Below are 105,985 nucleotides of genomic sequence, written 5' to 3'. Positions count from 1 at the left end.
ACGTACTACTTTACTTAAACCCTTTGAGCCTTAGTTTCTACATCATAAAATGCTTAGCACAGTGCCTCACATACAGTAAGTACTCAATAAATAATATCGTGTGAAAAGGGCAACAAGGAAAAGAGGGAGTGATTAACTATGGAGATTAGAATCTAAGATTATGTACTGTATATGTACATTTAGAAGTACGGAACAATTGTTGGGTTTGGGGAATTTTTTTATGCTGAATGAGGATTCTACTTTATTCTCTAAAACCAAGTGGTAGGAAAAATGTTCTCTGGAGTCAGTGACTCACATACTTACAGTTCCATAACCAGAGAGAGAGAAAATTATCTGGCTAACTCAAGTTAAAAAATTCTCAGAGAAGGCCCTCTTTGGGTCAGGTCAAAGGCCCTCTTTGGGTCAGGTCCATCCCTAGACCAATCATCTTAACGTGGTGTGGCAGGCAGAATAATGGCCCCTCAGACATGTCCATGACCTAATCCCTGGAACCTGTGAATTTTACATGGCAAAAGATAGGATTTGTAGATAGGACTAAAGGTACAGACCTTGCTATGGGGAGATTGTCCTGGGTTATCCAGGTGGGACAATCTAATCAGGAGTCCTTAAAAAGCAGAGAACCTATCTATCTTTGCTGTGGTCAGAGAGACATGTGATGACCAGAAGAAGGGTCAGGGTCAAAGAGATGTGACATTGTTAGCTTTGAAGATGTTCGTAGGGGGTCAAGAGCTAGGAATGTGAGAGGTCTGAAATCTGGAAAGGGCAAGGATATTTACTCTTCCATAGAGGCTCCAGAAGGAATGCAACCCTGATGATACTATGATTTTAGCCCAGTGAGATCCATGTTGGACTTCTGACCTACAGAGATGTAAGATAATACATTTTTGTTGTTTTAAGCCACTAAGTTTGTGGTAATTTGTTAAAACAACAATAGGGAACTCCTATGCCAGGGAAATAGGGTGGAAACTTAGTTTCAGTTCCTCCCCAGATTCGCTCAACCTCATCTGCCCTGAGGAAGCTTGCTCAGTGAGATCTCCCAACAGCCTCCACCACTGCCCGCCCTCTTCATTCACAAGAATACAGGGGTTTGAGATAATGAGGTAGATGATGCACAGAGAAGCAGAGATAAGAGGTAGAGAGTTCTGATGCTACCTGAGCCCCTGGTTCCAGTTATTTTTTGAGGCCAAGGCCATGTCAGCACTATGGTCATACAAGTTAGTTAATTTCTCTTTTTGAGTTAAGTTAGTTAGTTTGAGTTAAATTTCTGTGACTTGCAACTAAACTGTCCTTCCTAAATCATAAACCTAAAGTGAGGGAGGGATGGCTGAAGGAGAATTTTTTAAAAAGCCTTTGGAGGGATTTCCCTGGTGGCACAGTGGATAAGACTCTGTGCTCCCAATGCAGGGGACCCAGGTTCAATCCCTGGTCAGGGAACTAGATCCCACATGCATGCCGCAACTAAGAGTTCACACGCCACAACTAAGGAGCCCGCGTGCCACAACTAACACCCAGTGCAACCAAATAAATAAAAATAAAAAGACTTTGGAGACAGAATCTGATAACAGCTTAATGTGATTTCATAGCAACCCACTCAAAAACACATTATTCTACTTTAGATGAGGAAAGACATACTAATTGGCTAAGTGGCTTTCCCACAAGCAAGTGTTCTGAAATTAAAATGTGAAAATCCAAATAGGTTTGCTTTGTTTGCTTCCAATGAAACACACTGCACTTAGTGTGCCCGCCTTATGTTAAAAAAAAGTCATCAAATTAGAGCCACTCTTTTTCAAGGCCTCGCCGCTTCCTGTTTCTGCAGCCTCAAACACTTTTCTTTCCTCTGTGAGCGATGAGCTCAATGCTCTAGAGTCTAGACAAGTACTGGACAATCCTGCTTTAACCTAAGTGATGGTGGGGGTGACAGGAGGACTTTTGAGCACTGGCCATTTGATCATTCTTCCTTCCCCTAAAAAAAGAGAATTAAAGAGCAGTCCCTATTGTTCCTGAGGCATGTTAATACAAGGCTTTGTATGTTCCATCCCAACAGATATTTTATAATTTAAATGGAAATATATAATGCCATCCAAAATTCATGACATTTCACTTTTTGAAATATATGTATGCTTTCTCTTTAAACTTTGCCATTAGCAAATAAAAAAAAGACTATGTCCTTTGGTGCCACAAATAAAGGAAAAGCAGTTGTTGCCCCAGGGCACCTTGCCCCTATGAAGCAGTTACTGGTTATGCCCATGGAGCTTCACTGTGAACCCACCCTCTCCTTTTGTCTGCCTTTTCTTCTTGGAAGGAATATAGACTGCTCAGAAAAAAAGAAGAGAACAAAAGTTCCAGCAATGGAGGGCTGAGAAACAAAGTGGGTAACATCTGACTGTTATATAATATTATCTTTGGTAGAAAATAAAAGGACTTGGAATAAATCTCTTTGGTCTGCTTTCTGTTTTTGGAGTTCTGAAGTTCTTGTCTCATTTTTGTCTCTGAAATTAAAACAAACAAACAAAAGAATTAGAGAGAAAGAAATGTTCATAAAACTTGATGCCAAAACACCACTAGTGGACCTTCAGATCTTAGCTTAGATGATATTTAATTCATTTGTTCAAAAGTATTTATTGAGGGACTCCCCTGGTGGCTCACTGGTTAGGAATCCACCTGCCAATGCAGGGGACACAGGTTCAATCCCTGGTCCGGGAAGATCTCACATGCCACGGAGCAGCTAAGCCCGTGTGCCACAACTACTGAGCCTGTGCTCTAGAGCCAGTGAGCCACAACTACTGAGCCCACGTGCCACAACTACTGAAGTCCGCACACCTAGAGCCCGTACTCTGCAACAAGAGAAGCCACCGCAGTGAGAAGCCCACACACTGCAACGAAGAGTAGCCCTCATTCACCACAACTAGAGAGAGCACGTGCACAGCAACAAAGACCCAACACAGTCAAAAATAAATAAATAAAATAAATAAAACTTAAAAAAGTATTTATTGAGTGTCTATCATGTGTTCTGTTGAACAAATCAAGCATATTCCCCAGGGCCACTGTGTATGGCTGTGGTTAATGGTACCCAGTGAAGTTGTGCAGGGCACAACTTACACTACTGGAGGTAGTCCTCATTCTCAAGGAGATTATATCTAGTGACTTCTAGGAAGTCTTGCTTGAACTTTCACTCCCCTCTCAGACTAGAAAAAGCAGTCCATAATAAACCCAGTCATAGCACTTTATCCGTTTGTCTATAATGGTGTCATCCTCTGTTAGATTGTAAACTCAGAGGGTACTGAGTTTGGGACTATCTTGTTTGTCCCTTTCCAGGGGCTAGGGATGCATCAGTGAATTAAACAGTCAAAAAATCCCTGGCATCTAGGAGCTGATAATCTAGAAGAGAGAGAGAGTAAACAAGTTCAGTATATAGCATGTTAGATGGAGATACACACTATGGAAAAAAAATCAAGTAGGGAAGGGGTCTTTCTCCTCCTTTACTTTGGATCTTTGCTCAGATGTCACCTTTTTTTATTTTGAGAGAGGAAACCTTTGGAGGTTCACAGTAGAGGAGAGATACTATCTGTCTAAAAAGAAAAACATTTAGGAATAGAACAGTAAGCACACTTAGCAAACAGCTAGTAAGGCAGTTATCAGCTCTCCACTTTGCCAGCAATCAGGTCACAGTGAATAAAGACTTATATAGAATATAGAGAATGAGGGCCCAGCCCTTCCCCTCTAAAACTCTGACACTTTCAGATTCTTTCTAAACACATTTTAACAAACATCCTGGAGAACCCTCGTGTTCTAACTTGAGCTGGTTTTGCATTGTTGCAAAACAGCACATCTTTTAGTATCAGCCTACAGACCTTTTGTACGTGGCTAGGGTGTCTGAGGCTATGGAGCTCTTCTCTAAGCCTTTCTAACCCACCGTACTTGAGAAAGTGTCCTTATCAGGAAATGACGTCCTGGATATCAAGAGACTCCGTTATACTTAACACATATTCCTATCCGGAATTTTCACACTGGTTTTGCCTCGAGGATAGGCATAAATGTATCTCTTCCTTCCGACTCTCTGGGCCTCGCTCCCTAATCTTTTGACAGGAGCCGAGGAAGCATCCTCGCCCCAAGAACCCCTCTCTCCCCGTAGGCCACTCGCCCGCGCCGCGCAGCCTTCTGGAAGCTGTAGGCCCCAGAGGTCCTCCGCGTCAGAACTACAACTCCCGGCAGCTTTTGTTTCCCCACACCTCCCTCTTGGCGCATGGCCTGTCGGGAGGGGGCAGGTAGCGGGGGGGCGGGGTCCAATGGGTGCTGGCTCCCGAGGAGAGGGCGGAGGAGAGGAGGAAGGAGGCGGACTCTGGGCCGCGGCCCCATTCATTGCCGCGGCCGGCCGGGCGGGGGTTCAGTATTTTGCGAGTTATGGAGGCGCTAATTCCTGTAATCAACAAGCTCCAGGACGTATTCAATACGGTGGGCGCCGACATCATCCAGTTGCCTCAGATTGTGGTGGTGGGAACGCAGGTGAGAGACGAGGATGGCTTCCGCCCAGGCCAGAGCCCGGGGCGCGGGCCTGGACGGGACTGCGGCAGCGATTGCTCCCAGACTGGCCGTCGCGGCCTGTGGAAGGAGGGCGCTGTTGCGCCTGGGCGTTCCTCTGGGGCTGGTAGTCCAGGGCCCGGCCCGGAGGCGAGGGGCGGAGCCGGCGCGGCGGTCCCGCGGGTCCCGGGGGCGGGACGGACGGGCGGGCGGGCCGAACTGGAGTCCGTCGGGACCGGGCGCGGCTTCGCCCGCGGGCCGCTGCTTCCAAGGGCGCCTGGGGGACGCGCGGGGCACTCGGGGCCGCACTGGGCGCGCGGGGAGGGTAGCCCTTTCTTGATTGGTTTCAGGGCGGCGGGGTGTTTTATTTCCCTCCTTGCCTTGCTCAGGGGCTGCGGAGTCAGTTTTGGAACTGCGGAGTCGGGGCCGAGAAGGCCGCTACTGTGTGCACCTGAGTGTTTTCCTGCAGTGTAATCCAGGTTTCGAGAACGCGAAAGCAGTTAAAAACAAAAAAAAACCCCAAACCAACTTGTACTTGGAGTTTGTGGGTGTTAGGAGGGATATCTGATTTTTCTGCGTAGGCTGTGGTTTTTGTCTTCCATCTAAATTGGGCATCAAGGTTCTCTGGTCCTTTCATGTTGGCATTTCTTATAGATAACACATTTTTATATGCGGAAATATTGAAGAAATAAATGTTATTTCTAGAAGTGACAGAGAAGTATAAGTTTCATTTTTTCTGCCTGCTGCTTTTCTTGGTTGAAGAGTAATCAACCATAGGCCTTTTTTTATTAGAGTTCAGAGAAACGCATTTTAGAGATTACTTAGTATATTGATTTTAGTGCTTTCCTTTTTTAATGATGTTTTCTATTGGAAAGGGGACGGTTTCCTCACTTTCCACGAGGTTCATCGCTACAAAATTGATGTGTAGGGTATAACTATTTTGAGAGGGAACTTAAAAATATAATAGAGTATGTCCAGACACTGGAAACCTTGGAAACCATAGATATCCTAAGGTGGGCGGGAGGGACTTTTAAATAGTTAAAGCAATAGAAATTATTTCAGAAACACATTTCCTTGGTTGGCCATGGGATTGGTATAGATTCTGCCCAATCCTGCCTTAATATTTGTAATGACTAGAGACTCTGGGTCATCAACATAATAAATTATGAGATATATATTTTTTGAGTATATTTTGTTTACAGCTGTGTTCCTATTCCTAGCTCTTGGAACAGTCTGGGGTATGTAGGAGATGCTCCATAAATATTTTGAATGAGTTACTAGATAGTATTTTTAAAACACTGGGGCTTTTATCATCAAAACCGATCTGTTTTTGTAAATAAAATTAGAGGAGATTATATAAATTAAATCTTCTTGGGTAGTAATTTGGAAGTGTTTCCTAGCTGTAGGACCAGAAACTTTCCATATACTTTTAAGAGAGTCTCAATGCTTTTTAAGCATGAAGCAGTAAAAGAATCAGAGCTATAGTGTGTCAGTATAAATAGTTTAAAATCAAGAAGGATTTTTCTTACATGAAATAGAATTTATTTCAGTGAGTACACCTGTTCGCAAAATTGAGGAGGGGACAGGGTAGAAAAGTAAAGATTTCACCATTGTGAAAGCCATTAACATATGCCAGCAAAAACCATCCTAGTAGTGATAATTATATGCCACTTTTGCATGTTGATGTTTGGAATTACTCTGAAGGGAAATATTCAGTTTTTAGACTTGATTTAATGAGGGTTATCTCCATTTATGTCCTTATTAGCTGAAATTCAGTCCTTTATTATTCAGGTACAGAAGAAATAAATAAGAATAGACGCAATGTCTTTTCTCCCATAGTTTCCTCAATATGGTGGAAAAAAAACCTCTTCTTGATTTGAATACAATTACACCACTACTTTGTCATCTAGGCTAGTTAATGTTGTGTAACATGTATATATACAGCACTTCACATTCATATTTAATGGAGTAGTGTACAGTGAGTGAGTTCCAGATGTAGTAAATGTTCTGTACGTAGTTCAACTGGTAAATTTCTCAGTGGCAGTGATCATGTCTCTGTCTTACGCTTTACCTGTACTTTAAATGGCTACAGGTCCCATTTTTGGGAACTTTTTATAACAGTGATTCTCAAACTTGAGTGTATATAAGAATTACTTTGAAAATAAGTTTCCTGGACCCCATCCCCAAAGATTTTGATTTTATAAGTCTGGGGTGCTCCAGGCACCATAGCCGATTCTGATGCAGATGGTTCATAGGTGTGTATAGTATATTAGTGAGTCTTTGATTTTATAGTGCATGAAACTGGAAAAAGCAGGGAAGCCTAGTCTAAGGGCGTACTGCTGTTAAGTAGTAGGTTGGTTTTGGTGGCATTCTTGCTCCAAAGTATCAACTGCCAGGCAACCTTTGCTGACCCCTAAATATTTTAAACTTTGATTTCTCAAATTGCCCAAATAATACTGTTTTGGGGGCCCAGAGAGTTGGAGAAGTTGAGGAGAGAGATGTTTACAGCTGTCGATCATTCACAGTTTTTATGATTTAGCTGAATATATTGCTTTCCTTTTTCTCTAGCCGAGATCCTCTGTGTGGAAAGAACAGAAAATGGGGAGAGAGAAGGTTGATACTTTTAGACCTTGGTGTACTTTGCAGGTGGAGAAGGAGATAAGATTTCAATGACATTTGTGACTCAACTTGGGAAATTTAATCACTGTTTCTTAAGTTGAGAATTGGAATGGGGAGCCCTCCAGGTATGTAATCCAAACCACAACCTAGTATAGGAATCTCAATACAGATGACATTAACCTGAGACTCTGGCTCAGTGCTGCTAGTATTGTGCTTTTTTGTTTGTTTGTTTGTTTGTTTTATTTATTTTATTTTTGGCTGCACTGGGTCTTTGTTGCTGCGTGCGGGCTTTTCTCTAGTTGAGGTGAGCGGGGGCTACTCTTCGTTGTGGTGCTTGGGCTTCTCATTGCGGTGGCTTCTCTTGTTGCAGAGCACGGGCTCTAGGCCTGCGGGCTCAGGGCTCTAGAGCTCAGCCTCAGTAGTTGTGGCGCATGGGCTTAGTTGCTCTGTGGCATGTGGGATCTTCCCGGACTAGGGCTCGAAACCGTGTCCCCTGCATTGGCAGGAGGATTCTTAACCACTCTGCCACCAGGGAAGCCCTGTGCTTTTCACTTTGCCTTTTATTTTGGTAATTTCAGCACTCCACTTTCAGTAATTCAGACAAATACAGGAGGAAAAGGAATCTTGGATTTTAAATGACCAATCTGCAAACCAACTATTCAAATTTAACATTTAAAAAATTAAAATATAATCCATATAACATAAACCCCAACATTATAAAGTGTTCAATTCAGTGGTTTTTAGTATATTCACAAGGTTATGCAACTATTGCCACTATCTAATTCCAGAGCATTTTCATTACCCCAGAAAGAAACTCTGTATCCATTAGTAGTCACTCCCCATTTTATCCACCCCCCCACACCGTTCCTGCCCCCTGGCAGCTACTGATTTCTGTTTCTATGGATTTGCCTATTCTGGACATTTCATATAAATGGAATCATACAATATGTGGCCTTTTGTGTCTGGCTTCTTTTGCTCTGTTTTTTTAGGATCATCCATGTTGTAGCATGTATTAATACTTCACTACTTTTTATGGATGAATAATATTCCCTTGTATAGATATGCCACAGTTTTTGTTTATCCATTCATTAGTTGATGGACATTTGGGTTATTTCCACTTTTTAGTTATATTGAATGATGCTGTCATGAGCATTCGTTTACAAGTTTTTGTGTGAACATATGTTTTCAATTCTCTTGGATATGTATAGTTGACACTTGAGCAACATGGGTTTGAACTGCGCAGGTCCACTTACATGCAGACTTTTTTCAGTAAATACTACAGTACTACCCACTTATATGAAGATTGTTTTCAATGAATACTGCACTACTACATGATCTGTGGTTGGTTGAATCTGTGGATGTGGAACTGTGGCTCCAGAGGGCCAACTGTATAATTATATGCAGATTTTTGACCACACTGGAGTCAGTGCCTCTAACCACCTGTACTGTTCAGGGATCATCTGTACCTAGGAGTGGAATTGCTGGTTCATTTGGTAACTCTTATTTAACTTTTGAAAGAACTGCACACTTTTCCACAGCGGCTGCACCATTTTACAAACCTTTATCTGGTATATGAGGGTTTCTGTTTCTATTCACCCTCACCAACTCTTGTTACTGTCTTTTTTAGAAAGTGCTAAATCATTCTGGAATTGTTTATTTTTAAAAAAGCCCCCCCCACACACATCCCCTCCTCCTGCATTCTGCAGCACTGTTATCTACATTTTATTAGCTCCTTCTGAAATCTTGCCCTCTCCTGCCTGATATGCCTACATTTGTCTTGTGTTTGTAGAGGTGATGGCTTCATTAAGTTTAGTAATTTGGTGCCACATATTGATCTTAGTTTCATTCCTTCAGTGTTTTCTTGTGAGTACTCTTAAGTAAACTTATGTTTTTCCCTTTCCTTTTCTTTTTTACTAGTTTTCTCTGTGTAGATCGTGTGCTGCTTACTTAAAAAAAATTTTTTTTAAAGCACTGAAGTGAAATTTATATAACATAAAAATTAGTCATTTTAAAGTGTACAATTCCGTGGCATTTAGTACATTCATAATGTTGTGCAACCACCACCTCTTTCTAGGTCCAAAACATTTTCATCACCCCAAAAGAAAACTCTGTATCCATTAAGCAGTCATTTTGTAATTCTCCTTTCCCCCCCAGTCCCTGGCAACCACCAATCTTCTTTCCTTCTTTATAGATTTACCTATTCTGGATATTTTATAGAAACAGAATCACACAGTATGTGGCCATTTATGTTTGACTTCTTTCACTTAGTATAACATGGTTCATTCATATTGTAGCATGTATCAGTACTTCCTTTTAATTGCTGACTAATATTCTATTGTGTATACATACCATGTTTTATCATTCATCTACTGATGGATATTTGGATTGTTTCTATATTTTGGTTGTTGTGAGTAGTGCTGCTGTGAATATTTGTGTACAAGTATTTGAATACCTCTTTTCAGTTCTTTTGGGTATATACCTACAAGTGAAATGCTGGTAATTCTATGTTTAACTTTTTGAGAAACCACCAAACTTTTTCACAGTGGCTGTACCATTTTACATTCCCCCAGCAACATACTAGGGTTCCAGTTCTTTATATCCTTGTCAAAACTTGTCATTGTGTTTTTTATTATAGCTATCCTGATGAGAGTGTGAGGTGGTATCTCATTATGATTTTGATTTGTATTTCCCTAATGACTAATGATGTGAATATCTTTTTAGGTGCTTGTTGGGGTTATTTGTCTTTTTATTGTTGAGTTGTAAGAGTTTTTTATATATTTTGGATACCATACCATTATCAGTATATGATTTGCACATATTTTCTCCCATTCTGTAGGTTGTCTTTTTACTTTCATGATCATGTCCTTTGATGCACAAAAGTTTTAAATTTTGATAAAGTCCAATTTATCTATTTTTTCTTTTGTTGCTTGTGATTTTAGTATCATATCTAACACATCAAATCCAAGGTCATGAAAATTTATTATTATTATTTTGTGTTTTCTTCTAGTTTCAGCTCTTACATTTAAGGTTTTGATCCATTTTGAGTAAATTTTTGTCTTTGGTATGAAGTAGGGGTTCACCTTCATTCTTTTCCATGTTCCTGTCCAGTTGATCCAGGACTATTGGTTGGAGACTATTCTTTCCCCCATTGAATGGTCTTGGCTCTGTTGTTGAAAATCAGTTGAATATAGGTGATAGGTTTATTTCTGGACTCTCAGTTATTTTCCATTGGTCTATAGGTCTGTTCTTATGCCAGTACCACACACAGTTTTGATTACGGTAGTTTTGTAGTATATTTTGAAACCAGAAAGTATGAGTCTCCCAACTTTGTTCTTTTTTTTCAAGATTGTTTTTGCAGTTAGGAGTCCCCTGCCATTCATTCCATAGCAGTTTTAGAATTGGTATTTCCATTTCTGCAAGCGAGGTTGTTGGGATTTTGGTAGGGATTGTATTGAATCTGTACATTGCTTTGAGGAGTATTGCCATCTAAATATTAAATCAGATCTAGAATTCTTGGTTGATAGGTTTTTTTCTTTCCCATCTTTAAATAAGTCATGCTATTGCCTCTGGCTTCCAAGATTTCTGGTGAGAAATCTATTGTGTTATTATTGGTCTTATTGAGGATCTCTTGTATTTGAATTGGTTCTCTGCTTCTCCCTTGCTGCTTTCAGTGTTTGTGTTTGTCTTTTAACAGTTTGATTATTATTTGTCTCCATGTGGATCTCTTTGTGTTTATCCTGCATGGTGGAGTTGAGTTCTTTAATATGTAGATTCATGTCACTTTCCCCATATTTTCCTGCTTTTATGGAAAAAGTGGGGATTTTTATGGATATTACTTTTGCTTTTCAGGTATCCAGATCTCACTCTTTTAATTTTATGTTCCAGATAGAACTGGGCCTGTATTTTATAACCAAGAAAAAAATTCCTCCCTAAGGACTGTTAGGTCTCTAGCATTTTAGCAAGTTTGGATCCTGGATAATTGAAGTGGTTTAAATTTTAGATTTATATTTTGCCAATACGTGGAGTGTTTGAGCTCTGCAGTAAAAACTTGTTAATTTATTTATTTAAAATACCATTAAGTTAATATTTCTAAGGATACTCAGAAATATTTTATTTAAAATAAATAAGACAGGGACTTCCCTGGTGGCACAGTGGTTAAGAATCCGCCTGCCAATACTCGCAAATTTTTAGCCCCTTAATATACAGGGGACATGGGTTCAATCCCTGGTCTGGGAAGATCCCACATGCTGCGGAGCAGCTAAACCTGTGCGCCACAACTACTGAGCCTGCGCTTTAGAGCCCGCGTACCACAACTACTGAGCCCGTGTGCCTAGAGCCTGTGCTCCGCAACAAGAGAAGCCACCGCAATGAGAAGCCCACGCACCACAACGAAGAGTAGCCCCTGCTCGCCGCAACTAGAGAAAACCCGTGTGCAGCAGCAAAGACCCAAAGCAGCCAAAAATAAATAAATAAAAAAAAAAAAAAAAAAAAGGCAAATATTAAAGAAACCATAAATCTAAAACTACTTCAAAATAAAAAGTTAAAAAATTAGGAAATGTACATCTTTATCTGTTATATTAATATCAAAATAAATAATTGACAGGTCTGCTTTATACAATGAAAAGTAAACATTTAGAAGTGAAAAACTGAATCAGCCTTGGTTAATGTGGCATCCACGAATATTTACAATGATCCCATTTTCAATTGCATCAAAAGAATACAACTCCCTGCTCCCAGTTGATGTTAGGTATCACAAAGAGCTAAAAATATGACAAAACGTTAAGGCTCCATCTCAAAATATAAATTCAAAACACTATAAATCTCAGTACAGTGCAATTTGGAAGAAACTAAAAGATGACACTGAAAGCATACACACAAATTTTTAGCCCCTAAATGTACAGGATATTAAATTGATTTAGGGAGTATGTGGAGATGAAAAAAGCAGAAGACGTTGCAGTGCCAAGAGAGCCCTATTTTCAGAGCATGCCGGCTGTGACTTTTGCCACTTTGGAACTGCTGTAGCCACTCACCTTCCTGGAAAGAGTGCAGACATGGAGTGTTTAAATCACCAGGGAGAAACAAGCACTGATCTAAACAATTGTTGAAGAAACCTATGGCCATTTAGAATACTGAGGTAAAAATTGGGAGTGCACAGACATGTTTTGTTTGGTCTATGTGTGTTGACACATAAAATTTTTTTTTTTTTTTTTTTTTTTTTTTTTTGCGGTACGCGGGCCTCTCACTGTCGTGGCCTCTCCCGTTGCGGAGCACAGGCTCCGGACGCGCAGGCCCAGCGGCCATGGCCCACGGGCCCAGCCGCTCCGCGGCACATGGGATCCTCCCAGACCGGGGCACGAACCCGCATCCCCTGCATCGGCAGGCGGACCCCCAACCATTGCGCCACCAGGGAGGCCCGACACATAAAATTTTTTAAAAATTGTTATATAATTGACATATTAGTTTCAGTTGTATAACATAACGATTTGACAAGTCTAAACATTGGGAAACAATCACCACAATAAGTCTAGAATGCCAATAAGTCTAGAGTACCAATAAGTCTAGTAGTCCATCACCACACATAGTTACAATTCTTTTATTTTAATTTTTTTTTGGTTGCAGTGCACAGGCTTCTCTCTAGTTGTGGCATGTGGGTTTTCTCTCTCTAGTTGTGCACAGGCTCCAGGGCACGAGGGCTGTATAGTTGTGGTGTGCGGGTTCCACAGTGTGTGAGCTCTGTAGTTTGTGGCACACAGGCTCTCTAGTTGAGATGTGTGAGTTCGGTAGTTGTGGCGTGTGGGCTTAGTTGACCTGTGGAATGTGGGATCTTAGTTCCCTGACCAGAGATTGAACCCGCATCACCTGCGTTGGAAGGTGGATTCTTTACCACTGGACTACCAGGGAAGTCCCACAGTTCTTTTTCTTATAATGAGAACTATTAAGATTTACTCTCTTAGTAACTTTCAAATATACACCACAGTATTATTATCTATAGTCACTATGCTATACATTACATCCCCAGGACTTACTTTATAACTGGAAGATTGTACCTTTTGGCCACTTTTACCCATTTCACCCACCCCCCCACCTCTGGCAACCACCAGTCTGTTCTCTATATTTATGAGTTTGTTTTTTTTGTTGTTTGTTTGTTTTGTTTTTGTTTTAGATTCCACATATAAATGAGATCATGTGGTATTTGCTTTTCTCTGTCTGACTTATTTTACTTAGCAAGGTCCATTTATGTTGTTGCAAATAGCAGGATTTCCATCTTTTTTTATGGCTGAATGATACTCGTGTGTGTGTGTGTGTGTGTGTGTGTGTGTGTGTGTGTGATGTACACACCACATTTACTTTATTCATCCACTGGTGGACTGTTAGGTTATTTCCATTTCTTGGCTTTTTGAAATAATGCTGCAACGAACATAAGGATGCATATATCTTTTCAATTTAGTGTTTTTGTTTCCTTCAAATAAATACCCAGAGGTGGAATTGCTGGATCATATGGTAGCTCTATTTTTAATTTTTAGAGGAACCTCCATACTGGTTTTATAGTGGCTGCACCAATATACATTCCCACCAACAGTGTATGAGGGTTTCCTTTCCTCCACATCCTCAACAACACTTATTTCTTGTCTTTTTAGTAATAGCCATTATAACAGGTGTGAGGTGATATCTCATTGTGGCCTTGATCTGCATTTCCCGGGTGATTAGTGATGTTGAGCATCTTTTCATGCACCTGTTGGCCATTTGTATGTCTTCTTTGGAAAAATGGCTACTTGGGTCCTAAGTTCATTTTAATTTTAATTTTTATTTATTTATTTATTTTGGCCATGCAGCTTGTAGGATCTTAAGTTCCCCAACCAGGGATCAACCCTGGGCCCTCGGCAGTGAAAGCCGGGAGTTCTAACCACTGGACCACCAGGGAATTCCCTTAAGTTCAATTTTTTTTTTTTTTTTGTGGTACGCGGGCCTCTCACTGCTGTGGCCTCTCTCGTTGCGGAGCACAGGCTCCAGACGTGCAGGCTCAGCGGCCATGGCTCATGGGCCCAGCTGCTCCGTGGCATGTGGGATCCCCCCGGACTGGGGCACGAACCCGTGTCCTCCGCATCGGCAGGCGGACTCCCAACCACTGCGCCACCAGGGAAGCCCCTCTTAAGTCCATTTTTAAATCAGGTTATTTGTGTGTGTGTGTGTGTGTGTGTGTGTTTGTGTGTTTGTTTTTTGCTCTTGAGTTGTCTGAGTTCTTTGTATATTTTGTATGTTAGCCCCTTATTGGATAAGTGGTTTGAAAATATTTTTTCCCATTCCATGGGTTGCTTTTTCACTTTGTTGATGGTTTTCTTTGCAGTGCGGAAGCTTTTTAGTTTGATGTACTCCCCCTTGTTTATTTTTACTTTAGTTGTCTTTGATTTGGTGTCAAATCCAAAAAATCATCACCCAAACCAATGTCAAGGAGCTTACAATCTATGTTTTTTTCTTCTAGGAGTTTTATATTTTCGGGGCTTATATTCAAGTTTTTAACGCATTTTCAGCTGACTTTTTTTTTGGTATAGTGTAAGATAGTGGTCCAGATCATACTTTTGCATGTGCGCTGTCCAGTTTCCCAACACCATTTATTGAAGAGACTGCCCTTTCCCCATTTTATATTCTTGACCCCTTTGTTGTAAATTAATTGTCCATATATGTGTAGGTTTATTTCTGAGCTCTCTGTTCCATTGGTCTATGTGTCTGTTTTTATGCCAGTACCATACTATTAGCTTTTTTTTTCTTGGCTGCGCCACGTGGCTTGTGGGATCTCAATTCCCTGACCAGGGATTGAACCCGGGCCATGGCAGTGAAAGCCCAGAATCCTAACCACTAGGCCACCAGGGAACTCCCAGATTATTATAGCTTTTTTACAGTTTGAAATCAGGAAGCATGATGCCTCTAGCTTTGTTCTTCGTTCTCACAATTGCTTTGGCTATTTATTTATTTATTTATGTGGTTCCATACAAATTTTAGGATTATTTGCTTTGTTTATTTGAAAAATGCCATTGGAATTTTGATAGGCATTGTACTGAATTTGTAGATTGCTTTGGTTAATATGGACATTTTAACAATCTTGATTCTTTCAATCCATGAGCACAGAATATCTTTCCATTTATTTGTGTCTTCAATTTCTTTCATTAGTATTCTATAGTTGTCAGCATACAGGTCTTGGTTAACCTTCTTGGTTAAATTTATTCTTAGGTATTTTATTCTTTTGATGCAATCTAAATGGGATCATTTTCCTAATTTCTCTTTCTGATAGTTTGTTATTACAACCTACTTTTGCATATTGATTTTGTATCCTACAACTTTACTGAATTTGTTGATTAGTTCTAACAGTTTTTTTGTGGAGTCTTTAGTGTTTTCTACACATAATATCATGTCATAGGCAAATAGTAACAGTTTTACTTTTCCTTTCTGACTTAGATGCCTTTTGTTTTTCTTACCTAATGCTCTGGCTAGAACTTCCAATATTATGTTGAATAGAAGTGGCAGGAGTGGGCAACCTTGTCTTTTTTCTAATCTTAGAGGAAAAGCTTTCAGCTTTTCACCATTGAGTAGTGGGCTTGTCATATGTGGCCTTTATCATGTTGAGGTATGTCCCCTCTTTTACTCACTTTGTTGAGAGTTTTTTTTTTTTAATCATGAATGGATGTTGAATTTTGTCAAATCAATTTCCTGCATCTATTAAGATAATCATCAGATTTTTATCCTTCATTTTGTTTGTTTGTTTTTTTTGGCTGCGTTGGGTCTTCACTGCTGCATGTGGGCTTTCTCTAGTTGAGGCGAGCGGGGACTACTCTTCATTGAGGTACCTGGGCTTCTCATTGCAGTGGCTTTTCTTGTTGATGAGCACAGTCTCTAGGCGCACGGGCTTCAGTTGTTGTGGCATGTGGGCTCAGTAGTTGTGGCTCATGGGCTCTAGAGCACACGCTCAGTAGTTGTGGTGCACAGGCTTAGTTGCTCCGCGGCATGTAGTATCTTCCTGGACAAGGTATCGAACCCGTGTCCCCTGCATTGGCAGGTGGATTCTTAACCACTGTGCCACCAGGGAAGTCCCCTTCATTTTGTTAATGTGGTGTATAACATTCATTTGCAGATGTTGAGTCATCCTTGCATCCCTGGAATAAATCCCACTCGATCATGGTGTGTGATCCTTATAATGTATTGTTGAATTCAGTTTGCTATAATTTTGTTGAGGATTTTTGCATCTATGTTCGTGAGGGATATCGGCCTGTAATTTTCTTTTCTTGTATTGTCCTTGTCTGGTTTTGGTATCAGGGTAATGCTGGCCTTGTAAAATGAGTTTGGAATTGTTCCCTCCTCTTCTTTTTTGGAAGAGTTTGGGAAGGAGTGGTGTTAATTCTTCTTTGAGTGTTTGGATTCACCGGTGAAGTTGTCTGCTCCTAGATTTTGTTTGTTGGGTGGTTTTAATTACTGATTCAGTCTCCTTGCTAGTAATTGGTATGTTTAGATTTTCTTTTTCTTCATGAATCAGGCTTGGTAGGTTATATGATAGGAATTTGTCTGTTTTGCCCAACTTTTTGGTGTATAATTTTTCATTCTAGTTTCTCATGATCTTTTGTATTTTTGTGGTATCCGTTGTGACCTCTCTTTCATTTCTCATTTTATTTATTTGAGTCCTCTGTTTTCCTTGGTGAGTCTAGCTAAATGTATGTCCATTTTATCATTTTAAAGAACCAGCTCTTAGTTTCAGTGATCTTTTCTAATTGTTTGGTTTTTTTTTTTAGTCTCTATCTCATTATTATCTGATGTGATCTTTGATATGTCCTTTCTTTACTACTTACTTTGGGCTTGCTTTGTTTGTTTTTTAATAGTTCCTGGAGGTGTAAAGTTAGTTTCTTTATTTGAGATCTTTCTTGTTTCTACATGTAGACATTTATTGCTGTGAACTTCCCTCTAAAAACTACTTTTGCTGCATTCCATAAGTTCTGGTACGTGGTTTTTCTATTTTCATTTGCCTCAAGATATTTTTTGATTTCTGTTTTGACTTCTTCTTTCATCCATTGGTTGTTCAGTAGCATATTGTTTAGTCCCATGAATTTTCCAGTTTTCTTCTTAAAATTGATTTCTAATTTCATACCATGATGGTTGGAAAAGGTCCTTTATACGATTTCAGTCTTCTTAAATTTATTAAGACTTGTCCTGTGGCCTAACATGTGATGTATCCTGAAGAATGTTCCATGTGTGCTTGAGAAGAATGTGTACTCTTGCTTTTGGGTGGAATGTTCTGTATATGTATAGTGCATCTGGTCTAACATGTCATTTAAGGCCAATGTTGATTGATTTTCTATCTGTATGATCTATGAAGGTCCCCTACCCTTATTGTATTGCTGTGTACTTCTCCTTACATGCCTGTTAATATTTGCTTTATATATTCTGTGCTCCTATATTGTGTGCACAAATATTTGCAAATGTTATATCCTCTTGTTAGATTGACCCCTTTATCATTATATAATTCCTTTTTTTCTCTTAATGTATTCTTTGTTTTAAAGTCTATTTTGTCTGATGTAAGTATGGCCACCCCAGCTTTCTTTGGTTTCCATTTGAATAGGAATATCTTTTTCCATCCTTTCACTTTCAATGTGTGTGTTTCCTTACATCTGAAGTGAGTCTCTTGTAGGCTGTGTAGAGATGGCTCTTGTTTTTTTTTTTTTTAAATCCTTTCAGGGTACTCTGTATCTTTTATTTGGAGAATTTAGCCCATTTACAGTTGAAGTAATTTTTGATAGGTATGTAAATGCTTATTGCCACTTTGTTAATTTTTTTCTGGCTGTTTTGTAATTCCTTTGTTTTTTTCTTCTCTTATTCTTTTTCTTTGTGATTTGATGATTTTCTGTAATGGTATTTTTAGATTCCTTTTCTTTATCTTTTACATTTCTACTATAGGTTTTTGGTTCATGGTTACCGTGAGGCTTACTTAAACCAGCCCTTATTTATGACAGTCTATTTTAAGTTGATAACATCAGTACAGTGCATTCTAAAGCTCTACATTTTACTCCCCTACCTTGCACATTTTATGTTTTTGATGTTATAACTTACATCTTTCTAATCTTATGTATCTATTAACAAGTACTGCAGTTATAATTATTTTTACTACTTTTGTCTTTTACTCTTCATACTAGATTTAGAAGTGATTAGCCTACCATCTTTGTGTTAGATTATTCTGAATTTTACTACATATGTATCTTTTTATTTATTTATTTATTTATGGCTGTGTTGGGTCTTCGTTTCTGTGCGAGGGCTTTCTCTAGTTGCGGCAAGCAGGGGCCGCTCTTCATCGCGGTGCACGGGCCTCTCACTATCGCGGTCCCTCTTGTTGCGGAGCACAGGCTCCAGATGCGCAGGCTCAGTAATTGTGGCTCATGGGCCCAGTTGCTCCACGGTATGTGGGATCTTCCCAGACCAGGGCTCGAACCCTTGTCCCCTGCATTGGCAGGCAGATTCTCAACCACTGTGCCACCAGGGAAGCCCTACATATTTATCTTTACTAGTGAAATTTATAGTTTAATGTTTCCCTGTTACTAATTAGCTCTCTTTTGTTTCAGCTTAAAGGAATCCCTTTAACATTTCCTGTAAGGCCAGTCTAGTGGTGATGAACTCCTTCAGCTTTTGCTTGTCTGGAAAACTCTTATCTCTCCTTCCATAGTGAAGGACAACTTTTCTGGGTAGAGATTTCTTGGTTGGTATTTTTTTTTCTTTCAGCACTTTGAATATGTCATGCCACTCATTCCCTTCTGGACTGCAATGTTTCTATCCCAAAATCTGCTGATGATTTTATGGGGGATTTTCCTTATACATAACAAATTGTTTTTTTGCCGTTGCTTTTAAAATTCTCTCCTCGTCTTTAACTTTTGACATTTTAATTATAAATGGTGAGGGTCTCTTTGGGTTCATCTTTTTTGGAACTCTGTGAACTTCCTGGATCTGAGTGTTATTTTCCCTGGGTTAGGGACGTTTTCAGCCGTTATTTCTTCAAATAAGTTTTCTGCCCTTTCTCTTTTTCTTCTTCTGAAACTCCTATAATGTGAATGTTGGTCCACTTGATGTTGTCCTGTAAGTCCCTTAAAATGTCTTTTTACTGCTGATTAGATGAGTTCCAGTGGCCTCTCTTCAAGTTCACTGATCCTTTGCTTCATGTAGTCTGCTGTTGAACCTCTGTTTGGTACTTTCTTGTATTTTCTTTCTGTTGAAAGTCTCTCTTTGTTCATTCATTTTTTTGAGCTAGTTTAGCATTTTTATGACTGTTAATTTGAACTTTATCAGATATATTATCTCCATTTCATTAAAGTTTTTTCCTGAAGTTTTACCTTGTTCTTTTGTTTGGAATATATTCCTCTGTTTCTTTATTTTCCTGGACTCTCTGTGTTGGTTTGTATGCATTAGAATAAACAGCCACCTCTCCAAGTCTTGCAGGTGTTGTGAGTTCCCTCGTAATTGTGGGTCACTGCATGTGGGGTGAGGTTTATGGTGAGATTGTGTCTTAGCCTCTCCAGCCTGTTTTGATATGGGTTTTTGTCATTTGCCTGATATGTAGGAGTTGCTCAGCTAATTTTTTAGTTTCTTTCAGAGGGAATTGTTCCATTTCTAGCTGTAAATTGTATGTGTCCATAGTAGGAGGTGAGTTCAGGATCCTCCTATGTTGCCATCTTGAACTGGAACTGATACACACAATATGTTTAAAAAAAAAAAAGAGTTGCCAATGTTTAAAAATTGGTGGATTTAATTGAAAGGGCCAGGTTTCTGGTTTTTCCTTTAAAAAAATCAGAAAATCTGATAACACTACACCCACATTTACAATGGATTTGAAAAATGCCTGCTTTAGATGTTCAGGCTGTATTTAGTTAGACTTCCTTCCTTATCATAATATATGTGTTGCTCTTTTTTATAGTCTGAAGAGGGCAATGAAATGTTAACATGTTTCCATGTTTCTATAAAAAGGGGAAAGTTAAAGACTACCTGGGAAATATTCTTATATTTTTACTATTCCTGAGAGACATTCTTTTACTTTGTGAGATGTGAGATCTTATATTTTTAATACGCAAACAGAATGTCAGAAGAATACAATTTGATGTCATTTTGACTGAAGTCTGAGTTGATTTACCCATTCAGGTTATCTGCTTTGTTTGTGGGGGCAGTTGAGTTTGTAACCCATGTTTGTTAGTTTGCTAGGGCTGCCATAACAAAATACCACAGAAGACTGGGTGGCACATAAACAACATGTGCACAGAAACAACAGAAATTTATTTTCTTACAGTTCTGGAGTCTAGAAGTCCAATAACAAGATGTAGGCAGGTTTGGTTTCTTTTGAGGCCTCTCTCCTTGGCTTGCAGATGGCTGCCTTCTCTCTGTGTCCTCACATGCTCTTTCATCTGTGTGTCACATCCCTAATGTCTCTCTGTTGTCCCAAAATTTTCTTTTTTAGTAAAGACACCAGTCAGATTGGATTAGGGCCCACCCTAATCACCTTGTTTTAACTTAATCACCTATTTGAAGATTGTCTCCAAATATGGTCACATATTGAGGTATGAGGTACACCTTCTAAGGGGCTTAGAGCTTCAACATACGAATTTTGGAGAGATGCAGTTCAGTCCGCAATAACCCGTCTTAAAAAAACCTATATGTAGATACATAAAAACATACAACTAACTGAAAATCAGTAGCCATAAAGGAGACTAATGTAGATAATCACAGTAACAAAATGAGGTTAATACAGAATTTAGGAGAGAAATTTAAAAAGTATTTTTTGTGACATATTTAAGAAGGAAGAACAAAATGGCATAGTGGGTGGGGGTGATGGGGAACAACAGTCACACTGACATTGTTGAAAACCTAATTTATGAAATAGAAAAACAACTTGAGGAATTCTATTAAAAGACAAATCAAAACTGTATGTTATGAAATTTATTAGAGATGAGAGACTTGATGGTGAGAGCTAAGAGAGCCAAAATCCTTTTCATAGTTGATTGAGAAAGAAGACTTGGATGGACAAAGAATAATCAAACAGTAAGCCAACGTCCCCCACATCTTCAGATTTCAGTTGCTGGGCACAAATATTGAAAGGATTGACATACCCTGGGTAAATTTCTGAAATCCAAACTTTTACAAAACCCCAGAATTCTCCAAGTGTCAAAATAGAAGGAAGGAGGAAAAAAAGATTTCCTAAAAGGGAAAGAATCAGACTGGCATCAGACTTTCAATCTGCAACAGTAAATGTTAGATGCCATGGAGAAATATTTAAAATTTAGAGTTCTTAGGGGAATTAATTGTGATTATAAAATTCTGTATCCATCTATACTATAACCATTATTTAAATGCAGTGAAACATACTGAACAAGAGAGAACAGAAATTAAAAAAAAAAAATTCCTTCATTTCCCATCCAGGATATTGTGAAATAAAATTGAAATATTCCCTGAATTGCTTCCAGATCTCTGTTGTAGCTTGAATATAGTACTTGGAACTTTCTAGCAGAGTTGGACACTTAAGCTAGTATAGATCACTTGTACAGAAGGCCAGGGTGGACAAAGGGACTAGTCCATAACCTATATCCAAGCTGTGTGTGGCTATACCAAGTGTCTGCTTAGGGTATGGGAGGGTGGTGGAAATGGAGCTTCTTTAATTACCTCATCAATATGAAATCCCGTACCACATTTGAGGCATTAAAAATTATTTTGAAATATTGAAAACATCGAAAAGGTACAAAGGATAATTTTAGGACACCATTGTATCTATTTCCCAGTTTAAGAAAAAAAATATTAACTATCTAGATGAATTTTCCTTCTTCCCACAGAGACATAACCAATTTCCTGAATTTAGTGTTTATCACGCCTATGCATTTCATTTTACATGTAGTACATATGTAGATAACATAAGTAATATATATTGTTTTACATGTTTTACACTTACCTGAAGTAAGTGATGTCAAATAGTATATATTCCTCTTCAGTGTTATTTTTACACAATCATACATGTGAGATTTACCCATACGTACACATATATATTCCTACTTTGCCCACTTAAACTGCTGTAATCTAGTATATGAATATATCAAAATTTCTCCTCTCCTTGAACATTTGAATGTTTGCCCTTGTTTGCTATAGCAGTTTTAGTAAACAACAGTGCTGGAAACATTCCTATGAATGCTTCATTGTACACGTTTGAGAATTTCTCTAAAATGTCAAGTAGTGGAATTACTAGACTGTAGGGTATATGTATTTTCATTTTTACTTGATATTCCTACTTGCTCCTCAGAATGTTTGTAACCATTTACATTCCCATGTACAGAGTGGAGTTTGTTTATTTGTTTATACCTATACTTTGTATTGTCACATTTTAAATTTATGGTATTTCATTGTCATTTTTATTGCAGTTCCCCGATTACTAATAAGTTGGAGGAACTTACTTCTTGGCTCTTTGTGGTTCTGTTGTGAGTTTCTGTTCATATCTCTGCACATGATTTTCTATTATAGTATTCATCTTTTTCTTAATGATTTGTAGGAGTCACTTTTACATTTTGGTTGCTAATTCTTTGTCAGTTACATGAGTCACAAATGTTTTCCCCCAATTATCGGGGCTTCCCTGGTGGTGCAGTGGTTGGGAATCCACCTGCCAATGCAGAGGACACGGGTTCGAACCCTGGTCTGGGAAGATCCCACATGCCGCAGAGCAACTAAGCCCATGTACCACAACTACTGAGCCTGCGCTCTAGAGCCCACGAGCCACAACTACTGAGCCCATGTGCCACATCTACTGAAGCCTGCACACTCTAGAGCCCATGCTCTGCAACAAGAGAAGCCACTGCAATGAGAAGCCCGTGCACCACAATGAAGAGTAGCCCCTGCTCACTGCAACTAGAGAGAAAGCCCGTGCACAGCAAGGAAGACCCAACGCAGCCAAAAAATAAATTAAAAAATTAAAAAAAAGAAATATTTTCCCCCAATTATTTTGTATGAGTAAAATAAATTTTAATTTTGCTGTAGTTGAATTAACAATCTTTTCTTCTCTAGTTTGTACTTTCTTTCTCAAAGTCATGAAAGTATTCTTATGTTCTCTAATGTATAAAGTCATGATTTTTAACATTTGTTTATAATTGTTCTGGAATTTGTGAAATGTATAGTTCAATGGTTTTTAGCAAGTCCATAGAGTTGTGCAACCACCACCATAATCTAATTATATATTGTATCATCCCAAAAGGAAAGCTTGTATCCATTAGCAGTCACTCCCTGCTCTCCTCTGCCCCCAATGTTAGGCAGCCACTTAATCTACTTTCTTGCTTCTTCTGGACATTTCATGTAAACAGGATCAAATAATATGTGGTCTTTTGTGACTGGCGTCTTTCACATAGCATAAATTTTCTGGGGTTCATCCATATTATAGCATGTATCAGTACTTTATTCCTTTTTATGACTGAATAATATTTAAAAACTTACATAAAACTAAACTTTAAGTATTTCAAAGTGGGTTAAATTTCTGTATTGGGGATTCTGGGAAGATGACAGTAGTGGTAGAATAGTTTCCTAATCCCTGTATGACTTTCCCATAAAAACAACAAATAAAATAGGAAAACCCAAAATCCATGAACAACATATAGAAGAAAATTAGTTGAGTATGTTTCTCTCTACAAACGCTCAAACACCAGTAGTTTGGGGATAGACCACTAACAGCTCCAAGACCTGTGTATTATTATCTATGAAGGAAGAAGAAGGGAGCAGTGGAACTTCAAATGAATGTGAGAATTGAAAAATAGCCAAAAGACAATCACTGGAAAGCCTGGAGGGCCAGTTTACGAATACCAGCTGAAACTGGGAGGGGTTTTGCACACACTGATAATGGGTGAGTGAAAGAGGTCTTTTGTAAAGCCTTAAGGGACTGGAGGACCTTGAAACTTCTAAAACCAACCAAAGCTGCCTTCCAGGACCAATCTGCACATGAGAAGGAACTGACATTACAATTAAACATCCCCTGAAGAATACAAAGAAAAGAAAAGGTCCAGATAAAAGTGGAGAGGAACAGAATCAAGATATCTCAGAAAACAAAGAACTTTATTTCCAAACACTGTACAAAAACAAGAGGGAGTTTTAGAGTGAAGTTAGAATAGCTATTCTAGGCCAAAACCCTGAAACTTCAGGAAAATGAACTTCATTTAAATATCAACAATATGAAATGATTGTTTTCAAAAGTTTACAAAGTATCTGAAGAGAAATGGGACTCTAAATAATATTCCTATAGACAATGAAAGCACACCAGAAAGATGTCCACAAAACAGATGAAAACCATTCGATATTAAGACAGAAGGCAAGACAAAAGACATTATAATCAGAATAAGGCATTTCAAAAAAAAGTTTGCATAAGAAAAAAGTTTTTTAAATGCTAGGTGGTAGAACTTTGTGAAATATTAGAATTGAAAGAAAATTTATTTTAGAAATGACAAATTAGAAGGAAAACACCAGGGCGTATAAACATAACATATAATACCTTTGAAAGAGAAAGATGTTGAAAAGGAGGAAGACATTTTTAAAGATGGGATAAAAAGGAGCTGTAAAAAGAATTTGATAGAAATTGACATATTGAAAACAGGCAAGGAAGATCCAACATATGTATAATAGGAATCCCCAAAGAAGAAAAAAATGATGGCAAGGGAGCAGAACAGATACTAAAACTTACAATTTAACTAACTTAAAAACAGACTTGGAACTCCATTTTGAAAGAGCTCAGCACATGCCTGAGAACATTGACACAGCAAGACCAACACTAAGACACAGTCTAGTAAAATTATTGAACTTTAAAGGAAAAATAAAAATTCTTCAGACTTTTAAGCAAAATCAGGGAAGGAAAATCAGATTATTATATTTTTCAACAGTAAAAAATTTCTGAGAGAAGATCTATTCTTATAATGAAAGAATTTATGAGAAAAGACACAATTTATTATGGAATTCCATATTTAAGATACTCAGGAAAGCATGAGCCCAATATTTTACATATAACCAAACTGATTTTCAAGTATAAAAGTCACAAACTGTTATCAGTGTGCTAGAACTGAAGAATATTGTTCCCATTGGCTCTTCCTGAGGAATCTTCAGGAAGAGAATCAAAATGACTAGAGAGACATTAATATAAGGACTGACAGTTAGTACTGTACATATACTTGTAGAAACAAGACTTAGTGGGGTTAAAAAAAGGAGGAAGTATGGTCTGTAAGCAGATGAGAAGGAGAATAGAGGAATATGTGCAAAATATTTTAAAAACTATTTTCAGTAATCATATTGGTGGTGGTAGTATTGGCATTATGATTTAGAGACTGTATGTAATGTGAAATAAAAAGCAAATGAGTGTTTTCTTTTAATTCAGCCACAAATTGTGTTCTTGAGAACCAAGATTCTCAGTATAGAAGAATGAAGATAGAGATGACTCATACTGAGAGATATATGTGTGTGTGTAGGGTGGATGGGCCAAATAACCCTCTTCCCCAGAAAACAAATCCAGCAAGAAGAAATTAACAGTATTAAAAATAAATAATTACAAAATGAAATCAATAAAATACAGATTTGACCAATAAAATCAATATAATAGTCAATTGGGAAATCTGGTCAGAAAAAAGAACATAAAGATAAAATATTAGAGGACCTAGAGACTGTCATATAGATTGAAGTAAGCCAGAAAGAGAAAAACAAATATCATATATTAATGCATATATGTGGAATCTATAAAAATGGTGAAGATGAACCTATTTGCAAAGCCGAAATAGAGACATAGATGTAGAGAACAAACGTGTGGACACCAGGGGGAAAAGGGGTGGGTGGGTGGGATGACTTGGGAGATTGGGATTGACATATATATATGCCTAGGTATAAAGTAACTAATGAGGACCTAAGGTATAGCATGGGGAACTCTACTCAGTGCTCTGTGGTGACCTAAATGGGAAGGAAATCCAAAAAGGAGGGGATATGTGTATACATATGGCTGGTTCACTTTGCTGTGCAGCAGGAGCTAGCACAACATTGTAAAGCAACTATACCCCAATTAAAAAAAATTTTTTTTTTACATGGGGGAAAAAAGATAAAACACTAGAAATAAGAAAAGTGAACAATTTCTAAGAATATTATAAGTAGTTATGCTTATAAATTTGAAAATCCAGGAGAATCACTTGGCTTTTGTGGATAGATTTTTAATCAAACACATAAAGAACAGGAAATTTCCGGGTTTTTTTTAACATCTTTATTAGAGTATAATTGCTTTACAATGTTGTGTTAGTTTCTGCTCTATAACAGTGAATCAGCTATATGTATACATATATCCCCATATCCCCGCCCTCTTGCATCTCCCTCCCACCCTCCCTATCCCACCCCCCCTAGGTGTTCACAAAGCACCTAGCTGATCTCCCTGTGTGATGCAGCTGCTTCTCACTGGCTATCTATTTTACATTTGGTAGTGTATATATGTCAGTGCTACTCTCTCACTTCGTCCCAGCTTACCCCTCCCTCTCCCTGTGTCCTCAAGTCCATTCTCTACGTCTGCATCTTTATTCCTGTCTTGCCCCAGGTTCATGAGAACCCTTTTTTTTTAGATTCCATATATGTGTGTTAGCATACAGTATTTTTCTTTTTCTGACTTACTTTACTCTGTATGACAGACTCTGAGTCCATCCACCTAACTACAAATAACTCAATTTTGTTTCTTTAATGGCTGAATAATATTCCATTATATATATGTGCCACATCTTCCTTATTGATTCTTCTGTCGATGGACACTTAGGTTGCTCTCATGTCCTGACTATTGTAAACAGTGCCGCAGTGAACACTGTGGTACATGCCTCTTTTTGAATTATGGCTTTCTCAGGGTATATGCCCAGTAGTGGGATTGCTGGGTCGTATGGTAGTTCTATTTTTAGTTTTTTTTTTTTTTTTTTATCTGTACATGGGCTTCTCACCGTTGTGGCCTCTCCTGTTGCAGAGCACAGGCTCCGGACGCAGAGGCTCAGCAGCCATGGCTCACGGGCCTAGCCGTTCCACGGCATGTGGGATCTTCCTGGATTGGGGCACGAACCCGTGTCCCCTGCATTGGCAGGCAGACTCTCAACCACTGCGCCACCAGGGAAGCCCTATTTTTAGTTTTTTAAGGAACCTCCATACTGTTCTCTATAGTGACTATATCAATTTACATTCCCACCAACAGTGCAAGAGTGTTCCCTTTTCTCCACACCCTCTCCAGCATTTATCATTTCTAGATTTTTTGATGACGGCCATTCTGACTGGTGTGAGGTGATACCTCATTCTAGTTTTGATTTGCATTTCTCTAATGATTAGTGATGTAGAGCATCCTTTCATGTGTTGTTGGCAATCTGTATATCTTCTTTGGAGAAATGTCTATTTATCTCCTCTGCCCATTTTTGGATTGGTTTTTTTTTTTTTTTTTTATATTGAGCTGCATGACCTGCTTGTATATTTTGGAGATTAATCCTTTGTCAGTTGTTTCATTTGCAAATATTTTCTGCCATTCTGAGGGTCATCTTTTTGTCCTGTTTATGGTTTCTTTTGCTGTGCAAAAGCTTTTAAGTTTCATTAGGTCCCATGTGTTTATTTTTGTCTTTATTTCCATTTCTGTAGGAGGTGGGTCAAAAGGATCTTGCTGTGATTTATGTCATAGAGTGTCCTGCCTATGTTTTCCTCTAAGAGTTTTCCTCTTAGAGTTTCCTCTAAGAGTCTGGCCTTACTTACATTTAGGTCCTTAATCCATTTTGGGTTTATTTTTGTGTATGGTATTAGGAAGTGTTCTAATTTTATTCTTTTACATGTAGTTTTCCCAGCACCACTTATTGAAGAGGCTGTCTTTCCTCCGTTGTATATTCTTGCCTCCTCTATCAAAGATAAGGTGACTATATGTGTGTGGGTTTATCTCTGGGCTCTCTATCCTGTTCATTGATCTATATTTCTGTTTTTGTGCCAGTACCATACTGTCTTGATTACTGTAGCTTTGTCATATAGTCTGAAGTCCAGGAGCCAGATTCCTCCAGCTCTGTTTTTCTTTCTCAAGATTGCTTTGGCTATTCGGGGTCTTTTGTGTTTCCATATAAATTGTGAAATTTTTTGTTCTAGTTCTGTGAAAAATGCCATTGGTAGTTAGATGGGGAATGCCTTGAATCTGTAGATTGCTTTGGGTAGTATAGTCATTTTCACAATGTTGATTTTTCCAATCCAAAAACATGGTATATCTCTATCTGTTTGTATCATCTTTCTTTCATCGATGTGTTATACTTTTCTGCTTACAGGTCTTTTGTCTCCTTAGTAGGTTTATTCCTATGTATTTTATTCTTTTTGTTGCAGTGGTAAATGGGAGTATTTCCTTAATTTCTTTTTCAGATTTTTCATTGTTAGTGTATAGGAATGCATGAGATTTCTGTGCATTAATTTTGTATCCTGCTACTTTACCAAATTCATTGATTAGCTCTAGTAGTTTTCTGGTAGCATCTTTAGGATTCTCTATGTATAAGTATCATGTCATCTGCAAACAGTGACAGCTCTAGTCTTCTTTTCCGATTTGGATTCCTTTTATTTCTTTTTCTTCTCTGATTGCTGTGGCTAAAACTTCCAAAACTATGTTGAATAATAGTGGTGAGAGTGGGCAACCGTGTCTTGTTCCTGATCTTAGAGGAAATGGTTTCAGTTTTTCACCACTGAGGATGATGTTGGCTGTGGGTTTGGCATATATGGCCTTTATTATGTTGAGGTAGGTTCCCTCTATGACTGCTTTCTGGAGATTTTTTTTTATCATAAATGGGTGTTGAATTTTTTTGAAAGCTTTTTCTGCATCTTTTGAGATTATCATATGGTTGTTATCCTTCAATTTGTTAATATGGTGTATTGCCTTGATTGATTTGTGTATATTGAAGGCTCCTTGCATTCCTGGGATAAACCCAACTTGTTCATGGTGTGTGATTCTTTTAATGTGCTGTTGGATTCTGTCTGCTAGTGTTTTGTTGAGGATGTTTGCCTCCATGTTCATCAGTGATATTGGCCTGTACTGTTCTTTTTTTGTGACATCTTTGTCTGGTTTTGGTATCAGGGTGATGGTGGCCTCGTAGAATGAGTTTGGGAGTGTTCCTTCCTCTGCAGTTTTTTGGAAGAGTTTGAGAAGGATTGATGTTAGTTCTTCTCTAAATGTTTGATAGAATTCACCTGTAAAGCTATCAGGTCCTGGGCTTTTGTTTGTTGGAAGAGTTTTAATCACAGTGTCAGTTTCAGTGCTTGTGATTCATCTGTTTATATTTTCTATTTTCTCCTGGTTAAGTCTCAGAAGGTTGTGCTTTTCTAAGAATTTGTCCATTTCTTCCAGGTTTTCCATTTTATTGGCATATAGTTGCTTGTAATCTCTCATGATCCTTTGTATTTCCGTAGTGTCTGTTGTTACTTCTCCATTTTCATTTCTAATTCTGTTGATTTGAGTCTTCTCCCTTTTCTTCTTGATGAGTCTGGCTAAAGGTTGATCAATTTTGTTTATCATCTCAAAGAACCAGCTTTTAGTTTTATTGATCTTTGCTACTGTTTCCTTCATTTCTTTTTCATTTATTTCTGATCTGATCTTTATGATTTCTTTCCTTCTGCTAACTTTGGGTTTTTTTGTTCTTTCTCTAATTGCTTTAGGTGTAAGATTAGGTGGTTTATTTGAGATTTTTCTTGTTTCTTGAGGTAGGATTGTATTGCTATAAACTTCCCTCTTAGAACTGCTTTTGCTGCATCCCATAGGTTTTGGGTCATCCTGTTTTCGTTGTCATTTGTTTCTAGGTATTTTTTGGTTTCCTCTTTTATTTCTTCAGTGCTCTCTTGGTTATTAAGTAGTGTATTGTTTAGCCTCCATGTGTTTTTTTTTTTAAGTTTTTTTCCTGTAATTGATATCTAGTCTCATAGCGTTGTTGTTGGAAAAGACACTTGATACGATTTCATTTTTCTTAAATTTACCAAGGCTTCATTTGTGACCCAAGGTATGATCTAGTCTGGAGAATGTTCCATGAGCACTGAGAAGAAAGTGTATTCTGTTGTTTTTGGATGGAATGTCCTATAAACATCAATTAAATTCATCTTGTTTAATGTGTCATTTAAAGCTTGTGTTTCCTTATTTATTTTCATTTTGGTTGATCTGTCCATTGGTGAAAGTGGGGTGTTAAAGTCCCCTACTGTGATTATGTTACTGTCGGTTTCCCGTTTTGTGGCTGTTAGCATTTGCTTTATGTATCAAGGTGCTCCTATGTTGGGTGCATAAATATTTACAATTGTTCTATCTTCTTCTTGGATTGATCCCTTGATCATTATGTAGTGTCCTTCTTTGTCTCTTGTAATAGTCTTTATTTTAAAGTGCATTTTGTCTGATGGGAGAATTGCTACTCCAGCTTTCTTTTGATTTCCATTTGCATGAAATATCTTTTTCCATCTGCTCACTTTCAGTCTGTATATGCCCCTAGGTCTGAAGTGGGTCTCTTGTAGACAGCATATATACAGGTCTTGTTTTTGTATCTATTCAGCCAGTCTGTGTCTTTCGGTTGGAGCATTTAATCCATTTACATTAAAGGTAATTATCGATATGTATGTTCCTATTACCATTTTCTTAATTGTTTTGGGTTTGTAATTGTAGGTCTTTTCCTTTTCTTGTGTTTCCTGCCTAGAGCAGTTCCTTTAAGCTGGTTTGGTGGTGCTGAATTCTCTTAACTTTTGTTTGTCTGTAAGGTTTTTAATTTCTCCGTGGAATCTGAATGAGATCCTTGCTGTGTAGAGTACTCTTTGTTGTAGGTTTTTCCCTTTTATCACTTTAAATATGTCCTGCCACTCCCTTCTGGCCTGCAGAGTATCTGCTGAAAGATCAGCTGTTAGCCTTATGGGGATTCCCTTGTATGTTATTTTTTGTTTTTCCCTTGCTGCTTTTAATATTTTTTCTTTGTATCTAATTTTTGATAGTTTGATTAATATGTGTCTTGGTGTGTTTCTTCTGGGATTTATCCTGTATGGGACTCTCTGTGCCTCCTGAACTTGTTTGACTATTTCCTTTCCCATGTTAGGGAAGTTTTCAATTAAAATCTCTTCAAATATTTTCTCAGACCCTTTCTTTTTCTCTTCTTCTTCTGGGACCCATATAATTTGAATGTTGGTGCGTTTAATGTCGTCCCAGAGGTCTCTGAGGCTGTCCTCGATTCTTTTCATTCTTTTTTCTTTATTCTGCTCTGCGGTAGTTATTTCCACTGTTTTATTTTCCTGGTCACTTATCTGTTCTTCTGCCTCAGTTATTCTGCTATTGATTCCTTCTAGAGAATTTTCAGTTCCATTTATTGTGTTGTTCATCACTGTTTGTTTGCTCTTTAGTTCTTCTAGTTCCTTGTTAAACGTTTCTTTTATTTTCTCCATTCTATTTCCAAGATTTTGGATATCTTTACCATTACTCTCTGAATTCTTTTTTAGGTAGAGTGCCTATTTCCTCTTCGTTTGTTTGGTCTGCTGGGTTTTTACCCTGCTCCTTCATCTGCTCTGTGTTTCTTTGTCTTCTCATTTTGCTTAGCTTACTGTGTTTGTGGTCTCCTTATCACAGGCTGCAGGTTGGTAGTTCCCGTTGTTTTCGGTGTCTGCCTTCTTTGGGTGAGGTTGGTTTAGTGGCTTGTTTAGGCTTCCTGGTGGAGGGGACTGGTGCCTGTGTTGTGGTCGGTGGGGCTGGATCTTGTCTTTCTAGTGGGCAGGGCCGTGTCTGTTGGTGTGTTTTGGGGTGTCTGTGAGCTTAGTATGATTTTAGGCAGCCTCTGTGTAATGGGTAGGGTTGTGTTCTTGTTTTGCTAGTTGTTTGTCATGGGGCATCAGCATTGGAGCTTGCTGGCCGTTGGGTGGAGCTGAGTCTTTGCGTTGAGACAGAGATCTCTGGGAGAGCTCTCACAGATTGATGTTACATGGGGCTGGGTGGTCTCTGTTGGTCCAATGTCCTGAACTCGGTTTCCCACTTCGGAGGCTCAGGCCTGACACCAGGCTGGAGCACCAAGACCCTGTCTGCCACATGGCCAGGTACGTGGGGATTTTCTTGCCTTTTGGGAAGTCTGAGGTCCTCTGCCAGCGTTCAGTAGGTGTTCTATAGGAGTTGTTCCACATGTAGATGTATTTTTGATGTATCTGTGGGGAGGAAGCTGATCTCCATGTCTTACTCCTCTGCCATCTTGAAGGTCCCCCTTCCGTGTTGTTTAAATTATTTTAGAGTACAGAAAAGAAATGGGGGAAGCACCCATTTTACTTATGAGAGGGGCAAACCTGGGCTCCAAAACCTAGCAAAGCCGAATGTGCCAAATAATCTTAAATTTAACACCCCTTATCCACTCAACATTACTTTTCTCCATCATAGGGGACCTTTCTGGACAACAGGAATGGGGCCCTATGTCCTCTGCCTATTGGGTTTGGAAATGGGGAGTCTTGGCAGGACTTAGACAAAGGAGGAGACTAAAGTCTGGGTATTTATTCCCCTGGCTTACTTCCTATGTGTAGGTGCCTTAGGCTGGCTGTCTGAAAGTTCTCATCCATCTTTTGGAGCTTGTGAGTGATAAGAGCTGCTCTGTCATTACCAGCCCACGTTATTGCTCTATCCCTTGTGATCCCCCTCTTCCAAAACTTTGTAAATACTATCCTTAAATTATTCTAACTTGAATGGGTCATCTGTTTCTTGTAGACCCTTTCTGATACAGTAGATGAGTTTAGGGTGTTTGCTTTTGTAGAAAGTATGAAATTAGAAGATGTACTAGTTTTGACTAAGAAAAAATACAGTAAGGAAAACATACTCTGTTACCGAAAAATATGAATTACAAAGTTGAAAAAAATAGCAAATTTGTAAACATTTATGTATAATATAAAAATACATAATAGAGACAAGTTTATATATTATTTGATTACTGATTATTTGATTATTTGATTATTATTTGATATACTGTTTATTAGTATTGTGTCTATGTTAAATTTGCTTAGTGTGATCATTGTAGTGTGGCTATATAGTAGAATGCCCTTATTCTTAGAGATATGCCACTTTATTTAGGGATGAAATGTCATGACATATTAACCAACTCTCAAAAGGAACAGCAAATGAAAAGAAAATATGTGTGTGTGTAAGAAGAGACATAAAGCAAATGTGTCAAAATACTAATAATTAGTTAAGGTATATGGTACTTTTGTTGTGGTATATGGGTATTCACTGTTAATATTCTTGCAACTCTTGTGGCTTTGAAATTTTCAAATTAAAAAGTTGGGGGAAATATTCAAAACAACAAAAAATAAATACTTATATGGATAAAGATCTTTATAAACTAATAAGACGCATAATATACCAGCATTTGAACAAGCAAATCACTGAAGGAGAAATACAGAAGGCCCTTAAACAAAGTGATACTAGACTGAATAATAAAGAAATGCAAATTTAAATGAACTGTCAGTGTTTATCTACCAAAAAAAGTAGCAAAGACTCAAAAAAGTGGTAATGCCCAATGCTGATGGGGATGCAGCAGATTGAACATGAAGCATAGCTTGGTGCCTCCCATCTTGTAGTGTGCAGTCTGGTAGTATCTGAATGCATAAAATCTGTATGCTCTTTAATCACAGCAGTTTCATTTAATGAACTAAGTAAATCTAATGAGGTAATAGGATAAGTAAGTAAGGTTATATGTACAAAGTATGTTCATTGCAGCATTGTTAATAGTGGCAAGGACCATTTAAATGTCCATCAGTTGGGGTTCGGTTTTACATACAGAATACTATTTAACTATTAAGCACAGAAGTAAATATATTGATATGGAACGATATCCCTGATTGTTATATTAAAAATAAAAGTGGGTTAGAGAAAAATACACATAGTACTACTATCCCATTTAAAGTAAAATATCTATGTATTCTGGGCATAATTTTGTGTATACCAATATTATATAGGTTTTGAAAATACCTAATATTATATGGTTGAGAGTATCAGAAAAGATAGGAAAATTATGGGGAATTGGGGCTTTTATATTTTCTCTCTCTTTTTTTTTGAGTTATAAATTTTTATATATTCCATAAAATAATCATAGATATTGTTACCACATAACTAATTGATTTTACACTAGGGTATATATTTTCTCTTTTTGTACTTTTTTATTTTAAAGAAATAAAGATCGTATAATAGAAAATATAACTAAACTTTCATTTTAAAAGACTTGGCAATAATTTTTTTAAAGTAATTATATAGCATAGTCTTACTGAGTTACAAAAAATCTGTTAAGAAACTCATTTTGCTCTTGTGTATTCCATTTTCAGAGCAGTGGAAAGAGCTCAGTGCTAGAAAGCCTAGTGGGGAGGGACCTGCTTCCCAGAGGCACTGGTATTGTCACCCGGAGACCTCTCATTCTGCAGCTAGTCCATGTTTCACCCGAAGATAAACGAAAAACAACAGGAGAAGAAAATGGTAAATTTTAGAATTGGAATATAAATTATTTAAAAATTCTTCATTTTTGGTCCAATCTTCAAAAGACATGAGTTAATTAGAAATTAGTGACTGTAGCAAAATCAGAAGTCTTGTAAAGGAAAGTGGTATGCATCTTTTCTCATGTAAAAAAAGAGTAATTTTTGTTGTTTTTGAGGACCATGAGTCAACTTGTTTGAAAGAGAACCTTTTTGGTAATTCAGTTTAGTAAACTGTTGTTAATGCTATTTAGTGGAGGATCTAGTGAGCTACTTGGTAAACGAGAATCAGTTATTTTAAAAAGTTTTTGTGTCTTTTGGAGTGTTTTAAACTTTTTTTCCTTGTGTTTAAAACAATGTTCTTGCCTTTTCACTTTGTTTTAGAATTTAAATATTTTCTTTTTTTTGCCACACCATGCGGCACGTGGGATCTTAGTTCCCCGACCAGGGATCGAACCTGCGCCCCCTGTAGTGGAAGCGTGGAGTCTTAACCACTGGACCACCAGGGAAGTCCCTAGAAATTAAATATTTTAGATTCTAGTTTAAAGATTTACTTTTAAATAAAATTAAAATGATTTAGCTTTTCAGCATAGCAATGTTATCTTGCCTTCCCTTTTCTGGTCTTGCCATGTGTCTGCTAATTTTGAATCTTTGGCCCTTCAATCTAAGATGAATATTATTTTTAGAAAGAGTTTTTTAAAAAAAATTATTATTATCTTTTCCACTCCACGTGGCATGAGGTATCTTAGTTCCCCGACTAGGGATCGAACCTGTGCTACCTACAGTGGAAGCATGGTGTCTTAACCACTGGACTGCCAGGGAGGTCCCTAATTATTATTATTTTTTTTACTATCCTTCTCTTGCTAAGGCTTACCTATATAACACATACTTTTTAGATTCCTCCCTCACCCAAATAATAAACATGGAGTATCATGATAAAATATGCACCATCCTTTATAGCAGTTCTTCTTTGGTTAAACTGAAAATATTTTAAGACACACTATCTTTATTAGCATGTTTTAAATTGCCTATTAAATATGTATCCTCTATTGATCATACTTTTACATTAGTGAGATTTGGAATGTTTGATGAGAGTAATATGTTTAATCTTCAGTGTTTGGTTCACATTTTGTCTTATTTATAAAAGTCTATAAAATGTTCTAAGTATTAAATTGTATTTGCAGCAGAGTACCATGTTTGTTTCTCATTCTGCAGAGATCTGTTTTCAATGAAGTTTCATTCTGTTTCTTATGTCCTAATCTAAGATGGGATGATAATTTGATTCAATTGAGGTTACTTTAATTTCTGTATCTGATCTTTTCCTTTACTTATTATAGGAGCATTGTTGTGATAGCTTGATTTTTTTTTAAAGGGGAAATAAAAAAGACCTGTCATGAGCATCTACAATGACTACAGAAAGTTAATCACTAAAGCAAGTTAATGAAGTTGTAGATGTTAACATATAATGATATAATGATAAATATTTTTGGATAGACTGCCAGAGGATATGTAGGAGTCTTTTAATTATATTAGGTAGCTTCTTGGTATATTATTCATCGCTTTGCTTTTCTGTAATATTTCTTTATTATTGAAATTCTGAACCTTGAATTTAATCATTTTGGACTAATTTATGGTCCAGCTTCAAATGTATGGAATAACTCTTTAAAAATTTCATTCTCACTAACTATCATCATCAATTTTACCAAATACCTTAAACTAAGACTTCAAGAAACTGTATGGTGTTAAGTCTGTTTCTTTTAACTCTTCATTTTCTTCAGTCACCTTGAAAAGGGCAGATGATATCCTGTCTCTCAGAAACTATTTGCAGATGTGGGCAGTGTTTCTGGAAGGGGTATACATTTCAGCTATAGAAGTGTCAGTTCCTTGGTATCTCTTTGTTTGTATGTCCACTCTGTTTTGTTGATGTCTCTTCTTGGTGGTTGGTCAGTAAATCTACATATCTTTACCTATATATATATATATATATATATTTTCCCCCCCAAGCTTAGTGCTTATTTTTTATATTAAAAAACATAAAGCCTCACTTAAAATGACAACTCAGCCACCCAGAACACAAAATAGATTTTGTAAATTTTGAGTACTAAGTGTCATGTATCTTATTAATAACTAGAATAGTTCTTTAACTTCTCATCAGAGCCTATTTATCCTTAGGATAAACAGTTCTACCTTACCACAAATCATTCTACGCTAGAGGAAATTAGAAACAGTGAAGCAGGAGACAGCCAGAAGAGTATGAACTACCTGACAGCCTGGCAACCATACAGGAGAAAGGGGAGGAAAACATAAAGACAGGAGAACTTCAAAAAAAGAAAAAATCAGCCTCTAGCCATTTTGTATAGGGATTTGTAGCCTCAAAGGGCTTTATTATGTAACAAAGGCATAAGTTACCATTAATAGGTAAGTTTAAGAGCAGTGGATTCTAACACGACATGGAGCAGTATAATCCATTTTAAATATAGGTCCATCAAAACTGGCTAAACTATTTAAGTATTACTGTGTATAATTCAACTATCAGGAAAATTTATTTAACATGAGATCCCTCATTCTGCCAACTACATAGGATAATTGAGGTGTCAATATATAGATTTATAGTATTTCTCATCTTGCCCCCCCACTTCTGCCAATGTAAAAGAATTTTCTGATAAAATCTTATTAAAAACAAAAACTGTTTTCAAGTGAGATGGTGGTTTAGTTTGAACTTTGAATTCTATGATTACCTTTCATATATTTGTAAGAAATAAATCAAGTTTTCCTCAGATCTCTTTGTAGACTAAATCCAAAAGTAGCATGCTGACTAAAGACCAAAACTGTTTCTGGGGTGTTCTGTTAAATTCAATATATATTTCAAAGAAAATAATCCCTTAAAAGCTCAATTGGTAAATACTTTCATATTTACTTTCAAGGTTTTGAAAGATGTGTTTGATATGTTTTGTAGATTTTTTCCCACTAGGTAATTTATCTTTACCCATAGTTATCAGATATCTAAGACAAATTTTTGAATAGTAAATTAATTTTAATCTATTTTGTTAGAATTAGAAACCAGAGGTGATATAATTAGGTATAATGGAAAATAAAAATAAATTATGGCACACTGTATACTTCATTTATGTCATTTAAAATATTATATACATCCCTCTAATTATAACTAATTGTAATGGAAGTTTTATAGTTGTAAATTTGGAATAATTGAATGCATTTGAAATGGCATTTGAAATGTGTTCAGGATTTTTGCACACTTGATTTTTTAGAAAGGTTTGAAATATTAGGGATAAGCACTAAACTTATCATTCTGTGCTGTTTCTCTTTAACTACAGACCCTGCTACATGGAAAAACTCAAGACACCTTTCTAAAGGTTTCCTTTATCCATTTGTTTTTGGCCCTTCTTTTCCTATTGTGCCTGCATGTGTGCTTTTGTACTCTTACAGGCTGTGTGCATTTTTTTTCTTCCATTTTTATTTGCCTATCCACATTGATTGACTGCAGGTGTTAGTGGTTCTTGTTACCTTTTGGCATTGCATCAGAATGCAGGCTTTTTTTGGTGGTGAATGTAATTTATTTTATTTTTATTTTTAAAAACATGCTTGTGAAGCCAGGCCTCTTCTATATGATAAGGTAAATTAAGAACACCCCTTTGGTATATAGTACCTGCCTCTGAGTTCTATTCATCTAGATTACTCCAGTCCTCCAATGAGACTTCTTGGAAGAAGGTACTAAGCTTCAAGTAGGTGAGCATTTTACTTGCAAAAAGGATCCAGTTTATTTACCTTTATCCCACCAAAGAAATTGATCCACCTTTTCCTCAGTAAATATTTATTTGAATATCTTACAGTCATTTTTATTTTGATCTCAGGTGGCTGATATCTGTTATTCATAAACTTAATCATTAAGACATTTAAAACTCTGAATTTGGCAAAAGCAGAATAGCTGTGCTTGGGGGCGGCAAAGTTAGTTTACCTTTCTACAATTAAGCATTTCTAGCTTCTCTGGAAAAATCAGAACAAAATTTGCTCTCCAAGTCTCAGACCACTCAAAACAGTACCTGCAGTGAATAATTTTTCCTTCTTTCAGCAAGTGCAAGAGGAACAGACCTATTATTGGAAACTACTGGCGAGTAGCAACTCCATACAGGGCATATGCCAGGTTCCCCACACCCCATGCCATTTCATTTCTTACCTACCTTCAGTTCCAAGGGAGAACATAATCTTGCTCCTGGGGGGGAAAAATCACGTTGAAAATGCATATAAATTATGGAGTAGCTTCACACTACTGAGAGAGCTCTTTAAAGTAATGACAAATTGTGACTTTATGGGTTACCAACAAGAAACCAAATTAAAATAAAAACGACAAAGCAATGAAAAGTTAGCTGTTTCATTCACATATTGCAAATTTTTATGAGTTATGTGTAAATCTATTATATATGCCTTTTGCATTATTATTCAGTATGACTCATGAGTTTTCTTCTTTTAGCCATTAGCTTGAGTATTTTCATGAGATAAACTGCTTTTTATGTGTAAGATATTTAAAAATAAAGTATACATATTTTACTATAATATGAGGAGAGGTAAACAGTTTTATTTGTTAAAATCTAGATTTCAAATAGTGGGAAGACCTGTGAGCAGCTCTGAAATTAGTCGTTTCTGAAATACCTGGTACAATTTTTAAAATGTGAGAGTATAATTTAGCAGATCTTAAAATATAAGTTAACTTGTAGTTAATGGAAAAATAGGAAAAAATAATATTGTACTGCCTTTTTGAATCCCTAAATAAAGATAAAAAGTAATTTCCATAATTTCCAATAAATGGAGTTTTTCTTTTTCCAGGGGTTGAAGCAGAAGAATGGGGTAAATTTCTTCACACCAAAAATAAGGTAATTGTACAAGAATATGGTGAAGAAGTAACATGTTGAAAACATTTTTTGGGGGTACAAGTAGTTGATAATTTAGTTTCTTATGCTTGGCAATGTAGCATTGTTATCTTGAAGCAGCTGTTCCTTATAAAATAAATCTTATCTTAACATTTATAACCATAGTAGTTTATTTGGAAAACATTTAAGTTGAGCCCTGTTCTCTCTGAGACTCTTAACTGTTGTGGGCTCAGGCAGCTTTGAAAAACTCATATAAACTATCACTCTTTGGCTCAGAAAAAATATATGTGTATATTAGAGTTTGTTTACTAATTCTCTGAAGCAGATCCATAGACATCCTTGTAATTTATCAAACCCCGCTTAAGAACTTTTAATCTTATTTTGAATACCGTGTTTTTTGTTTCAATAATTTTTAGCTTTACACAGATTTTGATGAAATTCGACAAGAAATTGAAAATGAAACAGAAAGGATTTCAGGAAATAATAAGGTAGGCATCTCTTTAGAGCTGGAAATTATAACCATTGGTAAATATATCATCGAGAGTATTCTGGTCTTTGAAACTAATGGAGTATTTTCCCAAATATATAAAAACTTTATTTAATACTTTTTGTTCCTTAGAGTTTTTATATGCTATCAGATATTTCATTTAGGTGTTTATTCTCGATCTTGAGATGTATATATCACTTTATTATGTAACTTTTTAAATACTTCCTACAGTTATCTTTTTCTGCTGGATTGACTGTATTCTAATTTAAGAAGCAATATATAACTTACAAGATCCATGTATTTTGAAGAGCTCTTTTTCTTACCTGAGTAAGGCTAGATTTACTTATGAAAGCAAACAGAGGGAAATTAAGGGTTTTTTTTTCAGTGAAAATGAAAAGTAATGTTAACAGCTGAATTGTCTTCTCAGATTCTGAGAATTTAAAGTAAATTAGGTGTCTAAGATATGATTAATTTTGACACGAGGCGCTATCACTGACTCCCTTAAATGCTTCTGTTTTCTCTCTTTTCTTTCTTTATTCTTATTACTTTTCTGTTCCCTTCCCTTTTGTTGTTACCTCCATTCTTGTATGGGTACATTTAATCCCACAAGTGGGCCTTAGCTAAGTACTAATATTAAAAAAATATTTATTGAGTCCTTTTATCTGCCGGATGCTGTGCTGGAGAGATTTTTCCTGACAAAAAGGCATTTTTGGAGCCATGTTAATTTCTTTATGCCTATTCAGATATTTGTCTCTGTTTTAGTGATTTACTAAGCTTTGTTTATTATTGATCTCTGGGCAGGTTACCTTTTAGTTACTGCTACTGCCGCCATACTTCCCTGATTTGGATAACTTGTTACCTATGTCTCACTCCCTGAAATCAAGAACTTCATAAATTTGGATAGTGATACATTATTCTTTTGTTCAGCACTAAGTCTATTAAACATATTTAAGAAACGTTATCTGCTGAGAATCTGGAGAAAAGAATGTGAAATAATATAGGGGAAATAAATTGTGTATATTAATAGTATAACGTTGGATGGGATTATAACCTATGGCTAGCTGCCTTATTTCCTATATGTTTCATCGGGTTTTGATTGTTGAAATGTTTTAGAAATCATGGTTTATTTAATAATTAAAAGCATCTAATGTATAATACTTAAAAGAGGTTTACTTTAGCATTTTTATTCATTGAAATTTTAATATGATATTTTAAAACTTATTTTTAGGGAGTAAGCCCTGAACCAATTCATCTTAAGATTTTTTCACCTAATGTTGTCAATCTGACACTTGTGGATTTGCCAGGAATGACTAAGGTAAAGAATAGTTGTTACTCATTGTGGGTATGGTCATGTTTGTTTTCACTTGAACAAATGTAGTTTTTCCTTAACCTCATATGGATTAGTCAGCTTTTTTTTGCAACTACCTTGATTTATTAGCAGCATTTGACATAGTTGAGCCCTTCTTTCTCCTTGAAACACTTTCTTTACTCTGCTTCCAGGGTACCACACTCTAGAGGATTATTTCTGATCTTACTGGTCACTCCTTCTCAGCCTCTTTTGCTGGTTTCTTATCTTCTCAATGTCTAAACAGTGAGTGCCCCAAAGCTAAGTTTTTGGACCTCTTGTCAAAGGGGTACACCTAACCTCTTGATGATTTCATCTGGTCTTATGACTTTAAATATGAGTGTCTGTATGCTGACAACACTCAAATATCTCCAGACTTGTATATTCATCTTGTATATCTACTGTCTGCTTGACATACACACTTCAGATGTCTAATAGGCATTTCAAACTTGATGTGTCTAATACCAAACGCCTGATCTGTCCCTCAACCTGACTTGATCTTTCTACAGTCTCCTCCATCTCAATAAATGGCAACTCTGTTCTACCAGTTGCTTGGCCAAAATGTTTGTAGTCATCCTTGACACTTCTTATCCTACACCCTACTTTCTGTGTCAGCAAATCCTCTAGCTCTCCTTACCTTTAAAATACAGGCATACCTTGGAGATATTGCAGGTTTGGTTCCAGACCACGACAATAAAGTGAATATTGCAATAAAGTGAATATCACAATAAAGCAAATCACACAAATTTTTTGTTTATCCAGTGCATATAAAAGTTATGTTTAGGGCTTCCCTGGTGGCGCAGTGGTTGAGAGTCCGCCTGCTGATGCAGGGGACACGGGTTCGTGCCCCGATCCGGGAGGATCCCACATGCCGCGGAGCGGCTGAGCCCGTGAGCCATGGCCACGGGGCCTGCGCGTCCAGAGCCTGTGCTCTGCAACGGGAGAGGCCACAAAAGTGAGAGGCCCGCGTACCGCAAAAAAAAAAAAAGTTATGTTTATACTATACAGTCAACCCTTGAACAAGGGTTTGAACTGCATAGGTCCACTTATATGTGGATTTTTTTCAATAAATATATTGGAAAATGTTTTTGGAGATTTGTGACAATTTGAAAAAACTTGCAGACAACTGCATAGCCTAGAAATACTGAAAAAATTAATAAAAATGAACATACAAATCTATTATAAAAAGTTAAAACTTATCAAAACCTATGCACACAGACTGTACATGGTGCCGTTTGAAGCAGAAAGAAATGTAAACAAATGTAAAGATGCAGTATTTAATCATAACTGCATAAGATGAACTGTAGTACATACTGTACTACTGTAATAATTTCATAGCCACCTTCTGTTGCTGTTGTGCTGAGCTCAAGTGTTGTGAATAGCCTGTTAAAATCCCGTGTGATGCTAATCATCTCTGCTTGAGCAGTTCATCTCTCCAGTAAATCATGGTAAAAGGTGATCTCTGTGGTTCTTGCATATTTTTCATCATGTTTAGTGTAATACCGTAAACCTTGAATAACACCATGAGACCCGTATGAAGTGCCACTAGTGATGCTGGAAGTGCTCCCAAGAAGCAGTGAAAAGTCATGATGTTACAAGAAAAAGTTGAATTGCTTGATATGCACTGTAGATTGAGGTCTGCAGTTGCCCACCATTTCAAGATAAATGAATCCAGCTTAAGAACCATTGTAAAAAAAAAAGAAAAGGAAATTCATGAAGGCAGTGCTGCAGCTATGCCAGAAGGCATGAAAACCTTGCACTTTATGAGCAATGCCTTTATATCTTGTATTGAAATTTCAACTTTTATGTGGGTGCTGGATTGCTGTAGGAAAGGCATACCTATAGACTATAACATTATTTGAGAAAAAGCAAAGTCAACATATGACAACTTAAAGCAAAAGCAGGGCTTCCCTGGTGGCGCAGTGGTTGAGAGTCCGCCTGCCGATGCAGGGGACACGAGTTCGTTCCCCGATCCGGGAAGATCCCACATGCCGCGGAGCGGCTGGGCCCGTGAGCCATGGCCGCTGAGCCTGCGCGTCCGGAGCCTGTGCTCCGCAACGGGAGAGGCCACAACAGTGAGAGGCCCGCATACCACAAAAAAAAAAAAAAAAAAAAAAAAAAAAAAAGCAAAAGCAAGGTGAAGGATCTAAAGCTGTGTAATTTATTGCCAACAAAGGATAGTTTGATAATTTCAGAAAGAGGTTTGGCTTAAAAAATGTCAAGATAACAGGAGGCAGCAGACAAGTTCTCAGATGCTCTTAAGAAAATCATTAAGGAGAAAGGATATCTGCCTGAACAGGTTTTTAATGCAGATGAAAGTGCCCTATTCTGGAAAAAAATGTCACAAAGGACATTTATTAGTAAGGAGGAGAAGCAGGCACCAGGATGTAAGGAAGGAAGGGATAGGCCAGCTCTACCGTCTAGTGCAAATGCAGTTGGGTTCATGATCAGGACTGCCCTTCTCTATTAAGCTGCTAACCCCCAAGCCTTGAAGGCAAAAGAGAAACACCAGCTGTCACTCTTTTGGCTGCCCCGAAAGAAGGCCTGGCCAAAGAGAACCCTTTTCCTGGACTGGTTCCATCAGTGCCTTGTCCTTGAAGCAGGAAGTACCTTTCTAGTAAGGGACTGCCTTTTAAAGTTCTTTTGGTATTAGACAGTGCCCCTGGCCACAGGTGTTGAAGTGGTCTACTTGTCTCCAAACACAATGTCTCTTATTCACCCTCTAAATCAGGAGGTCACATGGACCTTTAAGGCTTATTACACATGGAACTCTATGGAAAGGACTGTCAGTACTATGGAGGAGAACCCTGTTAGAGAGAACATCATGAAAGTCTGGGAGGATTACACTATTGAAGATGTTGTTGTTATTGAAAAAGCCATGAAAGGCATTAAGTCTGAAATAATAAATTCCTGCTGGAGAAAGCTGTGTCCAGATGTTGTGTAAGACTTCAGGATTTACGACAGAGCCAATCAAAGAAATCATGAAAGAGACTGTGGATATGTCCAAAAAAAAAGTGGGTGGGTGGGTGAAGGGTTTCAAGATATGAATCTTGTAGAAATTCAAGAGCTAAGGTAGACAGTGCATGGGAGGAATTAACAGAAGATGACTTGATGGAAATGAGTACTTCTGAAACAGTGCCAGATGATGAGGAAGAAGATGTAAAAGAAGCAGTGCCCCCAAACAAATTGACATTACACGATCTGTCAAAGAGTTCCAGTTATTCAAGACTGATTTTGACTTGGTGGAAGAAGGATTGGCACCATATAGAAACATTTTTAGAGTGAAAAAACAACAGTCAGACAGAAATTATGATGTATTTCCGTCAAGCTACACTGAGTGTGCCTGCCTTTCCTGCCTTCCCTTCTGCCTCCGCTTTTTCTGCCTCTGCCACTCCTGATACAGCAAGACCAGATCCGCCTCTTCTTCCATCTACTTCACATGAAGATGATGAGGATGATCCACTTCCACTTAATGAATAGCAAATAACCATCATGCCATAGAGTTCTGTTGTATATGTGTGTGTCTTCTTGTGAAATCTAGTAATTGTATGGCAAGAACTGTATGAGAGGGCTTCCCTGGTGGCGCAGTGGTTAAGAATCCACCTGCCAATGCAGGGGACATGGGTTCGAGCCCTGGTCCGGGAAGATCCCATATGCCGCGGAACAGCTAAGCCCGTGCGCCACAACTACTGAGACTGCACTCTAGAGCCCGTGAGCCACAACTACTGAGCCCGCGTGCCACAACTACTGAAGCCTGTGTGCCTAGAGCCCATGCTCCACAACAAGAGAAGCCACCGCAATGAGAAGCCTGCGCACGGCAATGCAGAGTCGTCCCTGCTCGCCACAACTAGAGAAAGCCTGCGCGCAGCAACAAAGACCCAAATGCAGCCAAAAAAAAAAATTAGTTCCTTTAAAAAAAATAAAAAAAGAACTGTATGAGATGTTTTTGTGTCCTTTTTGTCATAATTGCCTAAGCACTCATTATGTAGAACATCGTGTACAAGACTTGTATTGAAATGGATAGCCTGTCTTTGTATAGGTATAAGGTGAGTGATATTTAATGTAAAATTAATAATGTGTTTTCTTACTGTCTTATAACTTTGCTTTCAAAGAATTATATTACCATGCAGTATGCCTTTCTTTTGTAATTGGAGAAACTGTGTATCAGCCTATCATCACAGGTAAGTGGTTTCCATACTGTATTATGAATATGACTTTAACACTATGCTATAAAAATTTTATAACGATTCACTCATTAGTGTGTAGGCTAGGCTACTGTGAAGCAATCATATCGATTACACTAGGCTACCATAAAGCAATCGTATTGCTGCTTCTTTGTTATCAATGCATGAATTGTTATATATGTAAATAAATATGAATTTCTTTTTTACGTTATCTTTTCATTTTTGATATCTAGTGTCAGTAATAACATATAACATCTACAGTGTTTTGTTATCATATAAGACAATATTGATGTAGGTACTGACGGAAGATTTATCTTGTAAACAGATGACATAAAATATTGATAGAGTACAGTATTGTAAATGTATTTTCTCTTCCTTATGATTTTCTTATTAACATTTTCTTTACTTATTGTAAGAATACAGTATATAATACATATAACATATAAAATATGTGTTAATTGCCTGTTGTTGGTAAGGCTTCCAGTCAACAGGAGGCTATTTGTAGTTAAATTTTTGGGGAGTCAAAAGCATATTTTTGACTACCTGAGGGGGTCAGTGCCCCAACACTGTGTTTTTCAAGGGTCAACTGTACTTTGGTCTGTTAGGTGTGTAATAGCACTGTGTCTAAAAAAGCAATGTACATACCTTAATTAAAAATACTTTATTGCTGAAAAATGCTAACCATCATCTGAATGTTCAGTAGTCGTATGTCATCTTTCTGCTGGTGGAGGGTTTGAAATATTTCAAGAATTATTAAAGTGTGATATAGAGACACAGAGCAAGCAAATGCTCTTGGAAAAATTAGTGCCAATAGACTTCCTTCTCACAGGGTTGCCACGAACCTTCAATTTGTAAAAAATGCAATATCTGCAAAGTGCAATAAAACAAGGTGTGCCTGTATATCTGGAACTCTGTCACGTCTTACAAACTCATAGCTACCATCCTGAGCTAGCCACTATCATCTCAGCTGGATTACCACCATAGTCTCCTAAGAGGTCTTCCTCATAATTTATTAACTAAGCAGCCAGAGTGATATTATTAAAGTGAAAATTAGATTGTGTCATTCGTTGGCTCAGAATCTTTGTAGTGGCTTCCCACTTCACTCAGAGTAAAAGCTTAAGTTCTTAAAGAGATCTAAAGTATCTACTTGATCTGTCTCTATTACTCTTCTAGCTCCTTCTGCTCCAGACTTCTGCCATTTTGTTCACTTTACTGGAATGTTCTTCCCCCAGGTATCTGCTTGTACCTCTCCCTTATCTCTTTCAGTTTGTGGTCATTCTCTCAAATGTCATTATCTGGGTGAGGTCTCCCCTGATTACTCAATTTAAAAGCATAATCCCATTTAAAATAATGATTTAAAAGTATAAGCTTTTTTTCTTTAATATTTATTTATTTGGCTGCATCGGGTCTTAGTTGCGGTATGCAGGATCTTCTAGTTGCGGCCTGTGGGATCTAGTTCCCTGACCAGGGATCAAAGCCCGGTCTCCTGCATTGGGAACGTGGAGTCTTAGCCACTGGACCACCAGGGAAATCCCTAACAGTATAAGCTTTAACTAAGTATTCCTTAGCCTCCTGTTTGCCTTTATTTTTTCCATAGCCCCACCACCACCTAGATACTATGTATATATGCGTTTATTATCTGCTTCTCATCACTGAAGCTCAGTGAAGGCAGGAATTTCTTTTTCTTATCCACTACTGTGATATAATCTGGTATGTAGAACAGTGCCTGAAATAAAGGTTGCCAATAAATACTTGCTAATTGAATGAATGAATTAATTTGTCTCTAGGCAGCTAATATCGACCAATCCTTAACATGGTAGACTTTTGATATTTGCAAGATTACATTTTGAGACTTTTACATATTACCAAATTCACATATACTGTAGTATATAATTTCATTTTAATTATCTGTAAATGGAGTAATACCTATATTCTTTGGATTAAATGGGGGGAAAAAAAAGCTGAGTTGATTTTTATTACTAGTTCCTTGATCATCTCTTTTTGGTCCAGGTACCTGTAGGTGATCAACCTAAGGATATTGAGCTTCAAATCAGAGAGCTCATTCTTCGGTTCATCAGTAATCCAAATTCCATTATCCTCGCTGTCACTGCTGCTAATACAGATATGGCAACATCAGAGGCACTTAAAATTTCAAGAGAGGTAGATCCAGATGGTAAGGACAGATGTTAATTTTTAATGAGATGCTTGGTTAGCATGGTAAATCTACCCTCGAGAGGAGTTTTCATTTTTAAAAAGAATATCTCTAGCTGTTAATACACATTTTAAAAATAATGCTTTTCTATTTTACTTACATTATCAACTAGAAATTTTGGTGGAAATGGATAAATTGCTGTACAGGCTAGGCAAAAATACTTCACATGATGTCCATATTTGTAATGATTACCTAATGATTTTAAAATAAGAAGATGGCTTTGCAAAAAGTTTGTTTTGTATAAATAAAGTGATTTAGGTTTTTGAATGGCTGATTTCTAAGAATAACTGTCATGATAAGTAATCATTGTAGACTATTATAGTATAGTAGATAATTATGGTATCTACATTCTGCAGAGGTTCAAGGCAGAGGGGATTCTTCGAAATAATAGTTCATACTGTGAGTCAGTATATGATACCTGACTAATGCTGCAGTGTGCATCTTATATAAGATGCCAGACTGTAAGTTATTATTGCTGCTAATAAGTGTATGCTTTGCTGTATACAGGAGCCATTTTTTTTTCATCTGAGTATTGAGGGTCTGTGGGCAGTGTCATGTTTCTTATTTCCTACTTTGAATAAAAATTTAAAATAAAAATTTGGTAGGAAATGTTAGTGCTAAGACTGCTAATTAAAATTCCTATAAATGGGGTCATTTCTTAAAATTTTTTATTTCAAGTTTTTAAGCAACTTTTATTATATGAGTAATTAATGTTCATTTTAGATTAAAAGATAAACTATATCAAAATGTTTATCTAAGTTTTATTTTTATTATATAAAGTAAACTGTTAGGCATTTTATATACATTAATTCTATTTTTTTTTCTTTTTTTTCTTTTTTTTTTTTTGCGGTATGCGGGCCTCTCACTGTTGTGGCCTCTCCCATTGCGGAGCACAGGCTCCGGACGCCCAGGCTCAGCGGCCATGGCTCACGGGCCCAGCCGCTCCACGGCATGTGGGATCTTCCCAGACCGGGGCATGAACCCGTGTCCCCTGCATCGGTAGGCGGACTCTCAACCACTGCGCCACCAGGGAGGCCCACATTAATTCTATTTTAAACTGACCCTTGAGCCATAAATATAATCATACTTTTGATCTAGTGATCTTAATCTAGTAATATAGTATAAGGAAATAATCCAATCCAGTATTATTTATAAAAAATTAGAATCAATATATGGCCCACAGTAGGAATGATAAGATTATAATAGAATATGGAATCATTAAAAAGGATGATTTTGTAGATTTGGACCAAAATACAAAAATGCTTCTAATTGAAAAATGCCATATGTAAAATTGGACATTATGCAGAGCAGCTGGAACTCTCATACATTGCTGGTGGGAATGGTATAGCCACTTTGGGAAACAGTTTCTCAGTTTCTTAAACAGTTAAATCTGTAATTCCACTCTTAGGTTATTACCGATGTTAAATGAAAACCTATGTTCGTATAAAGAACCTGTATGCAAATATCTATAGTAGCTTTATTCTTAATCTCCTAAAACTGAGAACAACAGAGATGTTTCTCAAATGGGGAATGAATAACTAGACTATAGTGTGTCCACACTGTGGAATACTACTCAGCAATAAAAAGGAATGAACTATTGATACATGCAACAAAATAGATGACTCTCACAAGCATTATGCCAAGTGAAAGAAGCCAGACCCAAAAGGCTATATATATGATTCCATTTATATAGCATTCTGGAAAAGACAAAACTAGGAATGGGATAGTACAAGGAAATTTTGGTGGGGGTTGGGGGGCAATGGAACTGTTTTGTTTTGAGGTAGTAGTGACATTGCATTTGTCAAAACTCATAGAACTGAAAAAAAGCCATTAACCAAGAGATGTTTAAACTCTCATCCCTGGATCCTGTCCACGCTGGCATGGTGAATAAATTCTGGCATTTTGGTGGCAATGAGAGGAGCCAGCGATTCATTGAGCGCTGTATCCAGGCCTTCCCCACCTTCTGCCTGCTGGGGCCTGAGGGGACCCCTGTGTCCTGGTCCCTGATGGACTAGACAGGAGAAGTGCGGTTGGGGGTCATGCTTCCTGAGTACCGGGGCCAGGGTCTCGTCTCCCATATGTTGTTTGTCCACACCCAGGCTCTGGACAAACTTGGCTTCCCCGTATATAACCATACAGAGCCAACAAAGTCATACAGAAAATTAGTCACAGTCTGCATCATATCCCATGCCCTGTGATTGGAACCAGTGGAACTGTGTACCTCTGTGAAGCAGCCCTGAACCCAAGACTGTGTTGGGTGGGCTGGTTATGTGGCAAGAGATGCCGAGGGGTGGGCAGAAAGAAAGAATAAATTGTAATGAGCAAAAAAAAAAAAAAAAAAAAATGTGAATTTGTGCTCTGCAAAAATTCACTCACTAGGCATGAGTGAATTTCAAACAAATTTTTAAAATGCTAATAAAAAAGTTAGCCCGAAGAGCTAATAAAAAATTACATGTGAAAAATTTTAAAAATTAAACATGATGATTAAAAGTAGTTTTGAAAAAGTATTTGTAAGCAAAGGTTAGAAAAACATTACCAAAATGGTGGCAACGGTAATGTTTGGTGGGATTATAGATTAGGATTTTCCTTTATTAATACTTAATAGCTTAATTTAATGGGTCATTTCTTTTCTTTTTTGCATTTACCAGGTCGCAGAACCCTAGCTGTAATCACTAAACTCGATCTCATGGATGCGGGTACTGATGCCATGGATGTATTGATGGGAAGGGTTATACCAGTCAAACTGGGAATAATTGGAATAGTTAACAGGTTAGCAATCAAGAATGGGATAAGAATTGCAGCATTCTCATTTCAAAGCAAATCTGAATTTTTTGAATCAGTCTGAAATGTGATAGTGTCCCTACTTTTTCCCCTTTTACTGTAATCTTGGTATTGCTAAAGAATTCATTGCTCTAAAGGAAGAGATTCACTAAAGCCTCCTGTAGACATTTTTAAATAGAAAGTGTTTCTAAAGTAAGCAGTGCCACAAAATGGAAGAAAATTTAATGGCTAGGCTTAAAAAATCCCTGTCTATTACGTTATGTATGAGGAGGGCACTGGATAAAAAAACGTATTATTTAGTTTACACCCAGTCAAGAGTTCTTAAGGTGGTAGTATTTTAATAGATCGATTTAACCCCTAGCATTAGTGATTCTGTGTAATTGCCAGGAGGTGACTTGGAGAAATTTTATTAAAGGTATCCTAATTATAAGTAGGTGAAATTAAAAATTGTGGAAAGGAAACTAACTACAGTTGAGTGTCTACTTAAGTTTTAGACGCTCTACTGTGAGAAGTTTTTAAGGGTATCTCTTTGAACCCTTACAACATCCCTGTGAGATATGTATATTGGTCTGTTTTGTAATCAGAAAACTTAAGTTATACATTTACCAAAGTCACATGGCTGGTGAAAGCAGAGCCAGATTCAAATGGAGATCTTAGTCCAAAGCCTTTATAAAATAGGAAGCACTGAAATTGTCATGAGGTCTGGGTTCTACTCCTAGTTCATCTACAAACTAGATATAATGTGGGTTTAAATGGCTCCTAACATCTTTGGTCTCAGACCTTTTAAAATGAAAATGTTACTAAGTGATGTCTTTACAGTTGTCTGCTTCTTATCACATGTCCTTCTCCCTCACCCCTACTCTTTTTTTTTAAATTCCTATTATCTCTTTTCAGGCAAGCAGGTGGTATAAAACTGTTTGTTGTATTTGTAGATGGCTACTGTTCAATTTAGTTGCCTGTCCATGGATAAAATATACAGTTGATTAAGACACACATATATTTTCACCTGTTTATCCCTGTTACTTAAGAGTACTGCTTTTGACTATAGTTAATGGTAATAATGAGGCCTAAATTATTCAGGCATTGCTTACTTAAAAGTCACACAGTTTGAATCTTGGCTGAACTACTTAATATGTGACTTTGGGTAAGTTAGTTAATCTCCCTGGGCCTTAGTTACTTTGCTATAAAATGGGATAATACCTATTGCATAGACTGATTGTGAGAATCAACAATTCACGTCAGGCATTATAGACAGTGCCTGGTGCCATCATCATCATCATCATCATCATCCTCACTATCCAGAGTACTTAGTACCATACCACAGTTGACTTTAGTTGAACAGTTTTGTTATTTTTCAACCTTAGGAGCCAGCTAGATATTAATAATAAGAAGAGTGTAACTGATTCAATCCGTGATGAATATGCTTTCCTTCAAAAGAAATACCCATCTCTGGCCAATAGAAATGGAACAAAGTATCTTGCCAGGACTTTAAACAGGTAACATTTTTTACCTTTTGGAAAATGAGATGTTTCTGGGTTGCCAGTAGGTGTCTGAGACCTTTGATTATCTGTTCCTTAAATTTTTATAATGTCCTTGTCTGTAAAATTTCACTTTTTGTTTCTTGTATAGTAGGTTCTTATAATGTAGATATTTATTTTTAGTGAGGTGGTTGGCATTAAATCATCGTGTAGTCTAGGAATGCTCAAGTGAATTTTAAAATACCTTAATCATGAAATTCTTGACAGTCATTTTACTTTTGATCATAGAACTAGATGGCAGATGACTTCATTTCCATTTTGTATTTCAGGAACTGAATTAAGATTTATAATTTTCACATAACCTATTCTTAATTTAGGATGTCTTCTATTCCTATTCATAAAAAGAATGTAAACTATATACCTTGAATTCTGAGTATGTACTGATGGTAGAGGGATTAGAAGACCTTTCTAAACAATTTATAAATGACTGAAGTAAAAGCTATTTTCTTTTACTTTTGGCTTATTCCCTAAATAAATTAAAGGCCGATGGATATGTATCTTAACAAGATTGATTTTCACTATGCTGAGTACCCATTGTAAAAGATAAGTCAGAAACCAAAATAATGTAGGTAGAATTGGATTGAGTAGCTTACTTTCTTTGAGGTAACTGCAATAATATAAAAAAATTTTTTTAAATTTGTATTTGATTCTCTAGCAGTTGCTACAATTTGATGGGTTGAAGGCACATTTAAAAACCATTTACTAAGATGGTTTCCTTCAAGTCATTTTTTTCAGGCTACATATTTACCTTCTAGTCTAAGATTGCATTATTTCCTATCAGGACAAATTGACAGGTTTCCCTATTATTTGCATTTTAAAATTTGACCTGCTTGGGTCTTCAAAATACACAATTACTTTAAAATCCTTCCTTTCTAACCTTTGTTAGGCTACTGATGCATCACATCAGGGATTGCTTACCAGAGTTGAAAACAAGAATAAATGTTCTAGCTGCTCAGTATCAGTCTCTTCTAAATAGCTATGGTGAACCTGTGGATGATAAAAGTGCTACTTTACTCCAGCTTATTACCAAATTTGCCACAGAATATTGTAACACTATTGAAGGAACTGCGAAATATATTGAAACTTCAGAGCTGTAAGTAAGAAATTTCTCTATGGATTTGGTTACCTGATTGATAGGTTAGATAAAGATAAAAGATAAAGATCTTTTGTTACAGTGACTTAACTCTGAGATTATCTGATTGTAATTTATTATCTGTAAAACAGGAATATCATTTTGTAGAAATGATAGATAATGTCTCATATGTATGTAAAATGCTTTATAAATTATGTAAAGCACGGTAAAAGTTTCAGGGCTTTCTTCAAAAACAAGACTTTAATTGATAAGCATTTATAAAATTTTCATAATTTAAAAAAATGTTTGTTGTTTCTTTAATACACACTATAATTGTTCATGAAAAACTACAAAAATACAGATAAGTAAAAAGAGTAAAACATAAGGACAAAATTGCTTTTAATTCCATCATTAAGAAATAATCCCTGTTACCTTGGCATTAATCTAGACATTTTTCTATGCTTCTATAAAACATATAACTGCCTGTAATACACATCTTTAAAAATCAGATGCTATGGAATCATTTCTGTAAATCAACACGTCACAAACAACTAGTAGTAATTGTATATTTGTATTCTCAGTCTTAAGATTTACATAGTATTTTACTTTTTAGACATACACTCTTATTTGTTCAACCAGTCCCCTACTATTGATAGTTTGCTTTCAGTTATACACAAATATAAACAATGCTGTGATGGACTATCTTTGGGCCATGTATCCAAGTAAACCCTTAGGTTAAATTTCTAGAAGTGGAATTACTAGATGAAAGGGTATATAACATCCTCAAAGTCTCTTATTATTGCTATACTATTAGTAGATTGTATTTTTTTATAAATTTATTGATTTTGTTTATTTTTGGCTATGTTGGCTCTTCATTGGCTGCGTGCAGGCTTTCTCTAGTTGTGGCGAGTGGGGGCTTCTCTTTGTTGTGGTGCGTGGGCTTCTCATTGCGGTGGCTTCTCGTTGGAGAGTACAGGCTCTAGGTGCGTGGGCTTCAGTAGTTGTGGCTCACGAGCTCTAGAGTGCAGGCTCAGTAGTTGTGGTGCATAGGCTTAGTTGCTCCACGGCACGTGGGATCTTCCCGGACCAGGGCTCGAACCCGTGTCCCCTACATTGGCAGGCGGATTCTTAACCACTGCACTACCAGGGAAGCCCGATTGTATTGTTTTACTACTAGCAATATAAAAGAATATCCATTTCTCTAAACTCTCACCTTTAATAAAATCTTTTAATTTTGAAAAATAATTATAGACTTATAGGAAGTTGCAACTAAATGTACAGGGAGGTCCCATTCACCTTTCACCCCGTCTCTCCGAGCGTTGACATCCTGCATATCTGTAGTATAATAAAAAGCAAGAAAATGGACATTGGTGCAATCCACACAGCTTATTCAGATTTCTCCAATTATACACATACTTCATGTCTGTGTTTGTATGTATGTATATAAAGTTCTATGTACTTTCATGTGACCCAGGTAGCCTTCTATGTGAGTTAATGCCATAGAATATTTAACAAACTAATTACTGAATGGTTTTAAATGTATGCATATTAAGGGAAATAAAGATTACTAAGATACACCTTTAAAGAGTCCAGTGGGTAAGGTAGGTCAAGGGAACACAAGGGTTGATTAGGTGGCAAAAGGAGTATAATTTTTAATTAAATACTTCTTATTAAATATAATACATAACCAGAAAAGTGCATGTAATATATATGGACAGTGTTATAAGTAGTTAATTAAGCAATATCTTTGTAATTACCTAATCAAGCCTTATTAGAACATTGAAGAGAGACCACTTTCATTTGTTTCAAGGATTGGGAGAGCTCCATAGTTAGGAATGCATTTGGGTTGGGTTCTGAATAGAATATGGGAAGGCAGTAAGTAGAAGGGTATTTTAGGCTTTGGAACAGCAAAGATTAACGCAGGGCGAATTTGGAGAATGGCATATACAATGACGGGATGTAACAGGAGGTAAGGCAGGAAAGGTGTCTAAGAACAAGACTGTGGAAAGTCTAGTATCTTCAGAATTTGAAGAACTTCCTACTATAAAAAAATAAAACACTTTTGGTCACAGGAGTAACCCATTTTAGAAGGATATTCTGGTCATTATGGAAACTATTTGGAGAAGGGAAAAGTTGGCGGCAGAGAGACCAGTTATTGGTAATTTTAACTATTTTAAAGTATAATACGTAGCACTAAGTATACTCACAGTATTGTACAACCATCAAATAGTATCTATTTACACAATTTTTTATTACCCCAACAGAAACTTTGTATCCAAATAAGCAATATCTCTGTGTTCCCCTCTTCCCCCAGCCCATGGTAACCTCTGACTTACTTTCTGTCTATGAATTTCCTTGTTCTAGATATTTCATATAAGGAGAATCATACAATATTTGTCCTTTTGTGTCTGGCTTATTTCACTTAGCATAATGTTAGGCTGGTATCTTCTGCCTAGACTACTGTAAGAAAGTAGTGAATAGTGATGGTGAAAACAGAGAAGATGGGATGATTTGGGGAGATATAAATGTACTTGTAAATTTTCAACTAGACTTGAATGAAAAAAATAAAAGATAATCACCAGGGTTTCTAGTCATTAAGATAGGAAACACAAGGTGTCCAGTATATAGGCCCAGAGATTTAATTTGTTTAAAGCAGGGATAGGCAAACTATATATAGCCCATTGACTAAGAATGATTTTTGCACTTTTAAATGGTTGAAAAAAAATTCAAAGAAGAATATTTTGTAATGCAAAAATTATATAAAATTCAAATTTTAGTGGGCATAAGTTTTATTGGAACATAGCTGTGCTTATTTGTTTACATACTGTCTGTGGTTGCTTTTGTGCTCAATGGCAGAATTGGCGAGTTGTGACAGAGTTGTGAAAAGTCTAAAGTATTTATTATCTGGCCTTTTACAGAAAAAGTTTGCTGATCTCTACTCTAGATTGTGAATAAATAGAAATAAGACATTGTTTCTTATCTTTAAGGAGCTCATAGTCTAGTTGAAGAAAACTAGGGCAGAGAAAAATGTTTAGTAGTTCTTAGTTAACTGATGTTTTCTGAAAGAATAGTTACTCAGTGTGCACGTGCATATGTGAATGCCTTTTGTGAAATGACTCCTCTCCTCATTAAAAAAATTAGAGAAACTGGTTCATAATGGAGTTGAGAACACATGGAAATGGTCTAAGTGTGATTGTTCATCTGAGACAGTCTTAAAGCTTACAGAGAGACTTCTAACTTGTAGCTTCCTCCCTTTTAGTAATACTAGAAGTCATATACTTCATTGCCTTTCAGATGCGGTGGTGCTAGAATATGTTATATTTTCCATGAGACTTTTGGGCGAACCTTAGAATCTGTTGACCCACTAGGTGGCCTTAACACTATTGACATTTTGACTGCCATTAGAAATGCAACTGTGAGTATGCTTAACCTTTAGAATTTTTTGAAATGAGGTTAAAGATTATTTTTTAATCCATATAACTCTATCCGTTTTTATTGAATTGTATACTTTGTTATTTTGCCCTCATTCTTGAAACTACGAAGTGCTTTTTTATGAAAAATACCAAAAACGTGATTTATTTTAAACTTAGGGAAGAACCAAAATTATATGTGGCTATAATAAGAGCTCATAGTTTCATTTTTTTAGGGTCCTCGTCCTGCTTTGTTTGTGCCTGAAGTTTCATTTGAGTTACTAGTCAAACGGCAAATCAAACGTCTGGAAGAGCCCAGCCTCCGTTGTGTGGAACTGGTTCATGAAGAAATGCAAAGGATCATTCAGCACTGTAGCAATTACAGTACACAGGTAATTGAGAAATGTAACAGGTTTCAGGTTAAGTAGTAAAAGACATGAGGTGGTGGTTTCAAGGGGAAGGAGGAAATATAGAAGATGGGCTGAAAGTTAAAATGTAGTTCCCTTATCTAAAAGTGATTTGAAATGTAGCTTCCAAATTTGATTCAGTACCTCAGTGATTATTTTATTTTCCTTTAAACAAAACAGACTGTTTCTTCCACCACATATAGGAGTTGTTGCGGTTCCCTAAACTTCATGATGCCATAGTTGAAGTAGTGACTTGTCTTCTTCGTAAACGGTTGCCTGTTACAAATGAAATGGTGAGCTATTATTTCATAAATCATTGTAATCACTGTTAATAAGTTATTTTGTACAGCTTTATGAATTTAGGCATAATGATTCCCAGTGTATTGAAAAGAAAAAGAAGCGAGTTTCAGTCTTATTTCAAAGGAAACTTCAGTAATTCTGGTATAAAATGCATTTTTCTTCATATTTTAATCATTGTTAGCCTGCAGCCACAGATTTTCCTGAAAATGGAGTTATTGTTGAGGATTGTGAATAGTTTTGCTTTATTATATAGCAGCACTGATTTAATGGAAAGTTAGTTTTATCTTTAGCCTCAGTAAATTGAGCCTTCATATAGCAAGCTCTTTTTTTTTTTTTTAACTCTGATGTATATCAGGGTAATTTGGCCATTTGTACAGTTTCCTTGTTTGATGACCTAATACCATAATATCATGGTTGCTATCCTTAAAAATAAAAATCCTGAAATTGGCAGAAATATGGAATAAGCATTTGAAATTGTCCGTATGCCTCTAATTGTTGGCTGGTTTCTTTTTTTCCTTTCTGGTCTCTAAAAGTGCATTTGGGTCTTTGGCTCCGGATGGTGAGCCCCAATGGACATTTACTTAAAGAGTACAAAACCATCCTTGGAAGTATAGAATGTAAGTGCTGCTGCTTAGTTGTTTCCCTAGCAAGCATAACCACCAGATTGAAATGAGTAAGAACGTGGTTAGCCTGATCTCAGACTCTACCCACTGATATCAGAATCATTGGAATTTCATTTAAATAAATAATTTTCACTGGTTCTTGATCTTTTAGTGCTGTTCTGATACCTAAGATTTGTAAGGACAGTGCAAATGAAGGGGTTAGTTTAATCTCTCTACAACGCTAGAGAAATTAATTTCAACTTTCCTTTTTGATTATTGTCCCAATTGTCCCAATTGAACCACATATATTTAAACTAGGTGCTTCATAATTAAGGCTAATCAATCATTATCTCAGGTCATTAAATGTATCCTTTACCCTAATAAAGTTAACATCTTTAACTTACATCTGATTATGAAATGTTTTCTTATTGTTGAACCTGAACTTTTGACATGGAGTAGTGGATGATCTAAGGTTTTAATAGCAAAGTTGCTTGGAAGTTAGATATGCATCAGGTAGATAACTTTTTTTTCCCCTTACAAATACTTCTAACTACTTCAGTGTCAGAAATGCAATCTTAGATGCTAAAATATAGATAATTCAAAAGATAGAGCAAATTGTTATTTGGTATAAACTCTGTCAGTTGGAGTATAATTATCAAGTATTTATTTAGGCATCAGTTTCCTGTACTGTCTTTTAGAATTATCTGTTTAATAAGTTTATATGTTTCCTTAAGTAAAATTAGGTCGGCACATTTTGTATATAGCCTAATTTTATTTTTTTCTAGGTCCATAACTTAGTGGCAATTGAATTGGCTTATATCAACACAAAACATCCAGACTTTGCTGATGCTTGTGGGTTAATGAACAATAATATAGAGGTAAATACAATTCGAACTTGTCTTTTTTGAGAGAGAAAATGTTTTAGCTCAGTTATATCAAGTTTACTGGGCAAGGAATAACTATAAGACATATATGCACCATATTATTGTCTGTTATATGCTAAGAAGTATGCTGAAGGCATTACATTGTTTTCTTAAATTTAATTCTCAAAACCACCTGGAGGCATTGTTCTCATTTTCTGCTTGTGAAACTGTAACTCAGAAATGATCTGGGACTCATTGATTTAGTGTTGAAGGACTGCCTGGCTCCATTTCAGTAACTGTTGTTGCAGTTTATTAGACTGAAGAATGTAAAACAAAGTGAATGTTTAAAATGGTTTTCATTTGACTCTGAAAGCTGTGAAGGAAACATTCCAAGAATTACCTAAATTATAGTAAATTTGGAAAGACAGTACTGTTTCACCATTACTGTGGTTCCTGCATTTCATGGTTCCTTTTTTTTTTCCATTTGAGGCTAACATTGTAGGTTGCATAATAGCTCAGATGGAGCGAAGGCTGGTGGATAGAGCGATTTATCTGGATGCAGTTTTTTCTCTGCCACTTTTATCCCAAACAGTAAGATCTTCTGCAATTCTGTAGTTCAGTAAGACCTGAATCCCTTCTGTATCTAATTTCCTCTTATGCATATGGGTGGGGAGAATATTGTAAACGTGGAATTTGGGAACTGGAAGGGACCCTGGGTTTAAACTGGAAGGGACCCTTTGGTTAAACAGATGAGGAACCTGAGACCCACAGATGATAACAGCTGTTACTTTAGTGCTTATTTTGCTGGGCATCTTCTCTTTAACAGGTACAGGGAACTGTTTTTTAGCTACATAGTTGAGGTGACTCCTGTTGTCAGAAAAAATTCCAGGGAATTGCCGTGGCCCAGGTTCAATCTCTGGCTGGGGAACTAAGATCTTGCAAGCTGTGTGGCACAGCCAGAAAAAAAAAGAAGGAAAAAATTCCAAAATGCATATAAGTAAGGCACTTTAAAACACTCAGAAAGTGGACTAGATAATAGTTATTATGTTAAAAATCAGCATGCAGACACTATCTTAAGATATGAGTTAGTTCTTGTAACAATGAAGCCGTCATGGAAAATTTGTCTGGAACAGTTTTTCTAATACTGACAAGGTCATTTATGATATGATTTCAGATCAGTATTTTTCTTACAAATGAATGTCTCTGGTTTTAAGACTATGTGTCAAAGAACTTTATGTGGATATTCTCATTTAATCTTTTTTTTTTTTAGAAGATGTTGGGGGTAGGAGTTTATTAATTAATTTATTTATTTTTGCTGTGTTGGGTCTTCATTTCTGTACAAGGGCTTTCTCTAGTTGTGGCAAGCGGGGGCCACTCTTCATTGCGGTGCGCAGGCTTCTCACTATCGTGGCCTCTCTTGTCGCGGAGCACAGGCTCCAGACGTGCAGGCTCAGTAGTTGTGGCTCACGGGCCTAGTTGCTCCGCGGCAGGTGGGATCCTCCCAGACCAGGGCTCGAACCCGTGTCCCCTGCATTAGCAGGTAGATTCTCAACCACTGCGCCACCAGGGAAGCCCTCTCATTTAATCTTTATAGCAACCCTATGAGGGTAATGTTAATAGACTAGGAAACCGGGGCTTGAGAGTTGGTAACCCATACAAGTTAACAAAGCAAGTAAGCCAGGTCTCCAGGGCCAGCCAGCTAAGGTCATAAATGGTTGGTAACAGACTAGGGTGAGAATTTCTGGTCTCTAGATTCCTCTGCCTTTTGCTTTGTGTCCTTCTTCAAAATGTATATTTAAATGCTAACTTTTTATTCTGAAGATTGTTAAAATCCATATATTTTTATTATCTGCTATATTTTTTTATCACTGGATAAATGGAAAGTGGGTAAATTTTCTGTTAAAAAACTTTCTTACCCAGAAACATCATTGTGAAGCTTTGTTAATTTACACCTTTTTGCAAGTTTGAGTGTTCATGAAATGCTTTCTGCTCAGGAGCATTTTGACTTCATTTAATGTAAATACTTTCCTACTGTATTTGATGCTGCCTGTGAGAGAGCCACTATTAATACCTACATCCTTCTGTATTTTCATAGTCTTGCACCTATCATGGTGCTTGACATACAGTAGGTGTTCATTACCTATTAATTTGAATTTACAGTTGCTTTAGCTCAGTATCAGAATTACATTGCTAATATTAGCAGATTAGAAGAGTGGGCAGGTGATCAGTCTGTTCAGTTAGCCAGGTTACAGACAGGACTGTCAGTTTTCAACATTACATTTATTTCCTGGAGATAGTTAAGGATAAAGAAAACAGAACAGTCTTATAGATATTTCTTATGGTTTTGTGTGTGAGAATTGTGTGAATTTAACACAAACGTGTGCAGGTTAGAATGATTTTTAAAGGTTTTGCTTAATTTTTCTGTGATCTGTGTACTTCAAATTCTATATGGTATGCTGAAGGCTTATGTACACTTTAATGTGGGAACAATTTAAATCAGTGATTCTTAACTTGGTGGGAAAGGCAGAGATGATGTTGGTCCGCTTGAGAACCCCTGGTACAGGAAGCCAATGTTACTGACGTTGTATTATATCCCTCAGGTGTGTTGGGGCAGAAAAAAAGATTGAGAAGCATTGGGTTAAATGATTTCTTGTTTGTTTTAAAATATAATTATGGCATGAGTCCCAACAGTGAGAGGATATACTGTAAGTTATTCACACTTTTCAATTAAGCTGAACATTTTTTTTAAGTAGGCTTACATTTCTGTGTTCTGATAATCGTGAATCTTCTGCTTGGTTGTGTTTTATAGGAACAAAGGAGAAACAGGCTAGCAAGAGAATTACCTTCAGCTGTATCACGAGACAAGGTAAAAAATGTTTTTAAAGCATATTCCCAATATGCAAAGATGGATTGGTAAGCCTCAGAATATTACTCAGTTCTAGGAGTAATATTTTCTTCTCACTTTAATATTCCATTGGCACTATTTCATTGTTTGAGTAAAGGTATGCAAGTTTAAAAATAGGCTTTGAGTAATTTAAAGATAAAATATTTTGAATACATAGGAATAAATGCTTAAAGGTGGATTTTAAATATCAAGGCTTTAACAGAAATTCAGTGACTTTATCAACTTTGTAAAATTAGTTGAAATGACTAATGACTTTATTATAACAAGGTTTTTTTGGAGAGGGAAGATGACATTATGTACATACCAGGTTTTAGTTACCTGTAATAGTTGCATATATTAAAGTTTTTGTGTAATCTGTTACCTTGAATTCTTTACCAGAAAAGATCTTATCAACTTCCAAAATCAAAATGAAGTTTTTGGATTTGGATTTTTCTTAGGAATTCATCTGAAGAAAGCCTTAAAGGTGACAATAGTACAGGAAATAAGGCAAAATAAACATTAATTTTATGTCCCATTACTTTTTTTTTCATGTTATTTTACTATTTTTATACAGAGGGGAAAATACATATTTATAGAATGTTTCTGAATGCATTTTTGGCATCCTTGATTTTTTTCCCTGCATTTTTTGCCTTTAGTCTTCTAAAGTTCCAAGTGCTTTGGCACCTGCCTCCCAGGAGCCCTCCCCTGCTGCTTCTGCTGAGGCTGATGGCAAGGTCTGTTCTGATTCTTAATCTAAGCCTGCATGCCTAGTTTCGTGCAACATAATCATCTGGAAACAATACACTGAACAGCAGAATATTAATATGGGATATTGTGCTAAGGTCAAATTTTAGTCTAATAGAAATTTAAAATCATTTAACAATGTATACTTCATAAAATAAATTATTGTTGACATGCTTTTGCTTGCAATATAGATGATGCACACAGAAAAAGAATTTAAAGAGGAAATTTTCAAGCCATTGGTATTTAAATTTTGCTTGTTAAACTGCATGTTTTAACATATCTTTTAACAGTTAATTCAGGACAGCAGAAGAGAAACTAAAAATGTGAGTCTTGCTTCAGAATGAAAACGTTGGTACCTTTGGTTCTCACCAAAACACTGTCTTCAAAACCACTGAAGAACTTGTTTGTAACAGTGGCATCCATCTCTTGTTGTCTGTGTTATGTTTTTAATGTTTCTCTTACCTAACTAACCTCTAAGATGGTATTAATTCTAGTTTCAACATTGTTTTAAATAATAACAACAGCCTTTCCCACTGTTTTCTATTACCTTCAAGAATAGTGTTGAATTTAATATTTTGGTAGGGAATTAAAATTCTGGAGATGGAAACTGTACTTTTGGACTTTTCCTCTTTAAAGGTTCTGAGATCTGTTCAGTGCTAATGGAGAATCCTCTAAGGCTTCTTTCTTATGCTTTCATTCAGTTTGCTCTCTTCACCCTAAATATATTTAGTAGTTTAACATGTGCCTCAACAGATTAAGCAAATTCAGAACAAACGGGGACTGTGAGAGTTTGAGATTGTTGCCAATTCTTGATAACCTTTAAAAAAATTAAATAACCTGTAAGTTATTCAGATCCATTCTTATTTTTAGCTTTTTTTTTTTTTTTTTTTGCCATTTAGCTCCTTTCCTTACTTATTGTCCAGGTTTAAGATTCTGAACCTCAAATAAAACCTTATAAATGTCTTATCTTCTCTCAGCCCACTGTGCTAAGGTATTAAGAGAACCATCTAAATCATTGCTTTTTATTTAACTCCTGGTATCACTCTGAATTTGCTCACTTTCCTTAAGATTTCATATGATCTATCATTCACGTATAGTTAACATGCATTTAAAAATACACTCATTTTAAAAGTAACGTATAAATATACTACCTGTATATTGATATACATTATCTTAACTACATTTTAGAGACAAATTTTGTCCAGTGTTTTGATTCAGAATGATACCCAAAACATTTTTTAACATTTGCTGTAACACTCCTCTGTTAAATTTATATAAGCCATTTTTATTTCTATCTATAATTCTGGATGCCATTTTATCTCCATTTTAGATTGTAAAATCTTAAAGAACATCTAAAAACATCTCTTAAATGTTGATGAATTACTGTTTTCCCCATTATCCTAAACAGTTATTTTTCTTTTAGAAATCAAGACTAACAGATATCCTAAAAGGTGCAAGAGCACTTGTGGTTAATGGTAGCACTAGATTTTTTTCAGCAGATCCTTTCTCAAGTAAAGGATTTCTACTTTTATCCTATGGTATTGACTATTAGGAACATAAACTGATTTGAGAAATATATAAAGTCTTAAGTTTTGGAGAATGAGTTCATTGAACTTTCAGAGAGATCATAGTTCAACAGTGTTTAAAGTTACTTCGAAGAAATAATGTGAATAATAGTTCTGGTTTTTCTTGTGCTTTTAATGAGCAGTCCTGTTGTAAAGGGCAGCTTCTACTTTTTCCACAATCTCTAGTGTTAGAGGAGTTGGAGAAGAGGAAAAATTTTGAGAAGTTAGCAGATAATAAAAAAGGAATTTAAAATATACTGGCTGAGGCCTTGCAAACAGTTTACAACAGAACCTCTTATTTATTTATTTATAAACCACAGTGTTACTTCTGCCATTCTTTATTTCCTTTACAAATACACTTTTTATGGGCTGTGTTGTGTCTTCGTTGCTGCGTGTGGGCTTTCTCTAGTTGTGGCGAGCGTGGGCTACTCTTCGTTGCAGTGCACGGGCTTCTCACTGCGGTGGCTTCTCTTTGTTGTGGAGCACAGGCTCTAGGCATCGTGGGCTTCAGTAGTTGTGGCACGTGGGCTCTAGAGCTCAGGCTCAGTAGTTGTGGTGCACAGGCTTAGTTGCTTCGCGGCATGTGGGATCATCCTGGACCAGGGCTCGAACCCGTGTCCCCTGCATTGGCAGGTGGATTCTTAACCATTGCACCACCAGGGAAGTCTGAACCTCTTATTTAGACAGCTCAGGGTTCCAGTTATACATGCCACCCATCATCTCTTTCTGACCCTGCCATCTCTCTGAATAGATTAAACTCCAGGTGGTTACTGGATGTGTATTCTCCTTGACTGCTGTCAAAGGAAATTAACTTTGTTTAGTTAATATCAGTTTGATATGGTTGGTATAGGTTTTGGAACATGTTTTTTTCAGGTTGCATCTGGAGGTGGTGGGGTTGGAGATGGTGTTCAAGAACCAACAACAGGCAACTGGAGAGGAATGCTGAAAACTTCAAAAGCTGAGGAGTTACTAGCTGAGGAAAAATCAAAACCAATTCCAATTATGCCAGCCAGTCCACAAAAAGGCCATGCTGTGAATTTGCTGGATGTGGTAAGCTGCAGAATTTGCTCGAGGACAAATAACCAATTACCAGATAAACACTTTAAAAGACAAAAGGAACTGAAGTCTCACAAACTTATTGAATGTTAAATGTTGTCCTTTCAAAATGGCACAGAAGTAACTGTTTTCTCCCCCTCACCCCATTTAGCCAGTACCTGTTGCACGAAAACTATCTGCCCGTGAACAGCGAGACTGTGAAGTTATTGAACGACTCATCAAATCTTATTTTCTTATTGTCAGAAAGAATATTCAAGACAGGTTAGTATTATGTTATATAAATCAGACTAGAATACTGTGAGATGATTTCATAATCTGTTTTGAAAATACACATATTTTTTAAAATTTACGTTTTTATTCTAAATCAAATGGATTATCTGATTGTTTTGCAGTGTGCCAAAGGCAGTAATGCATTTTTTGGTTAATCATGTAAAAGATACTCTTCAGAGTGAGTTAGTAGGACAGCTGTATAAATCATCCTTATTGGATGATCTTCTGACTGAATCTGAGGACATGGCACAGCGCAGGAAAGAAGCAGCTGATATGCTAAAGGTATTACTGTGAATTTTTTTGAATTTTCTTACTTGGGTTGTAGGTATAAACATTTATTGTTTAAAATGCATTCTGATCCTTGGAGATATATATAGTCTTTGTATGATGGCTAATCTTTTTTTATGTTGGCACTTGCTTAGATTCAAATTTCAGAGAAGATACTGGTTAGTGTAAATCAACCACCTATAAAGTGGAGAGGTTATCCCACATTAATTCAGATTCTTTCTTTGATATTCCTTGTTATTATAACTTAAGCATTTATAATTTTTATAATTTTCTTTAACGCAGGCATTACAAGGAGCCAGTCAAATTATTGCTGAAATCCGAGAGACTCATCTTTGGTGAAGAGAACTATGTCATACTGAGACTTCACTGACTTGCTAGTTACTGCCTACTTGAGTAGAATTTTATTTATGAACTCCTGTGTATTGCAATGGTATGAAGCTGCTCATGTGAAGACTGGCTATAAACTGAAAATTATACTCTGTATTGCAGAACGAATCACACATTTAATCCAAATAATAAATGGCTGTTTCTAAAATTTCCTAGTATATATAAAATACATCGTCTGTCTTGTGACAGTTTCATCTGAACTTAAAAAGAACTGTTAATAGTTCTAGTTGTACAAGCAGTTTGTCTGTGGATAAGATGACCTGTGTAATCTGCTAGTAGTCTTAAAGCTGCTGCCATAGCCCTTCAAGAATGCACCAAGACACCATGTCATACGACTATAATGCATGCACTATTATTTAAACCGAACTGGCTTTGAAAGAGGTGGGGTGACAAGTTACTCAGTAGTCAGTCACTATTCCACCTGTTCTTTGCTTTAGTTTTATTGAGCTTCTCAGAAACCTTTGATGTGTTTGTAAGAAAGCTGAACACAGGAGAGGATATGTAACATTGATAATGATGTGATGTGCATATGTGTAGCTACAGTCCTTCCACTTCTGGGTCCACATTCCCCTGGTGCGTTAAAAATTACAATATCTTTGATCTTACTTAAACCTGGAAGCATGAGTTATGTTTTCCTGCATTAAGAACATCTAGCCTTGATTATCTAGTAAGACTTGGTAATGACCATCTTCCCTTTTAGTTTTCAGAAGTCCTAATAAATTCCCCTTGGTTTTCAAATATAATAGTAATAATTCAGAGACATTTTTAAATTGGAGCCCTCAGACCATGCTTCAAGATTCACTTGGAGGTGGGACTTAAAACCAAATACTGTGGTGATTTTAAGTGTATCTTCTTCCTATTAGTTGTTAATAGTTACTTTTGCTTCACACCAACAAAGTACATTAGAATAGAAAGTAATGGTGGGGCTTTATTATTTAAAGACAAACATCCTGACACACACACGTACTCCTAAAGGCTTTCAGGGGGTTGGGAGTAAGGTTTAGAACATATACACATTTTACCAAAATTCCCCAGGTGATTCTTGATATGAATTACATTATAAGTTTTAAAATAAATTACATATTGCAGATATTAAAGTCTATTTTTAAGTTACGACATTTATGAAGGACTATTGGCAGGAACATATGAATATGTCTGTTACTCTTGGCTAATGGCACCCATTTACTGTACTAAGAGACAAGAGACTCAGCAACTGATCTCAAACATAAAAAAACAGATTCAGTCTGATATGATATGGTACTACTTATACTTAGCAGTACCATCTTCATAGAATACATGCTTCCAGAATGTTTATTAGCATACTTTAAAATCACTCTGCCATTATTAAACATCAGTTTTGAAATTACAGCCATCCATGATTTACTTATTTCAGATAGGTCAGATGACTTCCATTCTAGTCTAGCTTTTTTAATTTGTAAGGGGGGAAGAAAACTTACAATGAACCTTTCTCCAGCAAATTCAAATTGAAAACATTACCTGCTATGATAATGCACTTGCTAGTACTACACACTGTGTACAAAGAAAAACAGAGACAAGAGGTATGCAAAGAGAAAAACCTCCTTTTGTTGACACTTAAACTGAGTAAAGTTCTGAAATGCAGAGATGATCTCTGACATTTATAATGGATACCTGTATGTTCTTACTATGTAAATAAAGTTGCTGGTATGAAGTGACATTAAAGTTTGTCAATAAATGAATTCTTCCTAACTTTACTCCCAGAAGAAGGTTTAGATAAACTATAGCTTTTTTAACATATAAATCTACTTTGGAACGTAGTAATACAGCTTATACTGTATGAAAGTTTTATGACTTTCTTCTTTTTAGATTTTCATAATTGACTGAGGTATTATTACATCTCCATTTTTTGCATATGAAGATGATGACTTGCTCCAAGTAATCCAGGTAGTAAATAGCTAGAATTTGAACTCTAAAGCCTTGCTTTGCTGCCTGTAAGATTTTTCTAGAACACATCTGGTTGCAAACCATTTTGTGTGTATGTTTGTGCTTCACTTGATACTCAGGGGAAACAGGGGTGCTATTACCTTTGATATTTCAGATGTTGGAAATAGTTCTGGAGAATCAACTTGCCTAAAGAATGTAGAGCTTAATTTAACTAAGTCTTGATTCCAAATCCTTTAAATTTGACCTGAAAACTTCCCTTACTGGAATGTCTTTTGATATTCTCAAATGATTAGATATTTAGTATATATTTTTGGCCTCTATTTTATCTTGTTGGTTACTTAACTTTTCAGTTCATCTCAAGCTGCAATCTGCTAGGGGACATAAGTTGAAACTTAAAACTAATTTAAAAGTTGATAAATTTATAAGACATTGCTACCTTTTTTTTTTTTTACTGAATTTAAAAAAACAAGGCTATGAGTAAATTTAATTTTATGGAAACACAGTCAAGGGACTGGAAAACTGAATTAGAAACTTTCTGAAAAGTCAAGTACTGACTTTTCTTTTCCTTGAAAAGAAAACTATTTCTACTGTAATTTCTAATGCCAGCTATGGCTTCCTCTAACTTTTCTCCCTTTTTACGGAGAGCTGTATTTGCTTCCTAAACAACAAAAAACCTCTAATGAGATACACACCTAATATAAAAGTATCCACAATTACTTATACTACCTCTTTTTCATTGTTCCTCCTCATCTCCAGAACAGCAAGGACAGGATAGGAAAGACAGCATTTAGTTTTTCATGAAGCATAATTATTAAAACAGAGATTAACCCTAGAAATCATGCTTTTCTGTGGTAGTCCTTAATGTTTAAGGATCAGGAAATAAAATATCCCACTATTACACAAACTTAACCAACCTATATAAATAATGAAATTACTCACACTGTGAGGCCTAGAGTACACTCCATTCTTTGTCTTTGAGTTGCATAAGTGAAGGTATAAATTCGTACATCTTGAGAATGAATGATGGATAAGTTTGAACCACTGGAAGGAGTTTTCATCATAGCTGAAGCCATTTTATAATGTAGAAGTTCCTTTTTCCTATTTTAAGTAATGAAAGTCCATTCTTAAGAATATGTTGTCCAACAACTAAAACACTCTCAGGATTTGTTACTTGTCTGTGATTTATACTGACTCCACCTTCTGTTATCATCCGATACCTGAAAAATAAAAATGTTCAGTAACTAGATAAATCTAATCACTGTTGACTGCTCCCAATAATACAGATACATCATTATTTCATTTAAATTTCAAAGGCTCTCCTATTGAAACCATTTAGCACTAAATTGTTATCTTCATGTTTATTAGATTCTGCCTCCCCTTTAACGTTCTAAAGGAGAAATTCAACTAATATTTTAAATAGGTTGGGCAACCCCACTACTCCCCAGAATAAAGAGGATACAGACTGAATGTGAGAGGGGTGTGTGAATCTGTTTACTTAGGGCCTCTGTTCTTGTGATCTTCTCAAATTGTGACCATCCCTAAGCTGACTGATCCCAGTGTATTTATACAATAGTGGTCATTTAAACGTAAGCCTTTTCCAATGCTGGAGAAAAAACTGACCAGGTTAGACTTAACTAGAGAGAGTATAGTAATACTAGATTTTAAAGAAAATTTAAGGTATTTTCAGCAGTAAGTACTCAGTTTTCACTTGATTCTCAGACTAACTTAACTTCTACAAGGAATGAGATGCCATTATCAGGAAAAACACCACCTCTGGAAACACAGGTTGTGAATTATAACTGTGAACCTAAAAGTTAAATAATCTTACCCTCGGGGACCACCTGGAATGGCATTTGCTTTGCGGCACGTATCTAGGACGCTTGTTCCAGGGTCAAGAACTAATTCAGAAAATGAAGCTTCTTTAAACAATTCTTTTAACTCTTGATCAGACATGACCTCCAGTGCCTCTATGCTGCTATGATAAAGGGCTTGTGTACACCTGAAAAACACATTTTGAGAGCCACATCATGTTGAGTGCTTACTTAGACATGTGTTCTAACACCCAAAAACCAATTATGAAGTACCCATTATGCTCCAGATGGAAAGTTTTTCAAACAGCAACACTGTTCTTGTATAATTTATAAGCTTAATTCAGGATAATCGTTCTTTCTAGTAAATGTAGGCTAGTACTTTAAAGCAGTTAACACTGACAGTCCTTGTTAGTGGTAAAAGATGACTCTAAAACATTGGCTCCAAATGTTCTCCAGTCTCTTAACTAACTAATCAAGTGTTCATTATTCTAAGAGGCCACCTTTTAGCAGAGTCCAGCCCTTCTTGTCCATGAACAAGCTTTGTTACTTCTGTAGCAAGTCGTTTCTGAGGACCCCGCTTTTCTGGCTCTTTGACATGCAGCTGCATTATGTGGTCAATCTCTGGAAGGGGCAGAAAAGTGAAGAGCTTCAGGTACCTTTGGGACAAAAAAAAAAAAACCCTTTAAATTTATATAACATACCTAATTTTTATCTGCAGCTCCCTTACCCTTTAAAGAACATCCTGCTTACTTTAGAATTTATTTTTAATTATGAAATATAACATACAGAAATGTACCAAAAATGACAATAATACACACACCACCCTGACTGAAGATGTTACTATTTTGCCATCTTTGTTTCAAATCCTTCCTTTTAAAAAAGTCATAAAATAGTATAGATATAGATGAGGGCCCCATCCACCTCATATATATTCTCCTTCTTGCCCCAGAGACAACCACTAATCTAAATTTGTGGGCATCCTTCCCAAGCATGTTTTTATATTTTTGTTTTCTGTGTATGTACCCATAAATAAAAACTGTGTAATTTAAAAACTGAAAAATATTTTATATGTATCATCTTTTAAAATCTTATCTTTGGTGAAAAGCATAGAGAAATACACAAACAACAGACATACGGTTTAATGAATCATAAAGCAAACAGCTGTGTAACTATCACCTGTCTAGGTATACAACACTGCTCCGACCCAAATCCCCTCACCCCTCCAAGGTAACCACTCTTCAGGATTTTCATGGTAATTACCTCCTTGTTTTTCTTTATATTTTTACCATCTCAATATGCCTCCCTAAACAGCATCACTTAGTTTTGCCTCTTTTTAGACTTTATATAAACAGAATCATACAGAATATATTCTTTTTGGTTCCTCTGGCACATCATTATGTTGGTGATTCACCCATGTTGCTGTGTGTACAGCTGCTGAGTACACATTCCATGTTATGAATGCTTTGTAATGTATTTATTTATTCTAGTGTGGATATTTGTGTTGTTCCTACTCTTGGACAGTGATTGATGGTGCTGCCATGACTATTCCCATGTATTTCTCTTGGTGCACATGTGCACTCATCCGTTAGGGATGTGCCCAGGGGGAGGGACTGCTGATCACAAGTCATGAGTATTTGACCTGGGTAGGCACAGCCACATATTTTTCCAAGTGGTTCTATACCTGTAATGTATGTGCTTGACATTAAGCTTTTGATTGCTTAATGCCAAGGTATCCATTTCAAAGACATCGATCTCGAATAAGCAATACTGCCAAATGTATGACACAGCTAGTACCAAACCAACCAGATAAGGAACCAGGCTGCCGCCAGTCATGAAAGTCCCCTTTCAGAAAGCCCCGGGTAGCCGAGATAACTGACTGCTTGAGTGACCCCCTTCACCTTTCCCACTCCCTAATTCTCACTCTACGTTTTAAATTAGCCAGTGAAGAGTGAACCTGCGAAATCCTAGGCACCCCAATAAAGGCAGAGCTCTGGGTCCATGCTTCCTCCTTCCCTATCCTTGACTCACTGTGTGGCCCCTGTAGTGCCATGTGCCCTTCAGAAACTGTAAGTAACAAATCTTTTTTTAAAGTTCTCTGATGATTATTGCTGAGATGTCTCTTACAATCATAAGGACCACAGCGCTGGTCCAGCCACAAGGTTGGCTCTGGCCCAGGAAATGTCTGTGAGGGCTCCTACAAGTAGTATGGGCCGAGGTGAGCACCCCCAGGCATTTCTAGCTCATAGTATCATTACCAACAGGCTGAGGCCCACACAACAACTGGCAATGGCATGGTTGGCAGGACTGCATGATTGTCTTTTAGCTTTGACTAGTTTACTAACTGGCTAACCCAGGTGGGCAACACCATTTGGGAGGACAGCAATGCATGCTGGAGGTCTATCATTCTATGTCTTTTGCATATCGCCTCTGCTGTGCTGCCGGCGGTATCCATCCCCAAACATCACTGCTGCCGTAATTCAACGATCTCCGCAGAGCAGTGTGATCAGTGATCAAGGCCATATGGTCTAATGAGATGATCAGACCACAAATTATACAGACCTTGATTGAGTACTAATGTACATGAAGGTCCTCCACATCTCAAGGCCAAGGAAAGCTAATGAGGGTGGAATGGACCCCAAGGCTATTATCACTGCCCAAGCTGAGGCTCTGAGCTAAAGGCAAGAGGAAAGGATAATTCCCATAGGTAAGGAGGAGGGAGACCTCCCCCTGGGACTGGTGGGTCATAATGGGATTACATTTCCTAACCTGGATGAATGGAACAGCCTTGTAACAGGAAACTATTGGCAGAGCAAAAGGGGAAATACAGTCGAGGCTTGCTGTCCCTCTTTGCCCCCCAAATTCGATGGGATATCATGGGTCCAGTACCTGGTGTGATGTTGCTAAACAATGGACAAATATAAATGTCCTGAACATCTTGTGCCAATGCCTCGTAAGACCCCTGAGGAGGTACACCAGCTCCTTGATAATACAGAACCCCTATGGATGCTTCCTGGGTGTTGCTTAGTGTCGCTGAGTACCAACATTCCAAGGCTCACAGTGAATGGAAAACATGAGATTAGGCCTGTCTCCTGCTGTGCAAAAGTGGCATGGTCCAATGGGTTTATCACTTCTATGACCAGACTCACTCAAGTGACCCCCTCTTCATTCTAACCCTGAAGAAGTCCCATTTGACCCTGAGTCCAGAGAAGTCTTTTTACAAAATGCTCCCTCTAATCACGGGGTAGTGCTCCTACATTTTACTGGGTCTGTCAAAACCATTCAAAAGGCACTGGAGAGCACTGACAGTGTTCCTATACATGGAGGAAATTACTCATTAAACCACCACTGTGCTCAGATATAACAGGTACCAGGCCTTTTCATGTTCTGGAGGCAACACCCTCACCGCTCACTAATTCTTTGCCACAATCACGATCACATGCAAGTCTGCCACCTTCCACTGGGGTGAGGCAAAACAATGTGTTTTGGAAGCTGCCCAGCAGGCAGTCCAACAAGCCCTACCTTTAGTCCCACCTGGCTCCACATTCCAAGTCAGTGCTTGACCATATCTGACTATGCTCCCTTGGAGTCTCTGGACCAAACGTAAGTCTACCTGATTTCCTATGGGGTTTTGGATTAAGTGCCTAACCCCAAAGAATTCTACTGGGTTCTTTTAGAAACTGAGGCCCTAACTGGCCCCCAATCAATACTACTCCCTAACGCCCTGGGTTAAGATGCCTCCGGCAGAAGCTTAATACCACAACTGATGCCTCCTTGGTAAAATGAAAATGGTACCTTCAGGAGAGGGCTAACCTTGATGTCAAAGCCTTTGAAAATTACAGGAGGGGGCTTCCCTGGTGGCGCAGTGGTTAAGAATCCACCTGCCAATGCAGGGGACACGGGTTTGAGCCCTGGTCCGGGAAGATCCCACATGCCAGGGAGCAGCTAAGCCCATGCACCACAACTACTGAGACTGTGCGCCTAGAGCCCGTGCTCCACAAGAGAAGCCACCACAATGAGAAGCCCGTGCACCACAACGAAGAGTATCCCCCGCTTGCCGCAACTACAGAAAGCCCATGCACAGCAACAAAGACCCAACACAGCCAAAAATAAATTAAAAAGTAGGGAAAACTCTATTATGATTCAGAGTTGTAATTATATATCTGAAAAATCAAAAAAAAATTACAGGAGGGTGTAGCTTCCCTCATGATCAGCTGCTTGGGGAGCCCCTTGGGACCAACTGTCTGAGATGGACAGGGAATCCATATTCTTCACCAATGGCAGCACCACCATGTATGCACTGCAGCTTGCTGGAGGGCTGTAGCAGTCCCCCGGTCTCAGGCACCTCTCTAATTGAAGAAGGCAGTCCCGGCTCAACCCAATTGGCAGAACTTGTAGCTGTTCACTTAGCCCTTAGGGAGCCATAAAGAGGCCTTTGGCAGATCCATATTTTCACAGACTCCTGGGCCATTGCTAATGGCCACGCGGTTTGGTCTGGCCAATGGCTAAGGGACAATTTTCTCATATAAGACAAGCCCATTTGGCCCAGACATGGAAGGAGTCCCCAATTCCTATCATTGTTACTTATGTTTCCGCTCAGACTACCTGCTCTATGCTGGAAGCCATTTTCAACAGTACTGCAGACTCCCTCACTAAGCCACCACACTGCCCAGCACAGACCCTTCCTACCAGCTTGAAAAATGGGCCCACACAACCTTGGGTCACCAAGGAATTAATGCCTTAACAGCTTGGGCTTAATTGAGGGGACTTCCCATCTCCTCAGCAGCAGCCAAAGTTGTGATAGACGACTGTATTCTCTGCTCCCAAACCAAACAATGGAGGATATCCAGATGGGGACATATTCCCTGGGGAGACCAACCATGCTCCCATTGGCAGGCTGATTTCACTGGCCACTGCTCCCTTCTCCTGGGGCCTCCAGATATGCCTTCACAGTCATTAATACTTATATGGGACTCCTTTGGGCAACTCCCAAATCTCTTTCCTCACTAAATTTATTTTCGTTCCCTTTGGATTGCCAGACATTACTGACTCTGACCCACTTTACCCACTTTTTTTGAGATTAAACAAAGGGCTCTCCAACATAATATTCTTTGGAATTTCCATCTAGGCTATAGCCCCAGGCAGCTGGCCTCACTGAGCATCATTAGCCTCCTTAAAGAGACACTCCTGAAATTAGTTTCAGGCAAGTGGTCCCCCAAATGGACTGAACTCTTGCTCCAGGCCCTCATCTTGTTTAATTCTCGCCTCCTGGGCCTTCCTACCCTATATACCAACTGTTATGCACACATCCAAATCCCACTTTTGGTCACCTCTGGCAATCCTCAAGCATTTACCCTCCAAGAGGACTCTCCATTCATGTAGAGTTCTTTATTTTTGCTCAATAGTGGTTTTTAATGTTCTGCAGGCAAGTATTATACATTTAAACATTTTTAAGAATTATTCCTAAGTTATTTTGATGATAGTTATGTCAAATGATTTTTTTTGGAAAAATTCACTTCTTTGTTGCAGGTGTATTTCTCATTAATTTAAATTCTTCTAAGAGTTTAAGATATTGTGAATTAATGAGAAAATCACTTTAAAAAAGGACCTTCAAAAGGATCTTCTTTTATGTTAAAGAAAAGGAACTTTAGAGACAAAGGTGAAATAGAAGTCAAGTTTAAGATGAAAGGAGTAAAAAACTAGAATATGCAAGCAATAATGTCCTAAGAACCTGCTAGATGTAGATCACAAAAATGGCTCTAAGTTTTCTAGCACCCACAGTGGTTTTCTGCTTTAACCAACAAAAAGTGTTGTGATGTACTAGCCTTAAATAGAATCTATGTTAAAACAAACCAAAAAACCAAAAAACTATGAAGGGTACAGAGAGATTCGATGGCTAAAATTTATCATGAGCTTTAAAGAACTTAATTTTTCAACACACAATTAAGAACTCACCTTTCTACCAAATCATCTTGCTGCCTGACAAAAAATTGATACAATTCAAAAGGAGATGTCTTATCTCTGTTTAGCCACACAGCATTGCCAGCAGACTTTCCCAGTTTCGCTCCAGTTGTACTTGTAATTAGAGGAACAGAGATTCCAAATACATCTTCTCCAGTCAACCTATGCATAAAGAAGAACTTTATTATGTGCTTTAAGCTCAAGTGGTGGTAGGTTCTGCTAATCATTCTCAGATTTCAGTCTGGTTTCTTGCTCTAAGAAAACTTCCTTGACCTCCTAAACCTGGATTCTTGTCCATCTTACTGCTTTCACAGCACTCTATTTTGACATTTGTCATTCTGAACTGCAATTGAACCAGTGGCTCTGGGCAAGCCAAGGGGAAGTGCTGCATAACTGGGGCCTAGACATTTTTAAAGGTTGGCTAGGAAGGGGAGAGAAAACTGGGTAAAGAGGAGTCAGGTAGAGACACTAAAAGAGGTGTCTTAAAGGGATTTTAAAAATCAGTAGCACATGAGCTAGTCCTGTAGTTCATCTCCCTCAAGAAAGTGCCACTGAAATCTACATTACTTGCCAAATATTTGGTGCTGAAAAAAATTTTTTTGAGATGCCAACCAATGACTAACACTTAGCTTCACGGAAGGCGCAGAGCAGAGCAGAGACTCCTCAAGGAGGCCCAGTCACGTTCAGGTTATAAATGAAGACAAGCAGTCTTTCAAATCCGAAACACAGAAGCTTCTTAAAAGCAGTAAACACATACAATCCGAATTCTGACTAGCAGCGTCTATTTCCTGCAGATCTATAATATGTCCCATACCTAATACCATTACTTCAGCCCTCAGTTCTCATTAGCCAGTGATATTAAATTAATCCCACTACGGACCCTTAATGGAGATAGAACCGACAAGGGCGGGAACGAAGCGCGTCATTCCACAATCCTAACAATGCAACACAGGCTGTTCGTGTGTAAATTATTTGGCCTAGGATTTCTTCAGGTCTAAAGGCGCTTACTTATGGATGAGCTCGTATCCGGACATGATATTGCCCAGCTGATCAGATCCACCCAGCTGGACCCGGCATCTATAATGCTGGAACAGGTAGTAGAAATCATAGGCCTGGAGCACCTGGTATAGAAACTCGGCCAAACTCATGCCTTCGGCGCTCTTGAGCCGAGTCTGCACGCTCAGCCGGCTTAGCAGCGTGCCCATGCGGAAATGGCCGCCCACTGCCGCTAGGAAGTCCACCAGGTCCTGCTTCTGGTACCACGCCGAGTTGTCCAGCACGGTGAAGTTGCCCCAGGTCCGCCCATTAGCGAAGAGCTGCTGGTGATTAGCCGCCAAGGCTTTGAGCCCTTGGCGCAGGGCGCGCGCGTTGCTTTGCACTCGCTCTGCTTCCAGCGCCTCGCGCTCCTTGGTACGGCCGCTTGGGTCTCCCAGGCGCGCCGTGGCGCCTCCCACCAGGGCGATCACGTTGTGGCCCGCTCGCTGGAAGTGAAACAGGCCCAATAGCGCCAGCAGATGCCCCACATGAAGCGAGTCGGCCGTGGGGTCGAAGCCGCAGTAGATGGTCTGGGGAAAACTGCCCGCCGTGCCACGGTCGAAGAGCTCTGGGAGCTCTGTCTTCGTACCCCTCTCAGGGAAGAACTCCTTGAACAGACCCCGAGCCTTCTGCATCGCCAGCAACCCCTGAGCGCCCGAGTGGGCCTCACGCAGCCCCAGGGGTAAGACTCCTGACAGGCCTGGGGTACCAAGCCCTTGGCCACGGGAAACGCACCGTAAGATGGGCGCCGCCATGTTAGCGGCGGCACGAAGGGAATGCTGGGATCTTAGAGGCCCACCACACCCCTCAGTGCCCGCCTCCTACAATTCCTACAGAATTTACTTGTGTTTTTTTCTGCGCATGCCCACGTAGGGCGGGGCGGTTAGTTACGGAGCTCCGCAGCCTTGGAGTTCTGACTACCTGGGTGCAGTTTCCGCTTAAAGTCTGGTCACCTTAAGTACCTTAAAACTTAATTTCCTCATCCGTAATTTGGCTGTGTTTATGATAATAGTTCCTATCTCAGGTGGCTGTTGTGAGAATTAAGAATTAAGGCACCTGGCACATATTGAGCGTTCTAAAATATTAGCTTTTGTTTAAACTTTCACGTAAAAATAAGTTGTGTTGCGCAAGTTGTTTGAAATCTCGGTCCTCTGCAAAAATTTGTTCACAGAAGTTGTGAGGGGTCAGGAATTGGTTTAACCTCATGGAGAGATAACGGGGTTGGCGTCGAGACGCAATTTCGTAATACTGATTTCCAAATGGAGGAGAACACCTCAGCCCCCAGTATTTATTAACCTCTCCAGGAGGTGGCAGTCTTGTCCAAGCTATAACGAGATAAAATTCAATAAATGCAGAAAGCCCCGTTTTATTAATTTATTTCAATTACAGGTAACCAAGTGGGACACAGCTTTGGCATAAGTGGATTCAAATTAGTAATCACATTGGCACAGCAATAGCCAGGTGCTAACAGTCCTCCAAGCACTAGGGTTGGGGGTCTGTCTGGCAGCTGGCTGGCAGGGATCCAACTCCAAAACTCCCTTTTAAAGTATCATTTATGGGATCACTTGCAATGCCAACTGTCTTAGATAAAGTTTCCTGGGAAAGAGACTCGAGTGGGAGATTTGTGTGCAGAATTATTGGGGTGTGCCCTTGGAAACGACATCTGTACTGAAGTGATGGAAGCAGGGTTGAGCAGAGGAAGGAGTTGCTCTATGAACACTTTTGCAATAGAGGCTTCAGGCAACCCCATAGGGGGCTCTGGAGCTGGGATTTCCTTTCAGAGTCATCCTGATTAGAGGCAAGGGGGCATGCCTTTGTACCCTGTTATTGACCTGTCCTTAAATGTGGAATGCCCCGCTGTGAGTCAGCAACCAGTACTCTCAGCGGCTGGGAGATTAAGTGCCTTGGTCCTGAAGCAGGCATCTGGGCCATGCTCCAAACCGTTCCCTAAAGGATCTTTTCCATTTCTTAACATTATAAAGTGACTTAACAGAATGAAATATTATTGTTAAAAATTAGTTTCTTTGTATATGTGATTATCAATGAAGTGAGTTTCTCATTGCCAAACAGCAACTTCAGTAGGAATTTTAGATACTTATTCATCAGGCTATGTATTTGTATCCCAAATCCCATAATTTTTTTTCCCCAAAGCACATAAACTGAATGATTTAGTTTAATATCAGCAAGAGCCAAACTGAATCTTGAAAATGAAGACACAGCAATATTTTCCTCCAGAAAATGAACATTTGAAGGAAGAAACATTTCTTTAAAAAAAGTTGGGCTTCCCTGGTGGCGCAGTGGTTGGGGGTCTGCCTGCCGATGCAGGGGACACGGGTTCGAGCCCTGGTCTGGGAGGATCCCGCATGCCGCGGAGCAGCTGGGCCCGTGGGCCACAACTGCTGAGCCTGCACGTCTGGAGCCTGTGCTCCGCAGCAAAAGAGGCCACGATGGTGAGGGGCCCGCGCACCGTGATGAGGAGTGGCCCCTGCTTGCCGCAGCTGGAGAGAGCCATCACGCAGAAACGAAGACCCAACACAGCCAAAAGTAAGTAAATAAATAATAATTAAAAATGAGTATCTGTTTTAAAAAAAAAAGAAGCTGTGCGGTGGTTTGTTTTTTAAAAAAAAAGTTTATTTGTAAAAGACAGCCTCTTGCAACAAGGTTTTGTATTTATATTTTCATTCTGTCAATTAAAGTGATATTTTAAACTGCATTGAATGTAATTCATTGAATGTCTATCATTATCTTCCTGCCTCAGTTTAAAAGATACTAGAGTAAAAAATATTTACAATTCCTTCTGGTCCTGAAGGAAATAAGCAGGGCATGTTCTAACTCTCATGTTGCTATTCAAAATATCTTAAAATTTGCCATCATAACCAGTTTAGCTGCAGTCTTGTTTCACACCACTTTGATCAGGGACATATTTCAGTATGTGTAGCAGGACATTCTCCTGAGCACATAGCAGATGGTGCTTCCTATTTAGTACCTAACACACAGGAAGATTTGAACATTTTCAAAGGAGTATCTTTCATTCTTGAGGTTTCTGGTTAATATGACAAGTAACTATCTGTGACTTTTACAGGCATGTTAGTAATTCTATACCAGAAACTATGACTTCATATTGTGGTTTAGTTACTTAGTCACTTCAGGAGATCATACTTCTTATAGACCTATACCTGTTTCACCATTACTTGATTGCCTGTGCTTAATAGAGAAGAACTTTTGTGTACAATGAAAAACAGAAAAATTTTATCTGACATTAGAATTTATTATAAGGTCTTTATAGATTTGAGTTCTGCTTGGTGTCTTCTTAAATTTAGTTGTATTTCATGAACCCGTAGTGAACTCTGGTACAGAAGGTAGTATCAGAACAGGTGCTATGTGACACTTGACAGTGGCTCAATAACAGCAAGTTATTTCCTTTTTATAATTTGTCTTGGTGTAATAGGAAGAGTGCAGCTTTGTCTAAAAAATGGAAGCAATTGAAGAAGGTGGGACTTTTAAGTCTTTGGAATTATATACATGGCTGAAATTTTATGATGCTGGAACTTGATTTGAGCCTGGGGTAAGTAAAGGGGCACAAGTTGATTCTTGCTGGGTTTTTTGGCTTCAAAAGTGAATGAACAATGTTAAAAAGTATTTAGAAAATATGGTTTATCTCAACTGTGATAACTTGAGGTTAGCTAACCTTGAATTAGGGGGACATGTATTTCATAATTACTCTTTCCTGAAACAAAATGCCATATAAATATTCATTTTGAAGGAATCTATGTTTTATATGGTTTGATTTTCAAAATGTAAACAATCATAAATATCATAGCATTTAAAAAGCATAAAGAGAGTAAAGATTAATAGTGTTTTAACTGGCCTCTCACAAGTTATGCCCTACAGTTTAAAGTTAGGCACTGCTACTTAATTCCGAAGTGTTTATCTGTAACACGGTACATATTCAGACTATAGCAGAGATCTGCCTGGGGCTGAAATATGAGCTTATCTAAAGGTCACAGCAAAATGACAGCAGAAAGAAGGATGAGGAATTCTGATCATTATAATTACTATAAAATATTGTTCTTACTTGTGTTTCCTTTTTTCTCCTGGAGACTGCAAGTATAGGTTTGTTCTGGAACATAAGTGGTGACATAGGATGCAGAAAGAAGTGGCTAGGAATAAGGAATAGAAATTGTAAGGTATCTAGTGATGGCCTTCCTTCCAGATAAAGTATTTCCACGATATTTCTATTTCCTACTACTTGAAAAAAGAAAAAAATAATTTCTAAAGGCTGGTTTTGAGCCTTTGTATAGTAATTAATAAGTCAGTCTGCCTCATAATTTCATCTTCTCTCATGGCTTCACTGTTGCCAATATTCTTGAAACACCATAAATCCTAAAGAATCCTCCCACCCTGTCCACCCTTACCTGCAAGCCAACCCTTCCCATTTCATTCCAAACAAATTCCTTCTAGGAACTTTCCTTTGCATTAGGTGGGATGTTTTCACTATCGAAGTTTTCATGTCCCTAAAATATATTAAAATGTGAAATCAATAATGCTCACCCTCCTCACAAGAAAGTCCATTAAATTTGATTAAAAGTATAAATTTATGCAGATCAAGTGCCTTGAAACCTAGTCTACATCCCTTTATTGAAGTGGCTCTGATGCTTTTTGAGTTGGTGGTCATCTTAACGTCCAAACATTTTTCAGAAGAGATTAGCTCTTTGAAGCTGTTGGTTGCAGGAGCATATTAGACCAAAAAACAAACCCCCCCAAAAACCTGTTACTGGGCTTCCCTGGTGGCGTGGTGGTTGAGAGTCCACCTGCCGATGCAGGGGACACGGGTTTGTGCCCCGGTTCGGGAAGATCCCACATGCCGCGGAGCGGCTGGGCCCGTGACCCATGGCCGCTGAGCCTGCGCGTCCGGAGCCTGTGCTCCGCAACAGTGAGAGGCCCGCGTACCGCAAAAAAAAAAAAAAAAAAAAAAACCAAAAAACCAAAAAAAAAAAACCCCAAACAAACAAAAAAAACCTGTTACTAAATGTGAATTTTCTTTCTGTACTGGAGTTTAAAGGACACAAACAGGTGTTCATTCTTTGTTATGCTACTTTCGTAGTCAGTAGAATAACGTATAGGGTTCACAGTTGCTTTAAGTATATGTACCTGATCCCATACTGATGTGGCTGGATAATATTTTGAGATATTTATGTGTTTTTTTTTTTAATCCTTCATTTTCCCCTTTCTATTCTATCCATTTAAGCTGACAGAAAGTTCCGTGTGTCAGTGCCTGGGGGAAGTCAGGGAGGAATGCAGAATAAGTCTGGAATTTTTGTGGCTTTTATTTCCAAAAGTCAAAAACCTAGAGACAGGCTAAAGTTTGAGGAAATAAGCTTGGAGAAAGTGACAGGATTCTCCTTGTTAAGGAGGGCCCTCATCCTGGGCAGGAGAGCCTGGGTTGTTGACCCTGCTTGCAAGAGGAACTATGCAGTGCTGCCTGGCCTCAAGGAGATGGTCCTGGTGTACCTCAGGCCTGGGGTTCCTGGCGTACCTCAGGCCTGGGGTTCCTGGCCTCACCAAAGATGCCTCTGCTCCATTTGAGACAGGGCAGTGCCTCAGCACTAACTGGAGGTCTCAGAGAACTGCCTTGGGCTTGACCAACAAAGATGGCCAGAGTGATCAGGACAGGTTGGAGATTATTATTTCCTGGGACTCATGAAGGATGATCAAATTTTGATGAAAACCTGGAAGGGGAAAGAAAGGAGCCCAGTGATGATGGAGAAGCAATTTTCCACCATTCTAGTTGTTAAGGACTCAGAAGTTTGTTCATTCACTTAATAAATTTTTATTAAAAGTATTCAATGAATCAGGCACTGTTCTAATGGCTCAGACACATTCATGAACCAAAGAAAGATCCCAGCCCTAGTGGAGAAGAAATTGCTTATGAAGTTATGTTTCGCTGAGTGGTCCTATTCTTCACCAACTTCCTTTTTCTGATCCAGGGTCCTTTTCCACCTCTAGGCCTTGGAGCAGAGAGAGGGAATGACTCCAAGGTTATTGCTCCAGGAACATGCAAGTTAGGATGGGGCTATGGGAGAGAAGCATTGTGGAGAATATGACAAGAGAAGGACACCCCTTGTGGAAGAGTGATGTAGAGTTAAAGGGGCCAAAGAATTCAAACTGTTCTTCCCTTTTCAATCTGCAGTTATGTCTTCCTTCACAATTGCAGCACTGAATTTTTTTTCCTAAAATAACTCTTTCCCCAACACCTTCTTTTCTGCTCTGAGTTTGGTGATAGCTGGTGCAGTCCACACCAACATTTTGTTTCACAGGATCATGCTTCAGGGGTTATTGGCAAGCCACAGGAGCTACTTATTTGTTTGACAATGTGATGGGCAAAGTGAGCTTGTCTCCTAGAAACAGAATCTTGGAGACACCAGTTTTGATTGTATTTTGAAAAGATTAGTGCAAAAAGAAAATGTCTTCAGGCAAGATAATTTTTGAATTTTCCTATTTCTCAATTTACCTTAGTAATTTTCTGGTCTCTTTGACATAGTGTACAAATGAGACAATCAACTCATCATTGTCTTTCCATCATGGCCAACTGAATTTATGTCTCCATGAGAGAAGAAGTAATACAATAAGCAATCAGTCTATGTTTTGTAGAGCATTTCCATTTTGATTCAAGCTATTTTTTATTTTTCTTTTTAGTGTCTTCCATATAGGGTTTATGTGTTTCTGTGTAAGCACTATGGCCAATTATTGAATGAGAAGCAAGTCTGGAAACATCTTCTAACTATTCTATAATGAGAACAAATACCTTACATTTACTTGTCTCAAACAGAAAAGTCAAACATCACTTCCTTTATCCTCAGAACAACAAGAAAACGTGGTTCTGATTTGTGGTACAAAGGACTAGGAGTCATAGAACTGGGTGGGTAGTTGTCTCAGCTCAGCCTCCACTAACTGTACTCCTTAGATAAGCCACTTAACACTATAGGCCTTAGTGTCCTCATTTTACAGATAAAAGGGCTAGAGTAGGTTGTCTCTAAAATCCCATACAGCTCTAAAATTCTGAGATGCCTGTTTGCTATTAGATTAGTCAAAGTTCTCGTTTATTGTTTCTTAACTTTATCTTCATTATTTAAGCTGCCACACTAGAGAGGACGTCAAAAGTGTGTTCATCTATCTCCTCCCCTATTGATTTACTTAAGTAGTAGAAGCATGTTTAAGTCAATGTCTACATGGCTGTAATTAGAGTCAAATTGTTTTATGATAACATTTGAAAAATGAAGATTTAGAAAGTGACAATTAACCAATGAAACATGGATCATATTTGCAGAAATGTTTAGTTTTAGTCCACAGTGATCTCATTCAGAGCTGTCCATGGGTGAGAAACCAAACTGGAAGGGTCTCACTAACAGAGAAGGCAAATGAGAATGACTCCTCTATATGCTAAGAGCTATTTTTTCTGAAACCAGAGGAAATCTTAGGTACCCATGCCCCTCTTCATTATGCATTTTATGAAACTTTTCTCCAAGCATGGAGTTTAAGGAAGATTTAAGGTAGCGGGAATCAGGGACACTTTTGTTGGTGTCAGATTGTGACCAAATATATACACTAATTGAGACACCTTCCCTATGAACTCCTAATATTATTTTATACTACACACTTGAGAATGCATCCTGTAGGTAGGTGACCATAAGCCCTGGTTTAGAGGCCTCTTGTCTCAGCCTAATTCTTTCTCTTTTTCTCTCTTTCTTATTGAAGTACAATTGACCTACAACACTGTGTTAGTTCCTGGTGCACAACATAGTGATTTGATATGTCTATACATTTCAAAATTATCACCACAATAAGTCTAGTTACCATCTGTCACCATACAAAGTTATTACAACATTATTGACTATATTCCTCACCCTGTATATTTCATCCCTGTGACTCATTTATTTTGTAACTGGAATTTTGCACCTCTTAATTTCCCTCACCTATTTCACTCATCCCCCACTCCCCTGTCCTCTGCCAACTACTTGTTTGTTTTCTGTATGTGAGTCTGTTTCTGTTTGTTATATTTGTTCCCTTGTTTTTTAGATTCCACATAAAAGTGATAGCATATGGTATTTGTCTTTGTCTGATTTATTTCACTTAGCATAATACCTTCTAGGTCCATCCATGTTGTTGCAAGTGGCAAGATTTTATTCTTTTTTAAGATTCCATCATACACACACACACACACACACACACACACATTCCACAGTTTCTTTATCCATTCATCAATCAATGTGTACTTAGGTTGCTTCCAAATGTTGGCTATTGTAAATAGTGCTGCAATGAACATAGGGGTGGGTATATCTTTTTGAATTACTGTTTTCCTTTTATTTGGAAAAATACCCAGGAGTGGAATTCTTGGATCATATGATAGTACAATTTTTAATTTTTTCAGGAACTTCCATGCTGTTTTCTGTAGTGGTTGCACCAACTTACATTCCCACCAACAGTGTACAAGTGTTCCTTTTTCTCCACATCCTCACCAACACTTGTTATTTCTTGTCTTTTGGATAATAGCCATTCTGACGGATGTGAGGTGATATCTCACTGTGGTTTTGTTTTGCATTTCCCTGATGATTAGTGATGTTGAGCACCTTTTCATGTGTTTACTGGCCGTCTGTATGTTTTCTTTGAAAAAATGTCTATTCATGTCCTTTTCCCATTTTTTAATCAAGTTTTTTTTTAATGTTGAGTTGTATAATTTTGGATATTAACCTCTTATCAGATATATGGTTTGCAAATATCTTCTCCCATTTAGTAGGCAGCCTTTTTATTTTGTTGGTAGTTCCTTTACTGTGCAAAAGCTTTTTAGTTTGATTTAGTCCCATTTGTTTATTTGTGCTTTTGTTTCCCTTGCCTGAGGAGACATTTCCAAAAAATCATCACCAAGATCAATGTCAGGGAGCTTACAGCCTATGTTTTCTTCCAGGAGTTTTATGGTTTCAGGTTTTACATTAAGTCTTTAATACACTTTAAGTGTGTTTTTCTGCATGGTGGGAGAGAGTAGTCAATTTGATTCTTTTGCATGTAGCTGTCCAGTTTTCCCAACCCCATTTATTGAAGAAGCTGCCTTTTCTGCATTGTATTTTCTTGCCTCCTTTGATGTAGGTTAATTGCTAGTCTAAGTGTGGGTTCATTTCTGGGCTCTCTATTCTTTTCCATTGATCTATGTATCTGTTTTTGTGCCAGTATCATACTGTTTTGATTACTGTAGCTTTGTAGAATAGTTTGAAGTCAAGGAGCATGATACCTCCAGCTTTGTTCTCCTTTCTCTATATTGTTTTGACTATTGGGGGTCTTTTGTGTTTCCATACAAATTTCAGGATTATTTGTTCTAGTTCTGTGAGAAATGCCATTGGTATTTTGATAGGGCTGTCATTGAATCTGTAGATTGCCTTGAGTAGTAGGGTCATTTTAACTATATTAATTATTCCAAATCCATGAGCACAGTCTATCTTTCCATTTCTTTGTGTCATCTTCAATTTCTTTTCTCAATGTCTTATATGATTTATTCCTAAGTATTTTATTCTTTTCAATGCAATTATAAGTGGGATTGTTTTGTAAATGACTCTTTCTGTACTTCCTGGACCTGGATGTCTGTTTCCTTTCCCAGGTTAAGTAAGTTTTCAGCTAATATTTCTTAAAGTAAGTTATCTGCCCCTTTTTCTCTTCTCCTTCTGACCCTTACAATGTGAATATTAGTAAGATTGATGTTGTCCCAGAGGTCTCTTAAACTCTCCTTATTTTTTAAAAAATCTTTTTTATTTTTTCTCATCAGCTTGGATGAGTTCCACAACTCTGTCTTCCAGTTTGTTGATCTGTTCCTCTGTATCATCTAATCAACTATCATCTAATCTTTTTTCAAATTATTCCCTCTGTGCTGGGTCTTGAGTGTGTGAGAATTTCATGTGAGATTTTTCATGTGCCCTTTAAGAGTGGAGTCTCTGATAGCACAGGGAACTCTACTCAATACTCTGTAATGGCCTATGTGGGAAAAGAATCTAAAAAAAAAAAAGGAAAAAGAGAGAGAGTGGATATATGTGTATGTGCAACTGATTCACTTTGCTGTACACCTGAAACTAACACAACATTGTAAATCAACTATACTCCAATAAAAATTAAAAAAAAAAAAGAATGGAGTCTCTGTTTTCTATAGCCCTCCAGCTCTCCTATATGTAGCCCCACCCCACCCTGCACCCTCCGGCCTTCAAAGCCAGCTTTCCCAGGGGCCTCATCCTCCTGGTGCAAAACCCCCAGGCTGGGGAGCCTGATATGGAGTCTGGACCCCTCGCACCTTAGGGAGAATGTATGCACTTGTGATTATCCTCTCGTTTGTAAGTCACTTACCCTGAGGGTGTGGGTCTTAACTATACCATGTCTCTGCCCTTCCTACCTGTCTTGTTGTGGTTCCTTCTTTATGTGTTTAGTTGTGGAAATTTTGTTCCTGCTAGTCTTTAGGTTGTTCTCATTGATACTTGCTCTGTAAATAGTTGTAATTTTGGTGTGCCCATGGGAGGAGGTCTTCCTACTCTGCCATCTTGGTCACCTCAGACTAATTCTTAATATGGCCCTTTTACTCTCAAAAGTGTGCTGTTTTGACAATAAAATATATGGTATTTCTATCTAAAGATTCTACCCTGGAAAACCAATTAATCCAAATTTTTTTTATTAGTTAGGAGTTTTTTTTGTTTGTTTTGGTTTTTAGGTATGCGGGCCTCTCACTGCCGTGGCCTCTCCCACTGCAGAGCACAGGCTCTGGACGCGCAGGCCCAGTGGCCATGGCTCACGGACCCAGCCACTCCATGGCATGTGGGATCTTCCCGGACCGGGGCACGAACCCATGCCCCCTGCATTGGCAGGCGGACTCTCAACCATTGTGCCACCAGGGAAGCCCAGTTAGGAGTTTTTAATATATTTTTTGGAGGATTCTTGGATAATGAATTTATTCTCCATATTAATATGAGTTTTTAATAGTCAAAATGGTAGGATGAATGGACATACAGAACTGGAACATTGAGGTTAGTCCTACAATACAGAAATGGCAACATGTATAAAGAATAATGAGGGATTTCCCTGGCGGTCCAGTGACTAAGACTCTGCACTCCCAACAGGGGGCCAGGATTCAGTCCCTGGTCAGGGAACTGGATCCCACAGGCTGCAACTAAGAGTTTGCATGCCACAACTAAAAAAAAGTCCCACATGCTGCAAAGAAGATCCTGCACATGGCCATGAAGATCCCACGTGCCAAAACTAAGATCCGGCGTGGCCAAATAAATAAATAAAATAAATAAATATTAAAGAATAATGAAATGTTTATATATTTTGGTCTTGATCATATGGAATACAAGAGGATGGGCACAAGGATTGAATCAGGTTATTATTTTAATAGTGAACTGTTGGGAGAAAATGAAATATCTAAAGATAGAGAACTGATTAATTATATCACAGCATAAACCCTACTGGTATGTTTTGTAGCCACTAAAATTATGGTTATAAAATATTAAGTAGGGAATCAGGAAGATGGCAGAAGAGTAAGACGCGGAGATCACCTTCCTCCCCACAGATACACCAGAAATACATATACACGTGGAACAACTCCTACAGAACAGCTACTGAACGCTGGCAGAAGACCTCAGACCTCCCAAAAGGCAAGAAACTCCCCCACGTACCTGGCCGTGTGGATGACAGGCGCTTGGTGCTGCAGCCAGGAGTCAGTGCTGTGCCTGTGAGGTGGGAGAGCCAACTTCAGGACACTGGTCCACAAGAGACCTACCAGCTCCAGATAATATCAAAGGACGAAAATCTCCCAGAGATATCCATCTCAACACCAACACCCAGCTTCACTCAATGAACAGCAAGCTACAGTGCTGGACACCCTATGCCAAACAACTAGCAAGACAGGAACAGAACCCCACCCATTAGCAGAGAGGCTGCCTAAAATCATAATAAGTCCACAGACACCCCAAAACACACCACCAGACATGGACCTGCCCACCAGAGAGACAAGATCCAGCCTCATCCACCAGAACACAGGCAGTAGTCCCCTCCAACAGGAAGCCTACACAACCCACTGAAACAACTTTAGCCACTGCGGACAGAAACCAAAAACAACGGGAACTATGAACCTGCAGCCTGCAAAAAGAAGACCCCAAACACAGTAAGATAAGCAAAATGAGAAGACAGAAAAACACACAGCAGATGAAGGAGCAAGATAAAAACGCACCAGACCTAACAAATGAAGAGGAAATAGGCAGTCTACCTGAAAAAGAATTCAGAATAATGATAGTAAAGATGATCCAAAATCTTGGAAATACAATAGACAAAATGCAAGGAACATTTAACAAGGACCTAGAAGAACTAAAGATGAAACAAGCAATGAGGAACAACACAATAAATGAAATCAAAAATACTCTAGATGGGATCAATAGCAGAATAAATGAGGCAGAAGAACGGATAAGTGACCTGGAAGATAAAATCGTGGAAATAACTACTGCAGAGCAGAATAAAGAAAACAGAATGAAAAGAACTGAGGACAGTCACAGAGACCTCTGGGACAACATTAAATGCACCAACATTCGAATTATAGGGGTCCCAGAAGAAGAAGAGAAAAACAAAGGGACTGAGAAAATATTTGAAGAGATTATAGTTGAAAACTTCCCTAATATAGGAAAGGAAATAGTTAATCAAGTCCAGGAAGCACAGAGAGTCACATACAGGATAAATCCAAGGAGAAACATGCCGAGACACATATGAATCAAGCTGTCAAAAATTAAATACAAAGAAAACATATTAAAAGCAGCAAGAGAAAAACAACAAATAACACACAGGGGAATCCCCATAAGGTTAACAGCTGATCTTTCAGCAGAAAATCTGCAAGCCAGAAGGGAATGGCAGGACGTATTTAAAGTGATGAAGAAGAAAAACCTACAACCAAGATTACTCTACCCAGCAAGGATCTCATTCAGGTTTGATGAAGAAATTAAAACCTTTACAGACAAGCAAAAGCTGAGAGAGTTCAGCACCACCAAACCAGCTTTATAACAAATGCTAAAGCATCTTCTCTAGGCAAGAAACACAAGAGAAGGAAAAGACCTACAATAACTAACCCAAAACAATTAAGAAAATGAGAATAGGAACATACATATCAATAATTACCTTAAATGTAAATGGATTAAATGCTCCCACCAAAAGACACAGACTGGCTGAATGGATACAAAAACAAGACCCGTATGTATTCTGTCTACAAAAGACCCACTTCAGACCTAGAGACACATACAGACTGAAAGTGAGGGGATGGAAAAAGATATTCCATGCAAATGGAAACCAAAAGAAAGCTGGAGTAGCAATTCTGATATCAGAGAAAATAGACTTTAAAATAAACACTATTACAAGAGACAAGGAAGGACACTACATAATGATCAAGGGATCGATCCAAAAAGAAGATATAACAATTGTAATTATTTATGCACCCAACATAGGAGCACCTCAATGCATAAGGCAAATACTAACAGCCATAAAATGAGAAATCGACAGTAGCACATTCATAGTAGGAGACTCTAACACCCCACTTTCACCAATGGACAGATCATCAAAAATGAAAATAACTAAGGAAACACAAGCTTTAAATGATACATTAAACAAGATGGACTTAATTGATATTTATAGGGCATTCCATCCAAAAACAAGAGAATACACATTCTTCTCAAGTGCTCATGGAACATTCTCCAGGATAGATCATATCTTGGGTCACAAATCAAGCCTTGGTAAATTTAAGAAAATTGAAATTGTATCAAGTATCTTTTCCGACCACAATGCTATGAGACTAGATATCAATTACAGGAAAAGATCTGTAAAAAATATGAACACATGGGGGCTAAACAATACACTACTTAATAACGAAGTGATCACTGAAGAAATCAAAGAGGAAATCAAAAAATACCTAGAAACAAATGACAATGGAGACACGATGACCCAAAACCTATGGGATGCAGCAAAAGCAGTTCTAAGAGGGAAGTATATAGCAATACGATCCTACCTTAAGAAATAGGAAACATCTCTAATAAACAGCCTAACTTTGCACCTAAAGCAATTAGAGAAAGAAGAACCAAAGAAATCCCAAAGTTAGCAGAAGGAAAGAAATCATAAAGATCAGATCAGAAATAAATGAAAAAGAAATGAAGGAAACAATAGCAAAGATCAATAAAACTAAAAGCTGGTTCTTTGAGAAGATAAATAAAATTGATAAACCATTAGCCAGACTCATCAAGAAAAAAAGGGAGAAGACTCAAATCAATAGAATTAGAAATGAAAACGGATAAGTAACAACTAACACTGCAGAAATACAAAAGATCATGAGAGATTACTACAAGCAACTCTATGCCAATAAAATGGACAACCTGGAAGAAATGGACAAATTCTTAGAAAAGCACAACCTGCCAAGACTGAATCAGGAAGAAATAGACAATATGAGCAGACCAATCGCAAGCACTGAAATTGAAACTGTGATTAAAAATCTTCCAACAAACAAAAGTCAAGGAACAGATGGCTTCACAGGCAAATTCTATCAAACATTTAAAGAAGAGCTAACACCTATCCTTCTCAAACTCTTCCAAAATATAGCAGAGGGAGGAACACTCCCAAACTCATTCTACGATGCCACCATCACCTTGATACCAAAACCAGACAAGGATGTCACAAAGAAAGAAAACTACAGGCCAATATCACTGATGAACATAGATGCAAAAATCTTCAACAAAATGCTAGCAGACAGAATCCAACAGCACCTTAAAAGGATCATACACCATGATCATGTGGGGTTTATTCCAGGAATGCAAGGATTCTTCAATATAAGCAAATCAATCAACGTGATACATGATATTAACAAATTGAAGGAGAAAAACCATATGATCATCTCAATAGATGCAGAGAAATCTTTTGACAAAATTCAACACCCATTTATGATAAAAACCCTCCAGAAAGTAGGCATAGAGGGAAGTTTCCTCAACATAATAAAGGCCATATATGACAAACCCACAGTCAACATCGTCCTCAATGGTGAAAAAGTGAAAGCATTTCCCCTAAGATCAGGAACAAGACAAGGTTGTCCACTCCCACCACTCTTATTCAACATAGTTTTGGAAGTTTTAGCCACGGCAATCAGAGAAGAAAAGGAAATAAAAGGAATCCAAATCGGAAAAGAAGAAATAAAGCTGTCACTGTTTGCAGATGACATGATACTATATAGAGAGAATCCTAAAGATGCTACCAGAAAACTACTAGAGCTAATCAATGGATTTGGTAAAGTAGCAGGATACAAAATTAATGCACAGAAGTCTCTGACATTCCTATACACTAATGATGAAAAATCTGAAAGTGAAATCAAGAAAACACTCCCATTTACCATTGCAACACAAAGAATAAAATATCTAGGAATAAACCTACCTAAGGAGACAAAAGACCTGTATGCAGAAAATTATAAGACACTGATTAAAGAAATTAAAGATGATACAAATAGATGAAGAGATATACCATGTTCTTGGATTGGAAGAAGTAATATTGTGAAAATGATTCTACTACCCAGAGCAATCTACAGATTCAATGCAATCCCTATCAAACTACCACTGGCATTTTTCACAGACCTAGAACAAAAAATTTCACAATTTGTATGGAAACACAAAAGACCCCGAATAGACAAAGCAATCTTGAGAAAGAAAAACGGAGCTGGAAGAATCAGGCTCCCTGACTTCAGACTAAACTACAAAGCTATAATAATCAAGACAGTATGGTACTGGCCCAAAAACAGAAATAGAGATCAATGGAACAGGATAGGAAGCCCAGAGATAAGCCCACGAACATATGGTCACCTTATCTTTGATAAAGGAGGCAGGAATGTACAGTGGAGAAAGGACAGCCTCTTCAATAAGTGGTGCTGGGAAAACTGGACAGGTACATGTAAAAGTATGAAATTAGATCACTCCCCAACACCATACACAAAAATAAGCTCAAAATGAATTAAAGACCTAAATGTAAGGCCAGAAACTATCAAACTCTTAGAGGAAAACATAGGCAGAACACTCTATGACATAAATCACAGCAAGATCCTTTTTGACCCCCCTCCCAGAGAAATGGAAATAAAAACAAAAATAAACAAATGGGACCTAATGAAACTTCAAAGCTTTTGCACAGCAAAGGAAACCATAAACAAGACCAAAAGACAACCCTCAGAATGGGAGAAAATATTTGCAAATGAAGCAACTGACAAAGGATTAATCTCCAAAATTTACAAGCAGCTCATGCAGCTCAATAACAAAAAACTAACAACCCAATCCAAAAATGGGCAGAAGACCTAAATAGACATTTCTCCAAAGAAGGTATACAGACTGCCAACCAGCACATGAAGGAGTGCTCAACATTATTAATCATCAGAGAAATGCAAATCAAAACTACAATGAGATATCATCTCATAGCAGTCAGAATGGCCATCATCAAAAAATCTAGAAACAATAAATGCTGGAGAGGGTGTGGAGAAAAGGGAACACTCTTGCACTGTTGGTGGGAATGTGAATTGGTACAGCCACTATGGAGAACATTATGGAAGTTCCTTAAAAAACTACAAATAGAACTACCATATGACCCAGCAATCCCACTACTGGGCATATACCCTGAGAAAACCATAATTCAAAAAGAGTCATGTTCCAAAATGTTCATTGTAGTTCTATTTACAATAGCCAGGAGATGGAAACAACCTAAGTGTCCATCAACAGATGAATGGATAAAGAAGATGTGGCACATATATACAATGGAATATTACTCAGCCATAAAAAGAAATGAAATTGAGCTATTTATAATGAGGTGGATGGACCTAGAGTCTGTCATACAGAGTGAAGTAAGTCAGAAAGGGAAAGACAAATACTGTATGCTAACACATATATATGGAATTTAAGAAAAAAATATGTCATGAAGAACCTATGGGTAAGACAGGAATAAAGACACATACCTAGTAGAGAATGGACTTGGGGATATGAGGAGGGGGAAGGGTAAGCTGTGACAAAGTGAGAGAGTGGCATGGACATATATACAGTACCAAATGTAAAATAGATAGCTAGTGGGAAGCAGCCACATAGCACAGGGAGATCAGCTCAGTGCTTTGTGACCACCTAGAGAGGTGGGATAGGGAGGGTGGGAGTGAGGGAGACGCAAAGGGGAAGAGATATGGGGATATATGTATATGTATAACTGATTCACTTTGTTATAAAGCAGAAACTAGCACACCATTGTAAAGCAATTATACTCCAATAAAGATGTAAAAAAAAAAAAGTTAAGTAAAATCAGAAACAAAAGTATACCTATTTCGGGACTTCCCTGGATGTTCAGTGGTTAAGATTCTGCGCTTCCTTTGCAGGGGGCATGGGTTTGATCCTTTGTCGGGGAACTAAGTTCCTGCACACCATGCGTGGTGCGGACAAAAGAAAAAAGTATACATATTTCATATTAAGGTGGGAAAGAATTCTCTAAGATTAAAAATAATGGTGGGATCATACATGAAGAGATTAAGAATTTATGTTTGTAAAAAAATACAATGGTAAAAATAAAAATATAATGCATACAAGAAACATCTAACTTATTAAGCATATCTCAGATATGTAAAGAATGCTTAGTAATTAATGAGAAGAAGGCTAATACTCTAATAGGTAAATGAACAAGGAAATCACAACACACATACACAGAAAGCCCAGTGGCCAATAAAAAAATTTAGAAAATGCTCAGGCTCACCAGTTATTAAAGAACTGTAGTTTAAAGCCATATTTTCCTCATAAAATGTTTTGGTGTTTGAAGTGACTGACTGACTTATAAGGCAGCAGGAGTTGATCTTATAAAACTAAAGATATAGAAGATTTAAAGCATATCTCTATATAAATAAGTCTGCAATACTATTCAGATGAGGGATTGGGCAGCCTTGCAAGTACAGAGTAAAAGATCCACAAGGAGAACCTTGGTAATGCTCACTCAGCCACTGTCCAGGGAAGAGAGGGAGATGTAGCCTTCTGACTTAGAATATATCCATGGTGATGACTGGCAAGTTGATCCATAATGTAGAGTTAGATAAAAGGGGCAAGAATAATAATAATGATATACCAATACTAACAACAAACATTGCATGGTATGTGCTAGGCCTTGTGGTAAGTGCTTTACATGCATTTTTAAATTCTCACCAAAAACTCTTGAGAGAAATTTCATTATTTGTATTTAGTTCACAGATGAAGAGACATCAGTACCTGAATCCAGATATTTCTGACAGCAAAGAACATATAAGATTTGTAAGTAGTTTTTCACTCAAGAGATATGTATTAGACCTGTATTAGGTTCATGAGAATTTAACAGAGGGGAAGACAGATGACTCTTGTCCTTATAGAGCTTCAATTCATAAAAAGTCTTTAATCCATTTTAAGTTGATTTTTGCGTATGGTGTAAGATAATGGTCCAGTTTAGTTCTTGTGCATGTGGCTGTCCAGTTTTCCCAATACCATTTATTAAAGAGATTATCCTTTCCCCATTGTCTAGTCTTCGAAGCCATCTTTCTGATGCTGTTTCTGCTGGCAAACAAGCCATGGAAATGTGTCAAGAGGTGAAAAGGGTGACTGTAGGGGCCAGACTCAGTGTTTTGGTGTCTAGTGTTGAGAGGCAGTTATGGAAGTAGTAGAAGCAGCTATGGTTTGCTGGTTCCAGCTTTCTGATCCCCCTATTACTGAACCACAGAAGCTCCAGTGACAGGCCCTTTTCTCCTACCCCTTTGTTCCTTCCAACAGTCATGATTCCTTATTAAATCCCTTGTCTTAAATACCTGGAGTTGTTTGTTTCCTGCACTGAATATTGACTGACATCTCAATTCTCATTTGACTCACTTCACTCTCCTGGTTCTAGTTTCATGCTCCCTTAGCAGCCATCCTATCATAATTTAATAGGCAGTCTGTGTAATGGCTAAGTATAATCTCTGGAATCAGATTTGGGACCAGATCTTCTACAATGATCATAGGCAAGTCACTTAACTTTTAGGAGTCTGTTTCCTTACTGTAAAATATTAATAGTGATGCTAATGTACCTCACAGTGTTGTCACGGAGATTAAATGCCACCTCGTATAAGTGCTTTGTAATAAAAGTTGATAAATGACAGTTGTGTTATTCCTATTGTTATTGTTGTTGATATTACTAATGTGTGTCTGACTTTCACACACTTTCTTTGGACTCTCAAAGCAGAGGACAGGTCCTCATGACCTAATCAAAGCCCTGTTCTTAGACATCACTGTTACTATATATCTGTAAGATGATATGTTTTGTAGTCGTTAAAATAATTTTTAGAACAATTTTCCACAACATACAAAATGGGTGACATTCACATGCATGAAAACCACATGACCTTTGCTTTTACCTCTCATTCCAGAAAGCATGTTAGAATTCACATGAGCAAAGATGACATGGTTATTGCAATACATCTATGTATATATGTATTTGTAATTTATGCTATAATTTGTTAAGTAAAAGCAAACTGATTCACAAACTTTTATACATTTCCATTTTCTCACTGCTCAACTGATGATGATATTTTCTCAACTTTCCTGAATAATTTTCTCTCTTTACCTGGTGACAACTGCTGTTCTCTGGTTGGACCCCCCTCACTATGCTGTGGATTGGAAAATGTCTCCAAGCAGAAAGCTGAGGTGATCGTAGGGCTCGCTTCATTTTATTCTCTTCTCTCAGTGATCAAAGTCCTGGAATGTCTGTTGTCTCAGGTCTAAAGCCAGTTGTTTCACATATTTTTGTTTAGTTTTCTAGTTGTTTACAGTGGGAAGACAAGTCTGCTACCAGTTACTTCATCTTGGTGGAAGTAGAAGTGCCTCTATAAATATTTTTGATTGAATCATAAAATGTGAGAGGAATTATTAGAACATAATCTCTGTTTTTTTCTACCAAATTTCTTTTGTGGTTCCTCAGGCACTGAAGATGGCTCTTCCTTTGGGTCTAAAATGTCAAGATTATAGTTCTTGTCCCTTTGATCTTTTCCCTGCAGGTCTTGGATCCCAAATCACCACCAGGATGACACTCAGTTTCTTAGGATAAAAACAATTTTAAATTTACCACACATGGTAGTTTTTAATGGCTTTTTAATTTCTTAAGGCATACATGTAATCCTTCTTACTTCAAGCCTTAACTACCTTAATCCTTGATTTTTCTCATTCTTTTTTGACTTCTTTTCTTTTGCTCACTCTTCTTATTAGCAATCTACTTTTTTTTAAACATCTTTATTGGAATATAATTGCTTTACAATGGTGTGTTAGTTACTGCTTTATAACAAAGTGAATCAGTTATACATATACATATAACCCCATATCTCCTCCCTCTTGCATTTCCCTCCCACCCTCCCTATCCCACCCTTCTAGGTGGTCACAAAGCACTGAGCTGATCTCCCTGTGCTACGTGGCTGCTTCCCACTAGCTATCTATTTTACATTTGGTAGTATATATTAGTCCATGCCACTCTTTCACGTCGTCCCAGCTTACGCTTCCCCCTCCCCGTGCCCTCCAGTCCATTCTTTACGCCTGCGTATTTATTCCTGTCCTGCTCCTAGGTTCTTCATAACCTTTTTTATTTTTAGATTCCATATATATGTGTTAGCATACGTTATTTGTTTTTCTCTTTCTGAATTACTTCACTCTGTATGACTGACTCTAGGTCCATCCATCTCACTACAGATAACTCAATTTCATTTCCTTTTATGGCTGAGTAATATTCCAATGTATATATGTGCCACATCTTTATCCATTCCTCTGTCGATGGACACTTAGGTTGCTTCCATGTCCTGGCTATTGTGCATAGAGCTGCAATGTACATTGTGGTACATGATTCTTTTTGAATTATGGTTTTTTCGAGGTATATGCCCAGTAGTGGGATTGCTGGGTTGTCTGGTAGTTCTATTTGTAGTTTTTTAAGGAACCTCCGTACTGTTCTCCATAGTGGCTGTATCAATTTACATCCCCACCAACAGTGCAAGAGGGTTTCCTTTTCTCCACACCCTCTCCAGTATTTATTGTTTGTAGATTTTTTGACGATGGCCATTCTGACTGGTGTGAGGTGATACCTCATTGTAGTTTTGATTTTCATTTCTCTAATGATTAGTGACGTTGAGCATCCTTTCATGTTTGTTGGCCATCTGTATGTCTTCTTATTTGCAGTCGTATTTTCTCTCAGGCAGTCTATTTTCCATCACATTTTAACATTTAAGGACATGCATTTACATTGATTTTTTTTTGGCCACGCCCCATCTCTTGCAGAATCTTAGTTCCCCGACCAGGGATTGAACCCGGGCCCTTGGCAGTGAAAGCATGGAGTCCTAACCACTGGACAGCTAGGGAATTCCTGCACTTACATTGGTTTTACAAAATATTGTTCTCAGAAAAATTGACAGGATGCACATGCAAGCAAGAAGGGAATGATTTCTTTTAGACACCACCGGGATTCAGCACAAGATGGAAAGGACCTGGAAGCCATTCAAAGACTGGATAAATTGCCAATTGTCTGGAACATTGGAAAGTAAATTGGGATTTCCCACATGTAAAAAATATTAAAGAGACATGAATAGAAATAAGACATCTATTGCTTTTCACTAGAAACATAGCTATTATTTTTACTTTTTTCACTAGGAGAGAATTTTATTTTAAAAGTGTCATTTTAAACTTCATCCTCCTCCCCAAGCAGTGCAGACACTTGTGGATGGTTAACAAATGTCATTACCCCCAAATTTGGGATTTTGCCGATCAATTTTGACCTCTTCTGAAAAAATGGTTGGTAGAGTGTGTTATATTACTGTTCTACTTTCAAAATCTCCTCATTGGCTTGTTCGTTAAGTCTGTCTGTTTCATTTTGTACTTCATCAATGCGTTCAATTGCTTCTTGCCGTTCTTTTTCTTCCTTCAGCAAGTTCAGAGAAGCAGACGTTTCCTCTGGCCTGGAGGCAGGAGTCAGTCTCGGTTTCTTTGCTTGGGGTGGAAGTGAAGACTGGTGTTTGGGGACCATGCTGAGAGAAAAGCCAAGAATCCACCCAAGGGAAGAGGCACATACCAGGAACTCTGAGAACGAGAAAGATAACTCTTTAATACATAATGAGACCTATGACCTCAGCCATTTGGCCATCATATCCTAGGATCAACATCAAAAGCCTATGGATCAAATTTGAGGCATTTAGGTAGGTCCAGTTTTCTTCCGGAAGACAACCATTGCTATAAGTTTCTTTCCTATCTTTTCAAATATATCATATATAACACTAATAATGACATGCTATACAGACTGTTCTGCATCTTTCTTTCTTATTTAACATTATATCTTGGCAAAGTTACTAGTCAGTACAGGAAGAGCACCCTCATTCTTTTTTATATTCTCATGAAAAGCTGTAACTTAATTTATTTATTTTCTGTTTTAGTTGAAATATAATTGACATATAACTTTATATTAGGTTCAGGTGTACATATAATGTTTTGATATTTGTATATTGTGACATGATTACCACAATAAGTTTAGTTAGCATCCATCACCATAGTTACAAAGTTTTTTTCTTATGATTAAAACTCAAGATCTACTTACTTAGCAAATTTCAAATATGCAATACAGTATTTTTTTAATTAAAAAATTGTTTGTGATAGTTTTTCTTTTTTCTTTTTAAAATTTTATTTATTTATTTTCTTTTTTTTGGCTGCACCAGGTCTTAGTTGAGGCACTTGGAATCTTCATTGAGGCACGCGGGATATTTTTTGTTGTGGTGCGTGGGCTTCTGTCTAGTTGTGGTGCATGGGCTCCAGGGCACGTGGGCTCTGCAGTTAGTGGCAGGTGTGCTCTCTTGTTGAGGTGTGCGAGCCCAGTAGTTGTGGTGCTCAGGCTTAGTTGCCCCGCGGCATGGGGGATCTAGTTCCCTGACTAGGGATTGAACCTGCATCCCCTGCATTGGAAGGTGGATTCTTTACCACTGGAACACCAGGGAAGTCCCCACAATACAGTATTATTAACTATAGTCACTTGCTGAACATTATATTCCCATGACTTATTTATTTTATTTTATTATTATTATTATTTTTAATTTGGCCACACCATATGGCATGTGGGATCTTAGTTACCTGACCAGGGATCAAACCTGTGCTCCCTGCAGTGGAAGCATGGAGTCTTAACCACTGGACCACCAGAGAAGTACCTCATTCTTTTTCTTATGGCTGAATATTATCCTATTGTGTATATATACCACATTTTCTTTATCCATTCATCTATTGATGGACACTTAGGTTGCTTCCATGTCTTGTCTTTTGTTTAATTTGTTTAACCAATACTTACTGATGATTAATAGCACTAATCTTTAGCTAGTACAAATCCTGCTGCATGAATCATCTTACACACACTATTTGATATATGTACTAATGCATCTGTAGTATGAATTCCTAGGAATTCAATTGCTGATCAAAGGATATGTAATTTTAACTTTTATAGGTAGTGGCAATTTTTCCCAGGAATATGAGAGTGAATAATGCACCCTTAATAATACTGGGTATTGTGCTTTATAGCTAGGAGGAACTCACATATTCATTTGTTGATTCAGTTAACCTCCAACTAACCTTTGTAAAACCACATAAAGCAGTATATGTGGTGGAAATGTGAAATATATAATCTTTAAGACTAAAGCTTTATGATTATTCTGAATAATAAATTCAAAATCAACTCCTGTTAGACAAATGAATTTATGGATTTATTGCTTCCTTGTCCTTGCCTGGGCACAGTGAGATAACAGAGGTGAGCCTTCCATCTAAACTTCACCCTAAGCCTATAAACTTGGATCATACTAAGTGCAATGGCTTTGGCTTCAAAATACATTCACTTTAAGATAGAAGAGTAATGTTAGGTTTTATAAACCAAAAAGCAAGAATAAGTCATTTTCATAGGACTTGTTTGTTCAGATGAAGAACAAAGCTTCCAGGTGTGCTTCTTTGGATAAAAAGATATTCCTGTTAATGCCTCAAATGAAGTCAACCTACTGAGCAAAGATATAGTTCAGTGTTCTCTCCAGTTGAAAACATTTAGGGTTTAAATGAAGTCCTATTGGCAGGGATGATGGCAACAGTATGTCCAGAGCTCTGAACTGAAAATATACAAAGGCTAAAGAGTGGACGTGGTTGCAACTATTGGGCAAGAGGGTCCCTCAGGCAGCCACCCCTGTGGACATAGGGCCAGGAGTTGCTCCTGCCCTGCACTCCCTCCCTCTGCCTTTCACTTTCCAGCTGCCAAGATCTTGGAAGCTTTGAAGCTCAGCAAGGAGGTAAATCCATTGAGAACAGTCTGTAAACGTCCTAGAAAAGAATCCAACACTTTGTTCTCAACAAATACTGACTGAATGAATGAAGGAATGATGTCAAGCAATATCCAGATATTACCTGCATTCTGCCTGTCCCCTGCCTGAACCTGAGATTCTGCCACAAAGTGAGTGGTCCTGGGTCCCATATTGACATTGCTCATTTGGTGGATGAAGATATATTGACAGAGTTGTTGTTGCTGTGTGGCTGACAGGGTCTTGGTGCTCCAGCCTGGTGTCAGGCCTGAGCTTCTGAGGTAGGACAGCCAAATTCAGGACATTGGACCACCAGAGACCTCCCAGCCCCACATAATATCAAATGATGAGAGTTCTCCCAGAGATCTCTGCCTCAAAGCTAACACCCAGCTCCACCCCATGGCCAGCAAGCTCCAGTGCTGGACAACCTATGCCAAACAACTAGCAAGACAGGAACACAACCCCCCTCCATTAGCAGAGAGGCTGCATAAAATCATACTAAGTTCACAGATACTCCAAAACACAGCACTGGACACGGCCCTGCCCACCAGAAAGACAAGATCCAGACCCACCCACCAGAATACAGGCACAGTCCCCTCCACCAGGAAACATACACAAGCCACTGAACCAACCTCACCCACTGGGGAAAGACACCAAAAACAATGGGAACTACGAACCTACAGCCTGGAAAAAGGAGACCCCAACCACAGTAAGTTAAACAAAAAAAGAAGACAGAGAAATATGCAGTAGATGAAGGAACAAGGTAAAAACCCACCAGACCAAACAAATGAAGAGGAAATAGGCAGTCTACCTAAAAAAGAATTCAGAGTAATGTTAGTAAAGATTATCCAAAATCTTGGAAATAAAATGGAGAAAATACAAGAAATGTTTAACAAAGACCTAGAAGAACAAAAGAGCAAACAATGATGAACAACACAATAAATGAAACTGAAAATTCTCTAGAAGGAATCAATAGCAAAATAAATGAGGCAGAAGAATGAATAAGTGACCTGGAAGATAAAATAGTGGAAATAACTACTGCAGAGCAGAATAAAGAAAAAGAATGAAAAGAATCGAGGACAGTCTCAGAGACCTCTGGGACAACATTAAATGCACCAACATTCGAATTATAGGGGCCCCAGAAGAAGAAGAGAAAAAGAAAGGGACTGAGAAAATATTTGAAGAGATTATAGGTGAAAATATCCCTAACATGGGAAAGGAAATAGTCAGTCAAGTCCAGGAAGCACAGAGAGTCCCATACAGGATAAAGCCAAGGAGAAACACACCAAGACACATATTAATCAAACTATCAAAAATTAAAAACGAAGGAAAAATATTAAAGGCAGCAAGGGAAAAGCAGCAAATAACACACAGGGGAATCCCCATAAGGTTAACAGCAGATCTTTCAGCAGAAACTCTGCAAGCCACACGGGAGAGGCAGGACATACTTAAAGTGCTGAAAGGGAAAAACCTACAACCAAGATTACTCCACCCAGCAAGGATCTCATTCAGATTTGGTGGAGAAATTAAAACTTTTACAGACAAGCAAAAGTTAAGAGAATTCAGCACCACCAAACCAGCTTTAAAACAAATGCTAAAGGAACTTCTCTTGGCAGGAAACAAAGAGAAGGAAAAGACCTACAGTAACAAACCCAAAACAATTAAGAAAATGGTAATAGGAGCATACATATCTATAATTACCTTAAATGTACATGGATTAAATGCTCCCACCAAAAGACATAGAGTGGCTGAATGGATACAAAAACAAGACCCGGTATATACACTATCTTCAAGAGACGCACTTCACACCTAAGGACACATACAGACTGAAAGTGAGGGGATGGAAAAAGATATTCCATGCAAATGGAAATCAAAAGAAAGCTGGAGTAGCAATTCTTATATCAGACAAAATAGACTTTAAAATAAAGACTATTACAAGAGACAAAGAAGGACACTACCTAATGATCAAGGGATCAATCCAAGAAAAAGATATGACAATTGTAAATATTTATGCACTCAACATAAGAGCACCTCAATACATAAGACAAATGCTAACAGCCATAAAAGGGGAAATCGACAGTAACACAATAACACTAGGGAACTTTAACACACCCCTTTCACCAGTGGACAGATCATCCAAAATGAAAATAAATAAGGAAACACAAGTTTTAAATGACACATTAGACAAGATGAACTTAATTGATATTTGTAGAATATTCCGCCCAAAAACAACAGAATACACTTTCTTCTCAAGTGCTCATGGAATATTCTCCAAGACAGATCATATCTTGGGTCTCAAATCAAGTGTTGGTTAATTTAAGAAAATTAAAATTGTTATCAATTATCTTTTCTGACCACAATGCTATGAGACTAGATATCAATTACAGGAAAAAACTGTAAAAAATACAAACACATGGAGGCTAAGCAATACACTACTAAATAACCAAGAGATCACTGAAGAATTCAAAGAGGAAATAAAAAAATACCTGGAGACAAATGACAATGAAAACATGATGATCCAAAACCTATGGGATGCAGTAAAAAGAGTTCTAAGAGGGAAGTTTATAGGAATAGAGGCCTACCTCAAGAAACAAGAAGAATCTCAAATAAACAACCTAACCTTACACCTAAAGCAATTAGAGAAAGAAGAAAAAAACCCTCCCCAAAGTTAGCAGAAGGAAAGAAATCTAGAGGTCAGGTTAGAAATAAATGAAAAAGAATGAAAGAAACAATAGCAAAGATCAATAAAACTAAAAGTTGGTTCTTTGAGAAGATAAACAAAATTGATAAGCCATTAGCCAGACTCATCAAGAAAAAAAAGGGAGAAGACTCAAATCAATAGAATTAGAAATGAAAAGGGAGAAGTAACAACTGACCCTGCAGAAATACAAAGGATCATGAGAGATTACTACAAGCAAGTATATGCCAATAAAATGGACAACCTTGAAGAAATGGAAAAATTCTTAGAAAAACACAACCTTCTGAAACTGAATGAGGAAGAAAGGGAAAATATAAACAGACCAATCACAAGCACTGAAATTGAAACTGTGATTAAAAATCTTCCAGCAAACAAAAGCCAAGGAACAGATGGCTTCACAGGCAAATTCTATCAAACATTTAGAGAAGAGCTAACACCTATCCTTCTCAAACTCTTCCAAAATATAACCCAGGGAGGAACACTCCCAAACTCATTCTATGAGGCCACCATAAACCTGATAGCAAAACCAAAGATGTCACAAAGAAAGAAAACTACAGGCCAATATCACTGATGAACATAGATGCAAAAATCCTCAACAATATACTAGCAAACAGAATCCAACAGCACATTAAAAGGATCATACACCATGATCAAGTGGGGTTTATCCCAGGAATGCAAGGATTCTTCAATATATGCAAATCAATCAGTGTGATAAACCATATTAACAAATTGAAGGAGAAAAACCATATGATCATCTCAATAGATGCAGAGAAAGCTTTTGACAAAATTCAACACCATTTATGATAAAAACCCTCCAGAAATTGGGTATAGAGGGAACTTTCCTCAACATAATAAAGGCCATATATGACAAACCCACAGCCAACATCATCCTCAATGGTGAAAAACTGAAACCATTTCCACTACGATCAGGAACAAGACAAGGTTGCCCACTCTCAGCACTATTATTCAACATTGTTTTGGAAATTTTAGCCACAGCAATCAGAGAAGAAAAAGAAACAAAAGGAATCCAAATTGGAAAAGAAAACTAAAGCTGTCACTGTTTGCAGATGACATGATACTGTACATGGAGAATCCTAAAGATGTCACCAGAAAAATACTAGAGCTAATCAATGAATTTGGTAAAGTAGCAGGATATAAAATTAATGCACAGAAATCTCTGGCATTCCTATACACTAATGATGAAAAATCTGAAAGTGAAATTAAGAAAACACTCCCATTTACCAATGCAACAAAAAGAATAAAATACCTAGGAATAAACCTACCTAAGGAGACAAAAGACCTGTATGCAGGAAACTATAAGACACTGATGAAAGAAATTAAAGATGATACAAATAGGTGGAGAGATATGCCATGTTCTTGGATTGGAAGAATCCAATGGCATGGACATATTTACACCACAAAATGTAAAACCGATAGCTAGTGGGAAGTAGCCGCATAGCACAGGGAGATCAGCTCGGTGCTTTGTGACCACCTAGAGGGGTGGGATAGGGAGGTCAGAGGGAGGGAGCAACAAGAGGGAAGAGATATGGGGATATATGTATATGTATAACCGATTCACTTTGTTGTAAAGCAGAAACTAACACACCTTGTAAAGCAATTATACTCCAATAAAGATGTTAAAAAAAAAAAAAAAGAGGTGCCTTGCAGAGATAATGCAGTGAAAGATGTAGCACAGTGTTTGGCACACACTGTGAACTCCCAACATGAGAGTTATTATTGCTGTGATCTCAGGAGTACTGCTCTGGCATGACTGAAGTTGCTGTCTTCTTCAAAAAACTATAGAGTAAACCCTTTGGAATAAGCTATATTCACCATGAACCATCTGTGTGGGAAGGTTGTATTTGTAGGGTATATGTCTGTGGATAGGTGAGCAAATATGAATGAACTTGGGATGAATACATGTGTTGAAAATTGGGGTTCAGTGTCAATTAATGCTTTGAGCTAAGGTCTACAAGTATTTGTTTGTACTTCACTTAAAAAAAAAAAAGTTGAAGTAAATTTGGCACCTCCCTGGTGGCCCAATGGTTAAGACTCTGCACTCCCAATGCAGGGGGCCTGGGTTCAATCGCTGGTCAGGGAACTAGATACCATATGCTTGCCACAACGAAGATTTCACATGCCACAACTAAGGAGCCCTTGAGCCGCAACTAAAGAACTCGCCTGCTGCAAAACTAAGACCTGGTACAACCAAATATATATATATATATATATGTATATATGTATATATATACATATATATATATATATATTTTTTTT

General features: G+C 37.7%; 2 protein-coding genes across 10 annotated transcripts; one reads left to right on the top strand and one right to left on the bottom strand.

Moving 5' to 3' along the window:
• Positions 1 to 4,386: 4,386 nt before the first annotated feature.
• DNM1L (dynamin 1 like) lies at positions 4,387 to 66,036 on the top strand (the record flags this gene model as incomplete). Of its 9 annotated transcripts, XM_079715097.1 has the most annotated exons (21): positions 4,402 to 4,503; positions 34,471 to 34,618; positions 37,950 to 37,988; positions 39,457 to 39,503; positions 39,917 to 39,988; positions 41,216 to 41,302; positions 47,527 to 47,689; positions 50,377 to 50,497; positions 51,874 to 52,005; positions 52,934 to 53,140; positions 56,414 to 56,534; positions 56,766 to 56,921; positions 57,140 to 57,229; positions 58,624 to 58,716; positions 61,511 to 61,567; positions 62,242 to 62,319; positions 62,620 to 62,652; positions 64,768 to 64,944; positions 65,102 to 65,211; positions 65,343 to 65,502; positions 65,791 to 66,036. In XM_079715097.1, 21 exons carry the CDS (start codon positions 4,402 to 4,404, stop codon positions 65,845 to 65,847), a joined length of 2,250 nt encoding a protein of 749 aa, XP_079571223.1. In that variant the 3' UTR covers positions 65,848 to 66,036. The 9 variants fall into 9 exon arrangements, with proteins under 9 accessions (XP_079571221.1, XP_079571223.1, XP_079571222.1 ...); XM_079715096.1 differs by lacking the exon at positions 37,950 to 37,988; XM_079715100.1 differs by lacking the exon at positions 62,242 to 62,319.
• Positions 66,037 to 68,875: 2,839 nt separating this feature from the next.
• Positions 68,876 to 77,377, bottom strand: YARS2 (tyrosyl-tRNA synthetase 2; the record flags this gene model as incomplete). Its single annotated transcript, XM_079715853.1, has 5 exons — positions 68,876 to 69,035; positions 69,647 to 69,817; positions 70,130 to 70,285; positions 75,582 to 75,749; positions 76,596 to 77,377. 5 exons carry the CDS (start codon positions 77,375 to 77,377, stop codon positions 68,876 to 68,878), a joined length of 1,437 nt encoding a protein of 478 aa, XP_079571979.1.
• Between the last annotated feature and the right edge of the window lie 28,608 nt (positions 77,378 to 105,985).

The sequence above is a fragment of the Hyperoodon ampullatus genome (assembly GCF_949752795.1).
Source record: "Hyperoodon ampullatus genome assembly, chromosome: 11".
NCBI lineage: Eukaryota > Metazoa > Chordata > Mammalia > Artiodactyla > Ziphiidae > Hyperoodon > Hyperoodon ampullatus.
Note: the sequence above shows the minus strand (reverse complement) of the source record. Positions and strands in the feature narration are given on the sequence as shown.